The following is a 124,793-nucleotide window of genomic DNA, read 5'->3' as shown; positions in this document are numbered from 1 at the left end:
ACAGTCACTAATGTCTAAACTGCTGGCCACAAAACGTGTCATTTCTTCAGTGTTTTCACATGAAAAGATAGAATAAAATATTTACAAAAATGTGAGGGTTGTACTCACTTGTTGAAAATTGTTGTAAATTAATTGTATGTATCAAGTTTAGAATTACATTACAATAGTGAGGTAATAAAATGAACAGTACATATTAAGACTGAATTTGAAAATTGCAAAAATACAAAAAGTCAAAATATATGTCTGCTTGTGACCATACAAACACAGAGCAGAGCAGAACAGGAAAGAAAGGCCAAAATACAATGAGAAAAAGAAAGGGGAGAAAAAGTGTCATGGACAGTCATTGATTAATTAATGCTACCATACTTGCTATTGTTAGGACTCAGCCACGCCTTTGTCTGCTCCTCCCTTTTTCCCCATTGTCATTACCTTGTCTATTTAACTGTGCCTCGTTGCCTTGTGCAGCACGGAATCTACTGTTGTTTTGTCCTATTGTCCTGTCTCTAGTCCGTGTCATGTTTCATGTCTTTTGTTATTAAACTCTGTTTATTTGGCTATCCTGCATTTGGGTCCGTTTTATCCCGGGTTCATGACAGCTATATACACAGCACAAACTTGTACTCCCAAAAGTGACTGTGCCTTTTTGCATACCTTGTCTGCATTAATTCATCCTCATTGTTTGTGCTTCATACACTGGGGGCTGGACACCCCTAAGGGTAAAACTCTAGAATCACTCTTGCTGAAAATGACCTACCAGTCAATCCACAATTTCCAACTCTGCTCTCTATTGAATATGGACAGAGGTCTTGTTCTTTCGTGGCTTGTGGTTTTCACAAACACTGTACTGTACATGATTTTAACCCCTAGGAGGCTGTTAAGACCTTGGTTCTTACTACTAATTTTACTAGTTGTAGGAACAACTGGGTGAATTCATCCCCAAGCAGATCTGCTATCCAAAACAGATGGTGGGTTTTGAGCAAGGTCATTTTTGTCTGCCCCCTGAGAATCTAGCAGTCCAGGAAGCATGAAAGAGCCTCTCGTGTTGCCTTATTCCAAGTCTTTTGACATTTTACAGTAACTACTAAACAGCTTGCAACCTTTAATGCTAGCAACTCAGCAGATTATTTCTTGCTATGGCCAGTATAATCACTGTGTGTTATTCAGACCAGATGGCATCTGGTCCTTAGACCAAAGGTTTATTTGCTGTAAATAAAAATGTATATAGTTAAGACCTAACTTCTAAGTTCTATAGAGAGGTATTCTAAAATAACTGTACTGTATTATGACTTTATGTTTCACTTCAGGTGGACTTTGTAAAAATTTACATTTTGCCTCTGTAGTTATGATCCTCTGTTATATTCTCTTTTATAAATCTTGCATTAGGGTTCAGTTTAGAATTGAGTGCTGGAAAACAAAAATAAAGAACATTCTCAAATTCTCTGGAATTACATCCTGTAAATTAATGATGCTACACTATTCTACAGTGTTTCCATAAAGACTCTTTAAAATGCAAATGACCTTTATTAATGCTGGCAAGGGTTATATTAATTAACAGATATCAACAGACCTTACTAACTGTTATGCCTAATTATTACCTTTAGTTAAGGCAGAGTTAAAACTGTTCTTTTGTTTTCTCCACAGGAGACATTTAACTAATCACCTTTGGGTGGTAATTTATAGGGTAAAATCACACCAGCTCGTTGTTTCCCACAAAAGCACCTTCTGCCATGTTTTATTCCTTACTCATTCTATTCCATACTGCATTCTATTTTTATTTCACAGACAGTCTTAAAAAAAATCGCTGCACATTATGTTGTGTATACTGTAGGTGTGTATGTGACCAAAAAAAAATAAAAATTGACATTAGTTGAGTATTTAATTATTATTTGTGTAAGCATTGCTGGCCTCCTGGTTGTCCAGCTGCAGGATCCAAAACTCTCATTGTCATGGCTGGAGTTTAATTCGTGGGGAGGGAGCTAACATAGCCGCTGAAAAGTTAACTCCCAAGCCCGGATTAAATGAGAAGATCACCAGTGGTGAAAAATTAGTTCTTTAAAATATGGTAGTTCATGGGCTCGTGTGAAGATGTTATAATGAATTCTATTAAGCACTAACATATTTTATCCCAAAGCCTGGTATCTGCTGCCAGGACTTTCAGACTTGACCAAAGCATGGACTATATTTCCAAATAAACATAAAAATAGTTAAATAACAGTTAATTAAGTCATTTTTTGCAAACACCATATGAGACAATAGCTTTGAACTCGACCTCTTCAGGTGTTTCCAAACCTTTTATACATTACAATGAGATTTGGAGCTGTTTGCACCTTCCATAATTAGACCTCATTCTGAGTGAAAAACATTAGTTATGTAGTAAACTGACATACAAGCCTAAGCATGCAATTTATGCACTGTGCACACAACAGCATTTAAATGAATAATTAAGTGTGCTACATTGCCCATACAAATGCATTTGAGGCAGGATTACACAGCGAATGAGAATGGGGCTACAAAAGGGTGGAGAAATGGAAAATATGGCTGATATATTACATATATATTTCACTTGATATGCAAAGTTTTGGGTTAGCTAGTTAATGTTGTCCAGGTGCTGAATGCTGCTAGGTGTTCTTTTATTCATTCTCATAATTTTCATAAGGGTGGCTCAGTAGAGCCTTACAGCACCTGATTCGATCCTGAGCTTGAGTTATCATCTGTGTGGAGATATACATTTTCTCCCAATGTTCACATGGCATTCTTCTGTTTTCTGGTTTCCTTCCACTGTCCTAAAATATGTTGGTAGATTTAATGACTACACTGAGTTGCCCTAAAGTGTAAATGTGTGTGCATGGTGACCTGTAATGGACTTTGGCATCTCACCCAGGCTATATAGAGTATCTCACAGAAGTGAGTACACCCCTCACATTTTTGTTAATATTTTATTATACCTTTTCATGTGACAACACTGACAAAATAACACTTTTCTACAATGTAAGTAGTGAGTATACAACTTGTATAACTCATATACAATATAATAAATAACTCAACACAGTCATTAATGTCTAAACCGCTAACCACAAATGTGAATACACCCCAAAGGGAAAATTGGGACCAATTAGCCATTTTCTCTCCCCTATGCCATGACTCAGTGTTACAAGGTCTCAGGTGTGAATAAATAGCAGGTGTGTTAAATTTGGTGTTATCACTCTCACTCACTCATACTGGTCACTATAAGTTCAACAAGGCACCTCATGGCAAAGAACTTATTTTATAAAAAATAATTGTTGCTCTACATAAAGATGGCGTAGGCTATAAGAAGATTGCCAAGAACCTAAAACTGAGCTACAGCATGGTGGCCAAGACCATACATAGCGGTTTATGATGGGTTTGACTCAGAACAAGCCTCACCTTAGTCGACCAAATGCTAAGTGCACGTGGTCAGCATCATATCCAGAGGTGTGTTTGGGAAATATATGAATGCTGCCAGCATTGCTGGAGAGGTTGAAGAGGTGGGGGGTCAGCCTGTCAGTGCTCAGACCATATGCCACACACTACATCAAGTTGGTCTGCATGGCTATCATCCCAGAAAGCCTGCAAACAGCTTACTGAAGACAAGCAGACTAAGGACATGGGTTACTGGAACCATGTCCTGTGGTCTGATATGACCAAGATAAACTTAATTGGTTCAGATGGTGTCAAGTGTGCGTGGCAGCAACCAGGTGAGGACTACAAGTGTGTCTTGTCTACAGTCAAGCATTGTGGTGGGAGTGTCATGATCTGGGGCTACATGAGTGCTGCCGGCACTGGGGAGCTACAGTTCATTGAGCGAACCATGAAGGCCAACATGTACTGTGACATACTGAAGCAGAGCATGATCCCCTCCCTTCGGAGACTGGGGACAGGGCAGTATTGCAACATGATACCGACCCCAAACACACCTCCAAGATGACCACAGCCTTGCTAAAGAAGCTGAGGGTAAAGGTGATGGACTGGCCAATCAAGTCTCCAGACCTGAACCCTATTGAGCATCTGTGGGCCATACTCAAACGGAAGGTGGAGGAGCACAAGGTCTCTAACATCCACCAGCTCTGTGATGTCATCTTGGAGGAGTGGAAGAGGACTCCATTGGCAACCTGTGACACTCTGGTGAACTCCATGCCCAAGAGGGCTAAGGTAGTAATGGAAAATAATGGTGGCCATACAAAATATTGACACTTTGGGCCCGATTTAACATTTTTAATTAGCTGTGTACTCACATTTGTGTCAAACAGTTTAGACTTTAATGGTTGTGTGAAGGTGACAGCAAATTTACACTGTTATACAAGCTGCACACTCACTACTTTACATTGTAGCAAACTGTCATTTCTTCAGTGTTGTCACATGAAAAGCTATAATAAAAATATTTACAAAAATGTGAGGCATGTACTCACTTCTGTGTGATACTGTCTACCTCATGCCCAGTGTTCTGGGATAGTAAACCGATCCACTGCAACCCTAACCAGGATAAGGTAGTTACTAAGATGATTACATGAATGAATGATGAACTGATTGAATGAAGAATTGACAGCATTTAGTAGGCGGTACTAGGAGAAGTTTGATGATGGTCTCCAACCTAACTAAATTTATCCATTCGTTTCAGATGCACCATGACAAAGCTTTTTTTTTTTTACAGTGCATCATGATCTCTAGGACAGCCAAAACAAATATTAATTGAAAGAATTTCATTTTGTATCATTTTGAAACCAATACTGTATAGAAATTGCACTACATAAAAACGTATTGTATTTTTGTATCACTATTATTCAAAGTATTGAAAAAAGCCATAATTTTAGAGGGCATTATATTAACTATAGTTTTGTGAACCCTGGTAACCAACAATGTGGATGAGCTGGCTGTGTTAGAAGGTTCTGGGTAAACAGTGGTATTTATTACAAATAATGTGTCATATGTCACAATGTGATATTGGCATTTGTTTCACAACACTCCAGGTGGTAATCCGGGGTTGACAGAACTTCATTTAAAAAACTAACTTACCTGTGTTCTGAATCTCAAAGTTAATTCTTCTTTTCAGTTGCAAACAAAATCAAAAATACACCAGTAAACCAGCTTTATTTAAATATAAGGTAGCTACATAACTTGTTGAAACTGCTGACAAATAAATAAAGTTAACTAGATAGTTTAAAAAAGAAAGAATACAAAATATGTTCACTCTCCTACTGATTACTCTTAAGTTGGCATAACACATACCAGTGGCCAAATAAAAAAGACCACACAAATAAACAAACATATAAACAAAAAACATCCAACAAGAGCAAAGGTGTAAAACAAGAAAGCTTTCATCTGGTGGTTTGTGTGGTCCAAATCTAAAATAATCTGCACAATTTATACAATTATCCTGCTGTAATACACTCCACTGTTAGGTCCCAATTATGTGCACTAGAGGTAAATTATTTGTTTCTTGCGAGAGATGTATCCTTGAGTAAAATAACATTCCTGGAGACCCAAGTGATTGTCCAAAATTGCTAACCATGCTTGAAATGTGAATAAATATGGTATAACACCCTAACGCAATAAACCCAAACTCTACAACTGAGATTGATGCTCAAAAAATGTCACATGCCTTGTTTTAAAAAGAGACACATTTAATTGTCAGTAAACAGACACTCTGTTTATCACCAGAGAAATAAAATAGTAAAAAGAGAAACTTAAACATTGCACCATAAACCCTTATATTTCTTCTGATGTATTTTAATGCTTTGCTAGTGCATGTGATTATTCCTTAAATTAGCCTATAAACAAATGACCTAGCCACTGATAATCACTGCTACCATTACAAAACTCTTAAGGATGGCTCAACACATTGTTTAGACAGGTTACTAAATAACCATATTTGTTGAAAGAATCAAATTACATTCAGTGTTTAAGCCTGGGACTTACTTTGAATCATCTATAGCATGGGTAGTATTCAATCCCTACTTTTTCTGTTCATCACACATAGTACTGAAACTTTGGTTTTCATTTCATGGAAAAGTTAGCATGTTTCCATTAACCTTAATTATTACTCAATTATGTATTTTCATTGTAAGTTAAAAATGGTCCATAAAGTGAAATATTAGTTTACAAGTGTAGTATACAAGAAAGAAACAAAAAAAAATCTTAGCTTATGTTAATAATATAGTGTCTACATTCTAGTCACTCTGCTGGTGCATATGTTAACACAAAATATAAGGCAAAATTCCCAACTTTTTACATTTGATTCTCTATTTTTGTCATTAAGAAATGAGCAAAATCTATTAAATCAACGAGAATCTAACATGACATCTAGCTTTCCTCTTTATTTTTGACTGCTGCTCTCTTTTTTATTTCCTACACTCAATGATCTTGGCCTGGTTAATACTACATATGTGCCTGGCACATGTTCAGCAGCACAAGGATTTTCTGTTGTTCACTTGGCCAGAAAAGGGTAGCATCATTTTAGCTGGTTCTGGACAGGTGGCTCTATTTATTTCTGTAGGGAGCAGGAACATTTAGAATAGCCTAGCCTGTTTCTTCATCTCATTCCTCTTCCACAGTGCCAGTCGGTCAAATTCAGCCATGGTCATACCAAAGACCTGGTAAAACTCCTCAGGAGAGAGATGCCTCTAAAAGACACATGGGATTACAAATGTTTGTGTTAAAATATTATAAATAAATAGTCCCTGTAAAATACTGAATTCACATGGCATATATATTCACAGTATAGGCTTTGTATCCAATGCAACCTTACCCAGAATATTTTTTTCTGTATATGAATGAATACTATTATGTTATATTATAATATATTGCGCAAATAATTTAATGACTCACTTCCAGTCTTGCTCTATCGACGTCTTTTGGCAGCCTATTACGCCCCCTGGTGGTCACAATTAGTGCCTCATATGGGTAAACCTGTAGGAGGAGTTGCATAGGAAGGTAAGATGGTTCATTATATCCAATGCATGCCCTTTTGGCCTAGCAAGTTGTATTTTTAATGCAGCCTTGGTAAATTTGGGTTAAAATTTGTTTAAAAACACAGTGGTTATCATATGTATCTATAACCTAAGTACTATTGTTCATCATATAGCTATGGCTGTCAACATTTTACTGCAATTTACATATAAATATTTGAAATTAAATCACATTTTTTCACATACAATAGTTTGACACTTAACTTAATTTAACTTAACACTTATTACAGTGAATTAATACTGAGTAGATTTTCTAACTATTTGCATTTTTACACATTTTAATACATACAAATTATGCTGAGTATCTTAAAATATTGCATATAGTAGTAAAATAATGTAAATGAGCTTTAATAATATTAATTTGATTATCTTTGATGTTTTGGATTTATTGTTAAGTTATTAAGTTTATTATTAAAACCTGTTACCAGAGGTGACTGAAAGGAAACTGGACAGATCACAGCGATAACACAGGATATAGCTGTTTATAATAATGCCTATGCTGTAAATATAAATTTTTCTATGTATGTACATTAATTCCTGTACATTAATAATGTACATTAATACAGGTTAGATAAACATTTGCCTCCTATTTACAGGCACTGCATTTGGAAATTTTCCATCTTTTAACCTGCCATTCTTGTAGGTCTTGTTCTGTTTCCCATCCTTTGTCCGTGTTTTTTTTTCTCTGTCATTTTAGTTAAGCACATATTTACACAAAATGTTATTATAACTAAAAATATTTTTTTCTTCTTACAGATCTTAGGTAAGTAGGTAAGTATATGATTAATATACTTACATGATAATATGATTTGTATTTTGTAGCCGCATTGATGAGACCATGGAAGAAATTACTAGGCAGGAATCCCCATGACCTTATGACAGGAAAACCTGATTTCCACATTCTCTTTAATTTTTATTTCACTTTTAAATAGCTGGATGTTGCTTTAAGCTCATCCTGTTGAAATACTGCAATTTACCTCTTTTTTTGGTTTCTGATCAGAACTACTGCTTACAGATTGCATCTGTTTTATGATGGCTGTTTTTTAGGACTCACCTTGTACTCTGCAGAAAAATCAGAAAAATAACATGCAAGAGAAAATAAACACTCTGTTAGCTGCTGTTTGTCATGGAATGTTGTGTAGATTGGAATGACATTAAAATTAAATTAAAATAAAATTTAAATAAAATTAAAAATGATCTATCTCCATAGATAACACCACAGCAAAAGTGCTACAACTAACCTCTGATTCCCCAGTTGACCTCATTGCCACTGTCATACTGGAAGTAGTCTGTGTTTTGTTGCTGTAAAACAAACATTATTGTCAGACAATCAAGGTCAGCTTGACTTCATAAAGTTTTAAATATTTTCCAACCAGCAGTTGTTTTTATTCACTTGCTGTAATGTATTACCCTGTGTAGTCCATTTCTTCCATACCCTGGTAAAGAGGCTGATTTTGATATATACTCTAGAAAAGATAAAAAGAGAATAGCATAAAATAAACAAAATGACATGCAGATCAGCAGGAGTTTGTCTTAATGCAAGTGAGCAGATGCTCCAAAAGGTAATGCCAATTTCAGATCTCTTCCAGATACACACACAACTCTTAATTAAGCTTGCAACTCCCATATTCCCAAAAGGGTGCCCTATATGAACACTTATACTGAGATATTTACATATGACCTGCTTGCATTCTAATAATCTCCAATTAAATTCTTGCTACCTCAAGCCTAATTTTAATTAAACAGATATGGAGGGAAGATGCATGAAGTTGCTCACCAGTTTCAGATGGATAGAGTGCCTGTGAAGCTGAAAAAAAAAACACAGAAATGTGGCACTTCACCATGGTCTCTATACCAGTTTGAAATGCAATTCATCCAGATCATAATGTAATGACAAATACAAAACAATTCCATTCATATAAAAGTTTTGCAGTGGTTGCAATTTAAACTCAATTTTCATCTTAAGATACTCTGCATAGACCAGACTGATTTTGTATGGAGGGAACACCCACTATATACTGTACATGTCTTTTCCCACTACTAAAAAAGATAGCATTGCTCAGAAAATAATAGAACAAACACATTATTGTATACATATACAGTACCTAGTAGCTACTTATCATCTTGGTATTCACTTGAATGAAAGTCTAGGCAAAGAAAAGTAGTGGCTTAAGAAGAAGCACATTAGAAGCACACTGCGATCCTGGAGTGGCCTAGCCAGTCTCCAGACTTTAATCTCATAGAAAATGTGTAGAGGTTTGAGTTGCCGATCGTCAGCCTGGAAACCTTAATCACTTGGAGCGGATCTGCAAAGTGGAGTGGGGCAAAATCCTTCCTGAGATGTGTGGAAACCTAGTGGTCAACTATAAGAAACATCTGACCTCTGTGATTGCCAACAATGTTTTTCCAAGTTCACAAATTACTAATTCATGGTTTGCGAAGCGGTCAAATACTTTTTTCACTCATTAAAATGCAAGTTCATTTATATTTTAACATGTCTCTCACTGTTAAAATAAACCTACCCTTAAAATTCTAGACTGATCATTAAATTTGTCAGTGCACAAATATACAAACTCAGCATTGGATCAGATACTTATTTCCCCTTATGGTATGGAGAGGTGAGTTCGGGGCTGGATATTCCCCTTACCCTGAAAAAAGTGTAAATGCAAAACATTGCCTTTCCTTTCCTGGCAAAGCGATTGCCACATGGGAACTATATGGCCAACCAGACAGGTTGTGATAATGATCTCTTCCACATTACTGCACCCATAGAAACACCTTCTTGTTGGTCCTCCTGTTTTCATTAAGACATTGCAACCAACTGGTTGCCCATGAAGTCTGAAGGCTAAATGTAGACATCACTGCTCTCAGTGAAATCTGCCTCCCAGAGGAACAAGAACAAGGTACAAGTTATACCCACTAGCAAGCAAGACAAGCAAACCAGAGAATGATAGATGTCTTTCTAAAGTTGTCTTTATAGTTAGAAATTCCATTGCCACCAAACTTGAAAAGCTACCAACAGGTCACTAATACCATGCATCTCCCATATTTAAAAATGCAGCATTTCATACTCTTCATTGTGCACACCCTAAAGGATACATTTTATATTTATCTGTGCAACCTTGTGTGGCACACCACCACCGATGTCAAGGTTATTATCCTTGGTGACTTCAATGACAGAACAAGCCAAGTTTCAGAAGCCAAGAATGGACTGCCTTGCAAAAATGGTATTGGAAATTTGCAAAAATCGGTATTGGGTCCAGCACTACAAACAAAACTTGACATGAGTTCTTTGTGTGCTAATGGATAACAAGGCAAGCTTCCACAGGACCTCTGTGATCTGGTCATCATCACCCTATACAAGAACAATCGAAGTCAGACTGCTCCCATATTTGAGGGACAACTCAGTTTTGCAGGTACACAAAAATCCCTGCAAGAGTACTCCTCAAGAGCCTGGTACCACCACTGCAGACAAACTCCTCCCAGAGAGCCTGTGCAGTCTTAGAATTTATAAGAGCACCACAGACATGGTTATAGTTCTCAGACAGCTCCAAGAGAAACACAGGGAAAAAAACAATAGACTACTTATGTTTGGTGACCTTACCAAAATGTTTCCTCAACATGATAATTTCAATACATGGAGGCCTGTCAGAGTTGGCGGAGATAAAAGCAGACCCAAACACAGGGAAAACAAATAAAAACAGAGGTTTATTAACAAAACACAAAACAGGGAAAATAAATACATGATAGCTAGAAACAAGAACATAAAAGACGACAAACGACAAGGATCCCATGAAGCTCACTGCAACGAAGAGGAAAAAATGTATAATACATATAATATTTAATCCAATTACAATCGGGTGAGTGTGACAAGACACGTGACAGAAAATACAATGTTGGAACGCTCCTTAATGTTCGGCAGTGAATGTCCAAGCAAAAATCCTCACAAGGCCAAAGTGGCCAAGTCTGACACAGCAAAGACCTCTCAGAGCACCTTCCTATAAGCAATGGAGTAAATCCTCACATCAAATCTCTTCAAGATCTTCTTCAACATTATGCCCTAATGGCCACAGTAGACCTTGATGATGACGATGGTGTCTACATCTGATACTGCACCAAGTCTTGATTTTGCATTTGGCTTTTGGTATTGCCTGATTTTTGTAGACTAAATTTACAAACGGAAAGTGACACGGTTCAGGTGTCATGACATCATTTTGGGAGGGGGAAGAAGAGAGAGTGAGAACTGCAGAGGGTAAAGGGAAAAATTCAGCTGTTTTATGCACTTTCCCATGAGGCTCACAGAAATAGAAATGAGGAACGGGTCGCATATGCATGTGAGGAGAAAGCAACAGAGTGAGACACAAAGGAGGTGCAGACAGCATGTTGGGAAAGGGAGACATAGAAAACAATAGAGAGGCAGTGATAGAAAGGGAAACAGACTAAAAGAGTGTGCATCTGTGGAGATGGGTTTGGCTTCTGAATTTCTACTTGTAAGAGAGACACTTCAAACCTGCACTGCAGTAACACTGCTCTGCTCACAAACATAAAGTATCATGCATTTACTTTAATGTGTCACAGTTTCACAGATGTAATGAGATCCAGTACGAGTCTAGTACCATAACATTAACTATAACACCATGAGCTGTATTCTGCTGTGACTAGAATATTATTACAACTGATAATCTACAAACTGCCCTGCTTGTGTTTTATCTGCTGGTTCTCCCCTGAGTTTGCTTGTGGCTAGAGATGAGACCTTCAGGGAGAATTGGGCTTTTTCCACAACAATGGAAATCTACACTAGTGTAACTCAACACTGGTATAACTCAAAACATTTGTGAAATATGAGGTGCTGCATTTTATGCTAATGTCTTCTCAAAAGCACTCCTTGTAAAGCCAGAATGTCTATTTAAATGTCTATTAGTAGTCTGTGACATCTGCAGAAGTTTCATTAGACCTAATCAGAACTAAGTGGCAAATAACTTCTGAACTATACTACTTATACAGATACCTGGATTTTAAGACACCAGCAGTACTTACTGCCATTGATGCTGTTGTTGTAGCTGGCAGTGTGCAGAGTCTCCTTGCTCCCAGCCCGGGAGTTCCGTGTGCTGCCCCAGGGATCGTTGCCATAAGAACCAGAGCGGGCTTTCATCTCTTCCTTTAGGATCATCCTGCCAATCCCACCCTGTATCTAAAAGGGTGATAGAATTAATTTTCATGCTACAAGTGGAAAGAAAAACACTATAAATCTACCACAGAGTTCAATTCTAACAATGTTTAAAAACATGATTCATAGAATGTAGTATATGCTTCAAAAATTGTTGGAATAAGACAGCACAAGACAGACATAAAGCGTTTCATACTCTTTGAAGACCAAAATTCCACCCATCTTCCTCTCCCCCTGATGAGAATCTTCTTCGTGGAATACGTAAAGCTGTGTGAGAGGGAAGAGATGTTAAATGTCTGGATGTAAGATTCAAGTAGCTTATCCAGAAATGCTTTTGGTTAACTGAGTGAAACAGACTGTGTGTATACATGAGAAAAAACAAACTCCTGTTCACATCACATCACTATGTCTCACTATACCCATTTAGATTTAAGTTGATTTGAAACAGTGAACCATACTCTGCAAGTATAATAGTATAATCTCTTTATACTATAAAACTGCGGTCCTCTGAACTTTGTACACTACTGGCAAAGATAAACTGAGCCACATTTCAATAAAATGTTTGACATTCGATATTGCAACTGCTATTCATATTTGTCCAGCTTTTACACATTTAAAGTTAATTCACACTAGTAGCATTTCTAGAGAATTTGTAGATGCAGATGTGTCCAATACACGTGCACAACAGATGTGCTTTTATTTTAAGCAATGTCACTAAACTTTATTTAAAATTATAATCTACAATGACTTTAGGATTCTGCATGATGTTCTATCATGGAAACTAGACACAGAAAAATAAAAAAGACACATACATGGCATTTGCACAACATATCTTTCATGAATTCCGGGGTTACAAAAAAGTAACTAATAAAAAACATAACCCAAATTGAATTCAAATTCATGTAAACCATATGTTTGGTTTTCAGTTTAGTATAGCAGCAAATGCTAGCCAAGCACATATTTGGTTACCTACATTTAGGGGAGCCAGGATTTTGGAAGTAATCAGACTGGGAGTGCTGGTAGTGCTCGGGTGAGTAAGCTGTTGAGAATCTAGACGACTGGAGGATATCTTCGCTGGTCTTGCTCTTTGTAGCTGCGTCATGATTGTCTGCACAGAGGAAAAAACATAGATCATAGATCATCAGAATAAATCTATGTATGTTCCATCAAAAAAATATGCTATCCTGAACTTCACAGGTAACACTACACAAACCAGATGGACAAGAAAAAGCAGAGTATGTCAGAAAAAGGGCATTATTTGATCTTGAGTGAAGAATGGCCCTAATTCTAAAAGCTCAAATGACTACATTTAGCTAAATTGACCACTGTTCATGCTAAGCTGCTCTGAAAAATTATCCCAGCATATTATTAGACAATGCAAGAAAATAGCTGAATGGCTTTTTAATTTTTACTCAAGACTAATAACTCTTTGTTTATTCTTTTTAGTATAAAGCAACTGAATAAAAGACATTAGCAAATTATACTGATAATTTGACTTTACACATACACACAAAAACAATGGTAGAAGGATGGACAAGCATAATATAATGACAGAGAAAATTACACACAGGTGCAGTATGTGGGGTAAACTGAAGGGTAATTTATACTTACAGAGTACATGGTTGATTGAGGAAAGTGCATCAGTATGTAGTATGGAGGGAATATTAATATGACCAAAAAATTAAAAAGGAAAAACAGAAAAAGGGAATTATTTGCAACCTATCAGAAACATTTGGTAAGAGGTAAGTTTGGTACCCAAATGATGACGAAAGAAACAGAAGTAAAACAGAATAATCTCTGTTATGTATTTAGCATACAGTAAATATGATAATGGAAGGAACTTTTCTGTTTCACAAATCTGTTTCTGTCATCTGCCCTCCATATGGGTAACAAACACTTCTGTATGAGGAATTCATTACAGGCTTGTGATGAAATAGATCTTTTTCTATAGTATTGCATCTTCTCATTAGCATTCATGCTTTTCTGCATATGTATGTTGTGTGTATCCATCTGTGTGTGAGCAGCTAGCTTGGTCCACAATACAAGATTAATAAAACCCTAATCAATTTTAAAAATGTAAAAAAAAAAAACCCTAATATAATAAATTGTTCTTGAATTATTTTTGTTCTAGGTTATCCTTCAGTCATACTACAAGATATGTCAGCATAAAACACCATACAATTTAAAATAATGCGAAAGTCAGTCACGACCTAAAGTCGACACTCTTGAAATCCAGAATCTCACGGCGTTTCTCATGAACAAAAGTGACTTAAGACCAACACAAGCAAGGTGGATGAAAGGATAGCTTGGATCACACTGGTTATCGATTCACATGAGAAAATAGAATTATGCAGGTTAATATTAAGTTCAATAATACAAATAAAATATCAAAAAATATGTAAAAAATAGCAAAAATAAACTAAAAGGATTAACAATAATAAAAAAGCACATAACAGACTTCAAAATTAAAAACAATATGGAATCTGTAAATATTTTATATGTAATGCTGAACTTTAATAGTGACTGAAAATAGAAATAATGCAATGTACACTTTCCCATCATTACTGTTTGCCACTAAAAAAAATTAACAAGTATTGAATAGCCTTCTGATTGAAACCAAAAGGATGGCCTTTTACATCTACTATGTGTCATTGTACCATAGAACCTGGTTTCAGGCAAAGGTCAAGTACATTTTAATAAACTTCAGGAGCTTAGAATAATTTCTGGCATGCCATAATTTTGTTGCTTGTTAAAATATCCTCAATGTGCATGTGGAAAAAATACACTTCTATGCCCTTCCTGGTAGGTTAATTAGCTCTGTTTGAAAGTTCAAACTTAATTATTGCCATAAGATTAGAATTATTAGAATGATTAGAATTATAGTATTTTTTTTACTAAATTAAATAGCTACTGCCTAATTTATGATGGTCAACGCACATCTGTCTCAATTGTTTGTTCTCTAAGGTTCCCTACTGTATGTTGTTGAATTAGGCCTCCTTATACAGTAGTTGTACCTCAGTAAATATAAAGTCATGGGTGACTGTTAAGAGTTCCTAAACCCTAGAAAACTGTGACTTGAAAAATTATACACTGTCTACTTTATTAGGTACACCTGGACATCCCGTTATCTAATTAACCAATCTGGCAGCAGCACAGTGCAAATAAATCAAGGTCAATGTTCACATCAAACATGTTCACATCAAACATCAGAATGGGAAATGTGATCTCTCTCTCTCTCTCTCTCTCTCTCTCTCTCTTTCTCACTCTCACACACACACACACACACACACACACACACACACACACACACACACACACACACACACACACACACACACACACACACACACACACACACACACAACATTATGTGAAAAACAAAAAGCATCCTGTGTGAAGATCTGTAGCCTAAAGCACCTTAATAATGAGAGATAAAAACATTTTCCTTTATCATTAATTATGTCTACCTTCTGCTCTATGTTTATGTTCTGTAAAGCTGCTTTGAGACAATGTCTATTGTAAAAAGCGCTATACAAATAAACTTGAATTGAATTGAATAGATAAAAACATAATGACTAGACTAGTTTGAGCTGACTGGAAGTCTTTACTAGTTCAAATAAGTCTCAAAATACGAGGTGGATGAGCTACAACAGCAAAAGACCACATCAGATACCACTCCTATCAACAGGAATCTGAGGCTATCGTAACTTGAAGACTTCCAAAAACTAGACAGTTAAATTCTGGAAAAAGTCTAGGTGATTTATTTTTGATCTTCAACTGTCCAGTGTTGATAACCCTGTCCCTATGATAGTCTCAGATTCCTGTTTTTTGCTTATAGGAGTAGAACCCAATGTGGACTTCTGTTGTTGTAATCCACCCAACTCAATATAGATGTCTTCTGTTTACTGAAATGCTTTTCTGCCCACCATGGTTGTAAAAACTGATTTTAAGTAACTATATCATTCCTGGAAGCACAAACTAATATGGACATTTTCCGATCTGATCTGATATCTTGATATTAAGACATTATTTTGATGCATAGATGACTTCTATTCAGTGGTGTAGTCTAGGTTTTTGTAGTGAGTATACTGTGATTTCTTTTCCCCCTCCCAGCCTCATACGCACCATCCTAGAGCGACAGCCAATAGGCACCACCACACTCACTAATGCATAAAATATGCAACTACATGTAATTTAGAGCATTATTAAAGACTGCATATGTGTTATCAACATTCCAATTTTCAGACAACATTCCAGACAGTTGGCAGCACCCATTGACTTTCACAGTAGGAAAAAATATTGACTATGAAACTCAATGGGTGCTGCCAACTGATTACTGGTCTGATTGCCAACATTTTTCAAAATATCATCTTTTGTGTTAAACAGAAGAAAGAAACTCATGCAGTTTTGGAACAAATTGAGGGTGAGGAAATAACACAATTTTCATTTTTGGGTGAACTATACCTTTAAGAGCTACATTTAGCCTTAAATGTTATATGCATGGGGGGCATGGTGGCTTAGTGGTTAGCATGTTCGCCTCACACCTCCAGGGTTGGGGGTTCGATACCCGCCTCCACCTTGTGTGTAGAGTTTGCATGTTCTCCCCATGCCTCTGGGGTTTCCTCCGGGTACTCCGGTTTCCTCCCCCAGTCCTAAGACATTCATGGTAGGTTGATTGGCATCTCTGGAAAATTGTCCGTAGTGTGTGTGTGTGAGTGAATGAGAGTGTGTGTGTGCCCTGCGATGGGTTGGCACTCTGTCCAGGGTGTATCCTGCCTCGATGCCTGATGATGCCTGACATAGGCACAGGCTCCCCGTGACCCGAAAAGTTCGGATAAGCGGTAGAAAATGAATGAATGAATGAATGAATGAATGTTATATGCATATGGGACCTGGACCACAGGTTTTATCAGCTGTCAATTTTCAGTGTACATTTAAGAGTGAACAATAAACATTTGTTCAGTTCTATCATCAACACTCTTTCATTGCAGAATATTATGAACTGAATGAACTGGTAGTTTACAAAGCTTTCCAAATACATTTGTACTCGGCAGTGGGTGAAATGTCACCCGAAGCTGCTGTAGCTTTAGGCGCAGGCTTCCGAAAACACTCAGAGTGTAGTTTGAGTCTGCTTTTGTTTCATCTTTTACATTAGTTGGTTAATTTCAAATTTGCGCCAAAAAAGACCGCCGTCAGATCAGGTCACAGGCCACGGAAGCCCCAATGGTCCAAAAATGTTAGTGATTCGCAATCGCAACCACAGTCTGTGTTCGCAACACAGAGCAGGGTGAATTTATGAATGAAAGTTCTGTCACAAAACAATATCGTTACGTATCCTCACGCTTTTTAAGTGGGTTTTTTACTTGGCCTTTCCTAGTGGGTATACGGCGTATACCTGCGTATCACGTAGCACTGGTGTACAGTGCTTCTTTTCTTTTCTATTTCATTCTAGTCTATTCTAGTCTATTTTACATTTACAGTTTAAACTTAAATCCATCTGAATTATAAACACACAATATACAGATCAGCTAGTTGCATCTGACCAACAGATTTTAGTGATTTTATCTAAAAGATGGCTGCAACATCATAAATTATGATGTTGCATGATAGTACCAACTTAAGCATCATACTGAACCATCATAAAGGTAAGGATTGTGGCTGGTTAACGTCAATGTCTCTGAAAATTTTCTTATTCTATAAAAAAAGAGAAGTGATCAGCCTCTGAAAACAATATCTAGCTAGAATGTACCTCTGACCTCCTGAAGTGCTTTGATCTTTTTTATAGTTGATTAAAATCGGTTAAACTTTTGAATGCATAGCCACGCAATCAATGGATAACCATCTGACTTTCTGCATAAGCTCTTGATTATCAAGTATATTGGTCTTCAATCTTAATAAAATTTCACAAGCCTGTACTGACAATGCACATTTACATCATGCACAAGCTTTCGCTGGAAACATTTATTATGTAAGCTCTACACACACACAAGAATACATACAGTCAGGGGACTAATTAAAGGAAAATTAAAGTGTCTTACTAAGGAGTTGGGGCACCAAAACATTTGAAATTATCTTTAGAGGCACACATTCTATACGTCTCTGAAACTGTACTGGAGATGTGTACACCATACTTCCAAAATATATTGCCTGGATGGTGTTTTGATAGTGGTAGAGAGTGCATTGTAATACAGCAGCCCAAAATCTCTCATAAGTGTTTAATTGGGGTGAGATTAAATAAGCCATAGCAAATGATTTACATAATTTATATACTCATTAAACCATTTAGCAAACTCTCTTGACCAGTGAATGAGGCAGAATCATCCTGAAAAAGACCACTTGCATCAGGACAGGAATGTTTCAGCATAGGATAAGGCAATGAATCAGAATAACTTTGTGTTACATTTGCCCTTCCCACTAAGGGGCTAAGCGGATGAACACCTTTTTTTGGCAAAATGCCACCAACATAAGAGTTATCATTTGTCTTTTTCCCTTTAATTTGTCACCCATCTGTACACACTCTACAGAGTGTCATGCAAATAAGAGGGAACAATGCATTGTTACTGCTGTTCAAAGAAAATGGGTTCACAAATTTTTGGAAACTTAAAGAAGACCATAATAAATCAAACTGAGGCAGAAATATTTACTTTGCTTACATTATATTTATAGAAAAATCATTCTATAAATCAGTCGAAGGCTTACTCTCCTACAGAAAGCCCTTTTTATGTCGGTTTTGTGGTCAGTTGCAGTTGCCAGTATACTCAGTTCAAGTCAATCCAATATTCAATGTATGCTAAAGAAGGAAAGCTAACCTCAGTACTGTACTAGCTATCTCTGCTTCAAACACACTTTACTACTTTGTGAAACTGCATCCTAGTTTTCAATATTTAACACAAATCAAGTACACATTTCCCAATGGCTGACAGCCAAGACAGAGGAACAGGGTGGTCTGAGAACACTACCGTGTCTCTTATAGATGGGAGGCTTCCGGTAGATGTTAGGCTCTCCTGTTGCTGAGAATAAAAAGAGAAGTGAGAGTTGAAACATAGAGGAGAGACCGAGGAAGAAAAGGAAAAGAAACATGATTTAAGATTATGTGCATTCCCTCTGAATATTTTTTGTTTTCAGAAAGAACTTTGGACAGCTGAGAAAAGAGCCATATCAGTGGGTGCTTAATAGCATTCTGGTTCAGCATGATGAATAAAAAGGTAAAAGCTGTGAATGATGTTAAAGCCACTGTCAACTTATTTTCATAAATTGCTTCACTTCATGAAAAACTGCATGTACACAATATCCTATGATTCAAGACAAATGCATTGGGAAAATTCTGCTTTGTCATTGTATAGGCTTTTCTAACATTTTTGTAAATTATAATTAAATTGAAGTTATGGGTATATAATTCTTGAATCTACCACTGGACATGCTTATTGAATGATAGATCTTCAGAATCACAAAGATTTCATTACATTATCACTGTTATAACTATTATAACTGTTGGCAGGGGCTTTAAAAGCAGTGATGTAGCTTTGTAGCATACCTGGCACATGGAAATGCTTCGGTGCTTGATTTGTAGTGGGTGTACTTGACCTGCCCTCCAGCTGTGGATAATAGGGTGAGCTCCTGCCACTTTCAGTGCCTGTGTCAAACCCCCAGCCAATGAGAGTGACAGAAGCAGAGCATGAATGAAAAAAATCACCCCTCTCTTTTCACTTTACTCTTAAACACCCTATAGCAGCACAGAGCCAGCAATCCCTCTGCTCACAAAAATAACCTGGGATAGTATGGTATGCATTTCAGTAAAGGCAGGAAAGCTGTGTCTCATATAGCAAAATAAACAGAAAACGCAACATGCAATGGAATGTTTGTTATTTGTTTCAATGCCATCCATGTATCATCCATGTACTGCTGATTGACAATTCCAGGAGAAATAATTAACATGCTTATCCTGTTTTCTGCAACAATAATTCATGCAGATTTCCTTCAAGATGCAGGTTATATATTTGGTATATGTACTCTTCATCAATAGTACATATGCACACATACACAGGAGCTTTCAATAGAGACTTACCATATCTGTAGTAGTGCTGTGGGGACCGGGGCAGCACAGGAGACATGCTTTGTCTGCTATAGGTAGGAGAATCAATATAGCCGGGACTGGAGGATCTCCGCTGCCTTAGATCCACACTGTCATACATGTCCTGACCAAACAAAGAGAGAAAGCAGGGTATGCTGATTACTTCATATTAATATGAAGTGTACTTGAGATTATTCTGTATTAGTGAACAAAAGAAATTTTAAGGCAAGTTTATTACCTGAGAATAAGGGGATAGTGTCCCCAGTGACTGTGGAGGCGAGGAGAAAGAGGACGAAAAGTCATACAGACAATGAGATAAAATCACCTGCTAAATGTTAATATGACTGTGTCAGACTGCTTTTCTTTAGATATTCTTTTGGGGATAAATACCTAGCTAATACTTACACTTGCATCTCCTCATCATTAAATAACATGTTTGTTGCACTGCAGACTCAATTTCTCACTCACATTGGAAAATTTGGTGGTACAAAAATCTTCAGTAGATAGAAGGAGCATTCATCACCAGCATGAAAGTAGTAAAGACTACTGCAAGGCATTGTCTTTGATGTACTCAAATACTGAAATTCTTCTGCTGAAGATGCATAGTTGTCAAGAACAGATGCTCTCCACACACACAACATCTAAGTTATGAATTATTTTAAAATGAACCATTTTGGAAAGTGCTGACAAAAAAAATCTAAAGCAACAGATAGAATAAAATAGTTTTAGATATTCATAATACAGCAACTACATACTTAAAATAAGTGATTTCTAAAATCAATATTTTTATAATTTTTTTTAATTATTTTCCTCTCTAATATAGCCAATTCCTGCCCTCCACTTTGGTCTCTCCTATCAAATAAAAGCTATATGGAGCATGAAGGCTATCACCTGTTTCCTCTGAAACACATGAAGTCAGCCAAACATATCTTTTTGAAGTGCTGCTCATGCAACGTCGGGGCAGCTAACACACTTGGAAAGTGCTATCTACCATACACATGCACTCACAGACACCCATGATTGGCTAGTATCACTGTAATTGATGTGGGAGAGAGTATGTCTCCCTCCCTGACAGCATGGCAAATTTTGGCCTCTTGGTCCTATGGATGGCTGTGGCATTATCAAGATTTGCATAGTAATTGAACTTTTTAAATACAAATTTCTATTAAAATGATGGGGTATACTTCTCGTCTTGCAATCTTTAACCTTTCATATTGGGCATAATGGGATGTTGGATGAAACATTATCTGTTCTAAATTTAAGAAATGAGGAACCAAGATCTTTCATACCAGTGCATGCCGAGAGTCAAGTACTTAAAAAGAATTCTCTACACACAGATATGGTGAATCAGATTCCACAGATATGAGTGAAAAGAACACATGCATTTATCAACTTTGCCTTTGTGGTAATCAGCAAGCACTGAACAGGCACACAGACGAGACACAGGCATGTTGGGAACACAGGGCCAGACTCTGAAAGCTAAACTAGTTTGGGTTAGCTGGTCTACACATACGCGTGGCATGCTGGGGAGAGACACAGCACAGAGCTATAGTGCCACTAGGGCAGTACCTCGCCGAAGCTGAGGCGCTCTAGCCTGTCGTCCGAGTGGAACCTGTAATATGGCTCATAGGATAAGAATTCAGGCCTCTGCAGATCGTAAATGGCCTTAACCTTAGGCAATGCGGCCAGATCTTTGTACTCTAGGATCTCATTCTCCACTCTAGCCTGAGGAAAGGGACACAGGACAGACATACACACGCACATACACATACTCACACATATCAAAATGCAATGAGAACAACACAAATGCTAATGTCAAAAACAACATTGTGCTTCATTGTAGTAGTGAGTCTGAAAGTTCTATAAGCTCTCACTCCTCATGACGCCACCAATGTTTTTTCCCCACATAGCAAATAAAGAACACCAAACTCAAATCGTGGTTGTGATTATCATGACATAATCCAAAAAATTTTAAAATATGCCATAAATATATCTGGCGTAAGTATTGCTTTTCCATCACACAAATGTGGGGGCTGATTGTCCATGTTACTATGTTCAATCTTAGCCATCTTCTATAGCAAGCTGAGCTGCTAATTCTTCAAAATATTTTCATGTCATTTTATGCTAGATTTTACATCCAGTTCTGTTTACGGCTTCCTACACAAATACACCATTAAATGTATTTAGAATATCCAATCTTCCCTATCTTGAAGGCAGTTGTTGTCATTATAAAGTATATATATGTATATGTATATATATATTATATATATATATAAGGAGCTGCTGGAGATCCTTCCTGACTGTATTTGCATTTCTGTTATTTTTAGCATTACAAAATATTGTTTGCACATCATTTAAAGATGTACATCTTTGTATTGTACTGAAATTCTAAAATAAACATGAAAATTCCTACACTGGACAAACAGCAATTATACACTTACACAAATGACTCTGCTTGGTGAACTGATGCTGGAACCTGGGGGAGAGATGGATGTCTCTGACATGCGCCTCACTCTGAGCTTCCTCTCTACTCGTGCCGCCTGCTTACATGCAGGATGCCACACTTCAGAACCTGAGAAGGACAAATCATATCCTGACTTTGTGTCACTGCTGTCGCTTTGTGTGCTTTGTGTCACTGCTGTCACTCAATTAACATTATGCAGAACATCTCAACCAATTTAAGTTTGTTTTAGAATAGAGAAAGAGAATGTATTGTTGTTTATTGCAGCTGTAACATAAGTGAGAACAGAAAGAACATTAAATCTAACTACAGTATAGACCAGTAAAATGCACAGCATGTCATATACTAATAAATGTACCATTGTAATTGTTGGCAAATTGCTGTGGTATAAGTTGAATAACACCAGACTGTTCTATTATACAAAAATAATGCAATTTCTTTACTTGCATTTCATCCTGCATTACTCTCTTTTTGGGATGCATTATTTTTGAAGAAAAGCACAGTCTGTCATGTTATTCCTTACTTAGAACCTCCAAGGAAAAGTTAATGTAAACTATGTCAATGATAGTCTATAAGCAGTGGTGTAGTCTAGTTTTTTTGTAGTGAGTATACTGTGATCCCCCCCAGCCTCATACGCACCCATCCTAGAGTGACACCCCATAGGCACCACCACACTCACTAATGCATAAAATATGCATCTACATGTTATTTAAGTGAAAGTGACGTGACATACGGCTAAGTATGGTGAACCATACTCAGAATTTGTTCTCTGCATTTGACCCATCCAAAGTGCACACATACAGCAGTGAACACACACACACCGTGAACACACACCCAGAGCAGTGGGCAGCCATTTATGCTGCGGTGCCCGGGGAGCAGTTGGGGGGTTCGGTGCCTTGCTCAAGGGCACCTCAGTCGTGGCCGGTCCGAGACTCAAACCCACAACCTCAGGATTCCCCAATTCACGAAAGCCCCAATGGTCCAAAAACGTTAGTGATTCGCAATCGCAACCACAGTCTGTGTTCGCAACACAGACAGGGTGAATTTATGAATGACAGTTCTGTCACAAAACGATATTGTTACGTATCCTCACGCTTTTTAAGTAGGTATATCCTTGACCTTTCCTAGTGGGTATACGGTGTATACCTGCATATCACGTAGACTACACCACTGTCTATAAGGGAAAAAACTGAATAAGATATTATTTAGCAGATACTATGACCATAAACAGGAGAAGTCTAGCATCAGCTTCAGCTTTTCACCTTACTAATAATATATGTGATGTTATGATTTTATGATTATAGGTCAAGTTAAAAGTTTTGCTATAAGAAAATCTTTCTCACACAGGAAATTTCTCACTCAGGATAGGATGATAATTATGATAATTATTTAAGGACCAGGAAAAAATCCATAGACCCTTCTATTTTTTAAGAGACTGTAGTGTAAGAGAAGAAATCTCTAATGTATGCTAACAGATGACATTTTTGTGGCCTTTTAATTACAGTACAGACCAAAAGTTTGGACACACCTTCCAGAAGTTTGGACACACCACATTTTCAACAGGACAATGACCCCAAACACACCTCCAGGCTGTGTAAGGGCTATTTGACCATGAAGGAGAGTGATGGGGTGCTGTGCCAGATGACCTGGCCTCCACAGTCACCGGACCTGAACCCAATCGAGATGGTTTGGGGTGAGCTGGACCGCAAAGTGAAGGCAAAAGGGCCAACAAGTGCTAAGCATCTCTGGGAACTCCTTCAAGACTGTTGGAAGACCATTTCAGGTGACTACCTCTTGAAGCTCATCAAGAGAATGCCAAGAGTGTGCAAAGCAGTAATCAAAGCAAAAGGTGGCTACTTTGAAGAACCTAGAATGTGACATATTTTCAGTTGTTTCACACTTTTTTATGTATGTACTGTATATAATTCCACATGTGTTAATTCATAGTTTTGATGCCTTCAGTGTGAATCTACAATTTTCATAGTCATAGTCATGAAAACTCTTTGAATGAGAAGGTGTGTCCAAACTTTTGGTCTGTACTGTAGTTTAAACTCTTTCCTCACCTGTCAGGTACATCTCCTCTCCTTCCGTAAACATCATCTGACACCGTGCACAGCGAGCACACATAGGGTGATAGTGCTTCCCTCCAGCCTGGAGACAGTAAGAACAATGGAATAATAGCACCAATTCCTTCACTTACTTATTATTCAAATAATACTTGTAATAATTCTATTAAATGGTAATTAAAAAAGTTCTGTAAAGATTGCAATAAACCTAGTTATAATTCACTGACTATATTTCAGAATTTGTCTGTGAAAGGCCCTCCTTTTGATTATGGTTTCATTAGTGACACACATCATGTGCTTATAATTGATATAACACAAATGTGTTCAGGATACCTTAATGTATCCTTGATTAGCTTATCTATTTATACCTTGTTTTTACTTTGTGGCACTGCAAAGTCAATAAAGTGCAATTTATTGTTGCTAAGTACAAGCTTTGTTTACCAAGTTCAGTGTGTCAGCTTCCTGGTTTTCACCCTCGTGTAGTGCAAACCTTTGTTCAGAATATGGATTGCCCTTGCTTGATTTTGACTGTCTTTTGGCCCTTCATTAGAGACATCATTACAACTGTTAGACATGCTCTAATAAAGCGCATGGTAAGTTTAAACATTATTACTTACTTACCATTTCATTTAGTCATTTAGTGTAAAAAAAAAAAAACAGTTCCATTTTCTGTTCAATATTTTTCCATCTAAGACTTATAATCAATACAGTGGCATTGCAAGCGCATTTGTATACAGAATAATAATTATACTTTATTGGACAAGTATTCTTCAACATACAGTAAACATTTTTAGTTGTTGCACTATTGTTATATTATTGTAAATTAACAAGGAAAAAGGCATAGAGCATGTTGGTAAGATAACATGTTTGCTATGAATAGAGCCACAGTATTAGTACACTAATTTCAGCCAGAAATGTTTCTTCACAGGTAACTTAGGATATTGGATATTGCTAGAAATACAATGTATTTATAGGCTAAATAGAATTTCCTCTTTTTTTCCTTTCCATGATTGGTTTATGTAGTCTTTTATAATAACAGAAAAAAAAAACAATCTATAGGTGCTACAGCCAGTGAAGTTTCAGAAGAGCTGTGCTGAGTTTGACAAAGAAAATGCAGAAAATATAACTAAATAAAGCTACTTCACTAAAATATGGAATAGTGCCTTGTTCATTACAAGGCAATACAGTTTCAGAGTATTTTTAAAGCTTGATTTTTTTGTATTAGATTTCCATATAATAGCTTGGCTATTTCTTGATTACACTTCTATATTTATGGTTTTTAATATATCACACTTGGAAATTTCAAAATTATGTGTTTTTTCATGTGAAAATGTAGCACATGTAGCTAGGTTATTGAGCAAATGGATTATTTCACCCATTTCAGCATGTTTCTACTGCTTTCAAGTGTGCTCTTTATGGAATGCTACTATAAACATATTGCTATATAAAAAGATGTGCAGCTTGGAGGAGGAATTTCCCTCTTGAGGTTACTCAGACTTTCCTTTGAGTATCTCCTGTTCAAAACCTTTCCACTCTTCCAAGACTTTTAACCTAAGGGTTATTAATCTGATGAGTCCTTATTTCTTTACTAGAGCCCCAGTACCAGCTAAGAGAAGCAGCACCATGGCATAATGCTGCCACCACCATGCTTCATGATATGTTAGTTGGTATGTATGGGATGATTTAAATGGGCATGGATGTTTATTTCATGAGAAAGAGCTTCTGTCTGAATATCAGGTATATCAAAATTTCATTCAGAAATAATAGTAAAGCAACCATAAACTGCACTTAGCTCTAAACATGCATTAATATACTTGTAATAAACTTTTCAGTTTACAGTATGTAAATTTTATATTACATTTAGCAGTCTGCTAAGATAATACAATAGGGTATATTAGATTTAGATTTTAACTTGCAGAACAAAAGGACATCATAAGAATACCCAAGTGTTATATTTTTGTTCTGTACACAATTTTGATTATTCTCCTTTCTTATACCACAGAACGATTACTACAGGTATATGAGCATTGCTGCTTCATCAGGCAATCGCATTAAGGGTTAATCGGCTAAGAGTAGCAGGCACAATCCAGGCTACATTCTTCTGTGCATAACAAATTGCATTTTTTTTAATCAGAGAAATGTCCAAATTCTTACATATTGTAGCTTTAAAATAAATCCACTGGAGCACATTGTGACACAAATCAATCCTTTTTGTGCAGTGTTTTTCTCCCTCAATGCTTTCTCACCATGTTCACACATTCAATACAGTATACTCCTTTCTCCTCTTTATCTCTTTGTCAATCTCTGCCTCATTAACTCTCTGTTTTTTCCTTTCTGAACTCCTCTCCCCTGAGTCCTTTTGGTGTTCTCTGTTTATAGTAATGCCAATAAATGCTTGTTGAGAGCTGTGCTTTAAAAAGCAATTCTTATCCAACTGCCTCTCTATACTCCTACATTCATCTCTTTATATTTAGTTTTTGATCTTTTTATAGACATGTCCTGCCTCAGGTCAGGTCCAGATCAGTTTGAATATTTTATTTGTTCCTGAATAAACACAGGAACTATTATATGCATTGTTTAGAAAAATTGAACGAGAAAAAAAAGAGTGTGACATTTTATCTTTGTAATTAAATTATTTTATGGTAGACTAGCCTTTAATAACTCAAATAATAGCAGTGAGATGAGATGAGAGTCAACATCTGTGGATGTCACAATATTGTGGAACTCAATGTTACATACAGACTTGGGCATGAATACTCCCCAAAAAAGTTTAAATTGTTACGGAAACATCAAAAACCTCTCAAAAAGCATAAAAAACAGTGGGAAAATTATTTTATGACCTTGGATGCTCATTTTGGACTACTAATACATTGTTTGTCAAGGTTGATTTAGAAGATTTGCCCTTCACAGAGCACTGACCTCAGTGCCTGACCTCACTAATGCACAAATCCCCAAGCAAGTCCAATATCGAGTGGAAAGACTTCTTAGAATATTTGAATGGTTTTCTTACTAGCAAAAAAAAAAAATTATATGTGGATTCAGCGCATGACCAAGTTATCACCCAATGATTAAAAAAAAACAATAAACATACTTAGTTTAAGAAACTAAATGTGCTATATAAGGGGTGAATGCTACAAACATGTAAAGCATGCTGAGTGATAGCTAACATGGTGGAAGCTAGTGGACATTTGCCTGATTTCTCAGCATTTTCCCTAGATTTCTTTGGGCTATCACACCTACCTCTAGTACTTGTCCACTGATGTATCTGCTGCAGGTCTCACATTTTATTCCAAACTGGGTGTGGTAATCTGACTCACAGTATGGGATCCCATCTCTGAATGAAACATGAATTCACATTACGCACAAATTATTAAACAGACAAATATGGACAAATATACCACACTAAAACTACCTGTAGTCAGACATTTCCTTTAGCTCTTATGCAGTTATGATCAAATATCTATATAACTTCCAAAAAAATAGCATAACATCACAAAGCGTCTTTTGTACAACTCCCCATAACATCCCAAATCTTCTGACGTAAACCTTCCCATGACAGATCAAAGACCTTGTTGTAAAAAACAATTACTGTGCAATAAAGACAAGGTTTTATTTCCTGGAAATTATGCAGTGAAATGGTTACAACATGTCTAATTTTTATTTGCTCTCATATTTGAACACAAAACAGAGAATTCTGGAATGGCCAAGTCAAAGCCCAGATCTAAATCCTACTGATATCCTGTGATTTAAACGGACTGTGCATGCAAGAAACCCAAAGAATTCTGCATTGAAGACTGGTAAAAACTTTCTTCCAGTCGATACAAGAAAGGTCTCGTTTAGGTTTTTTCAGCCAAAGGCAGAAACACTAGCTATTAGGCCATAGGGTGTCCTAACTTTTACTTAGTTGAAATACTCATTTTGTTGATTTCTTTTAATAGGATATTTTTACAGGTACAAATTAAAACAAGGTAAGAAATTGACATGTTGACATTTCTTAATAAAGAATGTAATATGAAATGAGGTGTCCAAATTTTTTCACATGACTGTATAAACTTTGGTTTGCTTAAGTAAAGCATTAACACTCTGAGTGAAAAGTGCATGCTCACTTGCTTATGTACTCTCCAGTGAGCACAATTCCGCAGGTCTGGCACTTAAAGCAGCTGACGTGCCACTGTTTCTCCAGTGCCAGGAGAGATTGGCCCTGCTTGATTTCCTCTTTACAGCCTGCACAGTCTAGAGAGACAGACAGACAGAGAGAGAGAGAGAGAGAGAGAGAGAGAGAGAGAGAGAGAGAGAGAGAGAGAGAGAGAGAGAGAGAGAGAGAAAGAGAGAGAGAGAGAGAGAATTGGAATTTTAACTGTCTAGAAATTCATGCCATGAATCTGTGAAATATGGTGTCAATCATCAAAACTGACTTGATGTCTTGTGGTACTCACACATACACACAGACACACACTAGCAGAAGGAAGAAATAACTGTGAGGGTGTATGATGCAAAAGTGTAAGAAGGCACTTATACTGAAAAGTCAGCTGATCATTTGTTTTCATGTGGACATTTGCAGTTATTTTTGGATGTCGTAACCCACACCACTTACTTTTACACATTCCCAAATGTCAGTCCCTTTCATACCACAGCCTTATATCTCTTTAATACCCATCTCCTAATTCTACTGTTATTTTCAGTTCATGGGGCAATGAAATAAAACACAAGAACAACAAAGACTAGACATATGCAACCAACGAAGCCTGCTAATAGACCAGAGATTAAGTCTTACTTTACCTCCTATAATCTTGGTAAACAACTCTCTCTCTTTTTCTCTCACACACACACACACACACACACACACACACACACACACACACACACACACACACACACACACACACACACACACACACACACACACACACACACACACACACACCTTGAAAGACTCCAGAGACTTGTATGAGCTATTAAAGTATAACAATCCATAAATCCACACAAATATTAATGTCAGGCCCTGGAGTTGTAAATCTATAATACAACATTGCTGATGCCAATAAATTAAGATTTATCATTCAATTAATTGAGTGCAATCATCTTTATTTATAAAAACAGCAACACACATGTACATATTTACACATGCAGTGGAACTCTAACTCTCAACATTAAACAAATACAGTATGTGTGTGTGTGTGTGTGTGTGTGTGTGTGTGTGTGTGTGTGTGTGTGTGTGTGTGTGTGTGTGTGTGTGTGTGTGTGTGTGTGAAGTATACCACAAGAACAATTTATGAACTGCACTGAAGACACTTCATTCATAAAACACTTTATTGTTTAGAGTGGAACTTACGACTGGGTCCATGAATCCTAATAGGCTCACTTGAAGCAACAACCTTGAGGGAGCACTGTTGACACACACACTCCTTACCACTGAATGTCACTCTGTCTCCAATTGGAAAGGGTTTTCTACAATGGAATAAAAGAGTGAATAATTATATCAGAAAACCTAAGCATCAATATATTAACAGCACAAAATCTGCATATTTTAAATGTATAAGAATGCCAAAGAGCGCATTATACATAACAGGTAATTGATTATAACAGAACATTATATTTTTGGATTCAGCAGCAGATGTATTATGAAAGAGTTTGATTTAACACCTGTGCTTTAACACTTCTTATGAATTATAGTTACCAGAACCATACAAAACTTTGATAGCATCTTAGGGGCCCAAGAGGAGCTTCTAAAAGCAGGGCACTGGGGGTCAGATGACATTTCATTTCAAAAAGATGAAACCTTACACTCTTTGAGTCATATAAATAGTCATATCACTGACTTGCACAGTGACAGTGACAAGCTCTGCTTAAAAACGTTAGTGGTTGCAATTACAGTATTTATGGGATAAAAATAGTCATAAACACTGAAACCCGTTGGCTTGCCCAGAATGAACATTTGACAGAATCAAATGCAGAACATTTGGCAACCTGATCAAAGTTTACTGATGTTGGCCCCTGCCAAAAACAATAGCACATAAAACACGGGTGTATCAGATGCCTCTTTCAGAGCAGTGCCTGTTTGTAATTAATAAGGCTATAATAATTCACCACTTCCAGCTTCATCTACACTGTAATCAAGCTGACTGAAAGATACTTCACCAGAGACAAATCTTATTAGAGACACACCCCCACATTTCAATTATATTTACACTCAGTCATGACCCAAACATCTAGTTAATCACCGAGCAGAAAATATTGTCAATTGGTATAAATTAAATGCTCAGATTTGTTTTTCTGAAGTACTATTATTATACCTTCAAAGCATGAGCCCACATCGTATAATGTAATGACTCTATTGACAATATTACTGAATAATCATTTAAAAACAGTGGACCAGGAAACTGAACTGACTTACACATTAAGACACAAATTTGTGAAATAATCCCATTAGTCATTCTAGTAGTTCAATGGCACTATATCAAATCCCAGAGGTACAACAGTGTAGACAGCAAGCCTGATCCTCTTATGTGCTTTCAGCAGTTTTATTTTATTCTTAGCACATTATTTTACAGTAAATACCAAATTTTACATCTATTGCTGTACAAATAGTGGGATTTTCATGTATTATACAAATGTGTTCCTATGTAAATGTGCATACAGACAAGCATATAGGTGAATGTATGTTTTTCATGTGAACACTTTAGGTTGACCTTGTCATTAACTGCAGTGCCAGTCTCTCAGCTAAATGCTGAAATATCAGGGTTTTAATCATGTAAAATATTCATTATGTTTAAATATTTAATGAACATTGATTCTTTTTGTCCTGCCACACTATTTTCAGATTGTTACGAACTCAAACAAGTTATGGACATTATACATGCAACATCTGCCAATTTAAATGAATGTCTTGAATAGAATAAAACAGAGGTCTTTGAAATGTCTAAGTTTGGTCAGCTGTATTACAACATTGTTACATCCTTCCTTTTGAGCCCAGGACCTAGAATTACAGGATCACTGGAAAGCTACAGCTTAGAGTGGCAGCTTTTTCTCATGATGTAGTGAGCAGTCATGCTGCCTGATACTGCATGGCATGCCTGATAAGAGTTTTGTAGGCTACTCCCAGCAGAAACACCCCGCTGAGCTATTTTGCTACCACTGGCATTGGGATTTGTGAAGCAAGTCCAGTCTTTCTTGGCAAATAGATTTTTCTCTCCATGTTCATTCATCAAATGCTAATTTGTCCCTCATTGGTAAAGGGAATAAAAGGAGGAATTAAGTGATTTATTTTCCTTTACAACTGGGCTGTACACCAGGAAATAATTAAGCAGGAATAAATAGTCAGGTTTCCAGGATTTCTGAGAAAGCATACTGTAAAATAAATCCTCATAACCCTCCATCACTTGTTCCATTAAGGAAGCAGTTGCTTACTGTATATAGGAAGCAGTTCTGAATAGCACTATTGCACTTTTTTGTTTTTCATTTGATAAACAATATAAACAGTTATCTTTTTTGGGGTGGGGCAGTATTTGAATTCTGCATTATAGAGTGAAAAATTTAAACCACAAAGCTTTGCTTTGGTGGAGGCAATCAGGCTTCTTCTTCTTCTTCTTTTTTTTTTTTAATAGATAATCAATAATTAGCCTCAGTATCAGAATCAATGGATCAAAATAAACCTATTTGCGAATAATTATTTAAAGCATCCTTTATGTGTTTTTCAAAATTAAAGTTGATACCTCAATTGATTGATGCATCTAGTGACTTACATAGATGTTATAAATAAAAGTTTTCATAATTGAGTACAAACTGGTGAGAAAATAATGAACAAAATAAATAAAAAATGCCTTTTCTGTCTTCCTAAAAATATTTTTGTTATAATTTTTACTCAGACAATGGTGATTTTTGCGTGAAAGTGTTAAAGGTTTGTTAGTTAAATCTGTCAAGCATTTGGAGCAATACAGATAATCCAAAAAATATAAAAAATTAATTAATCTTAATTAAAAAACTTAACTAAAATTAATCATTAGTATAGTTCACTAAAATAGTAATAGTTATGGCCCAACAAGGAAAAGTATAACAAAAGCAGCATATTTAAATACCATAGCACAGGTGTAACATCAGTCATCACTCATTAACCAATGACTTATTAAGGGTTTAGTCTGGAATGAACATAAACATTTACCATTGTAACTACAATACCATGGTGACAATGAATGAATAATTGTAGAACTGAAAACATCAGCTAAACATTTTTTATAGAATAAAACCAAAAAGCAGTACTTTGGTATTAACTTTTTATTTATTTTCTTCTCTTGAAAAACCCACCTACAGACACTGCAAACAAAGCACTTTGGGTGATATGTGTGGCCCAGCGCTGATACCACTTCGCCTGTGATGAAGTCCCCACAGCTGTCACACTTTGTGCCATACAGACGTTGGTAATCTGCTGTGCATATGTACTCGCCCTTCTTCTGGAAAAATCCGGAACGAGCCAAATTACAGCCACACACTGCCAAGAAGAAAGTGCAAGATTTACAATAGAGCAGCAACACAGAACAGTAGAGACTATTTAACACCCCTACCTGCAATTTTAAGAATTATAGAAATGTTGTCTGGTTGATTTTAGTTTTTGTTCTAATTGTACTGTTTTAAAGTTAAACATAGTAAAAAATTTTTGCAATTTTTCTAAATGCTGTCAAATTGTAATTGTTAATGCTCAATCCATTGCACAGTTGAGATTCTAGGATATTGTTATTTATAATAATGCTGCAAACATGTGCTTGTCAAAGTTCCAATATAAAACCAGAAACCTCTAGTTATTTTCATGTGGAGCTTGTAGAATAGATACTTTTGTTCAGCTATTAAACAGACAGAAACAACTAGTTTTGTTATATATTTTTTTCCAAACTGAAAATAAAGAGAATAGCAGAAACACAAAAGCCCTGTTGTAAGTGTTAACTATATAAAAGCATAAGATGTATGTTTTATTGCATAAGAAGATGTTTTCTCTCAAACCATTGACTTCAACTCATTATCTGGGAAGCCCTTTCTGGAAGAAATATCTTATTGAAACCAACAAGCATGCCTCACTTTCATTAAATAAATTCAGAGACCTGAACATCCATCTAGACAAGCTACAAGCTGTCTAATGCTGCTGGCATTATTCAGCCAAAAACATGTTTGTATGTTTTATGCTATTGTAATTGTGTTAATTTAATGTTTGATGCTTAGTTTCCGAATTCACTGATTGGTCTCAAAATCGCTTATTCTCTTGTAAAAAGCAGTAACCCCCTACACCCAGGATTATCAAATTGTGTTTTTTCTCTGGCCCCAACTAATCCTCCAAAACATTTTCCAATTACATTAAAATTAAGTAGAATCTGTAAAAAATAGTCAAATGTATTAAATATATTAAATACTTTCTCACAATGGGGATTGCTGATTTTCCACATACAAGTGACCTCATTAGAGAAGGACCACAGAACAAAAAATATGCGAATAGCCAAATTTGCTATAGAAAACAAAGAAAAATTAAGTAGGGTATAAGAATGTACAGTCATGTGGGAAAAAAATTAGGACACCCCATGGAATAATGTGTTTTTTTTTAATAGTTAAAAATATTGCCATTTGATCTTCATTTTAACAATGTTGGAAGAGTCAAGAAATATAACTAATCAAATAAAAACAAAGAAAGGTCTTTAGGTTTTAAATGATCCGTAAAATGTAATTTTAAAAAAATGTTAGTTCAGTTGAGGAAAAGGTAAGGACACCTCTACATTTATTTGTACTTAAAATGGAAAAAATACCTACAGATATTTAGTTTGGTTTGCTCTTAATTGAAGTGAGGAGTAACACCATGGTGAGATCCAAAGAGCTCTCTGAGGCTGATTTCCCACTGAAATCTTGTGGGGCTTTTGGAGACGGCATGCAAGAAACCCCTCTATCACACAGCTGAAAGAATTCTTCATGGAGGAGTGGTGGAAACTTACTTCCAGTTGATGTTTGAAACTTTCAGCCAAGGGGGAAATATACTAGCTGTTATGTCATAGGGTGTCCTAAAATTTTTCTCAGTTGAAATAGTTTTGTTGATTTATTCTGTTTAATAAGTGAAAAGATATTTTGTTGTTGCTACAAGCAATACCATCAATTTCATCTACAGGTACGAATTAAGACAAGATCAGAAATTGACATGTTGACATTTCTTAATAAAGAACTTAGGATCTATTGATGTATCCTAATTTTTTCTCATAACTGCATGTGGTAGTAAAATTCACTTCTATAAAGACAGTTCTACTGGTACATGACAGTAGGGTTGCTAATAGTAGCTAAAATTCATATCTGCAATATTTCCACTTCTACCTATTTCAATTAAAACAAAAAAGCTTCCCTATAATCTGCCTTTAATCTGTCTGTCAACTCAGAGATGATAGATGGTGATGATAGATCCCAAATAGTCTAGCTTCACAAGCATCCAGTCCACTCAGGCTACCTTGTTGATTGTTGAGGGTACCAAAAAATAGTTGCCTATGTTTAAACCATTTAATCTGATTGTAGGCAGTTAAGCATTTCTAAGGCAATTCTACTGCTTTTTTTCTTTGGTGGTAACTACTCTTCTCTCTGTACACCATTTTACTGGTTTAAATCAGGCATGTGTTTGGCTCCTCTTAATAATTCTATCATGAAAATAATTTGCTCTGCCTGCCCTGTTCTTGCTTTACAGACATCTCAAGCTTTGATAAAGGATCGTAACATTCATGAACACTGATTATTTCCTCCACATTACAAGAATCCACTTTCACACCTCTACAATTGCTCAAAACTATGGAAAAGCTCACCAAGGTCTCTTCAGTCTTTGGAAGTGTATGTTCAAAAAAGTTCTTGCCTATTCTGTGTACAGTATGTACAACTGTGCCATTGTTTTGTGGTTAGTTATATGTGGCTGGCATGTAATCTGTCACACAAATAGTTTATTGACAGAAGATTTAAACACACTATTCACGAGGATGAACCTTGTTCTGAATGAACTATAATGCTTCAACCTCATCTCAAAAACAATTCCTTGCAGCAAACTCTCAGAAACTAAAACATTTTAAAAATCAAATAGCTTACATCAATTTCCAGCATTTTTATATTGACATAGTATAACTGATCTTATTGCACTGATAAAGTGTTTTGTCACATTTTTCATGACCAGCCTGGGTTTTATGTACAAAACAGATATAGATGTACAAGTGCTAAGTTGGCAAAACAATGGCAAAATTGCAAGTACAGTAGATATAGTAGTATAGCAGTAGTTTTGCATGTAATTTATTTTCAAACTCTCAAATTCAGATGAAATTTGTGCTATGCTTCTTGACCAGAGATGTATAGCCAATGCTTTTAAATTGTCAGTATTAGGTTTAAATTCATTCCCATCTATATGATTTATTGATTACAATAAATGTACTTATATGAGACCATTTTATAATAATACTACTTGTTAATTGGGCTGTATTTGTTACACAGATCTGGCAACACTGACCATAACACATGCTGTATGTCAGGAACACATAAATACTTTTTCTTCTCACCTATAACATGGATATTCATCACATTAAACAGTGCCTTAATTCACACAGTGAATCAACACACAAAATCAACCACAAACATTTATGTATTTAAACATTGCACATTCATGCATTTAATCGTTTGGAAGCAGCACAATGCAGAAAATCATGATACAGGGCAAAAGCTTCAGTTAATAATCATATCAAACATCAGAATAGTAAAAAGGTGAATGTTGGCACCAAAGAGGCTGCTTTCAGTTTTTCAAAAACTGCTGATCTCCTGGGATTTTCCAAGACCACAGAATGGTTCAAAAATATTTTCCAGTAAGTAAATTAATTAAATTGCAAATAAGCTATATTAATGCCTTATACAATTTAACTGTTCTTTTATGAGAGTCTTTAATTAATAAGAACTTGTATAATAAGAATTTTTAACACTGTTACTGAATTTCTTATGTTGTGCTTAACTTTTTTTTATAGCTATTCAGTATAGTGCAGTTAATATACAGCCTTAGTAACTGAATATTAGTTTCAGATGCACTGCAACCATATTTTCCAGCTGCATCATTTGTGTTTATATGCTTTGTTTGTTTATATCCTGATATGTAACTATGATAAGAATCATGAACCCAACTGTGAAGCCTTTTTGCTTTGTTTAAAGCATGCATATACAAATAAAATGAATTGAATTAAAAATAATTGATCTTTAATCACTCAAGATTTTTTCTGACTACATTTGTTCAACTAAGATAAAAAAAACAAATTTGCAGTTTTGGCTGTGAAGGATTCTTATGTCCGTGGAACGACAAAATCAAGGCAGCCGTCTTCAACATTTTGTGTATGTCCCAGGAGAAAAGCATTTGTGCACTAGATTCTCAAATGTCCTGCTATGATCACAAGAACCCAATATCCAAGAGTAGCAACAGTGCAGATTTTCAAAGAGACACATTATCTCACACACACACACACACACACACACACACACACACACACACACACACACACACACACACACACACACATACACACCACTTCCAGGTTTTATAAATCGTTGGACAATTCTTAACTCAAGATTAGTAGTGTCAGCAATCTCCTGAGATGTTTTCTTTGCTTGATGTAGACCAGTAATTTGACCCTTTTGAAAAAGAGTGATATCTTTTCTATGACCACAGGATATGTCTACTGCCATAGTTGTTTAAGATATGAAAAGCTACTCACTGTATCAGTTAGAGTTAAATAACTTGTTGCCAGCTGAAGCATATTCATTAGTGCAGAAATTATCCAATGGATGGCTCTTACCAATGGCTTAGTTTTATCCAGGTGGTAGAAAGGACAACAAATAATTCACATTTTACATGTATTAATTTTTATTATTGTTCCAATATTGATAACTGAATTTCTGTAAAGGAGTTCATTGGCTAAAGGCAGCTAAGGGAGGACAAACTCTTCCAGGGTGCCATGGGTAACCCAGACTTTATACAGGGACAGCAGGGTCCCATACAAAACTTAGTTAATTGTGTTGCTTTCTTGGTAAATAACATGTACATAGTAAGAATTACACCAAAAACTCCTGAATGTGAATGTAAAATGTATGTAATGACAAACACAATCTGTATAACCAGGTATACTGTTCAGTAAATCACATATACAGCTAAAGCTTTCAAAAAGAGTAAGAACATTCTCATTTTTGCAAATAACTGATGCTAACATGGTATAGGTCTTTTTTACTGTATTGATAATTAGGCCAGATATAACTAAAAACAACATAAGCAACAACACAGAAATCAGAAAACTAATTCCTATAACCATAGCAATTCATATTGCTGTTTTTAGCAAGCACTGACAGAATTAATAAAATAAAAAGTGGCTTACATTTCTATTTCTGCCATACCCACTAATTTATATGTCTGGGTAAATAAATCATATGTGTGGCCTTCCCTCTCTTTTTAAATGTTAAATATTTCACAGTCAACCACAAGTAAAGTGGAAAACATTTTGACTGCATACTTTTATATGCTGTAGCAACTATTCTGTAATTCTGTTATTTAGCAGTAGAAATAATCAAATTGAAAGCTGCCCTGTTCTCCACAACATTTACTAGCTTTGCCATGAGACTTCTCCACATAAGATTCTTTTTAATAAATACTGTCCTCTCTCTCTATCCTCCACTCTTTCTGGAGCCATCTTCAGCTCGACACTGGGGTCCCTAAAATAAAACTAATTAGATAAATGTAGAGTGTTTTGTTGAAAAAATATTTATCCACAGCCAACACATGCAATTAAAATATTTTTTTATTGGGTTTTCCCGTACAAATTATCCAATAATTTTGACTCTATTATACCCATTTCCCCTTAAGATACCCCTTTTTGCCTGCCTGCCTGCCTGCCTGCCTACCCACCTACCTACCTCCACCCATCCAGCCATCCATCCAGCCAGCCATCCATCCACCCATCCATCCTTGTTTTAGATTTGTGTCATAGATCTACAGTGCAAACAAACAGCATGTGTATAAGAAAAACAGCAACAGTATAGGAACAGTTGCTCTTTCAACCACAAAAAAGGCATTTTGACTATTTTTTCCATCCCTACCTCAGTTAATTCCATTGTTGTAATGTCTAGTGCTAGCTATGTCAAACATACAGTCAGCATCCACTTTATTAAGAACACTTGTACAACAACCTGTGTAGTTACCCAGTCAGTCAATAATGTGACAGCAGCACAATGCAACTCATGCAGATATAGGATCGTCAGTTAAAGTTTACGTCAAACAGAAAGGAAGCTGAGATACAGAAACAGAAATGCTGAGATGCTTTTCTTCTTATGTTTTTGTACACAGACACATACACAGACACACACAGACACACACGTCTGTGTGTGTACAAAAACATGAGTACAAATGCATCTCAGCATGCACAAACCATCAAACATTTTGGTGGTTGGGCTACAACATCAAAAGACCACATGAGGTTTTTCATTCCTGTCAGCCGAGAACAAGAGTCTGAAGTTATCATGGGCATAAACGTACCCTTATCTGGACAGCTGAAGGTCAGAAAAAAAATCATGTGGTCTTTTTCTAGTCTTCACCTGTTTAGTTTGGGTGACCCTGTGCTCATAATAGCTTCCGATTATTGTTTTTGGCTGACAGGAATTAGATTATCAGGTTTTGAACTACTTAAACCAGCCCACCTGGCCGCAACAACCATTACAGACTTAAAGGCAGGGTCTCCGATTTTTGGAAGCCAATGTTAACATTTGAAATCACCAAAACAAACATGCCCCTAACCCAAATAGGTCCCACGCCTGTACTGATAGCTCCGCCCATACATACATATGTAACCCAAGCGACTAATAGAAAGAAATGTGTCTTTATCATAGCTGAAGGGAAGAACAATACGATTGCAGATAAACAAACAAGCAAAAATGACACACAAGCATAATCATGCAAAGGACAGTTCTGTCCAGGATATATTAGTTCTGTGAAACAAAGCAAACCAACGTTACTCACCTATCGAGAAGGGAAAAAGCAACCTCTGCATTAAATGAAACTCTTGACCTGCATCCACATTTTTTTGCACTGTGCTGCTACCATGACTGGCCGATTGGATAAAGGCATAAATTAGCAACTGTCTGGGAGGAAACTAGAGTCACAGTTCCAACATGGTGGCTCTAGGAGCCTGTGGTAGGGACTAAGAAACATCACGGACTATAGAACACCAGCTTCTAGGATGGGGAATATGGACGCTTTTCTGGCAGACAAGCTAAACATCTTTTACGCTCGCTTCGAGGCTGCAGCTAACAATGCTAACAGCGCTAGCAGCACAAACAGCATGCACGCTGAGAGAGCTGGAGAGTTAAACATGTTCACCATCTCGGAGCATGACGTGAGGAGGGCATTCGACTATGACTGTACTGTAATCATTCTTAGTGTTATTCAATTTGCTCATGTGTAAACATTAAATATTTGCTTACCTGGTGGCATAATCATGCAGTGATCTATATAGACAACATATAATGTGTCTCTCTGCACAGAATGTGTGCACTTATTATTTGGTGCATTTGTTTTATTCCCTTCTTTTAAGTTTCCTAAACAATCAACATGAACATTCAGAACAGTACTGTAAGTGTGGTGTGGTGTATAAAGCTTTTCAGTCTTGAATATTACTGCAGGATATAATAACTGATATTACTAGACACATATTCACAGCTGGTACAATATTTTGATGTTAAAATTTAACATCAAATACAGAATAATAGAGATAATTTTTACCTTTTATATTTACTAATTGAGTTGATCTGTATCAGTAAGTGCTGATTGACTGCTTTGTTTAATTTCCTTCATGTCACAAAATTTATTTATCTTCTTCTGATTGTAATCTGTGGTACTTAAGACTTTACACCCATTTATTTTTAAAAGCAGACAAACCTGAAAACCTTCAGAGAATTTGTTTCTCTCAATTAGAAAGACCAGATATGAAAGACTGAATAGGATTTAATAAAAAGAGTAGTGTGTAAAACATAACTACTAAATACTGATTAAATGAAATTACCTACATCACAATACAAGCTATAAAATAGCTCACACATTTTCATTTTATAAACACTAGGAAAAGCTCACACAACAGCATATGCAAAGGGAAGACAGTGTCTACCACATCGATGTTATCATGCTGCCAAGTCCCTCAACTCTGGGAGAATTTCTCCCCAGCAACCACTGCATGGGCTTAATGATTGGACAAGCACATGTTTCCATAGCTACTGGAAGCTGTTCATCCTGTTCACTTTCCCCCTCCACCACAGTGCCAGACAAGTCAGAAAAAAAGCATTCTGTATATTTCACCTAAGGATGTTTCTGTCTTAATGCTAAATCAGCAATCACATTGCATTTTTTTGTTTAGTTATTTTTCAGATTAGATCAGACATGCAAAAAAGGACAACAAACTCATTGTTTACTTTTATTCCTTTTTATAAAAGATCACAATTACCTGTATTCTATCTATCTATCTATCTATCTATCTATCTATCTATCTATCTATCTATCTATCTATCTATCTATCTATCTATCTATCTATCTATCTATCTATCTATCTATCTATCTATCTATCTATCTATCTATCTATCTATCTATCTATCTATCTATCTATCTATCTATCTATTGTATTTCTCTATACTACTAATGTATGGTTAATTTCGAATCCACCCTAATGCCAGACACTGAGACACATATACACACGCGCTACATTCAGACTCTACTTGACTTCATCTGGAAAAATGGAAAACACATCTAAGGCTACAGAAATCTACATGACTAACAGCAGAATACAAGCCCCATGATTGAGACACACCACCCAGGGTGGCACGAGTGGAAGCTAAATAGGTTTAATCTTGCTGTATTGTTTTTGTTTTGGTTTATGCTGCTATAAGAGTCTAAATGGATCACACATTAAGTTTCACTTAAGTTTCAATTTAATAATTTAAAAATGGAAACCTAGGCTACACATTCAAGAAATGCTGATTTGTGCTGCAAAATGCACCATATGTATCAATCAGTCATTTCTGTATTACATTCTACTGTATATAATTTCTATTTATTTTATTGTTAAATTGTACATTTATCTGTACAATGGTTTTGTAAGAGAGAGAGAGAGAGAGAGAGAGAGAGAGAGAGAGAGAGAGAGAGAGAGAGAGAGAGAGCGAGCACATTTTCTGATACTGAAATTTAGTCTGGGTAAGAAAATTATTATTTTTAATACATTGGAATGAGAAAAGAAAAAATGCAAATATGTCATAAAACACCATGTCAGAATAGTTCAAAAAATCCAGTTCAAGCTTCAGCCTGACTACACTCTCATTTCTACCCTCTATACTATAGGCTCTCATTTCTAGCACAATAAAATACAGATTTTTGAACAGAGTGGAAATAAAATATTAATGATATGAAGCCAAAATACTTCTTTTTGATGTGGCAGAAGTATATCTGAAATTTTACAGTTTATAACTGCACTTAAACAACTGTTTATTAAATTGGAGATCATAGAACAGCTCAACCACTTTGCACAAAATCATACATCATGGAAATGTGCAGATGGAAAATCCTAAATATCAGCCAAACATCATCAAATCAGGCTGCTTGTGGTATAAAGAGAGGTTAGTAAGGGATGTTTAAATCCAGCATTTTCCACTTCATTTTGTCCTTTTTTTCCTTAAAGACGTTTTTAAAGCTTTCATGCCACCAGATTCATTTTGATTCCAATTACAATAGTGTGCTAATTCACTGCATGTAATGATCTTAAATTGTTTTAAATAAGAAGCAAATCACAGTCATTAATTCTTATCTCTTTCAATTAACTTAATTACTTTTAAGTCAGTGCTTTTAACATACAGAATGTACAAAAAGGAGGCAACATGGAGTGGAGAGACATGGAGAATAAGAGAAATACAAGAGAAGAGCAGAAGTTCAAAGCAGAAAACATCACTTTTAAGCTTCACTAAATCCTAGTCAGTTTCCCTCATATATTCGTGGGCTGATACTCTTTACCCTGAATCTAATACCTACTAATATAGCAGTTTGTCCAACAGGAAAATCCACCGCTTGAAAAATATATCATTTTAGCTCATTTGTCAAATTTAGTTACACACCAATGCTTTCTGTTGTGGTAAACACAAAACATACAGCAGAACAGTCATTTTGGGCTTAATGGATTCTACTACACAAATGAAACCAGGGAACCTTGAGAAAACCATTCTAACATTATGAGTCATGCAAAACAATGCACAAAAACAGAATTTAAAGAGCAGGATCAATCCAGCAACAATGGAGCTGACAGGTCTGAACAATGCTGCATCAGTGTGCTGCCCTTAATGTAAGTCCATATGGTGGCAATCTGCATATAGACTTACATATGGATTGTCTATACAGTAATAGGAGAGGGGGATTGGGGGGAAAAGTGGAGGGTTAATTAGTGAATGGCTTCACCTGGCCATGATGATTGTGATCCCTATCTCACCCATGCCCTTCCAAGCTTTGAGGATTTGGGTAAGGGTACCTTTGCTGTCAGTTTCAGTGGTTGTCCTTCTTTAGATGACTTTTGATAGGTACTATTCACTATATGCTGGGAACACCTGGCACAATCTGTTGACGCTCCGGCCCAGCTTTTTGGCCATCACAAATTAGCTTTTGTCAAAATTGCTCAGGTCCTAACACTTGCCTATTTTCCTGCTTCCAACACATCAAATTAAAGAGCTGAATGTTCACTTCACAATATATTCCATCCCTTGACAGGTGCAATTGTAGTGAGATAATCAATGCTGCTCACAAATGTCTAATCCATGAAGACCATAGACATAATGAATCTGCTGCAGAAGATCCTTACCAGATACCACAGCACACCTTCAGAGGTCATATGCATTGAAGCCATAGATGTGTATTTTATTTATGTTTTTTTAGATATGGATTAAATCAGCAGTCTGTTTTGTCAAAGTTATGAACTATTCAATGATGGAGACATGTTGCTCTTAATCCCCATGTCGACAACTAATTACCAATGACATTAACATGTTTACAATCACATCGTTCCAGTATTGTGTATGTTTCTAATAATCTGTCTGTTTAAATTTGTATGTTTCTCAAAACAGATGTATGTCCTAATCTTGTGTAGATTATGCTTGTTTGCTATACCCTATAATGTTTTACCCTTTGCCTGCCTCGTATGTCTAAATGTTGGGTAGTCTTCTGTTGGTTACCAGAAACTCCCACTGACACAAGACAGCTGAAGACTGTATGAAGAGCATTTTTCTAATCTGCAGCTGTAAATTTTAGGTGAGCCTGTGCCCACTGTAGCCTCAGATTCCTCGTCTGAGCTTACTGGACTGAATATCAGGGTGGTCTACTGCTGATGTGACCCATCCTTCCCAAGATTTGATGCGTTTAATGATACTTCTCTACTTACAGTACCATAGATGTAAGTGGTTATTTATGTTGCTGTAGGCATCTTGTCAGGTTTGCTCACACAGTCTTATGTTTCCCCACTGTTATTTGATGTGAATATTAACTGAAGTTCTTGGTCTACATCTGCATAATTGTATTGGATAATTGCATGAATAAGCAGGGGATCTGTTGTTCCTATTAAAGTGGAGCTTTATCTAATAGCAGTAAGGGAATAGAGCATACAGTATATGAAGTGTTGCATTCTGTTATAAGGGACTTAAGGATATAAAGATTACTTGATATCATAGGGGAAAAAACAGTCACTTTTCTCATCAAAAAATCTTGTCTTTGAAAACAGCATGACACAAAATCCATGTGTAACATATTTATCTACACCCTATGGCCTTAGCTTATCTGGCTAATAATCTGTCTACAGAAATTTACCTGGTGAATTTCCATGGTGTAGGGGCAAAGGCAACCCACTGAAGCCAGCGTCCCTGCTATAAAGAATTGAGAGTATCTGCACACTACGATTTGCTACATGCACCTACTCTTTACCTATTTACTTCTTTTCTAAGTTTTGATATAGAATGTTCCCATTGGTGATTATGCTCCAGCAGGTTTGATGTTGTTGCGAATAACCTCCAACCAGGGTGCCCCCTCACAGAGTTACCCAAGCAACCATTCAAATGCAGCATGGAAAAAGCAATTTGGAGCAGACATTGGAACATATGGCCAGCCATACAAAACAACAGCTAACAAAACCACAATAAAAGAAGTTGTAATCTCCCAACTAATTCCCAATTTGATTGTTTATATACTTAACCAAATTTTTATTGAACATTACACTGGACTAAATTCAACCTGATTTTATTTTAGGTGATTTGAAGGTTTTAAAAATGTCAGTGTGCATTATTCTCATGCATGAGATAGGTCTTATTCAGTTTCAAAATTTTTGAATTCTTGACCACTACAATACAAAATAAAATAATGTCATGGCTGAGACTATGGAGCATCACCATGCTGGTGTGTGGCAGAGGGAAGAGCATATGATCTCATTATTCATCAGGTCCCTGCTTCAGACAGCCTGGGAGACAAGACACAAACAAACACTATGGCAGTCCCAGGAGCACAGCCAAGGGTAAAATTGTTATTTAAACATCTATTCACTCAAAGTAAAGAGCTAATAAGTTGCAAGTATTGTACTATCTTATAAAGATTTACAAGCAGTAGCTAAATAAAAACTGTGAAAGTGCATTATAACCTGTAATACCTGTAGCTAATAAAAGCTGCCTTTGAGGTTAAAAAGGGGGGGGGGGGGGAACTTGTTTGTTTGGCTCAGTTTCTCTAATAAACGCTCTCTAATAGACATTTTGAACATCGCAAACTGAGAGTAACAAACTGAATTAAGAATTCAATTACTTTTTCGGTTGCTGTGTTATTTGCACTCACATGCTACGTAAACAGATAACAGTGGGGGATCCTCAACATGTGAATTAGTCTATTTGTGCAGACTCCCAAAAATATTTATGCTAGTTTGATCATTGTTTACTGATTCTTATGCATGACATGTTTTTTTAATATAAATTTTGCAAAGGTTTTCCTGTTAAACCTAAATATGATATATGGTAAAGGTTAATAGGACATCTATTGCAAATATGGGACCAAACATAAGGGTTAATAAAACACTTAACAGCATAACAACTCCTTACCTTGGCAGGTGAAACATTTAACATGGAAGTGGATGCTCTGCACTCGCACAACCTCTCCTTTACACACCTCTCTGCAGCGAAAGCAGCAGATAGGTCCAGTACTGCACTCACTGCCATAACAGCTCAGCTGATGAGGTACTGCTGGGAACAATATAGATGCCACACTAAGTAACTTCTTGAAACATTTAAGGTTAAAGAAGAAAAGGTACTAAAGGAAAAGACTCATGTGTGTCTTTGGGACCTTGGCTAATACAATAAGTGTGAGATTTTGAGCCTGAGGCAAAAATCTTTTTCTCCTTTGTTATATTAATGAAAAAAGATTCTGTGCTGATTTCTATTCTATTAAAATGCATCACAGGCACTCAAACCTTCTGCCAGCAAGTGAATCAATTATTGTGAAACCATTCTGGAAACATGTCTAATAGTGCTTTGATAAATACCCTGCTTTATCCTGTTGTAGAATTAACTCTGTGTATTTCGACATAAAATATATAACAAATTACTGTAATGAATTGGTGTTCTATCCAGTGCATTCCAGCCTTGTCCCCATGTTACAGTGAAAAGGCTCCCAATCTACTGTGACCCTGAAGCAGGATCGAAAACTGAGGACGGAAAGAAAACCAGCTCAGTGTCTTAGTGAGGTACTGTGCTACGAATAGATGACAAAACAGTGTGCTATGGAATAGATTCTATATCTCTACATCTCTGGAACAACTGGAGGGGTGCACACCATTCTGCCAAAAAGATATGTCCTCTCACTGGCATTCATCTGGGTTATGATCTTGTGTTTGAGTAGGCCATAGCATCACATTTACCCCATTTTCAGACAATCATTAAGACACTTCTAAAATCCCACTACTGAAACAAACCATGTGTTATGCTCAACAAAACATTTGGCAAATTTCAACCTTTTGAAAAACACTACATTCCAGTGACTCCACTGAACAATGACCCATTAATATGGTTATGCTCCCACAGAGACTCCTGCCCACATTAGCAATATACTTCTGGCAGAATCTTAGCCTGGACTCCTGCCCACATTGTTTTCTGATTTCTGTATGTGGCCCATCTGTGACAATGTTAGTCAATTACTCACAAATACCACACAAATATGGACTGCTTTAATGGTTGAGAGAAGTCACAATGCTCTATATTTGTCTCTAAATGCTACATTCATTATTGTAACATAAGTGATATAGGTATACATTTCCTTTTATTTCCAAGTTAATCTGATACATTAATTTATTAAATATTAATTATTAATTCAATAATTAATGAATAAATAATTAATAAAAATATTGCATAATAATTAATTCGTCCAGATGCAGTTTAGGTTTTCTATAGCCTGATGTTCTTTATATACACTTTTTTATATATTTGAATACTACACCATATGTTTTTATTGCTGTTGGTTTAAAAAAATTAAACTATATTTCAAGAATAATGTTGCAATGTTTGGAGAATAAAGTCATAATATTATGACAAAAATTGTTTGTGAGCTGAGATGAGGAAGAATTTGGTGAAGTTATTGAGTCTTTTCCTGAATCAGAAAGTCACAGGTTTCAGACTGATTGATGATTATGTTTGTCTTCATGTAGATTTGTATGAATGCTGAAAAGGTTGCATTCTGATTGTGGCAGAGCTAAGTGCCTAGTGTCCCATAGTGTGGACACATTAATGTACAGTATTGCTGTACCATACAGGCTCTAATAGATTTTAGAACTTATAGGGTTTTAGAACTTATTTGATTTGATTGGAATTTTTTTATTAAAATTTTCCACTGTAGTGAGATATATGTTAAGGAATATGTTAAGAATGAAATTAATATTAACAAGTTCATTAATAGACTACTTTATCAAGTACAGTAATTAAGCAGTGAAATTTAACAACAATTATGCATTGTAATACCTCTTTAAGCTGATTTTATTGAGTGACACAAGGCATGTGATCTCAAAATAAATGGCATAATGCATAAATAGGAAACGTCTTATTAAAAAAAAAGAGTTCTAAATCTTTTTTATTGAATACAATAATTTGCTTGAGAAATTTAGATTTGCAACAAATGTTCGACAAATTAAGATCTGCCTTAACACCTTTATACTTTATGCTATCAATAAGTATAAAAGATGAAGCCACTTCAGATAAGTAAGTAAGTTTAGGGCCACTGACTACCAGCCCAAGGTGTAAGGTGATAACCACTGAGCTTAAAGGACTGTAGCTATTTCTGCACTGAGCTGAGAAGACTCCAAAAAGATTACAGTCACAGAGGATTATATTAGATTGAAAGAGACACACAGCCAGAGATGAAAGGGTGCATTGTAAACAAAGCAGAGCAGAGTTAACTGTGTGTGCTTTATATAAAATCATGCAAAAAACATGTGGCTAACTGCGTGTTCATAAAACTGTCTTCAGATTTTTATGAATAGGATACAGGAAATGTTTGCCTCTTAGTTTTCACCAGGAGTTTGTACATATTGATGGAAACATATAGAAAAGTAGAGAAGAATTGGTTCAATAAAAATAGGATTTCTGTGGCAAAATTGAAACCCACTCACCCATTCTCTCAATGATCTCTAACAAGCTGACTCAAGGTCTGACAGAATGAGTTATGAGCTGTTAGATCAATGACAAGTCTTAAAGTTTATTCATGGTTTCCTATTGACTTTTAAGGCAGTTGTTCAATGGGACTGACTTACCATACTGTCATACAGTAAAATATGGTTGGGAATACTGTATGTAAACAAATTAAGCCTGTCAAATTCACTATGCAACCTATACCCAGTATTAGGGCTATTCTACAAGGCAGTGTAGTATGGCATGAAACAGTCTCTAATCCACAGTTAACCACATGCTATTCAAATCCCTCTGTCCATGATTTATAAAACCCTACTCAAAATGAGTAAAAACATTTTTTGATGTTACATCTAGTGCCCTCCAAAAGCTGGTCATTTTTTAATTGCTTTTGCTATACACTGAAAACATTCCTTTTGGTATCTTATTTAGGAGGTGAAATGCTGATCTGTTGGTTCTGCTTCCACTTTTTCACCTGATGAAATCCTTTGTTGTATGGTTTGCATGTTCTTTTTAAATATATTTCTCTGTAAAATGTCAGGCAGAATGTTTATGTCGACTTCTAAATGTATTCTGCTGCTACCAGCAGATAATTATTACTCCCCACCTTGGGCTTCTATATTTCTGCTCTCAAAGACTTCTTTGAATGGTGGGTTTTGGTACCTTCACCCATGCCTCTGGAGGTTGCTGGTGATGTCACTGCCTGTTGATTTTGGGTTTTTCTTTGGAGCTCTCATAATTTTTCTGTTCTCAACTACTCTTTTTCAAAATATTTTAACTTGTGGAGTGCCTATGCAAATGGGTTTTCACAGCTTCAAAATGGCGTGATTTTCACCCGTATTCAGCTTCAGTAAAGTTTATCCTTCTTAACAAAAAATGTTTTCACAGAAAGACAAAAGTCTATCAGTGTATGACAAAAACAATTAACCGTGCCATTCCAGTATATTTGGAGGGGAGTGTGTCAGCTTAAAAATGAAGGATTAAATGTTCTATTAAATTAAAATGTGAAACTGTAACATAAAGCACTATCAAGACAAGTCCGTGACATTCCAGGAAAAGGAAAGAAAGGGAAAGGAATTAATTAATCATAGTCCTTATAACATCAAACAGTACTCCAATGAACCACAAGTAACTATCATCACATACAGCATGCAGTTATTATTCAATAAGTATCTTCTTAGGAAGAGCTGTGTCAACTGTGCGTATGAACTGTGTCAGATGTGTTTTGTGCATGATACTATAATGATTCTCAGTTAATAGGGTTTGCAATTAAGTGAGTTTGATTGTTATACCCACAGCATTGAAAGAAAGAAAAATAATTCCTCGCTCAGCTGGTTTTGAGATAATGTAGAAACTGGTTATGGCAAAAGTAACTTCCAGGTAAGTGTGCTGCATTTCTCTGGCATTCAGGTCATCATGCTAAATATAGTGAAACAAAATGTTGTGTATGTGTGTTGTTTGTGATTGCTGAGTGGCAGGTATGAGAACTCATTTGAGATGTCATTTACATGCTTATGGAGGTACATATGAATGGTGGTTACACAACATTATCTTATTAGAACACATTTTATAATAATAATAATAATAATAATAATAATAATAATAATAATAATAATAATAATAATAATAAAAAAAAAAACAGAAAAGCTTAAAGTTAATGTTATATGTGAAATAAAGACCTTGATGTCTGCAAGTACTGCATTGGTTTGTCCATTATTTCCAGGTTTGGCTTAAAAACTTGGTTGTTAAGAAGCATAAATTGTTTGTATATTTGTCATTAATCTAACCATTTGTCTATGGCATAAATAATATAAAATCAAAGTAGTAGTTTGCACAGACCAAAATCACTGGACCAAGAAGAGCTTTTCATTTGTTAGAATATTCCCTCTTTTTTGTTGCCACAATCGAAAGGCCTGGCACATTTAATTTTCATTGTCACAGTCACTTCAACTTCTTATTAGAGGGAAAATGCATTAACTATAGTAAATTTGGCAGGTGTGCTCTGGATAAACAGAAACCATGTTCTCTAATGTGTATTATGTCAGGCTATACCCTAATCAGCTGAGAATGGAATTAAGCATCTCATTATAAAAAGATGACTTGTGTCATCAGAGCAAAAAAGCCAAACAGAATAGTATCATTAACACAAATACAAAAGTATATTTGGTTGCTCTACCCTTTGGAGGTAGAAAGGGTGTCTTTTGAAACATTGTAGAGAGACTATTCTGAAAAAAAATCAGATTTTTCTAGATAAAGAAAATGACAACTAAGTTAAAAATCCTCTGAAAAAAACGCCATTAATAATTAGTTCATTAATAATAATTTCTGCCTCCTTCTAGTGGGAGAGATAAATGGTAAATCAGTGCCTCATTGACATGTGACTTCAACTGTGGCATGGTTGTTAGTGCTAGTTAGGGATGGTTTGAGTAGTTCAGAAATGCAGAACTCCTGGAGTTAACATGATGATTCTTAAAATGATTTACTTTTACAGATAATTTACTTTTTCTTTTTTTAAGGTAGCCCCTAAACATGGTACATGTGACACTAAAGTAGAAAAAGTTCTAAGATTAAAATAATAATAATAATAATAATAATAATAATAATAATAATAATAATAATAAGTATAGCAGAATGAAACCGGAGTGAAAACTGAAATACAGTTAACGAAAGCTACTAATGATGTGTACTTTTCTTGCTCCCCACAATCTCTCAGTTTATAGATTACTTCTTGTTATTCCTTTAGAGAAAGTTCATCACTCTGCAGTCTTCACACTGCAGAATGAATGCAAAGTGTCTACTCACCGCTCATTGTGCTGAGAAAATCAACATCCAATAATCCTGGGCAGTGTTTCAGCAATATTCTAGTCCAAGTTCGACAAAAGCACACGATGTGATAAGATTAACCCCGATTAAGAGTTAAACAAACAAAACAAACAGACAAAAAACCTCAGCATTTTCTCTGTAAACTGACATCCAGTCCTGTAGAAATGGAAAGACCGGGCTGTCCCCGCGCTGACTAAAGCGATTTCAGCAAGCCATGTCTCCCTTTGACAGCTTTTCGTTTGTATTTAAGACAACAAACGGGCTACAGTCGCCTAGTCGCGTTCCAAGCAGCAGTGTTGTTATTCGCGCTGGTCACGCGCTGTAGTGGAGACAGACAGCGTATATTAGTGGGAGATGCTGCTGAGAGTGATCGCCCTCATCTCGGGCGGAGTGACGTCACACCGCACATTGGCGCTGTACGGTGGGAAAGAGGAGAGCTGTGTGTGTTTCCTCAGCAGCGCCTGCAAAATGAGCAGAATTACTGTGGTGCATGAAGAGCGCCGCAAACCAACGTGAAGGAGGGTTGGGTTTTTGCTCGCCACTCCCAAGCATCCTTTACATACACAGCGCCCCCTCCTGCGCTGCCCGAATATACTGTATATATACATTAATTCATTTTGAAGCATATTTTTCATTTATGGAAGATAAAAAGCAGCATTCTGAAGCAATAAAATGGTCAGATTTGCTCCACAAGAGTGACTGATACAGTGCAAATGAACAAGTCTAAGTTGTAAATATACTAACCCTATAAACGATGAAAGTATATAATACTATCTAATAATACACTTTTATAAATAGAAATAAATACATATATAAATGTAGAACTAAATGTATATTTATAATATTTATAACACTGTAATATATAAATGCATAAATAAATAAACGTCACAATATAAAAATTAATTAGTTTACACTAAATTTAACCTTTCAGTTATCTTCAAATATTTCTTCTTATTTATTTAGTAAGAGTGCTAATTTAATTTAGCAGAGTTATGTTTGGAGTAATAAAATAATCTGCCGCTGATACAAGTTTATTTTAACTTGTATTATAAGCAGTATTTATAGACCTTATGCAAGGGGCAAATAAAAAAAACATGTCTCAGTCTTGCTGCTTTCTTGATTTCTTTATAGATTTTTTGCATTGGTTGTATGCAGAAATTGTGCAGTAATATGTAAGTTATTTAGTTTATAACCTGGTAATGTGTGGAACTGTGTGTTAAATAACTTAAATGTATATATACATCAGCATACCTACTTGCAAGAATGTTCGAAGCATGTTTGAAGTACAGTGTGGTTACAGGTTGTCATGTCATTCATGTGGGAGCCACACCTGATTCCACCTGTTTAATCAGTTGATGAATGAAAATCTGCCACCACAGCAGACCTTCCTAGATATAATTGCTGACTTCTGGTTTAAACCAACCAAACTGTACAACATGATATGATTTTGCCATTTCTGCATCTATCACAGGCGTGTAAAATCTTTTTTTCAAAGGGGGCAGAAATAGACCTGATCAAATATGATGAGTGCTGGTTATTTATACCTGCACTGATCAGCCACAACATTAATATACTGACAAGGGAATTGAATAAATTTCATTATCTCAATACAGTTGTATTGTTTGATTCGTATAAGCATCATACCAAAAATATTGTGCAATAGAAAATGCTTCCCTACTCCTGATGTATAACAAGTATTGTACAATGAAGTCATTATGACTTTGCAGTCATGTTTTTTGGTCAATTTATCTATTTTTCTAATTATTATTTTATGCACATATGGTTATAAATATTTTTTTTTCATTATTGTGTTTATTCTTAATTTATTTCATTGTATTCTTCAGTAAAAGAATTTCACCATATGCAATGCTAATGCATCCTTATTTCCCCACTGGATATTTCACCTAGGGCATCAGTATGCCAGAACTGCAACCGCATTCCTCTATATACAGTAGCTTGTATACACTGGAACAAGGGCCATGGTGCAACATATAACAGACTACATAAAGTGCAGGACAGTAAATATACTGGATGCTAAAAATGCAGAACATGGGATGTAAACTATTTTGTAGTGTAGCTGCAATAGGTATATTTCTAGCAGCAATATGATTAGCATTCCATTAAGTGTTCGTAAATACAGTGTGCGTTGGTATTGAGTCTGGATTAGGTGTTTGACTCACTGGAAGGCAGCAGGGTGTTCTATAATATGACAGCCTCAGGTGATAAACTGTTGCAGAATGTACTGTACTGTATAGATGCTCATGTACTGTGGAGGTTGACAAGTTCATGGGTTGGGTGAGATAGATCATCCACAATGCTGGTGGCTATGTGGATGAAGAGGTTCTTGTATGGAGTGTTGTCAGTGGGTAGAAAGATGCTAGTGACCTTTTTAGATGTTTTTACAATCTGCTGTAGGGTTTTGAGGTCAGATACTGTGCATCTATCCATCTATCCATCCCTTTCCCTATCTTCTTGGCTAGGAAGGTGGTGTTGAGATTCCAGGTGATGTCTTCTGTCATGTGTCCAGTCCTCTGTCATGTGTACACCAAGAATCCTGAAACTTCTGACTCTTTCCATAGTTGTTTTGTTGATGTGCAATGGTGTGTGGTTTACTTGTGGTTTACTCCTAAATTTGACGATTATGTATATAGTCTTATCAATTTTAAAATATAGTTTGTTGTCTATACACCATTCTGTGTTCACCACCTCTCTGTATGCTAATTCATCACGGTTGATGATGAGGCCCACAACTGCAGTGTCATCAGTGTTTTAAACTGTATATTGCACAATCGAGTCAGCAGAGTAAACAGCAGTGGACTGAGCACATAACCCCGAGGACTGACTGAGTTCATTGTGCTAGTGAAGCCAATCCGTATGGACTGGTATCTCCCAGGCAAAAAATCTAGAATTCAGATGCAGAGGGGGTTAGTAAGACCAGCAGGTTAATATATCTTATCTGTTGTTATGAAATTACTGTGTTGAAACAACCTACAGGAACAGCATTGTGTAAAAGTATGCTGCCCACTCAACATTAAAAAAATTAAAAAAATTTTTTTCAAAATTTTACTAAAACATAAAATAAATAATGATAAGCATCAACAAAAATAAGTAGCAAATAAATTGTGATATAAATAACAAACAAATTTGAATAACAGTCACTAGAAGACTTACACAACAATTAAAAAAAGTGCAATAAACTCTATTATGTTTTCTGAATTACAGAACAGTTTTAAAACTAAATGCATAATTAATCATGATGCAAAAACATGGCACGTGGTAAAATCTTATGATTTTTGTTGATATAAATTTTATCAGTACTAAAATTCTATTAACTGGTAGAAATCATTGTGAAGGAGCGCATGATGGTCACAAGTGGGCGCACTTCCGACCAAACCTGTTTATGTTACCGCCTACACCAGTATGGGATTATATTCATCAACGGAATTAGTTTGTGTGCCACTTAAACGCACATAAACGACACCGCAAAGTCTTAATTAAGATTAGGCAACTGGGGATTTTGTTCGAGTTGTGTGTGTCAAAAGAAAACATGGATGCGTTGTCTGTAAGCTGAGGGTAAATTTGTTTGAGTCTCAGTGCTTCTGGTGCAATAGAATTTTGCAGGAAGGAAGCTCATATAGAGAAAACCTTTTTATTTCTCATCTTCATCGACTTGAAAAGGAACCGAACAGATAAAGAGTACAGGACCCATTGTATAGATCTATTAATTTTCAGTAGCTGATCAGGAGTACATACATAAGCGATATTCAGAGAGAACATGAACATCTCCACACAGACGTTAACTAAAAGGTCATAATTATACATCGAGCTGTCAGGCAACAACGCTTCTTGCATTGTTAGATATGCTCATCTTTGCTTATTAGTTTAACGTTTTGCGTTTTTTCCTGGTACAAATGGGGAAGTTCTCTAAATATATGACTCAAATATATTTAATGCACTGAATGCAAGGTAACCCCAAGTATACTCCAGTACGTCCAGTATACTCCAGAGGGCAGTGTTTCATCACTTTATCACGTTTATTGTTTGCGTGGTGTATTCTAACTCTAATATTCATGTATACTTCTCGTTTGTTTTATGCAAGGAGAAATAACTATCTTAAACAGTAACTATCTTAACCTGAAACGGTAATGTGAGGCTCAAATTTGATCAGACTAGCCTCTTTGTTATAAAATTTTTAGTCTTATAGTCTCTATTGCTCTTCTTTGGAGACAGACAGAAAGACTACTATATATATATATATATATATATATATATATATATATATATATATATATATATATATATATATATATATATATATAAATGAAACTGTCTCTGTGACTCTGTTCCAGCATGTCCATGGGCTCAAAGAAAACAAAGGATGTCAGAAAGAGAGGAAACAGGACAATGGAGGGATATGAGAGCCACTGCCTCCCTCACACACTGTCTTGTTCGCTGTCTGACTATGCTTATTCTATCTACACCCTCATATTAGAAGGTTCCAAAAGCCTAGTGTCTAAGTCATTTTAAGCAGATGTCTTACCGTATTTATCAGCTGAGTTGATCACTGTGTTGAATCCAGAAGCTATAGATCAGCTGTGCTCACTCTATGTCCAAGAATAAATTATTAATTCACTTCCTTTTAAGGTCAAACCAAATAGCTTTATCAGCCAAAACCTTAAAAGCACTGAATTTACTGAACTGAATAATGTTGATTGTTTCATCACAATGATTTATATGAGCACCATAGAAAAAATGCAGAGTAAATTACTTTCCTATTCCTAATGTATAGCAGAATACATTCGTTTGTCAAGGGGTGGGATGGATTAACTAGCAAATTAACAGTCAGTTCTCAAAGTTGATCTGTTGTAAGCAGAAAAAATGGGCAACTTATAGATATTTTGGCCAAATTATAATGGCTAGATGTCTACCTCAGACCACATCCAAAACAGCAGGTCTTGTGGGGTATAACTCATATACAGTGGTTAGTACACAACAAAGGCAGTCCAAGGAAGGACAACTGGCCACCCAAGACCCACCAATGTGTGTGGGGAGCAAAGGATAGCCCACCTGGTCCAAGCACACAAAAGAGCTGCTGTAGCACAGCTTGCTGAAAAAGCTCATGCTGGATAGGAGAGAAAGGTGCCAGAACACACAGTCCATCACAGCTTGCTGCATATGGGGCTGCACAGCCACCTACTGTATGCTGACCCCTGTCTACTGTTAAAAGAAATCACATCCCAGAATATCCCCAAATATGCCCAGATTTAAGAAATTAAGGATTTATACTAATTTATTAGCAAACCTATTAAACAATGCATATGACATTTTTTTTAGCTAAAAAACATATTTATATCACAGTAATAATCATAATTGGATGATTTATTTTTTTAATGCCTGCAACTGTAGTTGCTCTAGGCTCAGCTATAGCACGTACAATGTCTGTTTTTATTGGAAATACACCGTGGGCTAAGTGTTTTTGCAGGGCACATGGTTGTACATTGTGTTGAAATATGGCAGAAACCTAAACAACAGGAAACTAGTCTTCCGGGCATTAGAATACACAAGCAATGGAAAGATACCCCTGAACTCCCTTCTCATTTTGAACTTAATTTTGTAGTTTGTCATTACTATAGGAACATGTGATAACCAAACAGTCTAGAAAGACATAAAACAACAAGTAAGTTTTGTATACTGTTGTCACATTGCTTCTGATTTGTAAATGCTTGGAAATGACTCGCCAGTCAAATAACTTTTAACTTTAACTTATAACTATTATGTTTTTCCCCAATGAGGTCATTTGTTAGTAGTGTTGGCAATGTGTTTTGGTCCATTGTCTTGATGAAGTTCCTCTCAATTAGTCTTTTGTATTTATTCTTTGAATTCATTTATGGCACTTGTCCGATGACCTGGTATGTTTTGGATCATAAGTAGATTGTTTATTTCTCCACTTTGGCCTTTTCATCACTTTGGTAGTGGTTAATCTTGGTTCCAGAACTTTTGTAGATCTGTATTTTTGTAGATCTGTACTTTGTAAAATTTCTATCTAGCCTTCTGATCCTTATTGCTGGTAATTGTTTTGCATCTTGTGGTATCGCCTCTATATTCCTGCTCTCAAATTTCTTGAAATTACTTTACATAGTGAATTGTGATATCTTTACCCTTGCCTTGTGGAGGTTGTTGGTGAGGACACGCTATTGTTTTTGGGTTGTTCTTCACTGTACCCAAAACCTTTCCAAATTGTTGTAATGGTTATACCCAGTGCTTTTTCAATGACTCTGGTAAATTTGACATCTTTTCTCTGCTATAGAATTGCCTTTTTTTTTCAAATAGGCAGCTCTGTGGTCTTCATATTATTTTCATATTATCTTTTTTAACAACCAATGCAGTATTCACAGCTAAAACCAAGGCTCTAACCAAACCTATACATTCAGAGCTATTAATTATTTAAACAAACAGTTAGCAGGGCACACTTAGGCAACAAGAAGTTACTGTAAGTCACCTGTTACAATATTTTTAATCACATGAAAATTTTAACACATCTAGATATAAATATCTAGAAATGGAAGCTGAAATTCTGAACTATTGTTTCACATTATTGTGAGACTTACATTTGGCAAGTATTTATATAATGTAGTTATACATTGTTGGTTGCCATGAGATATGTGAATTGTAGTTCTATAAGCAATTACATAATCCCACACTCCACCATCTCTGTGTGTGTGTACAGTATGTGTGTGTATGTATATGTGTGTGTGTGTGTGTGTGTGTGTGTGTGTGTGTGTGTGTGTGTGTGTGTGTGTGTGTGTGTGTGTTTGTGTTTGTGTGTGTGTGAGAGAGAGAGAGAGAGAGAGAGAGAGAGAGAGAGAGAGAGAGAGAGAGAGAGAGAGAGAGAGAGAGAGAGAATTTTGGCCTCACAGTTGGGACAGTTCTCAACAGGGCAGGAGAATGCATGTGATCTCTCAAGCCAAGTGACATGCCAGTCACATGATTTTGTCCACTCTGCTAAAGAGGGCGTTTCTAATGGCTTACCAAAAAACAACAAGAATACATAACGTATTTTATGGTTTACTTTTAACCAGCAGGAAAATACAAAAATTACTACAGAAATGTCAGGGCACAGTCTATTATCTACTCTACAGAGATATGGAGTCATAAAGCTCAGGAATGTTGCAGCCAGAGGTCAGATTTAAAACCGGTGTAACTCTAGGAACACAAGCAGGAAGCCACAATTCTTATTGTTTGAAATGGGTCTAATATTTTTTAAATATCATTGAAAAAATTGACTACAGCAAAAATATTTAAAGCAGTTTTGGAATGTTAACATAGCAAGGTGTGGGTCTGGACAGATAAGGAGACTTCAAAATGCAAGTAATAAGAAATTGTATGAGTGTCATTCCAAAGGTGCTTTGGTTATTGTGCACAGAGAACAAGTCAAACCAGATGGATTACTTTGACACCAGATGGATTACTTTGCCATTTTTGTATAGGAATATAATTAAGGAATGAGAAAAAGATTTTATTCTAGACAAGTTTGTTGTTTGATTTAGTTTTTTCCCTTCAGCAGGACTATCATGAGCAAAACACACACACACAGTGCTCAGAGTTACTAAGTAAAATACTAATAGAGGCAGAAGGAGAACGAGTGAGAGAGAGAGAGAGAGAGAGAGAGAGAGAGAGAGAGAGAGAGAGAGAGAGAGAGAGAGAGAGAGAGAGAGAGAGGAGGTGGAGTTTACATACTTCCTCTGTATAGTCTGTATAATCTTCAAATACATGTAACAAGGACACAGACACACTCATCTACAGGGGCTTTTCAGAGAGCCATGAATGAGAGTTTCAGTTTTTGAACTGTGTGGGTGAGGGGAGAATCCTTGCTCCCTGTGCTGAAAACATATCGGCATTCCCATGAAGGACAAACACACCGACAGAAACCAGCAGGACAGAGGTACAGTGTAACAACTGTTGGCTTATCACAGAGCTGGTGTGAGTGAGTGTCTTTTTAAATCCACATTCACATGTTTTGGTTGAATTGAATCACAATGAGGTTGTGTTCAGATTGTGTTGTTTTTCATTTTTGTCTCAAATGGCAGTACAGGATACACTTTCATTTTCTCTTTTATCTCAGTTATTTTTATTTAGTCTAATATTATCTATGTTTACACACTCTAACCTGCCTTTTCCCTGTCTCTTGTTCATTTGTTTTTTTTATTTGTTAGTCTCTCTGAACATGTTTGCTGGTTTTTTTTGGCTAGCATGGGGGATATTCTAAACTTAGTGCCCCTGCCCCACTCTCAAATTACAGGCTTTCCCTCTCTATTCATGGACCGTGACAGACATCCACACTGTAACAAATGATTTCTGATTTTCTTTTTGATCTTTTAAGACAATTTGTTTAATAAAACATAATCATGATTTTCAAATGACAAATAAATACTTCTGATTGTTTATTTTTAGACTATGCCCATAAAACACGTTAGATGTGCCCATGTTAGATGTTGTTAAAGACATTTTAATGATTATTATTATATAGTCATATGATTACAACTTGCTTGTCTCATAAGACACAAATTTAATTTGAAGTCATCATTCTCTACTTTCACATAAATACAACAGAATTGAGAGGATTGTTCATCTGGGCAAAAGGCTGCAGAAAGCCCAAGTAAAGGCGACCATAGATAGGCAACTGAGTCAAAGCACTAAAGCAAAAATACTATATAGAAAAAATACAAATTAAAAAAGGACAGTATAAGAATAATATTTATAGAATTACTTTATGTAGTTTTACACAGATGCATTGTGCAATGGATCTTTCAACACTGGTAACACTATTGTGCACTAAAGCCACAAGGTGATGCTGGAGAGCTGGCTTGTTCCTCTCATTCCTTCCTGCTGGAAGTTTATAAAGGAAATTGGGTGAAAATGATGTGGGTCTGTTGGCATCAGGATTGCTGAGCCCATAGCTCAGTCAGACATCCTGACGTGGACAATGTGGAGCTGTCAGATAGTCATCCAGACCGGAAAAATTCTGACAATTAGAAGGGAGAAAAACAATTAGAAATTTTGTTAAACATGCAGAGATACTGTATATGCAATGTCTTATGAAGACATTGTCTGCTTGGCAGTGCTTTTGTTGTTTGTGTTTGCCAGGCATCCAGGGCCTGAATACTTACTTTAGAGAAGCCCCCCCCCCCCCTCCCCCCCCAGCATAAAAAGCTACTGACCAACCCACACCAGCATACCAACAGCAACACGCTCTTTGTACATTACATTTGCAGGCCATCCAGAGAGAGTGACAGAGAGAGAGAGAGAGAGAAAGAGAGAGAGAGAGAGAGAGAGAGAGAGAGAGAGAGAGAGAGAAAGAGAGAGAGAGAGAGAAATTAGATGCGCAGAACAAGTTGGAATGTATACTAAAGGCTCAAGATGGATGCCAAGAACCTAAGATTGAGGGCAACAAGAAAAGAGTGAATAGATCAGAAGTCTTTTTAATTAGATATTCACTGGCTAATACAGAGCACAGTTTAAGTGGATCTTTCCTTCTCTGGGAGCTATTTATCTACGGAGTAAGCGAGTTTGTTGTCCGCATCATGGCATGCTGCTGCTGTCCAGCTCCATGTCTGAGAAACTGCTTCTTGCTTTCAGGTTGGTCCCATAAATTTTTGGAATGAAATAGAACATACACAAGCAAACATCAGTTCAGGTCTATGAAATATGGGTAATAGCCCAATCCATGAAGGTAATGCATGTTACAGTGTGACCTTTGCCTAAGCTAAATGTACTCTCATGTTTATATTGTGCTCCCGCCTTGTGATTAAAATTTATATAGTGTTGTAAAGGTGCTAACATAAATGTTTGGTCTTTGTGTTATTATTGAAACTTGTTTTGTTTTTACCCATGCATTAACAAAATTCAGGATAATTATTGTGATTTCATAGATCATATCAGTATAGCTTTTCCATATAGTACAAGGGATTCCAAATCATTAATTAATTGTGTATCCCAGAATGGCACAAATTTGCCTTGCAGGTTAATATTGCATTGAATATAGTGAAAATTACTGGTGCCTAAACTGACTGGCCAGAGTGTGCATCCATCTTTACAGCATATAATGTCAAATAGGTGTATCTGCCTATAAATCTGCTTTATGAAATCACCCTTTCTTCTAAATTTCTGTGTTTTTTTTTAATGGTCCCTTCACTTCACATATTTAACATACATTAACCACTGACAAAAGCCTCCACTGCCCTTTCCATAGACATTTCAACGCCTGAGATCAATACGTTATGGGAAGAGCCCTATTATGCCAATGAGCTTTTCCCAGGAAATGATTTCATGGCCTCTGGTAAGATAACCAAGGTTAGGTTTTATCTCATTTTAAAATATTTGTTTTTATGTAATGGAATTTGTTGAACTAATTTATTAATTGCTGCACAATATAACATTGTCATCTGAGTTTACAGGATAAACTTTCCTTACATACTGATAAGTATAGTGCCACTATATTTCTACAATAAGTTAACTCTTCCTCAGTATATAACAGAGAACCTGCTCTGATAAGATTAGAAAAAAAGAAGTGTCCACGTGTGTGAAGACACATTGCTTTTGATTTTGACATACATTTGTTGATTATCAAGTCACTGAACAGTTGCTGAGATCTTATGCAGTTACAGTAAGTGCAATACATTTCTTTCTTGGCCTGAGGGAATTTTTCCTTCGTTTGGCACAGGAGACGAGGAAGTGGAAACAGAGGCTGAGGTGGAGGGTGAGGGTATCAGTGGTGAGAGTTACTGGAAGAGGAAGGAAGCTCTCAGCACGGTCTCCTTGGCTGTAGGAGATCACTTCTCTTCAGGTATTTGAATCAAGCTTTTTCCTGCCATATAGACCAGAGTGGAAAAGCTTCTATAATGGACAGTAATAGCAGGTCTGATTCAGCAAACTGTCAGAGCTAATGCTCTCTCAGATAACCCTAATGTCTTCACTCTGTCTAATCATATCCTGTCAAAGGTAGGCCTGTGTTTTCATCTACAATGAGGTAAGACATAACATTATAGGTAGGACATGTACTGTACAATCTTATAAGCAGATGATGTATTTACATTTATTTATTCTTTGTCATGGATTACTTGTTTAGACATCTATGCTAAGATAAGATATACCTTTATTCATCCCACAATGGGGAATTTAGTCATTTTCTTAGACATTTCTGCTAATAAACAATGGGAATTTGATGTCTGCTTTATTTACTTCAATGTGGTCCAGACGTGATACTGCTATTCAGTGGGAGAAGGCGTTCCAATTTGGAGCCAGACAGTAGGCTGCAAGAGGCACTGCGCACTAGGCTGAGGGTTGTAGAAAGCAACAGCCAAGATGTTATTCAGCTTTTTAAAGTAAGCTTTTGAAAGTATCTGCTTTAATCCAATCATATTGAGAATAGTTGTTTATACTTTTTCACAATACATCTTTCCCAATGATTCTCGGTCATCAGGATCTATCTGCACGCTTGGTTTCGGTGCATGCTGAAAAAGACCATTTTATTATTACCTTTAAGACAGTGGAGGAAATCTGGAAGTTCTCTACATACCTGGCTCTAGGTGAACAAGCATAAACACACAAGCAAGATGTACTGTAATATAATTATTTACTATGCAGAACCATTGATGAACTACAATATGCAATCTTGCTGTTGGTTTCCCAGGATATGTTGCAAGGAGTTTGGAGAACTTCCTGTGTGACCAGTCTGTCTGGCTGGACCCTGTTTTGCTCAGTGATGTGGAAATTTGTGTGACAATAAATGAGGAACACCTAGCAACTCTTTATCTGGGGCTACTACTTCAAGAAGGTAAGAGACCAATCAGTACTGTTGTACTCTAATTTAATATTTACAGTTCTAAAGGACAATACTTTGAAACACAAGAACCACTCAAGGTTTTCAGGGAGATAGGTAATTTGTTTGTGTCGTGATTGTAGTCACAATATATTGGTCTGCTGTGTGTACATGTGAGCAAACATAGCTCTGTTGTGTCTCCTGAAATCACTTTGCCATTTGGGATTGTTTATACATCTGATCCATTTGATGTCATGATAAAAGCAAGTTTGATTTTTTAATAGAATTAGGAACAAACCTACTGTAAAGGACTGTTATCCCAGCTTCACATCTAAACAGGCTGGGTGACAGAAAAAGGATTATAAAATGGTGAAAGCCAAAGGACAAATTAAGAAGAAATAAAGAAAGGCAATATGGGAAAAAGACAAGACAAAGAAAATTGTGAAGTTCTGTTGTGCGTTTTTGTAGGTTCATTCTTTGCAAAAGCTCGGGTTAACAGTGAGCAGTGTATAGAAGAAGAAGATGAATTGGGCTACAAGAAGAATGACCTTGTTATGATGAAGGATATTGGGCAACAGTCCATGTGGGAGGGAACACTGCTGTCTACTGGTCAGCATGGCCTAGTGCCTGTTCATGCAATGCAGCCTCTGCCATACCCTTTTTACCAGTGAGTGACAGACAATGCCCACCTAGACATGCTATGGTTTTTATTAAGTCAATACTGAGCTAACTTTTGAACAAAATAAATCCATTGTGTTTTAAAGATGGTTTCTTAGGAAGTACAATGGCAATGCAGGAGGCTTTTCATTCACAAAAGGACAAACACAAAGCCGACCTATAGGTGTGTGTGAGATCTAATTCTATGATTAAATCATGTAATGATTTATATTGTCAAAATTTGATTTTAGAATGCTTTCTTAATTCTCCCTCCAGTAACAGGAATTTGCATAGCAGTAGTGGACTATTACCCAATGGTTAAAGATGAACTGCACCTCAGTCAAGGAGATCTGTTAGAGGTTGAAGGCTTCCTTATTAGCTCACTGAATACGTTCATTGGGAGACACCTCTCTAGTGGACAGATAGGATTTGTTCACATGGCCCACGTGAGACCTGAAGATGTCAAGCCACTGTAAGAAATATATAAATATTAAAGCATACATTCATGATGAATCAATTTTTTACAGACTAAAAAAAAATCTGACATATATGATAAAATTAATCATATTTTTCAGTTAACCTTACCAGAATCTGTTTCTGTCTTGTTGGCTATTAGAAGGGGGAGGGCAGTTATGCAATGAGGTGATGAAGCTGTCAGTATGAGAGTCATGTGGTCTATAATGTTGCCTTTGTTGGGTTCTTGTAGCAGTGGACAATTGGTCTTTCTGAGTGAGGAGGAAAGAGTGGCTCTCTCGCAGTTTAACCCCTGGACTGAGCAGTGCCAGACTGGTCTATTGGACAAACTCTCTTTTACTGACATCAGCACTGTATACAGATTAGGTAGGAAACACAGAAGTGTCTGTCTGGGTCATGCTTGACATTGTTTAGTGGACATGGCTTTGATTTTAATGCAACTTTGCTAAAAAGAATTTGACTTATTGCAGACAGATTGGATGACTCAGATTTTACCTTTATCCGAAACCAACCGAAGCAAGGTAACTTGTTGTCCTTGATTTATGAAAACTTTCTAAAAGTGTACATCTGCTTATATTCTGTCATTTTAAAATACAAATTATGTTTGCATAATCCTCAGAAAAGAAAACCCCTGTAGATACCAGAAAGAGCATTATATTGGAACATAGTGACACCCCACCTTATCACTCCTCCCCGCGACCTTCCTTCTATGCTTCTCAGAGTTGTCTAGACAGGGACAACGAAGCCTTCTCCATCAGCCTGGAGGACACTTTCCGAGAAATGGATGACTATGAGGAAGATCCACCCTTTATGGATGAAGGCATCTGGGAAACTGAAGAAGCTGAGATTGTTGACCCCATCCTAATCCTTCTCAACCTGGACCACTTCCAGGACTCATTTCATGCATTTTATGACATATCCTACACCTTCTTGGACACAGTCTTTGGTGGAATTCAAGTGGATGAGGTGCTCCTGCATCTGGAGAGCTTACGGGAAGGAGCAAAGAAAGGCAGAATGATGTGGGCCCATCGGCGAGCCTGCTTCCTTCTAGGCAGATTGTGTGCTAAAAAGCTCAAGTACTCTCAGGCACGAGTCTACTTTGAGGAGGCATTGAATGTCCCTGTAGAGGGCTTTAATGACAAACCTCTGTTGATTGCTCTGTACACCAACCTTACAGCTGTGTATTTGAAGCAGAAGATGACAGATAAACTGCCTTATACATTGGAGAAAGCAAGTGCTCTTATACTGTGCCTCCCACTGCATAACTTTTGCTCTCTTGATGAGTTTGAACTGCTCAAGCCCATTCTACGTAAAGCTATTGTTAATAATGATAAGTACCTTGAAGCACGGACTTGCTATATAATCCTCTGTCTATTTTTGCAGAACAGAAAGATTGAGGAGGCCTTGCCTTTTGTGGAAAGACTTCAGTTTCTCAATCTCACTCTCTCAGCAGAAGAACAAAGGCCTATAGGGCCAGTTGACCTTAACTGGATACTATGCAGGCTCTACCACAAGAAGTATCTGCCATACCTTGCTTTAGCGTCACTCAGTCTAGATTCAAGTCAGGATCATTCTTTGGAAAATGCTTTTCAAAAGATTGAACTTTTCTTGAAGAACTCAGTCAGACTAAATCCTCGTTGGAAGGATGGCTCTGCTCTGCTCCCAGTCCAGATAGTAGTCTACCTTCAGCAGGCATTGTCTATAGCCAGTTTTGGAGAACACCTGCAGACCCAGAGAGATCTTTGTCTGAGTTTGGCCAGTGTCTACCAGCAGTATGGAAGTTTGGATAGGGCAGTTTTCTGTGCCCAAAAAGCAGTGCAGGCAGGGAGTGGCATTAATGAGGAGGAGGGCTTTGAGGCATCAGTGCTGCTGGCCTGGCTCTTAGTGCTCACAGAGGAACCAGATAGAGCCCAGTCTATTTTGGAACCTCTCCTTAACTCACTGTATAAAACTAATAGTCCAACAAAGTGTGGCGTGGTCCACAATCTACTTGCTTTATGTCTTCATAAACAGGGGAAGGTCACAGAAGCAGCAAGGGACTTTTTTTGTGCTCTCAATATTTCACAGGAAAATGGGAACAAGCATAACGAAGCTCTAGCTCTGGCGAACCTGGGGTGCCTTGCATTATCAGTGGGGGCTCCAGCCCTGGCTGAATGTTTCTTGCTCAGGTCTTTGCACCTTTTCCATTTTCTTTCTGAGAGCCCCTCAGATGAAGAGCATGTTCAGACATTGCTGTGGCTTGGTAGAAGCTACAAAGATAGAGGAGAAAGTCAAAAGGTTAGGCTATGCTATGAGATGGGTCTTCTGATTGCCATCAGTGCCAAGAACCTGCACAGTGAGTGAAGCAACTTTACTGTCTTTAGAATTTCCTAATTTTTTGTATTTTCCCAAACTAAATCAAATGCTAAATTATCTATTAACCAAGTAAAACTTATTTTTTTATCATATTTTATATTACAGGTCAGATGGTTGTAGCAAAGGTGCTCAGTCGCCTATATGCTGATTTAATGTTATATGGGCAATGCATAATTTACTATGAGCACTGTGTGGGGCTCTCCAGAGAACTGAAGGATAAACATCTGGAGGGAGAGTACCTGGAGGTTCTAAGTAATCTCTACCTATCACTGAACACTGAGAAGTAAGCCACACAAGGCTAAGGTTCATTTAATGCAATATATTGCTACTAGTATTATTTTACATCAATACATTTGGTACACCTTTGATTAACAGGGCAAATCTTTTGCTTTTATGTATACTGGATACCTATATATAATTAAATAATGCAGTAACATAATTGTTACTATATATGTTGGTATATTGTTATTAAATACAACATTGTTAGTATATAACGATTAGCTTGAAAACTTCTGTATAATAAATTAACAAATAAATAACAAATTATAAAATTAGTTTAATGCCAAACCTTACATAAAATGTAAATAAGTCAGACAATTTGATCCATATAAAGTATGCAATTAAATAAATTAATATCCACCAGTTTTCTTCTTTGCTATGTTCTGACTAAAAAAAAGTATATTACTGCTGGAAAAAACTTATTTAGTTTATTTTTGGTACATGTTTAAATATTTAGGTCTTCACGGAAGTCTCTGGACTACACCAAGCAAAGTCTAAGGATTTCCATTGACTTAGGAAAGAAACAGGAGGAGTCAGAGACATGGCTACAGGTGGGCCGAATCTACTACTTGATCTGTGAGGATGAACTGGCAGACATGTACCTTCAGGTGAGATAAAGGCAGTGGTGAGGTATAAATGATAAGTAGTGGTGCTGCTAATTCACTACTGGACATTCTCTACTATTTTTAATATCATTTTTGTATAAAATATGTAATTGTGTATTCCCATAAAACACAAATATATCATCTAAATCATAACATTGTATATTTATTCATCTGCAGGCAGCTGTAAAGACAGCCCTAAAGATAAATGACCCATGCTTTGCTATGAACATTTATGAAGAGTCTGGAGATGTATTTTTCAAAGGAAATAGAAACCGACTGGCTGCTATTTCATTTTTCAGAGTATGTGCTACCACAATCTTACAGTAATGTTTGGTTTTAAAATATATAAATTTGTTTGGATTGTTTTTACCCTACCTGGGTAGTGAAAAAAGTTAACTGTGTGTGCAGGACGGGGCTCTGCCATTTTCAAGATGTCTCAAGGATGTGCATTCAGAGTTCAGGCTTTTGTGTAAGCTCTCTGAATTACTGCTGATAGAAGGTCAGCACCAGGAGGCCCTGAAGTATGCTACACTTGCAGTGGCAATCAGCACTTCAACTGGTAGTAAAGCTAACCTTTTCCTTAAATTTTCTCTCTTAACATTCTACATAAATCTGATATATCAGAAAAGTATTTTGCTTTGGTATGCAAAAAAAAAAGAAAATAAGCACATAAATGAGTCCTTTCCTAAAAGATGTTGCTGCACGACTTTATTTTCTAAAACCAGAATTATGCTGCCCCCTACTGCCAGTAAACTGTCCAAAAATCCTTATGGAAAATAGTGTTCTAGGTTTTGTTTGTTATATTTAATTTTGTGAAAAAAAAAGATGTAATTGTTCCCTAACATTCAAATGAAAGTTGCAATGAAACAAGCATGGTACTCTTTACTACTGTTTTAGGTGTATGCCTTAATGAGAGGGTGTCCTACCATCGCCTGGCTTCAATCTACTTCACTCTGGAGCAGTATGAGATGGCAGAGAATTACTATTTGAAGGCTCTGTCCCTCTCTCCCACTGTACTGGAGCATGCGGAAGAGGCCAGATACTATGTTAAAGTTTACTGCAGACTAGCTGATCTGACCCTGCATAAGATAAAGGTTTATACCCAGCCATGTTGAGATATTTTATCAGTTTAAGGTTACATTATGCATACTGAAGTCACTTATCTGATAAACACACACACACACACACACACACACACACACACACACACATATATATATATATATATATATATATATAGTATATATATATATATATATATATATATATATATATATATATATATAGCCTATTTACTATTGCTTAAGGATGTCAATAATTCTGCAGTTTGGCTGTGTCTATGATATGATAAGCATGTGCAGCTAATGATGACACTGCTATTGATTTTGTGCACATAATTGATTAAATGGTATTACTGTACAATGCATTTACAATGATAAACACTTGCTTACTCCATAGGATGCTTTTGATGCCATGGGATATTACCACTTAGCCCTAGCAGCAGCTCTGGAAGATGGAGGGAGTCTTAAGGCTAGGTACATAATTTACATGAAGCTGGCAGAGATCCACGCTAACTACTTACCTGATGCAGAGCTGAGCCAGAGATATATGGACAGCGCACGGAGCCTAAAGAGGGAGTTGGCAGGGCACACAGACTCTAGTGACACAGATGACGAATATATTACCCATGCTGCTACAGAGAATGATGATACCAGGTTGATTACTCATTTCAGTGATGGTGTAAGCTCAGACATGATGGACACTATCTGTACAATAACTGCTCAGAAGGAAACCAGGACAGAGGCTGATTCCATCTGTGGAGAGGATATGGAGACCTGCAACCAAAGGGCTAACTGTGGGCTTAGACAGCATACAACCTCTGAAACAAGGCACACTAATGAAATGCTCCATACCAGCCACACAGATTCTAGCTTGATATGTACAGAATTTTGAAATGTCCCATCCCCACAGCACTTTGTTATAAAAATTTAATATATAAATACCTTAATTAATGTCATTTTTTATGTAGTTATTCTTCCTCCTAGTTCAGGGGAAATGTTTACTTTTAAAATACTCTGATTTTTTTCAGAGCAAGACCACTTGTTTATGTAAATATTCCTGTGAAGTTTTATGTATAATTATTACACTGAAATGTAGATCGTTTTATATACTTTTGAAAGAACTTATTTGAACATGACTTATTAAAGTCTAGTCAATCCCTAATTGTAGTTATAATCTTTTTTCTGATGTGATATGATGTAAATATAGTTCAATTCATATTATCATCCTTATACCTACACATATAAATACAGTATACTGCACATATATAGGTTGTTAGTTACAAAACTGGCCATGCACGTTTACAAGTTTCCAGCAATGTAAAAACAAACCAAATATAAACATGTTAATTTATGCATAATAAATGTAACATTATTTACATTTCTCACACTTGTGGTTGATAGCATATTGTGTATATTCTTACAAGACACACTATAACTAGAACATTTGTGTAAGTCTAAGACTAGACTTACACAAATGCTTCAATAATAGTTATTCAACAAAGCAGGCAAAAACAATAATAAATAAACAAACAAATAGGGTCATAAACAGAAACCACAACAGGCATAAACGACATACAAACACACTACACAACAAACTAACTACATTCCGAAAAGATGTAAAGCGTGGCTGGCTGCTGTATTTATTTCCGCCAGACCGGAAGTAAACCGGAAGTGCGAGGGTATCCTCTGGCGGGCAGGAGGGGGGTTTGCAGGTGTAGTTGTAACAGGTGGGTAGAGAGATTTAAAATGCTTTAACAGAGATGTTTTTGGATATATGCGTTAAAATGACACATTATTGAACACAGGACCCCTGGTTTAAAAGGGAATTGGTCCCCTTTTGTAAATGTAAACTTGTTTTGTTTACTTACACAATGTGCAGACTTTCTTATACAGTGGTGTGAAAAAGTTTTGGCCCCATCCTGATTTTTATTTTTATTTTGCTTACACTGTTTGTTACACTTTAATGTTTCAGATCATCAAACAAATTTAAATATTAGTCAAAGATAACACAAGTAAACACAACATGCAGTTTTTAAATGAAGGTTTTTTTTTTATTATTAAGGAAAAACAAAATCCAAACCCACATGACCCTGTGTGAAAAAGTGTTTATCCCTCTGATTATCACACCTGAGTTCAATTTCTCTAGCCACACCCAGGCCTGATTACTGCCACATCTGTTCACAATCAAGTAATCACTTAAATAAGACCTGACTGACAAAGTGAAGTAGACCAAAAGATCCTCCAAAGCTACATGGCATGCTGAGATCCAAAGAAATTCAGGAACAAATGAGAAAGAAAGTAATTGAAATTTATCAGTCTGAAAAATGTTATAAATCCATTTCTAAAACTTTGGGACTCCAGCAAACTACAATGAGAGCCATTATCCACAAATGGAGAAAACATGGAACAGTGACAAACCTTCCCAGGAGTGGCCGGATGACCAAAATTACCCCAAGGGCACAGTGATGACTCCTCCAAGATGTCACAAAAGACCCCACAACAACATCCAAAGAATTGCAGGCCTCACTTGTCTCAGTTAAGGTCCGTGTTCATGACTGGCAAAAATGGCCTGCATGGCAGAGTACCGAGATGAAAACCTCCGCTAAGCAAAAAGAACATAAAGACTCGTCTCAGATTTGCCAGGAAACATCCTGATGATCCCCAAGACTTTTGGGAAAATACTCTTTGGAAGGTGTGTGTGTCTCATTAAATCTTGTATAAAAGTAACACTGCATTTCAGAAAAAGATCATCATACCAACAGTAAAATATGGTGGTGGTAGTCTGATAGTCTGGAGCTGTTTTACTGCTTCAGGAACTGGAAGATTTGCTGTGATCAATGGAGCCATGAATTCTGCTGTCTACCAAAAAATCCTGAAGGACAGTGTGTGGCCATCTGTCTGTGACCTCAAGCTGAAGCGAACTTTGGTTCTGCAGCAGGACAATGATCTAAAACACACCAGCAAGTCCACCTCAGAATGGCTGGAGAAAAACAAAATGAAGACTTTGGAGTGGCCTAGTCAAAGTCCTGATCTGAATCTTATTGAGATGCTGTGGCATGCCCTTAAAAAGGTGGTTTGTTTTCAAAAACCCTCTAATGTGGCTGAATTACAACAATTCTGCAAAGATGAGTGGACCAAAATTCCTCTACAGTGCTGAAACTGCAGACTCATTGCAAGTTATCAAAAATGCTTGATTGTAGTTCTTGCTGCTAAGGGTGGCCCAACCATTTATTAGGTTTAGGGGCAAGCACTTTTTCACCCAGGGCCATTTAGGTTTGGATTTTGTTTTCCCCTAATAAAAACCTTTTTATTTAAAAACTGCATATTGTGTTTACTTGTGTTCTTTTTGTTATCTAAATTAAAAATCTTTAAATTAGTTTGATCTGAAACATTAAAGTGTGACAAACTAAAAAAAAAAATCAGGAAGGGGGCTAACACTTTTTCACACCACTGTATTAAAACTGAAACATTGAGATCTTTATTTATATTCTTCTATATATTGTGTGTGTGTTTTTTTTATATATTTTTTTTAACCTAATAGTGTGTATGTTTTGATGTGTGGTTCTTTCACTTAACATTCATAAAACCTCAGACTCTCCTTGCAAAACCAAACTTTCACCACATAACAGTTCAATCTGTGCTCAAAATTTAACTATGTTGTCAAATCGTGCCCTGAGTCAAAATTAAAATCACTACGGAACAGTCACTAAACACTACATAGAAAAATAGAAAACACAATGCTCAGGACATGAAGCTGGAGAAATAAATGTTTATTGTTCACTGTAGGCTAAATGCATGTTGCAAAACAAAAAAAAACCTGAGCATTTAGCATTTGTACAAAAAGACAAGACAGAAATCTTATGCGTTTGCCACTTGTGTACAGTAAGCCCATGTAAAAATAAAGTACAAAAATGCATTACTCAGCCACAGCATCATGTCTCCGTACTGGGTCAGGCCACAGGACTTCATCCACATCACAGACCACATTTTGTCTGGCCAGGCAACGGGGGAAAAAACCCCTGGCATGCTGTATCTGGCTTGGCATGCCTCCACACCTATGTCACCACAGGCAAGTCCCATGGCTTGCAGGAGATGTACCCTGGTGTAAGGTTGGCGTTCATATACCTTCCACCACCATGAGGAGAAGAATTCCTCAATGGGGTTTAGGAAAGGGGAGTACAGTGGAAGGCAAAGATTGATAAAACCTTGGTTCATATTGAACCACTCTAACCTGGAGGGCCTTGTGCCAAACAACAACATAGATGGGATGCTCATCCTGCTGCCCTAACAGAGCATCTCGCATGCGATTGAGGAAAATGAGGACCCGGTGAGTGTTGTAGGGCCCCAGGTTGGCATGATGGTGGACAACCCCATGATTGCTGATGGTAGCACATAATTTGACATTGCCACCACGCTGTCCAGGAACACGAACAATGGCCCGATGGCCAATCACATTACGGCCTCTCCTTCTCCTTTTGGTGAGATTTTGGTGTACACGTATTCATGGGGTCTTTCCATTGCATCCAGTTGAAGAACCCTCTGTAGAAATAGATATAGTTTTGTGAGTGATATGGAAAAAGTGATTTAGGCCACTACAGTAAATCACTACTTAATCAACATTGAATGTGTCTGGATAGATGCCAACCCTTTACATTCTGGAATCTCTGTATAGCTGTTTCATGCGCAGTCTGTTGCGCTTGAGGACACGATCAACAGTAGAGAGGCGGACACTGTTGATACCCTCAAAATTTACATGGTCCTCAATGATCTCCTGCTGAATTTCACTCAGTTTAATGGCATTGTTCTCACGGACCATATCAACAATTAGGGTCTCTTGGTGTGGGGAGAACATACCTTTCCTCCCACCCCCATGTGGCAGTCTTTCAATTCTACAAAAAGAGAACATGGAGTTACAAAAAATATACATGGAATACTAGGCCTACAAACAGTTAGACCAACCCTCCATTACAATACTACAGTACATTGGTACAGTGATGTATTGAAACGTCAAAAAAGGTACAGTACAACAGTAGTAATTACCTGTTCTCTTCTCTAAATCTTCGGATTATGTTAGACACAGTGAATCTACTGATGCTTGGTTGTACCCTTTGTCCAGCCTCCCTCATGCTCATACCATGAACAAGAACATGGTCAATCACAGTAGCTCTGATTTCATCAGATATTACTGTTCTTTGTCTTCGCTGACCACCTCGACCTCCTCTCACACGAACTCTTCAGACTTCTATCCATTGTAGGGTCTCTCTGAACTGGCTTGCTGTATATGTTCCCTCACATTATTAGCCACAAGTGTGATCAATTTTGAGTTGTGTTCAAGTGGTGACACCTGTGCTTTAATTGTGTTTGACTTTTGTCACCTGTGCTGACCATTATGCAGCACAGGAGCATCACAATGAAAATGTGTTGGCAAGTTGTGTCTAAACAGGTGAAAAGTGCTTATGGTTTTGCCAAAAGAGTGATTGATTCAATTAGTGGGTTCAGGCAACTGAGCATTTGGTTCAGACAATAGGGTTTAGTGTTTAGCAATTGAGAAAAACTGTAAAAACTGTGATTGTCTTTTTGTTATTACTCTGTCAAAAAACTACTGTTAATGTTAATTTACTGTTATTGCACTATGGCAGTAGGAGTATGGTCAAGTATCAGCTATGGCTGAAGAGGAGGTAGGTTAAACCTGCAGGTAATGTTTGAGGATTCTCACCTGTGTCTACAGTATACCATGTGAGAGATAGAGATGTCACTGACTTGGAATTTATGTTTAAATATTTTGCCAAATAATTCACATAACACTTACACAAACCCTATACTTTCCCCATTCTAAACATTCCCAAAGTAAAAAAAAAAAAGAAGCAGAGTTCTTGTGAAAATGAGCCAGCTGAACAGTGAGTTCAGTATTAATTTATTATTAGTTTATTTCACATGTATTGACTCATTTACTGTATATATGTATTGCTGCATATATTAATTTGGTATTTCAACTAAAATAAATATCCTATTGCACAGAAACAACATCTTATTGTGTAATTTTACTAACCATATTATGAAAGCAATAAGGTACTCTTGGACATGCATTGCAGCATTTTTGTCATGGGTCATGGAGATATTAGGCATGACAGGACACATAAGCTGAGAATAAAGATAAACACTTGTGGGATTCCTATGTTTTCCCTAGGGCCCTAAATTTAATAAATCTGCTCTGTCCATAAATGTGGGAGAGTGAGCAGAAAGACATTACATTTGATAAACAAGACAGTATTTGGCCTTATGTTAACTTATCTCATGTAAATCGGTAAATTATGTGGAATTTGTATATTTATTGTTGTTTAAAATATTGAAAAATTAGAGGGAAGGTCTCTTGCTTGTCAATAAGATTTTTAAAATGTCCTGATTACATAGCTGTAGCATTTTACAGTCATTTGTACTAATCTTTTATTAGACATCAGTAGTTATTTTGAAAGTCCACTACAGATTGTAGAGCTATAGAGCCCTAGGTAGTGCTAATCATGTCATGCACTCTGCCACATTTTTGTCAGACATCTTTCAACTTTGTCAATATAATTATGACAATTATTTATTTTTTTAATAATTGTCATAATTATTCAATATAATTACATAATTAGATAATTATTAGAAGAAGATGCCTTTATTATTGCCACACATGACATTAGAGCAGAATTCTTGTTATACCAGCTTTGATGACTTGATGATGCTAGGGCTTGAACCCTGATCTTCTAAGCAACAACCCAAAGCCTTAAACACTTCAGCCATCACTGTCACTGAAAAGGCTCCCTGACAGTGGTGGTATATGAACCCACACCTCAAAAGAGACTGGAGCCTAAATCCAGTGCCTTAGAACACTCATCCATGCTACCTAAGGGCATAAAGCCAAGTTAAACCCATACCCAGAGTCAAACCCAGGCCAGGATGAAAACTAGGGATCCTAACCACTAGATATAATATAGGCATATACTGTACATTGAGGATAATTAAATTACGAGGACACACAAAATCTGAAATGTGGGCACGGTTAAATTACTTTGAGAACTTTTTCAAAAATACATACATTCATGTTGTAGCGTCTGGTACCGGTCATTTTAGATTTCATGTCCCAGGCACCCTAAATTTCAACATCTACTCCTCAATTAACCGATGACCACTCAGTTTTACGATTTTATTGAGGGTTACACCCACAACTGGCTCCAGAATGTCTGGAGCCTACACAAAGACCAGATAACCCCATGCGGCAATGAGACATTCCTTTTACTAATAAAACCAGAAGATAAGGTACTCTAAGTTTCTCAGTCTTATAACCCTTTTTGTAATGTGTTCTTCTTTTAAGGCTTGCCTGACTTAAAATTATTCGCTCCTTAATTTCCTGACAAGGGTGTATTTTATTCATGCGTCAGAAAACAACATTGTATTTAACATCCGTTACACTCTAATTACTGATCATGGCATGTTAATGTATACCTGTTCTAATGCTGTATGCCCCTTTAAGGTCTGATGTCAGAATGTATACGAAGCTATCGTTTTCTTTTTACTTCCCTAATGAAAGTGCATCTTGTTTTATGTTTCATTTTTTTGTTTCTTTGCCTTTATAAGAACACAATATCGTATTAACATCAGTTACCCTTCGATTACTGATCTGTGTATATAATGTACCGCTGCATTTATACCGTCATTACCCTTCATGTTTAGTATCCAAATAACCACAAAATTATCAGTTACTCGTTTTTTAAACAATGGTGTATTTTATTTGAGCACAAAAGGCGCCATACCGTCTTAATACACCCTGGATCAAACTTTAAAGTCATCTAAAAGTTTGATAGCTAAACCACACCCACAGACACCTGAAACAAAGGGAGCTTTTCCCTCCAAAATCTAAGGCCATAGCATTGGCTATCTCCCCAAAGATGGGTGGAGTTCGCGACCATTAAATTGTCACAAACACCACTAATCAGTGGTCAGACTTTCGGAACAGCTTGGAGATGACTCCATCTTCCTTCAAAGAAGTTCCAGCAAGCTTCACTTCCAAGAACGACAACTGCTCTGAGCTTCAGGAGAACTTGGAAGAACGTCTGACCCCACCCTAACTGACTTTTCAGAGATTTCTCTGTTGCATCCGGACTCTTGTGCAGTAAGCCAATGCAAGTAACCGTTTCCTTTACCAATCAATTTAGATGCGTAATTTTAAGTAGGAATCTTTCATTGAATCTTAAGGTGAATTTAAGTTTCTGTGACGATTTCCCAGTTAGGGTGTGATTAATTTTGAAGTTTAAGCTTGCCATTCCTTTCCTTCCTTTCTCTAATTTCTTCTTTCCAGTCTCTTCCTCCCTTTCCCCAATTTTAATTTCTTTTGTTTTATTTCATTTTAATCTTTGTTTTCCCTATTTCTTTTGTTTGTTTGTGTAGTTAGTTTATGTTGTGTTTGTCTCATTCATTAAATGCCATATTTTTGTGCCAAATAAGTGAATGTCTCTGAGTATCGCTCACAAATGAAGGTACCGGCAATATCTGGTCTGCTCTATTGAGTTAATTTAATTTAAATTACAGTATACAGTAAAAGGAAAGCGAATCTTTCTTGACCGGGAAGATACCGCCTTCATAGAATTAATAAAGGTTACACGGCCTGTTCGCCGGACGAACAGACCAAATAAGCGTAACGTTAATTCCAGTACCGTTAATTTCAACTTAGGTTAAAATATTTAGAAGTCACTATAACACGTTATAGTTACTTATAAATATTTACCCTGCTTCGTGAGCCAAAATCGCTACAATGTTGTACAGTGTTGTGAAAAAGTATTTGCCCAATTCCCAAGTTTTTTTTTTGCAAATTTGTTACACTTGAATGATTGATATTATTAAACTAATTTTAACATTACTTAAAGATAATACCTGTTGAATCAAAAAATCAGTTCTATAGAACCTGTCTGACCAAGTAAAGCAAGAGTGAAATGAGAGCTCATCCAGGAGCTCAAAAAATAACCTAGAACAACATCTAAAGAACTGCAGGCCTACCTTGCCTAAATTAATGTTAGTGTTCATGATTCAACAATAAGAAAGAGACTGGGCAAACTGGGACTGTTAAATTTGATGTAAAACTAACATAGCAGCTCATAAAAATTACATCATACCAACAGTCAAACATGGTGGTGGTAGAGAGATTATCAGGAGCTGAATTTGTATATATTCATAATGACATTCCTTTTTTACAGCTATATCTGTCATACCACTTCATACCGTATCATACTTATATAAAAACCACACTATATATACCCTTATTCGGTTATATGTACATATTACTACACATTCTGTATAACCTCACACCCTTATTTATTACACTGCCACTTGTAAATAAGCCATCTATGCACTTATGTATAGATGTACCTTTCACTATGACAATAAAGTTTAATCTAATCTAATCTAATCTAATCTAATCTAATTTGGAAGACATGCCATAATTGATAGAATCATTGGCACAACCACTTATTAGAATTAGGGTATTTACTTTTACACATAGGGCCAGGCAGGTTTAGAAAGCTTTTTTGCTTAATGAATGAAATCATCCTTTAAAGGCTGCATTTTGTATTTACTCTGATAATCTTTGTGCATTATTAACATTTTCTGGATACAATCTGAAGTGTGATAAACATGCAAAAATAAATATTATGAAAAATAATTTTTCACATGCATATTCACAGATACAACAATGACTTGGAATTAATTAGAGATTGGGGATATATTATATGCGTACATAATATATTTAATGCTTCTTTTTGCCCCCTAGCGGAATAACAAAGAATATTTATTTGGACTGTTAACTTATTGTCTGGCTTTCTATTACTTTCTTGCATGTGACCTCTAGAGTGATGTATTTGAATTGAACTGAATGACTATTGGATTTTTTTGGATCAATCACTGCCTTGGATTTCACTAAATCATTCTTTGCATACCATTAAATCATTACAGCAGCCGAATATGCAAATAGAAAAATTACCACCAACAAACAACCAACAAAGCTCTTGTACTGTTTCATCTGCATGACTGATGAGATTATAAATATAATAAATGTAAGGTAAAAAGAATGTGATATAACACATTTTTTATGTACCTAACTGCTCATATTCACTATTCAATATCTGATATGTGGAGCTCAAAATCAATGGGTTTAGACATTTGACATAAAAAGAAACTCATGTTGAGCAACAATAGCACACAATTTGCAGGTGATTCATAGTTATCATGGGCAGTAATGGTTATGGCTCTTGGTTACTGATGAGAAGGTTGTCATTTCAAACCCCAGCACTGCCTAGCTGCCATTGTTACCCTTAAACCTCTCTGTATCATGGGCTAACCCTGCTCCAGCATCCCATCAGGTTTGTGGTATATCTCAGCGCTGGAATGTATATGTAAGAAAAAAAAAGATTCTGCTGGATGCAGGTACCTACTGTAAAACAGGGATGCTATTTCCGATTTTGAGCTGTTTTCTATTGACAGAGGTCCAGTTGCAGAGGGAGGTGTTCGGGCCCAGCAGGCTCAACTTCTCAGACAGATATTGAAGGGATGATTGTGTTGAATGCTGAACTGAAGTCTACTTAGAATTCTTCTCACATTAGCCGTGGTTAGACAGAGTACCTGGTTATGGGGGAGGGATGGTCTTCCTAGACATTACGCTGTTCTGTGCCTCAAACCAAGTGCAGAAGTTGTTCATTACATCTAATAGAGAGGTGTTACTGTCACAGGCAGGTGTAGTTTGTGATCCCCTGGATGCCTTGCCACATGTGCTTGGTATCTCCACTTTCCAAGAAGTGGCTGTGGATTCTCTGGGAGTGTGAGTGAGTGAGTGAGTGAGTGAGTGAGTGAGCTTTGCCTGTCTGATGGCTTGGGACTGTTTGGCCCCTTGCTGTCTTGGCTGTCTGGTCCCCTGCTCTGTAGGCAGGGTCTCTATTTTTCAGCAGTGCACACACCTTTGCAGTCATCCATGGCTTTTGGTTGGAGCATGTGCTGATGTTCTTGGAGACAGTCACGTCATCAATGCACTTGCCGATGTAGCTGGTCACTGTTGCCATTTACTTTTTCAAGTTGACGGAATCACCATTGGTTGCACCCTCCCTGAATATGTTCCAGTCAGTGCACTCAAAACAGTCCTGAAAGAGCAGAGGTGGCTCTTGCTGGCCAGGTTTTCACCTACTTCAGAACCGGTTTTAAGCAAATGACGAGTGGTCTGTATGATGGAATTACAGTAAAATAACAGAGATGTGGTCTGAGTAGCCTAGATGGGGGCGGGACTCCACACGATACGTGTCCCCTCTCCCAGTCACCAGCATCTGGTTGCGCCTAAGACTGGAGGTCTGGTCTCCGTAGAAAGCCGAAGTCATAAAGTCTCTCTAGAACATCATGATGAAGGTTTGAAGTTGCATGATTACTGTACTTTAACAGCATCTGGGGATCATATACATAAACACTGCTGTCTCTGGTGTCCATGTACTTTGAAAAGTTGCTGCACCCTCATCTTGGAACCATCCTCACATATGCTCACAATAAAATCTAATTAATTTTACTTTAGGAAAATTACTTCCAGTTTAGAACTGTCAGATCTCACATAGCACCAACTCAGAATATAGTAATTCTGCATGATTGTTCTGCCTGACAGGTCCAGTATTAACTGCATTGCATCATTTGAACCTTTTTTGTAGGTCTGCAATAACAGCAGGATTATTGTTAGTTGGTCTACAAATAAGCCACTGGACGCATATCGAAAAACCGTTAATGCATCCAGATATAGGGAAACCTAATGGCTTTAGATTATCATAACCATCCACATGCCACCGATAGTTTGGTCCCTTTGAGTTATAATGTCGAACAAATCTACGACGTGTCCTTTGATTTCTTGCAGCAACCACATAATGTCATCATGCTAACCACATTGTCCAGGAACCAACAACTCTCCTGGTTAACCACAGCTCTGCTCTTATAGCATTCCTTACATCGTTTATTATGGGATAATTTTGTCTTCGAAACATACCTTTATTCCTCAGGTGTGTTTTTGAATCTCAAACTAATCTTGCATTATATGCTATCAGCATATTAAAAATCATGGCATGTAAATGTTCTTACTTTTCTTGTATGACAATGGAAATTGCTATTTGTTTAGATTTAAAATAAACACAAAACTCCACACATGCACAAGAAATAAATTTAGATACACAATATCCTGTTTAATACTGATGTATCGTTTAATCAGCTGTAAGGCTTCCATTTGCAAATACCTACCTTTTCCAGTTTGTCTGAATATTGTGTTTTCTGATTTGTTATTTTGTTTTTGGATTTGTTATTTTTTGCAAAAAATACCTGGCCACCTTTTGCATTACAACATATTCAAGCCTATCTCCTTTGAAAGATTTGGTTACATTTATGGCAGCACTTGAATAGGACAGAACTGTAAAAATCCTTAATACAGTGCTATTTCACATCCATATAGGCATAGGCATATACAGGGCTTCCTGCAGCTCTGACCACATTCAGAAGGTGTTATACAGATTCAGAATTCTCAAAAATAACGTGTGGGGTGTGCCCCCCAAGTGGGGGAAAAAGACATGACAGCTGGGGCACAATGTATGGCAGGATTTTATTATTTTTTTTGTGCCATTCTTCATTTATTAAATATACATAAAAATAATTAAACATAAATGAAATGTTCTTTATTGAATATAAAGCTCATAGACTCAAAGCAACCACAAACAAACAAATGGCTCATTAATCATGTAAAGTAAAACAACATCAGTTAGGGTACCAGGAGGAAAAAGTGGAATCGTAGGTCAAAACTAATGGTTTAATGTTGGCAAGATTATTGCAGTGGAACAAGATAAACAAATATTCACATAGAGGCAGTGGTGTATGTAGTGGGCATACTGTAACATCAATTGATAAATTTGTGACATTGTAGCATAGATGTGTAAGTGACTGTTCACTGACTGTCTCTTTGCTCTCTGCATTTGTCCCAATGCCATCCCATCCTCCTTATTTTTTCAGATTTGCAGGGACTCATGTCAATAAACATGGTAGTGTACCCTACCTTGACATATATCATTCACTTTGGAAATAAGATCCAAGAGGATAACCATCCACATAGTTCAGATGCTAGACATTTCTCCCAGACATACTGTTTGATTTCAGTGCAGTACATTTAACTAAGAAAATCTGATGACCTCATGACTACAATAATACAAAATTCTCCAAAAACTCATTAAAATTTACAAGGGGTTTCCAATCTGTTGCCGCCAAATTATAGATTAAATTTGTCCAATATAAAATAATGGAGTGAACCTGCAAAGATCAAACAAACCAAAAACCATCCTTTCAGAAATATGAGTCATTTATTATTATAATTACAAAATAAATATAGATGTGATTGAATAGGCCAACTTAATCTATGACAGATACATTTGTATGGAATTAATTGGATATAACATATTGTCTCCTTTTCATTCAGATGTATTTCAAGGTATTGATTTCTGGTTGAAGTTTTCAGCATTTGTGAAGCAGTATTTGATGCTTTTCCATCAGTTAAAGAAATTAGCTAATATACAGCTAATGTGATCAAAGTAACAGTCCCTCTGTAACTAATTTGATATTCTCAAACAAAAGATGGACAAAGGTAATGCAAGTCATTCATTGTTAAACATGCAGATTGGGACTTTTATTGACTTTTTTTTAAAGGATTTCTCTAGAATCTGTCATGGCTCCTGAAATGAATGTGGGTGATGAATGCAGTGTTTCAGCTGCTTTAGAATGGTTTGAAAACCACCTGCCACACAGCCTACTCTTTCTTCTAAAGGCAAAAAATAAGACACAAAATGACATTAATTCCAAAATCTCTCCTAGGGGAGAGTTGGTTCTGGTTGTTTTTCTTTGTGTATTCATCAAACACTTACTTACACACGTGGACAAAATTGTTGGTACCTTTCGGTCAATGAAAGTAAAACTCACAATCGTCACAGAAAAAAACTTTAATCTGACAAAAGTAATAAATAAAAATTCTATGAATGTTAACCAATGAAAGTCAGACATTGCTTTTCAACCATGCTTCACTGGAATTATTAAAAAAAAATAAACTCATGGAACAGGCCTAGACAAAAATGATGGTACCCCTAACTTAATATTTTGTTGCACAACCTTTTGAGGCAATCACTGCAATCAGACGATTCCTGTAACTGTCAATGAGACTTCTGCACCTCTCAGCAGGTATTTTGGCCCACTCCTCATGTGCAAACTGCTCCAGTTGTTTCCGGTTTCAGCTCCTTCCAAAGATGCTCAATAGGATTGAGATCAGGGCTCATAGAAGGCCACTTTAGAATAGTCCAATGTTTTCCTCTTAGCCATTCTTGGGTGTTTTTAGCTGTGTGTTTTGGGTCTGTCCTGTTGCAAGACCCATGACCTGCAACTGAGACCAAGCTTTCTGACACTGGCCAGCACATTTTTCTCTAGAATCCCTTGATGGTCTTCAGATTTTATTGTACCCTGCACAGATTCAAGACACCCTGTGCCAGATGCAGCAAAGCAGCCCCAGAACATAACAGAGCCTCCTCCTCCAGGACATTCTCCCAGAAGCTTTGTGGCTTGTCAACATGTAGTTTGGCATATTCCAGTCTAGCATTTTTTACAATTTGTGTCCTCCTTGGTCATCTCCCATGTAGTCCATTTTGCCTCAAACAACGACAGATGGTGCGATCTGACACTGATGTTCCTTGAGCATGAAGTTCACCTTGGATCTCTTTAGAAGTCTTTCTGGGCTCTTTTGTTACCATTCGGATTATCTGTCTCTTTGATTTGTCATCAATTTTCCTCCTGCGGCCAAGTCCAGGGAGGTTGGCTACAGTCCCATAGATCTTAAATTTCTGAATAATATGTGCAACTGTAGTCACAGGAACATCTAGCTGCTTGGAGATGGTCTTATAGCCTTTACCTTTATCATGCTTGTCTATAATTTTCTTTCTAATCTCCTGAGATAACTCTTTCCTTCGCTTCATCTTTTCCATGTTGAGTGTGGTACACACCATGTCACCAGACAACACCGTTTGATTACTGACTGATTACAAGATTGTAGACACCTGCGATGCTAATTAGTGGACACACCTTGAATTAGCATGTCCCTTTGGTCACATTATTTTCAGTCTTTTCTAGGGGTACCATTATTTTTGTCTAGGCCTGTTCCATGAGTTTATTTTTTTAAATAATTCTATTGAAGCATGGTTGAAAAGCAATGTCTGACTTTCATTGGTTAACATTCATAGAATTTTTATTTATTATTACTTTTGTCAGATTAAAGTTTTTTCTGTGACCATTGTGAGTTTTTCTTTCATTGACCGAAGGGTACCAACAATTTTGTCCAAGTGTGTAACATTTAAGATTAATTTGTTTACTGTATGTTCCACCACATAATTTCCAAATCCTATTCCTGTGCATCTTTAAATACTGCTTTTAAGTACAATGTTGATAGGCCACTGCAAACCAGGAAGAAATGGTTTCTGAAGATAAATGAACAAATGAAACTGTTCAGAAAACTATAAACTATTTGTTACACATAAAACAGTATATCTAATATGGGAAGAAAAGTCAGCTGATTCTGAATATAATTTTCTTTTGGATATTCAGGGTGGGTACAAGGCACCGCTGATGCCTTGCTGATTTAACCCTAGGGCAGGGGAATAGTTTTTACTATTTTGGCCTGAGATAGTCCCTCAGGGCCTAGCTCTGCTAACAGACATCATGGTGCCTTGGTGAGGTTAGTCTCTCTTTTTCCCTGAAGGATTGGTGGCTGATCTACTTCCAATTTTGAAAAAAACTGTATTGACATGAGCAGTACAGTACAGTATTTCTATAGAAAAATAAATAAATTAATAAATTTAATTAAATTAAATATTTATATTCCAGGATATATTTTTTAATTATTTTAATTAAGAGTTTAGAAAACATTTACATTTCTTATTAAAAATTCTAAGTGGTCTTTCTCAGCTATATTTATGCAGCAGTAAGAGAAAAGAAGGAGCTCCTAATTGAAAGTATTAGGGTGGAAGCCATGAGAGCATTAGAATGGGAGCTATGGCTAAGCTGTGTTTACTTAATGACTTGGAACTGAGGACAGGTTAATGGATCAATTACACACATGCACACTAGCACACAAACATGCACACTTGCCAGTTACTCATTATGTGGGTGTTACCAGTTATTATCACAATGACCAACTAAGTCTAAATATATACTTTTAAGACCTTTTCTCAGGCTTTAAGGTATTTTGTGTTCCCTGTTTTCAGATTGTTTGCTTTAAGGATGTCAGGGCTTCTGTCAGCCTGAATGCTGGCTGTCAGGGATTACGTACCTAAAACAACACGAGTAACTGTGTTAGGATCTACAAAATATTTAGAAGAACTGTACAAACAACTGCACACTGAACCTAAGACTACTATGCATTTTAGGTGAAGTGCAAAAAGATGCATTCTAACTGAAATGAATTAGTGATGTGCAATAAAATCATACTTTATAGTTTTCTGTATTATGAAAAATATTAGTACTAATATTTTTTTTAGTAATTAGTAATACAGTAGTTGTGTCTATTGTAATCGCTTCACCGTATACAATAGACACAAATGCGGCTCTCAGAGGGTCTTTTGCATTATTAAATGAATACTCAAGACTAAAACTGAATACTCAAGACCAAAAATCTACAAAATCCTGTAGAAATTCTGTTCAGGGCCTTATTGTCTTATGATGCCTACTTTTAGATGCTTTGGTGGGCCATAGTTTTGATACAGAAATAGATATGATTCGGGTAGGGCACCTATTCTTGTCTAGAAGCAACGGGCTACATGTTGACAAAGAATGTACTTTTAATAAAGAAAACGAGCAACATGTCCCTAGTATTCATAATGCCACTTAAAAAATGTATAATTATTATTAGAAATTATAGTAATAGGACACTGATTTTCTAGTAAATTAGTAGTAATTTCTAGTCTTTCCTTCAGACATATGGCAAATTCTTATTTTAGTTATTTTTTCAGAAAATCACCCAGTGAGGGTGTTTTCTTGGCACACCCCCAACATCTGTGGCAAGAATCGAAGGCAACTCATTAAGTGATTTCCAGAAGGATATGCTGAGAACTGAAAAGGTTTAAAAAGCATAATTTTGTTTTCTGTGCTGTAAAAAACATGAGCACGTCTCCATTATCACAATTAGTTTCAGTAAGTTTTAATTCAATTAATTAATTTAATTTATTTGATTTAATTACATTTATTATTTATGATTATGATTCATGATTATTTATGTCTCCATCTACACAAAAAGGTACTCCATTGCACATTACCCTACACATACATTATCATTTATTGTTTATTAAAAATACCATAACATGCTACGGCATTATTCTTGTATATAAAAAATAAATCATTGGACACTATTTTAGAACATCATAAGCTTGATAAAATTACTCACTCTCTCACTCATTTTCTACTGCTTATCCGAACTTCTCGGGTCACGGGGAGCCTGTGCCTATCAAGGCAGGATACACCCTGGACGGAGTTTCAACCCATCGCAGGGCACACACATTCACACACTACGGACAATTTTCCATAGATGCCAATCACCCTACCATGCATGTCTTTGGACCGGGGGAGGAAACCGGAGTACCCGGAGGGAACCCCCGAGGCACGGGGAGAACATGCAAACTCCACACACACAAGGCGGAGGCGGGAATCGAACCCTGGCCCTGGAGGTGTGAGGCGAACGTGCTACCCACTAAGCCACCGTGCCCCCTTGATAAAATTACAATAGTAAAAAAGTAGCTAAAACACTAGTAGTAAACATTAACCTGGCAAGGACTTACACATGCCATAAAATGTTAAAAGATCTAAAAGTCAAACAAGGGCACATATGTAACCATATCTGTGTTAGGAATCTAAACTAGAAAATAGAAAGTCTTTTTATTTTCTTAAAAAGGGGCTGAAACATAGTGCTTTTACAAACTGCCAATAGAAAAGAATATAAAAGATCCACTGGAATTACATATATATATTAAATTGTGTAGTATTAGTAATCAAAACAAAAGTAGAAAATTGTATAACATTCAGGAGATGGCACAACACATACAAAGGGTGTCATGAACAATCTGCAAAGAGCAAGGATGGCAGTACATTTCAAAAACAGCCAAATAATAAAGACCCTACAGTAAACATCAAGTCTTCCTAGGGCACTCTGCTCTATTGGGGTGATGAAGAAAAGTAATGGGCATTAAAGGAACTGGCAATGAATGTGCTGGCTTTGCAAATTCTACAAAAACAAGTAATATCTTCAAAAAGCAAGAGAAAATTTTATTTGGCGTATGCATGTGCTATTAAAACCAATGCTAGACCCAAACAGTCTCAGATAAGGTATGGCAGTGGAATGATTGTTTTTGCTTCAGAATGTTGTTTGAGTGGACCACCAGCTTAAATCTACCATAAGGGTGGAGTAAAAGTTGTCTGATTTATTTTCTGCAGTTATCACGCTATGTGCATTAACTAATAGTACAGCGTGGGCTGTTTATTAAGCCTGCCTCTTGTTTTCAACACATCCAATCTATTTGTCTATTGTCTATCTACTGTGATTGCACATAATTTTAACACATTTTTTTTCTTTCTGAATTACATATCAGTGAAGATAAGGTAAAAAATTTAAATATAAATTATTATCACACAAACAAACAAGAAAAGAGCACAAACATAATTATACAGTATACAAGATATTTGGAAAGAGCAACATTCACAGTTTCAAACAAGGATTAAGGATTTAAGTTACTGTATAGACTGTGTTTTTGTGGTCACATTATACACAGATAAGCAGTATCTATCTATCTATCTATCTATCTATCTATCTATCTATCTATCTATCTATCTATCTATCTATCTATCTATCTATCTATCTATCTATCTATCTAGAATACAGTTGATACAGAATTTTCTAATTTGAAGGTACCTAAGCTAATTAGACAATTGGTCAATTAGTTTCAGTTCCATAATCAACTTTAGCTTAATTGCTAGACAGATAAGAAAATCCAAGTACATATATTAGACAGAGTTGCATATGGAGTCTGTTACTGCTAGAGGGCTCAGGTTTTATTTCCAATAAACTATACAGCTGTAAATTTACTGTACATTTTATCCTATATAGACATAACATTTAGCTATGTGTGTCATATTTAATTGCTGAACACAACTCAGGATATATAATACTCTTAAATGTGGCCTTATCTGAATAAGTAAGTAATATTTAATTAAATCATGCTCTTTCCATTTTATGTGCATGGATAGTCAGAGAATTTATTACTGACCAATGACAAAATGAGTTGTGTATTTCATAACCAAGATGGTATGATAGTATAGTATGAGCAAAAACATTTTCACAGCTTTCAGTATGATAAGAGAATTAAGTGTAATGGTCAAAACCAAGATAAATAAATCGAGATGATAACCGGTTCCAGTACTTTTTTTAAAATCCTTAAATAAACCTCTCAACTTATTTTCTTACTTTTTTACTTTTTTTACTGCTCACATTGGGTATTGGACAAGATATTTTTCCATATTCTCTTATAAAAGTACAGTTACAGTTATTTTATAGCTTTTTGTAAAGAGTGACTTAATATAGAGTTAGAAATAAAAGGGAGGAGGGCAATATACAGTGAGGTAGAAAAGACAAAAATTGTCTTAGGATATATATAAACATATGAAAAATATGTATACTGTACCCTGAAAGCTGTCTCCATCCCTGGCCACGTGAGATACCATGTGGTACAACAGTTTGTGCTCCATTTCTTTGCCATTACAATGACACTTGAATGTATTTGGACATTATGGAAATGAATAATGTGAGATTTCTTATTACAAATCAATTAGAGTGGTTCTTATCTGCATTCTTCCTTCTCAGAGCCACCTTCAACTGGGTCACTGTCCTCTGAGCTACACTTGCTCCTTCCATGATGTTCACTCTGCCAGCTCTGTCCACTATATTTGTATCCATTGCATGGTTGCAGATTGGGATAATGAGACCTCCTCATGCACAGGATCTGCCTAAATGCATATCGGAACTCTGGACTCCTGCAGTAGATCAGGGGGTTGAAGGCTGAGTTTGCATAACCAATCCAGTTTAATATTCTAAATAGTATCTTGATGTTGTCCAATTCATGGACACTCACGACCACATTAAGAACAAAGAAAGGAAGCCAACACAATGTAAATATTCCCATAATAATACCTAGGGTTTTTAGAGCCTTGTGTTCCTTCAGGCATAACCTAGGCTTTTTGATGGCCCTAATTTCTCTTCCAAATTCTGTGTCACTGAATTCCTGCTGACATCCACTTTGGTGGAAACGGCCTTCACTTTTGACTATTTTTTTTCTCTGTTTCCTAGCCTCTTGAAAGACACGACTGTAGACAAACACCATGATCACAAGAGGGATATAGAAGGAGATAACAGAAGAGATAATAGCATAGCTTCGGTTGGTATGAAACTCGCAGCAAAAGGTGTTGTTCATGCACCGTGTTGCCTCTTCAGTACTGGAAATCCACCACTTCAAATGGATGGGCAGATAGGAGATAAGGCCTCCAATAATCCACACAATCAGTACCACAATGCAAGCCTTGCACTTGGTCAGCATAGAATGGTAGTGAAAAGGGGAGGTGATGGCAAGGTAGCGATCCAGGGCAATGACACAGAGCGTCTCAATGCTAGCTGTTACACAAAGCACATCAGTGGCTGTCCAGAACTCACACCAGAATCTTCCAAAATGCCACGTGTTGAGGATGATGTAAATGGCACCAAAGGGTACCACCACAAGTCCCATGACCAAGTCAGCACAGGCTAGTGACATGATAAAGCAATTAGTAACATTCTGGAGCCTCTGGAAACGGGCAATGGCTGTGATCACTAACATGTTGCCAAGAACAATAGCCAAGACCAGCAGGGACATGGCTAAGCCAAGCAACACCATTTGCAGCTCTGTATTAATAGTGGACACAGTGTTATTGTTCAGTGTGGCAGAATAATTCAGTGATGTAGGAGGCTGTTGGCTTCCCATGATCTAAGAGAAAGAAAGAAAGAAAGAAAGAAAGAAAGAAAGAAAGAAAGAAAGAAAGAAAGAAAGAAAGAAAGAAAGAAGGGCAGCATATTACAAAAATCAAATAAAAATAAGTATCATCAAGATAAAATATAAAAGTTAAAATTTCACAGACCTTTTTTAAATAGATGTTCAAGTCTGTCTCCTTCCATAAAAATAGTCCTAAGTCCAAAGTCCTAAGATTCATGCATCTATGATATTTCTTCTTTGTGCACTTGCTTTCACTCCTACAAAAGCAAGTTGCTTAATCTTTTCCCACCCTCTCACAAACACTCTGGCGGGCTGTACTCTGCTGAATATGGCTTCTAGGCTATTTGCACAGCACCCTTATAATGCTCTGTGATGACATCATAGCTGTATGAAGCCAATGAGATGCCATTTAGCACATTTTGCTTATTATTGCAAAACTTCCTTTTTAAATTCATCTTTGACTTTCTGCTGGGCAGTTTTATATAATTGACTTTTCAGATTATTTTATTTTTGTATCATTTGCCATTTTAAATTAATGGCTTCCAATAGTTTGATTAATCATCTGAAATAAGTGCCACGGTCCATAAAAAGAGTAAATCATCTAGGCAATGAATAAATCAATCAGTTATTCTTTTATACAAGTTCTGATTAATAGAAAATATTTTCTCCACTATACCCCAATTTTATATAAGAAGTATGACGTATGAAGATTAATGGTAATTAAGATGAATACTACAGCATTCCTTTACATTCATTTTCAGTACATTTATTTAAAAACAGTTGGATTATTTGAAATGTATGTAAAATACAATATATAGTGTACAATGGTACACTACTAGAAAATTTCAGTATTTTGGAGGAAAAAATAAATTAGAATAGACAATTAACTCTGTTTTAACTTTCATAAACTCTAAGTTTATTGACATCGTCAGTCAAAGCCATCAAACTTCCTTGCTGGCCATGTGCCTAAACTTAGCACAATTGCTCATATAGGTACACTGATTTTTTTTTTTATTTGATGGACAGTCATTAGTAAGGTTTTGCATTAGATTTGTCATTACTTTGACAAATAATGAGTATATCATTAGCTTTTTTGATTTAGGAGTTAACAGATACATTTGTCTATTATCATTTACATTTCTGAATATCAGATTCAATCCCTGTAATCTGTGAATTTCAGGGCAGACTTTTCCATTAAGATTTGCATATTAAACTTTAAACTATGCTAAGATAAACACTAGACTAAACACAAGCATCCCCTGGGAAGCATTCAAGGTGTCACGGTGTGACACGGTGAAACAAAAGGCAAGAGAGGATCCAAATGTAGATAGGACTTTACTGGACAAAAACAAGAAACAAACATACAGGCAGGCAAAACGGAACAGGAACAGAGAACAACATGAACCAAACACCTACAATGACCAACACCAGGGAAGTGAACAGACAGAGTAGATATAGTGGACAGGAGCCAATAACAAAGCAGAGACGATTAGAGACAAAGACAAGACACCTGGGGAAGAGATGGAATGTGATTAGTGTCCATGGTGAGCAATGAGTGGGCGGAGCAAAACAATTAACATCAGGGAGAGACGGCAGACAGAAACAAGGGGAAAAACACAGACACATTACAGAGCCCCCCCCCTACGAGCGGCTTCCAGACGCTCCCAAGTCCACAAAACCCAGTTCAGACGGGTGGAGCGAAGGCGCAACCAGGGTGGGAGGGCGTTTCGGGTTCGTGTAGTGGTGGCGCCCGCTGAGCAGGAGGCCAGGGCGGCGCCGGCAGAGCAGGAGGCCAGGGCGGCGCCGGCAGAGCAGGAGGCCAGGGCGGAGCCGGCAGAGCAGGAGGCCAGGGCGGAGCCGGCAGAGCAGGAGGCCAGGGCGGAGCCGGCAGAGCAGGAGGCCAGGGCGCAGCCGGCAGAGCAGGAGGCCAGGGCGCAGCCGGCAGAGCAGGAGGCCAGGGCGGCGCTGGGAGAACAGGAGGCCAGGGCGCAGCCGGCAGAGCAGGAGGCCAGGGCGGCGCCGGGAGAACAGGAGGCCAGGGCGGAGCCGGTAGAACAGGAGGCCAGGGTGGTGCCGGAGGCAGAGCCAGAGACCAGAGCAGGACCGGAGACCAGGGCGGTGCCGGAGGAGGAGCCAGAGACCAGAGCAGGACCAGAGACCAGGGTGGTGCTGGAGGCGGAGCCAGAGACCAGAACGAAGTTGGCAGCCAGGGTGGTGCTCTGGGCCTGTGAACAGGGACAGTAGGTAGAAGGGCTGGCAAGTCCAGCGAAGCAAAACACAGGAAAACAGAAACATGCATAGGTTCAGGCCAGGCAGAGAGTTCAGGTAGTTTGGGTGTCATGACCGCATTCTCTGACTCAGTCATTTCGGTCGACCCGGCCGATTCGGCTGGTTCCGTCGACCCGGTCGGTTCCGTCGACCCGGTCGGTTCGGCAGGTTCCGTCGACCCGGTCGGTTCCGTCGACCCGGTCGGTTCGGCAGGTTCCATCGACCCGGTCGGTTCCGTCGACCCGGTCGGTTCGGCAGGTTCCATCGCCCCGGTCGGTTCCGTCGACCCGGTCGGTTCGGCAGGTTCCATCGCCCCGGTCGGTTCCGTCGACCCGGTCGGTTCGGCAGGTTCCGTCGACCCGGTCGGTTCGGCAGGTTCCATTGCCCCGGTCGGTTCCGTCGACCCGGTCGGTTCGGCAGGTTCCGTCGACCCGGTCGGTTCGGCAGGTTCCATCGACCCGGTCGGTTCGGCAGGTTCCATCGACCCGGTCGGTTCCGTCGACCCGGTCGGTTCGGCAGGTTCCGTCGACCCGGTCGGTTCGGCAGGTTCCGTCGACCCGGTCGGTTCGGCAGGTTCCGTCGACCCGGTCGGTTCCGTCGACTCGGTCGGTTCGGCAGGTTCCGTCGACCCGGTCGGTTCCGTCGACCCGGTCGGTTCGGCAGGTTCCATCGACCCGGTCGGTTCCGTCGACCCGGTCGGTTCGGCAGGTTCCATCGCCCCGGTCGGTTCCGTCGACCCGGTCGGTTCGGCAGGTTCCATCGACCCGGTCGGTTCCGTCGACCCGGTCGGTTCGGCAGGTTCCGTCGACCCGGTCGGTTCCATCGCCCCGGTCGGTTCCGTCGACCCGGTCGGTTTGGCAGGTTCCATCGACCCGGTCGGTTCCGTCGACCCGGTAGGTTCGGCAGGTTCCATCGACCCGGTCGGTTCCGTCGACCCGGTCGGTTCGGCAGGTTCCGTCGACCCGGTCGGTTCCGTCGACCCGGTCGGTTCGGCAGGTTCCGTCGACCCGGTCGGTTCCGTCGACCCGGTCGGTTCGGCAGGTTCCGTCGACCCGGTCGGTTCCGTCGACCCGGTCGGTTCGGCAGGTTCTATCGACCCGGTAGGTTCGGCAAGTTCCGTCGACCCGGTCGGTTCCATTGCCCCGGTCGGTTCCGTCGACCCGGTCGGTTTGGCAGGTTCCATCGACCCGGTCGGTTCCGTCGACCCGGTAGGTTCGGCAGGTTCCATCGACCCGGTCGGTTCCGTCGACCCGGTCGGTTCGGCAGGTTCCGTCGACCCGGTCGGTTCCGTCGACCCGGTCGGTTCGGCAGGTTCCGTCGACCCGGTCGGTTCCATCGCCCCGGTCGGTTCCGTCGACCCGGTCGGTTTGGCAGGTTCCATCGACCCGGTCGGTTCCGTCGACCCGGTAGGTTCGGCAGGTTCCATCGACCCGGTCGGTTCCGGCGACCCGGCTGGTCCAGCTGGCGGCTTAGGGATGCCGGCCGCCCGAGCTGACCTCATCGGGGTATCCGCCAGTTTGGAGACCAGCCGGTTAGCACGGACCTCAGCCGAGCTCGCCAGTACGGTAGCCATGGGAACTGGCTCAATCACGGGTGTGCACGGGACTGGTCTGGGCGGAGGCACTGTGGAGCATTCGGGCGTCCGTGGCTGATTCCACTCTGTGGCAAACGGACCCCGATGCTTGCTGCCCCCCCCAAAAAATACTTACGGCCGGCTTCCGTCTCTACACAGCTCACGCTCAGCGTGGACCCGTCCAGGAGCAACGCCAAGTTGACGAACTCTGAGAATGTTTTTATCTCTCGAGTAGACGGCATCAGATACCGCAGGATGTCCCTTAGTCCGTACTTAAAAATGTCCTTGAGAGCCTTCTCCCCAAAGTTGGCCTCGTTGCACAGGTCCAAGAATACCTCCGTGTATTCCTCAACTGGGGCGTCCTCCTGACGTAGACAAAACAGGATTTCTGCTGGATCCATGTGGTTGGTCGTTCTGTCACGGTGTGACACGGTGAAACAAAAGGCAAGAGAGGATCCAAATGCAGATAGGACTTTACTGGACAAAAACAAGAAACAAACATACAGGCAGGCAAAACGAAACAGGAACAGAGAACAACATGAACCAAACACCTACAACGACCAACACCAGGGAAGTGAACAGACAGAGTAGATATAGTGGACAGGAGCCAATAACAAAGCAGAGACGATTAAAGACAAAGACAAGACACCTGGGGAAGAGATGGAATGTGATTAGTGTCCATGGTGAGCATTGAGTGGGCGGAGCAAAACAATTAACATCAGGGAGAGACGGCAGACAGAAACAAGGGGAAAAACACAGACAGACACATTACACAAGGAAAATCCTTTAAAAAAAAAAGTATATTTCATGGCGCTCATGGAGTATAAGGGGCATCTTCTCAACAAGCTCCAACAAATATCATTCAAAGTAGTATAGAGGTGGTAAGTGATGAGGCCTCCGCTCTTTTGGTTTCAAAGACTGATTAAACTTAAGCAAAGATTTTCTTGCAGCTGCATGCATGTTGTCTGTGCATGCAGCTGTGCATGCTGGCTGTGCACCATACCAGTGCCATGCTTGCTTTAACCACTGAAGCATATTTGTTAGAGTTATTGCACGCCTCATTACTGCCTTTTGTATGTGGATGGGACCATTAGAAAAATGTGTTTATTAGCTCCTTACCTCTGTTCCAGCCTAAAATACATTTTCACACTTGGTCAGGTTGGACAGCAGACGCAACATGAAAAAATAGAAGACAGGAGACAAATAGACAGGGTCAATAGTCAGTGACAGAGAAACACTATAAACTATTTGGTTTAGTAGCAGAATTTGCATTGGCTTATTATTATAGCTTGCTTTGCTGTAAAATCTCTAGGTAATTTGATAAAAAGTGAGCAAGAGCACCTCTATTCTTGGACTCTCTCTTACCTTGTCTTTCTCACTCTGACATGTACATTTATCCTAGATAAATGCATAACATATCAGCAGACAGACTGGATGACTTCCAGAGCACAGGCTGTGTTCTACTGTTTATTATTTATCACTATTTGCCTTACTTTTATATGCTGTTCATGTAATAAATCATTAATTCATCAAGGTTAAAAGGTCCTTTCTAGCATTTTACTGCTAGCTTAATTATTATTAAACTAAAGAAGCACCTGATGATAACCTGACTTGATTCCCCTTACAAGGATGGAGAGCTGCATTGATAAGGTAGGATCTGCCAGATTTGTAACCAAGCTTGCCTTGTTTGAGGGTGTAACATCTCAGTCCACACATCCCTCCACCAGAGGGAGCCATCAAATGAGTTCTGAGTTCATTTCCTGTGTCATTTTTCATTTCCGGTTTGAAAGACATTTAAGCCATGTTCACATTAACCACATTGTGAAGTATTGTCAGTTCTTCTGAATATCGAGTCTTTGTCAGTTCATTATTCTGTTTCATATGCCTGATGTTTCTTTGTCTTTTGGATTATGGGTTTGTCTCTCTGTTTGTATTTGTTTGCTGTCAGACTTTTTGGATGCTAGATTTATGCCTGGACATGGTTTATGACCTCCTGATTTACGTTTAGATTGTTTGGTTTTGTTTAATAAACTGCTGAAAATGGATTCTAGTTATAGACCCTTTAGAGAGGGATACTAGCACATTCTCCTAACATCACACAGCCCCAAAACATAATAGATTTACTACCATGCTTTACAGTGGGTATGGTGAACTTTTTATTGAAGGCCTTTTTCACACTTCTCCAAACAGCGTACAACATTGTGAATATAAATTTAAGTTTTGGTCTCTAATCTCTTTGCTCTAAATGACGCTGTGAGGCTTGTCTAGGTGCTGTCTAGCGTACTGAAGATGGGCCTTTTTGCGGCACAGGCATGTCATTTGTGTTCAAGTACCTCCTTATTGTGCTCCTTGAAAAATCAACACCACTTTTTTCCAGAACAGCCTGTATTCATCTCTAAGCTGTTTGTGGGTTTTTTCTTTGTGTCCCAAACAATTCTTCTGGCAGTAGTGGTTGGACTTGGACTACCTGACTTAGTATCAACAGAACCTCTTATTTTCCACCTCTTTATCAGAGTTTGAACAGTACTGACTGGCATTTTGGTGTTGATATATCTTTTTACATCCTTTTACTGCTTTATAAAGTTCAACTATCTTGTTATGCAAGACCATTGGCAGTTCTTTTGTCTTCCCCATGGTGCAGTATCCTTATGCAGTATTCTTTCAGGGTATACAAATTTTCTTCCCAATATTACATGAATAGAGACATGGTAGAGAGTCTAGAGTTTCCCTCAAGGATTCACATTTTATGCACGAAATTGGATGGCTGAATAGTAGTAAGTAGTAACACCAAAGCTGTACTACAATGCTATTTACTAGCATATGGATCTGATTTTGAAGGCATAATTATCTGCAGTTAATCTGCTTGTACTTGAATGCATTTTCTTCTATTAGTATAATATTATTAATATAATTATAATATATTATTCACCATCTTTTCTGTTTAATTTGCTTTCACTCTGATGCATATCACCCTCTCTTTTCTGATTGGATGCTGACTTGATTAACAGAAATATTGTGTTGACTGTTAAGGACTTTTTTTTTTTACAATAGTCCCTACATATTCACAGGCTCAAAAGCAATTGGACATTAGATTGACAAGAAACTGAATTTGCATTTGGTAGCTGTTCATGAATGTTCAATATGCAACCCAAAGATATGTCAGTGCTAATGAAAAAGCCCATTATTATGCTGCACCAAAAGGCTTTTCAGAAAAATAGAAAAAAACTATTTAGCCAATTAACAATGTTAAATCTTAAAAAGAAGAAATGTACTGGGCTGGAACAATTTTCATAGTAAATGTGTATACCAAGACTACAGATCTATTTAGAACAAGCCTATATGATATTAATAAATGGTTGATTAATCCTTAATTAATGTTTGAGATCAGGAGGGGTGTATTTTTCATGTTTTATACCGCTGGGTTTTGAAGCCAAGTCTAGCCAGTCCGTCTCCTGTTACGTGTTTTGGGATATACTCTAGGAGGAAATGGTATATTGTGTGTATGTGTATATACACATATGCATACACTGATTTATGGTATTTACTTATATAACTCAGTTATTACATAGTTCATAATTGATGTTCAGTCATTAAATTTTAATTCTTTTTTTAGTGAGGTGGAATTATATAACTGATTTTCTTTTTTCAGCACCTTTACTGTGTGAGGTGTTTACACCCGCATGCAGTGATTAAAAACACAGACTATTTGTGCAGCATTTTGAACATATCATGTTTGAGCCATCTGCTCTTTTGGGTTCCTGGCAGATCGGAGAAAAAGAAAAAAGACCTGAAAGAGAAAATTTGTGTTATTTATTTTTACACAACAATAATTGTCAAATCCTTTATCAAATGTACAGTATTTGCACTCCACATATTTAGTGTTTACTAGGATGCTTCCAAGGTAATGCAACAATCCTCATTCAAGCACAAACACAGCAGTGACTCATGCTGTGGCTGGACCCACTACGAATCATTGTAAATAACTCTGCCACGCCTTGGTTACCTCACATGTCCATATCCTTTTGAGAGTCCATTTCCCACCATCAGGTGTTTGATGAGATATGGAAAGCAAACAATCTGCATTTCAAACATGCTAAATTATATATAACAGAACAGCTATGTTGTGTTAATATCAGGAACTGGGATTGAACCCCTATTAGTCCATTTGTATGTTTTCTGTGTTACAGATCATGTAAGACTGCAGCTTAACAAAATACAGTGTATTACATAAACACCCTACTACACACTTGTCTACTAACAGAGAGAGTAAGGGGAAGTAAACACAGTGTACTGGGAAAGGAAGACACTAGAGGGATTAGAAGTTGACCTTATCGCTGATGATGTTCCTGAATGGGAGGAACTAATTGTACAGGTGCTGCTTGTTGATTATGAAGTCTAAGTCCCTAATGTTAGTCAACATCTAGTGTGTTAATTAAGCCAATGGCTTCATAATAATTATATTTCCTCTGTGACATTAAAGACACACCTATTGTCCATATATGGACACAAAGGCACATCCTCACAGATCTGTAATCTGCAGACAGACTTTAGTTCTGTACCTTGTTGTTTTTGCTTTAGTGAGTCGTGTCCATCGGCAGGTTCCTGGACCTTCCATTCAACTGCATTGTCTCTTCTTTAAACCTGCCAGTTCTGCTTGCTAACATCCTCATCCTTTTCCCTCTGTTTCCAGACTCAACCTTTTCCCTCTTTTGGGGCATTGCTGTTTTTAGAAAAACACGTTGAATCTCCATAATGACTGTTTGTTGGATCATTGGACCTGTAGAATGCTGTGGTGGTAAGCGGTAATGAGGTTGTTGGGCAGAGCTCACTGTGCTGTTGTGACCTACATTCATGACGACTAGCTGGTGTAAATATTGTACTTATTTCTTAAATTTTTCTTATTTCTTAAATCCAAGCTTCGTCTTGGATTCTAGCATTACTGTGTAAGCAGACAGAGTGGGTCTTTCTTACCTTATCAAACACACAAACACTTTCAGACAATTTCAAAGCTACATATGTGTAAACATCACCCTTTAATCCAAATTCACAGTTTAAAAACAAGCAACAAGATTGCGGCTTGGGTGTCTAGGGGCCTTGAAACGCTAACTGGTCTCTTCACTCAGCTGAGCAAATTGTGAAAATGTACAAAACGTACCTGAATACCAGAAGTTCCAGAATACCACAATCCTTTGGAGCACTGCAGAGTATCCATCCACGAAATGCCATCCGTATGGCCAAAGGAGCACTAAACCTCATGGTGACTAAGCAAGCTAACTGGTGGCCGATCTGCTCTCACCAAAGCTTCCAGAAACTCAGGTGTCAGAGCTTGCCTCTTCTCATGTTTCTCAAATAGCTGTGAATGTATATATGCAATCACATAGCCTCAGAGCCTCTCATTCCGTTGAAAGTATATTCAAACTGACATCTAAACACTCAATGATGACTCCACTATAACAAACAAAATGCACATGTATGTGGTTATTAAACTATTGTAACTCACGGTTAGCAGTTATTAAACTTCTCCTGTGCTCTTTTCTGCTCTGCTCAAGCAAAGTCTGTTTTCACTCTTTTTTTACTCAATCATAATACCCTCACCGATATGACAGGTGGGTCACATTAATTAAACTAGCACATTTTGCCCAATTCAACATGTACCAACTTTAATGTTTGTAGCATTACTTAAAGGGCCATACAACACATATATTTTAGTTACATATATTCTAATTACAAACTGTTCTAGTAAAGAAAATAAATAAAATACAGAGAATTATCCTTAGATCATTCCCTTTACTTAATGTTCCCATGCCATAAAAAAGGAAATGGGAAACAAGAAAAAGCTGGGAAAATATTATAAATTCAATCCATAATAAATTTACTTTCCAATTGTAACACCCAGGGCACTGAGTGAGAGTTCAGAAAATATTTCTCTTTTTATTTATTTATTTATTTATTTATTTATTTTTTACTGCTTCGTGAATTCATGTCACTTGCATGTGGAGGTGTGTGCACCAGCATTAGTTCTGAGCCCCTGCCAAGCAGCTGTCATGCTCAGAGTTTGTAGCCATGAGTAAGAATCACAAGAAAGCACTTCTCTTTTCTAGGTGGCTTAGTTCTTCTCGGTGGGGGTCAGCTTTCGGGTAATGCTTTCGGCACCAAGTCTGATTTGCTCTTCTTTATTAAATCTGACAGGGCCAGCCTATAGAGGAGAAGTTGGTCAGAAAACATCAGTAGTAACCCACCGGACACAAAAAGGCATTGAATAGCTTCTTCGTCGTTGGGTGGGGGTACTCCTTGATGGCCTCAATATTCTTCTCCTCGGGTTTTAACAATCCCCCCAACTATTGAAGTATACCTCCTCCAGAATGGAACAGTTGGTCTGACCATGTGGAGTAGTGGATTACTACATCTTCTAAGTAGACTGTAGAAAACTGGCGATGGGGCCACAGAACAATGTCAATTTTAAGATGAGCAAAATGTTTAGGAACTGTCAAATAGAAATCCATGATTTTTTCCTAATCTTTTATCTCCCTGTGTTTTATCTTCACACTCCCTGTGTACTGGATTATTGGACTGTTTTTCACTCGGTGTTTTTGCCTGCCCTGTATTACCTTGCCCGCCTGTGTACCGGATCATGGACTGTTGTTTACTCTGTGCTGTTGCCTGCCCTGCTTAACCCTGCCTTCTTTTGTGTCAGATAAGATAGAGTCTGTTTTGGCCTGGCCTTAATTGATCTGCCTTAGGATCATTGTGCTGTTCCTGTCCCGTTTTTCTGCCCGTCTAACTGCCCAGTTCATTAAAGACTTTTATTGTTACATTGGCATCTTGCATTTGAGTCCTCCTTCCAACCTACCCTGACACCAACCCTCTCCAAGTACCATGTCCTGCCTTCAATGTTTTTGAATTGTTGATGTCCAAAGGTAAGCAGAAGAATTCAGGATCAGGAAGAGATAAAAGGGTGCTATAAGCTTCAGAGGAAGGAGAGATGGAGCAGAAGTTATGACGGGTAAGGGAGAGATATTGTAAATTGGTTATAGGTAGGATTTTGAGAGTGATTGTGAAGGATACCAGTTGTTGAACATTAATGTAAAGTGGGGAAGCAGTCAAGTCAGTAGCTGGGGTAAGATGTGTAAAAACCTGATCCAGGACATTTCCTCCCTTGTGTGTGGAGAATGAATCCAGACGAGTCAGGAGACAAGAATGACTTTTTCAGAGGAGAGATTGAAATTGACGAGCAGTGTGTCCATTTCTTTCAGGAGGTTTCCTAGGTGACCAGGAGGATGGTAAATGACAACTAGAATGTACATTTCCTGAAAAAAATGTGAATGGTGCTTGCACGTGGCAAATCTCGGCACTCGTTGCTAGGGTAAAATTTTTAGGAATTTCCCATTCAAGTCTATGGGACTTCTAACCACTCCTCAATGAGCCGGTCGATTTGACACCTCATTCATGGGTCAAGGACAAAAGCTGCAGGACAAGTTATGCGCCGAAGTTTTGTCCAGAAGAAGAATATCTCAGTATGCAAGATAACAAGAATGTTGCTTTGCAAGCACAATTAATGATGACATGGTTGACTGGAGAGGTAACTGAAACTGCATAAAAATTTAAAAGAAGAGAAGGTTAAATGAGACAAGGGGAGAGGTGTGAAAAAATGTCTCTTTAACAACATCACCGCTGTCCATTTCTCATGGTGAGTGAGAGAAAGCATAAGCAGAGGATAGAACAGCCATTTTTGAGTAGGTTTGTGGAACAACTTTGTAAGATTTTGAAGTTAAAATATAAATTAATGTTTGGGCTGTATTAATGGGCTTTGTTCAGCAGGTTTTACTGCACACAGAGGCACCAGGCAGGCCTATCCCTTATCACCCCTCTTTGCGATAGCCATGGAATCTCTGTCTGAAGCTAGTAGCTCAACCAAGTCTGTAAAATAAGCTTGTATGCAGATTATATTTATATTATATTTTCTTGTTTCTATATTACAAAATCCATAACTCCTCATTAATATCATTACTTTATATACTTCTTTTTCTGGATATAGTAATTAATCTAAAGAAATAGGCAAGTAGAGGTCATGCCTCTGGGTCATCTCAGATGATAAAAGGATCTTCACTGCTTAATTTCTGCCAGAGATGATGGATGCCACTTCAATATCCCTGTGAACATACATCAGCTTCCTCATGCCTTTCACAATTACTTGCCTTGAAACATAATTTGGTGAATTGAAGTGTAGTTCCATCCTTAATCCATCAAATTCATGATATGTACCCCCTTGAACATCCATATTCAACATTTCCTTGATTAGCGTCATCATTCCAACATGTTTCAAGACCACTATGTTCATCCTCATGCAAATAAGTCTTCAGTGTTCTGCCTTAATGATTATTGTCTCATCACATTCATGTCTATGTCATGAGGTGCTTCAATACCCTGCTGAAACCCTTACTGGACCCCATGTAGTTTGTGTTTTGTTTACAGAGGATGCCATTGAAACCATCCTCCATGTGGGCCATACCTAACTGGACAAAGAGACACATATCTACAAATTGCTGCTTATAGAATTCAATTCAGCATTCAGCACATTAATTCCTTAGCTGGGCCTTAACACCTCCCTCTGCAACTGTATGACTAACATGGATTATATCCTTGTATTTATAAACACCTTTAATAAGCATGTGAACATATTGAGGAACCTGCTTTAACAAGAGGAGCAAAGTTTAAAACTCATAGCAGAAATGTTTTAGACAGTTTTAGACAGACAGAATTGTATCAGCAGAGGAAAGTTGGATGTATCTACTGTAGTTGACAGCAATGACAGTCCTAAAAGATAAGAAATCAGCTACACTTGGTGAAATAATAAAAATATTGAGCCTTCTGAGTTATCAGCAGTTCATTAAAGATTTCTTTTTTAACCCCACCCATTGTAAGACCTTTTGAAATTTAGAACAACCACACAAACCAGAATCAGGGACACAAAGAATGGAACAGGATCATCAATAATAAGGGTATGTTTGCTAACAAGTTGATTAATAGAGCTGCTGAGTAAGAAGTGCTAGAGAAATTAATTGGTTGCCTAATTCAGCAGATGTCCACAAAGATGTTTTTAATCAAGGTTTAGGTGCTGTATTGTATCAAAAACATTACAAATTGTCCACTAGAGACAAATTAAAAGAAATCAGGTGTGGCTCACAGACTTCTACTGCTTCTCAGGAGAATTATCATAAGCACAGTGGGAAGGTAATTAGAGAACGTATTAGTTATTATGGCCCCTTTTAGGACCCACAACTAGACATTACAGTGCACACATATGTATATTATGTTTATTTATTTACATTGTTGTTAATCCTATTTGTCTTTTTGATAATGTCATGTAAAAAGGAATGTGCACCCTCCTGTAATTCTATGGTTTTATTTATCATTGCCTATATAGCAATGTGTGGTCACTAATAAATCAGTAACATGTATATACACGTTTAGCAAAAGTACTTTTAGATTCATTGATGTCCAAAGTTCATGCACAGATCCAACCATAGCATCACAATCTTCTTTAGAAATTAAAAGGTTGATTTTATGGTGTGCTTAAGATCATGGTCCTGTTGCATGACTCAATTTCATCCTAGCTTAAGCTGCTTCTCAGATGGCCTTGCATTTGTCCCATATTCTGGTATATAGTGGAGTTCATCATTGTCTTAATGAAAACTTCCCAGAGTCTTGTGGCTGCAAAAGTAGTCAGCCATCCATCACCATGCTTTACAGTTTGTATAACATGTTTGTCTTGATTTGCTATTATTTTCACCAAACATGATGCTGTGCCTTGGTCTCATCAGTCTAAAGATTACACACAAGAAAGCTCATGAATTTACTTAGTTCAAATGCATACACCAGGTCCAAATGAACAGAGTAACATTCACACAATTAGATTTGAGCATGTGTTTTCAAAGCAATGAATAAAATCCAACATGCACCTTAAGTGAGACTCAAGTTCACAAATGTGCTTGTTTTGTAACATATATTACTGCTGTCCATTGGAACCACAATGTATCTGGGTCATGTCAATACTATGTGTATTGATCATGCTCACAGTTCATATTTCATTAAATTAATTAGAAACTGGTTTAGGTTTAGTATAAGAAATTAAATCCTGTTTTGTTGAAAAATGTTTTTTAACTTATTTTTAAGTAATATATTAATTGTAATTGTCTACAAGGAGGTAAATGCAGGTAAGGAGCTTAAAAGTTACAAAACCATCAGGATTTGCTCATCACTCTGAGTAAACAAACATAAAGTGATTAGCAAACAGTGTAAGAAGGGTTAGAAAAAACACAAAGATTAAGGGACAAGGTACAGTAAAGTCAGAAAAACATTGTTGCCATTCTCAAAATGGAGCTGAGCATATAATTTCCATAACTGAGGTAAAAAAGGAGTCGTGACTGTATGTGCATGGCGATTGAAAACAAGTGTGTGATTAGAATGAAGGTAATCTGTAAATGTGGTAAAAGTGAAGGTAAAACTGTAAATGTGGTAGAGCATAAATTCTGATTGTGGACGTGGGAGGTGTGTATTTATTTACTTGCATCTGGTTTCTGAATTCTGAACAAATACTCCATATCTTTTTCAGGATCATCCATTACCCACAAAATAAAGAGGAATCCTGTTGGTTAGTTGTTCTGAGATATTCCAGTACAGAGTGTACAGACACTTTTTAATAAAGAGGAACATTCTTGAACTCATAAGTCAAATTTACATTGAGAACATTCACCCTAGGAAAGAAATGAAATTGAAAAGAGCATTTTACATGTGTACACAATGTTCTAGGGAACACTTAGTAATGACATGGAATGTCTTAGTCTTGATTGCATCCAGCCTGCTACATTGCAGGATGCACTTATATCAGCACTTACAAGGCATATAGGGGTAAAATCTTGCAGTCTCCCTGGACAACTTTCTGATCTCTCCTTGGTCACTGAAAACAACCTTGGGGTAACCACAAACAACAAATCAACTGTCCTTTTTCTTTCGCATTCCATCTAGCTATTTAAGCTATATTAACTTCAAAGATTGAATTATTGTTCATTATAATGTAAAATATACCTTAGATTTTCTTAATATTTTGCTGGCAAATGAATAAATCTACCACTGGAACTGTCCGGCCATTCCATTTGAATGATGATAGGGCACAATGGGGGCACAGGACACAATCACGATTCACTACTAGAAAAAGAATAAAGATGAAGGATAAAGGTTTTTAAATAAGTCTCTAGCAGAGAGATGCACATCAAGACAATCAAAACCACTTTTCTTGCAGAGGTCAACTCCAGATGCAGATCTATGATATTCAGTCTGTGTCAGTAGACTGGCAGGAGATCAGAGTGCAGCTATCAGGCTGTTTATAATTAAACTCCCACTTGACCGGAACAACACTTAAGCCTTCAGTACATTCTGAAGCCTAATCTCATGGTCTCTGCAGGCAGTAGTCCCCAAACAGTCTCCTATGGCATACTTCCTATATCTATAATAACACAGAATGCTAAAACAATTTGTTCATAATATTCAGAGATTTGAAGACTTTCTTTTTTAGATTAATCTGAAATATCAATCTGGTTCACAGCAAAATACAAACTGGGTGATAACTACACTGTAGTATCTGGTAAAATTACAGTAAAAACTGGCAGCTGTGGTTGCCAGAACTAAAAAGAATATGGCAACATTTATTAGACAATTTGTAAAACCGGTAAGTGTAAAAATACTATAAATTGTCACACACCTGTATATTTTGCAGTAAACGGAATGTTGTTTATTTTCAGATGATTTTTTACCATTGTTTCATTACCATCAGTGTACTTATTTGTATATCTCTGTCTTCATTGTTCATTCAAGTTTTTATGGAAAGTTTTTATTTATGATGACACGTTGGTTGGAGCAAGAGGGAGGTGTACCTTCTCTTAATTAAGAAAGAATAAATACAGCACTCTACATTGTAATAAACAAATGCATTCTACCTCATGAATGAAGAACAGAAATGTGCAGAAATGTGGTGTGGAAAGGAGCGACAACAATGACAATAATAACACAACTAAAATTTGATCACCTTGGTTCAAACTGGCATTATTTGGCCTCATCTTTACTTCTGCAATCCAGACTTTGGATACAAGTTCATTTTGCATACATGAACTTTTACTACTGAAGCCACTAGACCAGTTGATTAAAAATACACAATGACATCAGAATATTTATGCCCTATGTTATTATACTGTATATGTTATTTTCCAGTGAAATTTGTTCTGGCATAAATGACAAAATCTGGATTAAAAAGATTGACCGTATCTGTCTAAATCGGTGACATATCTGTATGATTTTTTTTTTTTTTTTGCTGAGACAAATATAGATTTGGCACACATTAATCTGTAAACAGTATTGTTAAAGTGTCTAATTCTACAGTACAAAAACAGTAAGGGCCATCTTGTCATGCTGTACCTGCATGCACCATCAGAGGGTGATCATTCACCAGCAGTGTCATCAGTAGAGACCGTAACATATCTCACCAAGGGATACTACATTAGTTATAAGAAAATAATAGGAAAATGGACAATTCTGGGTCTCCTCACTCTGAACAACTTACAAAAACAATTCATGATGCATCACAATTTGCACAATGTACTAAAAGGTGACTGGTTCTTCATTGTCCTACATGGATTACATGTCATCACACATACCCTGAGGATGATCTCAGGAAGATTATACCTAATATAAGCAGTTTATGCCCACATTTCTATCATCCTTCAATTGATTATTACAGATTTGAGGCAAAAAAAACCCTGAAAGCAAAAAAAACCTTGTTGCTTGAACCCTTAGTATTCATGACTTTATAATCATATAATTATAGAAGCGCTACGACTCATAATCAAAGTATTCTGTGTCACACAGAATAAAAGATGATGGGTTTCCTTTTGAGACTGGTTTCTTTCCCGTGTTTTCTCAGGGAGTTTTTACTTGCCAACCCATGTTTCTGATTTACCCATTATGAATCTGAATCTACAGAACATCAGTATTTCATTTTGATAATTTGAGGTATGACATCAAATATCTGATTCTACCTCACAGGGCATCTGAAGTGACAAGACTTCTCTGTGAATACATGCAAAAGTTGTAGGAATCTCTAAATTCAGTATCCTTTATATTTGGACATGAAGGCAGGATGTAAAGTTTTTGTGCAGGACTCTTTATTTGCTCTGTTTTGGTCACTTGTTCATGAGGCTGATTCAATAGTGTGTGCCCTACCTCTGAGTTGATCATGTCATGGCCATCAACCCATGCATGCTAGAGACAGTTAGCCTTTTTAATGCAGAGGATTCTGATGATTGCCATTTCCAGGAGGGCAGACAAATCAAATGCATCGTTCTATTGTTAGCGCAGCCATTCACAAGTGCAGGGCAGTAGTATCAAACCTCTTGTCAACCCATATAAATTATTTGGACATCTTAGTCATCTTGGCCCAATTCTCAATATGTAGTTAGTTGGGATTCGTTGTTTGTTTTCTACACTATGCCAGGCCCCCCATTTGAAACCCTCTTGAGTGAAGTGGCTGCATAGAGTAGATCTAATTTTGTTTCACCTGAGACCAAACTGGTAAATGCTCACATCTCTCAATAATATTACATTAACCAACGCTGCCTAATTGTATGGCACTGTAGCATTTGTTTTTTACTTTTTTCATTTACTTTTGCTTTTAACAGTAAGTGAAATAGCTGCAAATATGATGTTTTCATGAAGACAAACTCCAAAGTGCTGCACAGCGATTCATTTATGGCATAATGAGCAACTGAGTCATTTATAGCTGCAAAATGTTAGCACACATGTACATGCTATTCTAGAGTTTTCATCTATACAGAAAAAGAATTACTAAATTATTGTATAGAGGTTAAACTTTCAAGGCATTCAAATTATATTTGTCATAGATCTGCACCATTTCACGTGCAATTAGAATCAATAAAGGTATGTATTTCCATAAGAGGGGGGCACCGTGGCTTAGTGGTTAGCATGTTTGCCTCACACCTCCAGTTTTGGGGGTTCGATTCCTGCCTCCGCCTTGTGGAGTTTGCATGTTCTCCCCGTGCCTCATGGGTTTCCTCTGGGTACTCCGGTTTCCTCCCCGGTCCAAAGACATGCATGGTAGGTTGATTGGCATCTCTGGAAAATTGTCCGGAGTGTGTGAGTGAATGAGAGTGTGTGTGTGTGCCCTGCGATGGGTTGGCACTCCGTCCAGGGTGTATCCTGCCTTGATGCCCGATGACGCACAGGCTCCCCGTGACCCTAGAAGTTCGGATAAGCGGTAGAAAATGAATGAATGAATGAATGAATGAATTTACATAAGAGGAAATTTTACAATAAGAGACATTTACTTTGAACTTTTATTCATTGATATATAGTGGGACAAAATTTACTATACACTTCAAATGCTTGGGATAACATTCAACAATCTTTTCAAAATACTACTGTAGTTCTTGCTCAGGACATGCTTTCTCAGTTCAATATATTTCCTAGGATTCAGGTCAGGCTCTGTGACAGGCACTCAAATATATTCATTTTGTTGTCTTTAAGCCATTTTACCATGTTACCATATTTTAGCCATATTACAGCTTTGGAGGTAAACGTTGGATCATCGTCCTCCTGGAAGACCCAGTTGTGGCCGAGTTGTAACGTTCCATCTCACGTCTTTAGGTGATCCTTCAGTATTAATCTTGCCAAAAACCCTCCTTTAAAAGTTTAGGTTTATGTCCTGGTTTGTCACCTGCAAACAGTCTAGCTTTTGTTATGCTTGGCTTTGGGTCGTGGCTTCTTCATTGTGTGTAAACCTTTCAGGCTAGGGGAACATAGGATGCATGTACCTTAGTACCTGAAGCAAGCTGTTTGGAAAATGCCCCAAAAGAGGAACCAGGCTTGAGTAGGTCAACAGTTTTTTGTTGTTGTTAACTGGATTTTCCCATCGTATGCTCCTAAATATGCCAATCAGAAGCCTCTATCAGTAATTACATTTTTACATTTCAAATCTTTCAGACTCTTTATAGACACTGGCAGGATACACGAAGAAAAACAAGAAACAAAAGATATTTAAAATCACACAACTGAATATCTTTAGCCCAGGTATGTAAACTTTTGATGTCAATTGTTCACCGGAATTTTTACTATTTTAAAAGTCCTAGGATATAGTTGAGGTCAGGGTACATCTGAGTTCCAGTGAAGGGAAATCTTACTGCTACACCATACAAAGAGAGTTGTTCACAAACTTTATACTGTATATGTTTGGCCACATAATGTATCTATCAAAAATGCGTAACTGCCAACACAATACTGCATCAGCTTTTCTTCCCCTTGACCTTTGAAATGTATTCCAAATAAAAATCCCACAACAAATCCCCTGAAACTGACATACAGTTTTCAGAAATGAAATTAGTGAGTGGACAGCTGTAAAATAACAGACATCCCCTTAGGAAGCCATAGAGTTCCACTCTCAGCAAAAGGCTAAATTATTAAACACTTTCTGTGGCATATTTTATAAGTATACCACATGTGGCCCTTTAATATCAGTATGTACCTTTACACATTTAATTCTTATGGCAATACTGTCAAACTTTAAGAGATTTGCTCGGTAAGATTGTGACTAAGACAGCCCTCTGGTCAGAAGTGATTGAGACTGTGAGAAAACCTTCTTTATCTTAGGTAGGGGTAATTACATAGTGAGTATATCTCCAATCATTGCATTGCCCTTTCACTTTGTCATGTTGTCAACCATGTCATATTACAGTTTCATTCATGAAAACCACAAATAAAAACAACTGTGATTTATATCTGCCCATCCTCTCATAATTCCATGGCATTCATGTAAAAACAAGAAACTGTTTAAAAGCATGGAAGACTTATTCCACCCCACATACCATGGTAACAAGATAAAAAATATAATGAATTTTACTTCATTGGTTTTAAATTTATTGCTGATCGTTGTATATTTGGAGAGGCACTTGTTTGTTATATTGTAGATCATTTAGAAGTTCAGTTATACCCATCAGTTATGTTTTTTCTCTGTAACCTCACCTCAATGTCATTAGGGTAAGACATAGGGTTAACCCTGTATAATGGCTTTTTTGTTTAATCAAAAATCAAAAGTCCTTTGTATGATTATTGACTCCAGTCCTTAATTTAAATCTCATGTAAATAATATTATTAAGATTCCTTTCTTTCATCTAAGAAATATTGCTAAGATAAGAAATATGTCACTTCACAATGCAGAAAACAAATAGTTCATGTTTTTGTACTGACTAGATGTTCCAGTAGGTTCATAAGCAAGCTCCAGTTTGCAAACTCAAGTCCAGAATGCAGTAGCTAGAGTCCTAACTTTAACCAGAAAATATGATATGATGCCTGTCCTATCCACACTACACTGGGTCCCAGTAAAATTTGTCAATGATTATAAAATACCACTTCTCACCTAAAAAGCAATGAATTGTGGTGTGCTGTAGTCTCTGGGAAAACTTTAGTTTTTCCTGATCTACCATGCCTGTTTGGAAAAATAAAAGGTTCTTTCTTGGTACCTCAAACTGTGAAGGAAGCGGAACACATAGTACAACACATAGTGAACTGCCTAATCAACTGTTAACAATAAACATAAATTAGATTTAAAAAATAAAAAATATACTAAGAATAGACTTTCCATAATAAAATTCCAGTCCAGAAAAATCCAGGTTCTAAGTATTATCTTGGTTTAAGACTGAAAGATCTGCAAGAAGAAACTCCTTCTCATACTTCCTTTGTTTACCACAGCAGGGAGAAGAGACTATTGTTCATATGGCCCTTTCACTATCTTCCTGGACTTGGCCCAACACTGCTTGCTGTATATAGATTGAGGCCAGGGCACTCAGTGTAAATGGTTTATGCTTCCTATCAGGATTAGCTCAATGATCCAGATGTTGTGATACAAATACCAGGGAATGAAACTGTCCACTCTTTCCACTGAAAACCTTCTTAATCAGATTTTAGCAGTCCTGCTTTGTGCTGAAGTCCTGTATATACTCCCTTTTCTTTTTAACATTCATGAGGAGGTTGTTCTCCTGGCCCTAGTTCTCCAGGCTTTTATCCTTTTCCAAGTCACCATTCTGGTCTTTGTTAGAGTGAGTCCCCACCATAACAGTGTCATCAGCAAGCTTGACAATGGTGGTACAGTGGGAGTGGCCACATAGTCATACACGTACACAAAATTGTTGGTATCCTATTAAAAAAGAAAAACCCTTTATGAAAAATGCTGGTACCCTTAACTTAATTTTGTTGTAAAAACTTTTGAGGCAATCATTGCAATCAAGCGAGTTCTGTACCTGTCTCAGGTTTGAAGGGTTCCTTTACCAGACTGCAGGTTTCAGCTCTATCCATAGATGTTAAATAGGATTTAGATCAGGGCTCACAGAAGTCCACTTCAGAATAGTCTAATGTTTTGTTCTTTTTAGTTTTTAGCTGTGTAGCATTGACTATGGGTTTTTCAATATTTTTTTCCACGTGTGTAGGTGTCTGCTGAATAAAGCAAAGGGCTCAGGGCACAACCTTGGGAGGACTAAAAATGTTGAAGGTGAAGGTTAGGAATGTCTGCCACATATTCTTATGCATTTACTACCTTACATAGCTTTATTTATTGATTCTACATATATTTACATATTTATCTGCACTTGTTCCTTTGCACAGTTTCTATTTGCACTGGTAAATGCTTTGGTGTTCGGGACTCGGACACAGTCTCAGTATTTAAGTCCAGGATGAAAACACATTTGTTTAGTCTAGCGTTTTATGAATAGCTTTTCTTAGGTAAAGGAGTAGATCTGGAGGGTTCATAGACATAGTGTTTGGTGAACTGGGATGTCTGGATGCTGTCGGCTTATCACCCTCGCAAGTCGCTCAGGTTTGCAGACTTTGGAGTGGTAGGACGCTTAACATCCGAGGAAGCCCTCAAGTCTGTCACTCCTTCTGGCTCTAGCCTTTTAGTTATGCTATCATAGCTAGTCTTGCTGGAGTCCCTGTCTGCACTTTGCACATAATTTACATTGTCCATAACCTGAACACAGTCATACCTAACAATCTTTCTCTCTCAGTCAAGCTATATATGCCACTTCCAGTGATCCGCGTTCCGAGCCCGATCGTCTCTCCTTATGGAGCGATTTCATCAATCCTGATGTTCTACCGCTGGCTAGAGTCTCGTCACCCGGTTGTCACCTTCTTTTGAACCAATGTTGTGTCAGTCAGATATATGGTCTGGTATTTATCGGCAATCAGGTCTGCGCTGAAGTCAGAGTTTATGATGACCCATTAGTTCCTCGGGAGTTCTTGGTTGCATGATTATAAACTATTGTAGAAAGGACATTATTTACATTTTAGCTATTTACTGTAGAGTGTCACCCAAATGAGGATGGGTTCCCTTCTGAGCCTGGTTCCTCTCATAGATATAGATATATATAGCTATCTATCTATCTATCTATCTATCTATCTATCTATCTATCTATCTATCTATCTATCTATCTATCTATCTATCTATCTAACTAACTAACTAACTAACTAACTAACTAACTAACTAACTAACTAACTAACTATCAAAAAACTTACCCCGGTAGGTAAAACCAAAGTTTTTTTATCTTGCATGGGTGGAATGCATTATCAAATTAGCTCTGGATTTATTTGATTTTGGCAGATACAGAGAAATCATGATCTGTCATTGTGTTATTTGTTTCATGAAAATGCACTTTAAACACATGAGAGTGTGAGAGAAGGGGGTGGCCCCAGAAGCAAGGGAAGGCTTGCTCTGTACTGTTGAAGTGGAAGTGAGACCAAATGGTCTTGACAGAAGCAGTCCTTCTGTTTGAATAACCTTGGAGTCTCATTAGTTCCCCTAACCTACATGCCCTGGACTTTTCTTGGTAGGGAAATTCTGTATTTGTGACATTTGTTTAACTATAAAAGTTTTGGCCTGCACTTAACAATAAAGAAAAGTAGTATATGCCTGGCTCTGGTCTATTGTAGCTTTGAGAGGAGGTGAGTAGAGACATGCTTACTGTATCTAAGACCAGTCTCTAGAATTAATGTAATATTCTGTGGTCAAAATATACTACCAAGGAGGTTTTTTCATTACATTATATTTGATATAACGAAAGATTTTAGAATTCTTCACAAATAAAATAAAAATAAATAAATAAATAAAAGCCTAAATGCAGTAGCACCTATAGTACATTAAGCAGAGATGTTACTAAGCTGTCTCATACATACATATTGCTATATTATAGCTATGTCTTTAGCAATTATTTAAGCTATAACTATGTATCTATTATGTTTGTCTTCATTCTATCATGTCTACCATGATGTTATGAGCCATGTATTTGTGTTGCTTATAATTTTCCACCGAGTGATGTTTAGGGTGTGATAGTGAAAATTGGAGTGAAGATTGACAGTGGACAATCTTGTATATGTACTTTTGAATTTCATGTGAATACAACTTAATCAAGAAAAACATTTTATTTAACTAGATTTTTAAAATACATTTACATAAAAACACAATGTTTTTTTTTATTATTGTTTGAATAGAGTCAAGGGTGTTGTTGATTATAAATGTGTTCCACAAAACCTGACTGGAGTTAAGACTACAAAACATCAAGAAAATCATTTCATGGTTTGTGTCTTAATGCACAATGGCTCATGTTTTGTTCACAAAGATGAATTTTCTTGTGATTGGAGTCCTGGTTATTCTTCCCCATGCTGCTGTAAGATCCATCAGAGTGGCAGAAAGTTATTGGACGCTTAATGCAAATGGTTTGTATGCAGTTAAATATACTTCTGTATAAATAATAATATCTAATTGTGTTCTATAATTGTTTCATTTTAAATTGTTTAGTGTTTCATTGTGTTAATACATTAACCAAGTGTTGAAATATGAATGACCTTTCTATTTCACTTTCTATTTCTTATCATGTTCCTCCTGCCACCACATTCTATACTAGAATTGGTGGTGGATGAAGATATGGATAAATATGGAACTACGGTGCTGGTTCCAATAGTGTGTGGTGAGGCTTTTGAGGGACAGAGGATCATATGGAAGCGAGAGAACAGAGAGGAGCTCCCACTCCAGGGAAACAGAGTTTTTGTGGTGGTGGAGGAACGACAGGGTGGGACATACACCTGTTACAGCACAGAAGGCAAATACCTGAACCACACACTTGTATTAGTGCAGTGGAGGTACAGGAAGATAATTAAAGGCACACCTGAGCGAGGTACAATAGACAAACAATAGAATCATTAGAATTACTGCACAGGAGCTGTGTAATTACTATAAAGTTTTGATTGATTAAGATGCTAAGAGATTCCAAGAAGCTTTTCCAAGAAACACTTAGATTAAAATAAGATCACCTTTAACTATATTGTTTCTTTTTCCTTTGATGGCAAGGTTATATCCACTGTTCAACAAACAACTACAGTGGCTTTTTTCAGTGCTTCTGGACCTGGGATGAATCAAGAGCTGGAAAAGTTGCATTTATTAAAATAATACGGCAAGTTTTTTTGGCACAAATGTTATATACTGTTATAGTCAGTGCAATATTAATGTTCTTACATCCTGATCTCAATTTAGCATTGACCTCAATCAACTCATTTGATTTTATAGCAAACAGTTGTTCGTTGCTTCAGAGCAGAGAAACATCTTCCCAGTTGGGATTATGCCTTTGTGACAAATATGGGTATATACTGTTACCAAAGATCAACACTGTGTCCCATTCATTTATTTCTATTACAGCTCTCACACTGCAGGAAACATTAGCTGCAGTCTGGACTCTAATGTAGGCAGCATCACATGCCAAGATCATGCATACTGTCCCTATGCCGAGGAGATAGATCACATCAACTTGACTGTTTATTTCCGAAGCAACTACGTCATTGAGACCTATTATCTGCAGTTTCGTATCTCAGATATAGGTAATGATTTAAAATTTGTGAGTCAAGTGGTATGTCAATTGTCCTGTAGCAACTTCACTTGTCACTTCACTAGCAACTAAATTTTGTCATCATTATACAAATGCATACAGTACATATACAATACAGTTATACTGATTTTGCCAGTGCATGGTCATGCATTTTTCTGGTAAAAGAGTAAAAGTATTTTGGTCATATTTACGTGTGTCTTTGTCTGTAGTGAGGCCAGACATGGTTCGTTTCAATATGAAGAGAAATATTCTGGAGCTTCAGTACCCAGAGAGCTGGAGCACACCCTTCTCCTACTTTCCCCTTACATTTCAGGTGAAAGAGATTCGCTGCAACAGGAAAAGGATTTGTGACTGTTCTTACCAAAGATCATCAAATGTATGGCCACCTTCTTCCATACTACATCAGGAAAATTGAGTATCTATTTCAAGTGTATTTTCAGGCAGCAGTTGTTAATTAGTCCGTTGTAAGCAGGGGCACAACTTTCTAGTTTATATATGTATATATACATATATAATTATTTAAATTTCTTTTTAAATAAGTGATAAATTATGTTTGTGCTCAGGTTGATCTGACACAAGAGCAGCTATGGCCATTAAAAAAGGGAGTGACTGTGTGTGTAAGAGCACAGGATAGCCTGACTAACTCCTCTTGGGGAAAATGGAACCAGTTCAAGTGAGTAATGTTCTCAAGTAAATTATTGTTGTTTTTTTTATACAAAGCTTCATTTAATACATTGTAATAGTTTGTTGTGCTATTATTGTGTGGATTTTGTAATGGAACTCTTATCTTTTTTATATACAGAAAACAGAAACACAAGAGAAAAGAGAAAAGATGGCATGAAAAAACCATGAAAAGTAAAGTGAATGGTATGTTAGGAATATACATGAAATAACAATTAATTAAACATTCAATGTGTCCTATTAAATCCACCCATATACACTATTTATTGTACTAACTGTACAGTACTTTTATAATAATAAATAGATGGGTCTTAATAATCTCTTAGATAGCCATAAGGAAAATTACAATCACAAAACTAAAAAATAAGTAATATACTTATTTAATTCAGTGTATAATCAATGTATTATGCTTTTATTCATTCATTCAGCTTCTGTAACCATTTAACCTGAACTAGACTGTGGTAGATCTGCAATCTAGGGACACCATGTAGGACATCAGTCCATCACATAAGTCACTACACATGTACACATCTGCACACTCATTCACACCTTTGTAATTGGCTGTTTACCTAGTGGTATATTTTTGTGAATTAAGAGGAACTCTACATGAAAAAAAAACATGACAATTGCACATATATAATCCAAGCTTATGGTTAAATGTTAATATATTAAAATAATGTTAAATGTTTATATATGATAGATAGATGGATGGTTGAATAGATAGATAGATAGATAGATAGATAGATAGATAGATAGATAGATAGATAGATAGATAGATAGATAGATAGATAGATAGATAGATAGATAGATAGATACATACATACATACATACATACATACATAAAAATGCTTTTTCTTTAATTATCTTATTAGGTTATTCTTTGTTTTAAAGGCCTAAATATGTAGGCAGTGACTTTGCAGTGAGACTCCAAAATGAGACTCAAGTAAGTCTTTTATTGTACTGCAGATGGCACAAGACAGCTCAAGACACACAGGGTTACTACCACAGATCTTGGTGTAGCATGGAGAAATGGATGGGGCCATGAAACAGAACTCTAAATTCTGACATAAAAAACATATCTGTTTATATATCACTTGTTTAGGGTTATGGAGAAAAATAAATATCAGCAGCTCCAATGTATGAAGCAATTACTAGGGCAATATTCATTATTCGAGGTTCAATATTCATATATTTCATTCAACATCCCCTATCTCACAGCTGTGAACTGTAACTAATATGGAACTAAGGAAGTCTATACATTGGTGCATAGTGGTTGTAGAGATGGAAGATTATTGTTGGTAATTGATTCAATTTAATGAGTTGTGCAGCTAAATTCTAAAAGCCACAATTTCGGAAACCTCTATTAGAAAACCTGTTGTGTTCTTAGAACAATATTGTTACAGGTTTTTCACCTATTAAATATTATTGTAATAACCTGTGTAAATAGAATGAATTCTTCACAATAGAATAGCATATCCCTCCAGCATAATAGAAGTTAGCAAAAATAAACCAACAGTAATATATTATGGTAATGGCACATTATGTTATGCTTATAGTACTTTGTATCAGTATTCTTGGCCATGGTTTTTATCTAGTCTGTATTTCTAGTTTTTTCATTTGCCTGTCATATTCTGTTTATGTATCACCTCACCTACTTCCTTTCCTGGACCATGTTAAGCCAAATGTTCTGTTGGATTTGTTTTTTGTATTACAAGTTTAATAAAAGCCCTATCCATAATGGCAGCTGCCTTTGCACATGCGAGACAGAATACTTTGCCTTTAGCATGGAGGCACTGAGAATGTTAGATTGGCAACAAGTGCTATTTAAGCTGCGGCTTCACAATGTCTTGACACCTGTTTCCACTGAGATCCATGACTACTCCAGCCATGCTGTTCCCTATGAATAAAGAATTCCTTGAAGTTTACCAAAAGCCAAAGGCTGTACTTCCATAATTATCATCCCTATGATTGTGCTAAGACACAATTGTGCTGTTATATCTACCTTTATTACACTAAAATTTGGTATCACATATTGATAACATCTTGATTTATTCAACATCCTGGAAACTCCATGTAAACCATATAAAACAAGTATTAATCTCAACCCCTCTTGATCACTGTAGATCAAGAATATACTAGTGCTTTTGAGAAAAGGGTACACAAGGTCCATCCTTAAAAACCGTAACCAAGTTAAACACTTTGTTGTGGTAGGTGCCTAAAAAACAGGAGCGGGTATCATGCTTTCACAGATGTCCATAGAAACCCAAGCTGCACCCAGTGACATTGTTAGAAAAAAAACTCACAGTATTTGATAAGGGCATCTGTCAAATATCATAAATGTCTAACAGGTGTCATATAGGCAGTGTCATAAGGCATCACTAGATTGGTATGTATTTGTCTGCATTCATTTCTTGGGCAGAGTGCATCTGAACTACATCTTTGTCTAGTGAAACCACCAGTAACTCTTTGTAATGTGGAGTCTTGTGGAGTCTGCAGGAGGTGTCTACTAAGCAAGCAGTGTGGTCCCAAAAATGTGATTGTCTTTGTAACCCTGAAGCAATTTGTCGTTTGAATGCCAGAGGAGATGCTGGAGTGAGTTCAGTGCCACCGTCCCACATCATTGGACAAGGCACTTTAGTTGGTGCTAAATGCCACTTGATAGCAGCAGTCAATTCCCTCATGAGTGGTTTCCCAAACCCGGGTCCCCCTTTCCTACCTCTGTGTCTGTTTTTTATCTCCTCCACTTGTAGACTTGAAAATTAGACACACCATAGGTCACCCCACATTGAGCTGTGACATACTGCTTACTGGTGAATGACCAAGAGGGTACATACTGTACTGTGCTTTGGTGAGGTGTGTGCAGAGAGATTTTATAAAAACCCCTTAGTGGCCATCACTAAAACACTAATCCATCCCATCACCCCTAAATTTCAGGGGTTAAAAACATAGTATCATGGTTGCAGTCAGTCCCACCCCACTCCACCCAGCCACTGATTTTGAGACAAACTGTCCAGCATTTTTATTGTTTTTAATAGGAATGTGTGTGATAGGGATGTGTGGATGCAAAAAAAAAAAAGCTACACGATGTGGGATGTGCACTGTGTTGGCTGGTAAGTTGTTGGCATCATTAGGACATCAGCAGGGAAGAACTCTTTTTCCCAGAGCATTCATGAGAGAAAACTCTCTGGGACACGTTCAGCCAAGTAAAAGTAATTGATAGTCAGCAAATACAGACAAATGGTGAAATCTCCTTACTTTATTTTTTGATTATTAAAAACAACTTATATCGAGTGACATGATGGGAATGCCATTTTTCTTGTTATCTCCTGCTTTGAATCTCAAAAGTCAGCAATGGGGACATGTGGAAGTGTGGGCATGGTTGAGAGACGGTTTGTGAATGGAGAGAGGAACTGAGGGACAAACATGAGTGGTAAGGATCACATTCCTGTGCTTGATTATAGTATTGATTTGTTCTCTGTTACAGTGAGTGATGCAGAGATAGTTAAAATAAAGCATATTCGAGTTCACATACCTGTATGCAATGTCCTCAGTCCTAAAACTCTTAGAAAAAAATATTTTATGGTTGATTGAACATATTGTAATCACATCAGAACAATAAACTGGATATTGTTCTGATGTGACAGTTGTAATGAAGACATCCGAGAACATTATCTCAGTATTCTCTATGTATTCCTAGGATAGTTGTCCAAATGCTGTTTGCATTCTTGGCTTCTTATCAGTCATCACTGTTCTTGGAAGTTATTTATTACTAGGATTCACATCATAAGATGAATATGAAAAATATGAGCAACTCCTACATTATATATTCAGGATTCCATTTCTTATTTACTTGTACATTTAACAACAGAAGAGATCCCTCAACACTATCACTATCTAGTGATAGTGTTGAGGGATCTCTTCTGTTGTTGATTCCATAACTCTGCAATCAAGAGAGTAAGGATTGTTCCCTTCCCAAAGAAAAACAAACTCTTTCCCTCAGACATCAACACTATCAGTATCACTTCTTTCTCTCTTTTTTCTTTTGTAAAATCCTCAAAGCACTGTCTACAATCAACTGTCTCACTTTTACAGAACAATCTGAAATGTCCTAAGTACTCTGTCTTCAAAGCAGCAAATTTCAGAGAAACTGCCCTTGAGGCCATCACTAAGAAGTTCTATGCCACTAAATTAGTCCTAAACCTTCATTATTTCAGCTGCATTTGACACAGTGAACCACAAGACTTGTTCATCTTAATAAGTAGCAAAACATGCCAATGCCAATAGCTTACTTCCTACCTGAAGGGTTGGTCATAAAATGTGCCATAAGGGGAACCACATCTACTCCATGCTGATTATCCACTGGTGTCCCATAAGGCTCAGTACTGGGACCACTACTGTTATCCCTTTATATCACTCCCTCAACCTCTTAGAGACGTCATGTCCTCACACAGGCTTTCATACCATTGCTATGTGTATGACACTCGAATTAACCTCTCATTTATCCCTCAGGCCTTCTAGTTTCTGCTGAGATTTTAGTATATCTTGACAGTATCTGCCACTACATACAGGTATGCTATGTTCAAAGTTTTGTACACATAGATATTTCAAGAAATTAAAGCTAAATGTCTTTTGTCACATATTTGTCTTTTGATAAATCTCTTTTTGATAAATGTCTTCAGTGTATAGCACAAAAAATGGCCTTGCTATTCCAGTACTTTCAGTGGGGACTGTAGGTGTATAGATATGCATAGTGTTTCAACATACTAGCAGTTCTTATCCACAGGCCTGGTAGTTGGCTAGGTGGTGAGGAATTGGAAAAATTGCGCAGGAATGTGAAAAATTATAAATGCATTATTTGGACTGAAAAAATATTTTCCTAAAGTAATGCAAACACAGATATGAACAATAAGTGTAGTTTTTTTTCTTTGAATACTTGCCAGTGATTTAGATTGAGCAGGAAGAAACAAACATTTTTTAACTTTATTGTGGAATTTAAAAACAAATAGTGTAAATTTCACATTGTCCTTAAATGATCATTGGTATAAAAAAAAGCAATCACATTTGATAGAATATTCAAAGGGTTTTGTTTAACTGTTGATAACCAGGCTTCTCTTTCAAAGGAACCTGACCCTGCATCATGGCTTAATGCTATGTAAACATCCTAAACACGCTCCAGATCCCTTTACTTAAGCTATTCATAGAAATCTAGACCAAACAAATGTGTTTTCAGCCTGGATTCGTGTGTCTGAGTCCAGAAAACTAATTGGAAGGCTGTTCTATAAATGTATATCTGTGGGGCTCTGTAACAAAAAGATTTGCCCCCTGCTGTACTCTTTACTACTTGAAGTACTACCAAATAGCCCGCACCTTTTGAGCGAAGTAGTTGTGACAGATCATAAAAAAACCAAGGATCTCTCAGGTACTGTGGCACATGACCATTAAGTGCCTTATAGGTTAGTAATAGTATCTTATAATCAATGTGAATTTTGACTGGGAACCAATGCAATGTGAATAAGATAGGGGTGATGTGTTCTGGACTAACAGTGCAGCATAACAGTGGAAGCTAATACCATGTTTACAAATAATTGCACCAAGAGGTAGCATACTGTATATAGCTAACACTGAACCTTGTGGAACACTGAACATTACCGTAATATGTTTTGAGTAATCACCATTTGGATCCACAAAATTATAGTAACCAGTCAAATAAGACTTGAGCAAGGAGAAGTCTGTCCCTTTAACAACAACAAAGTGTTCTAGCCTATTAAGTAAAATGGCATGTTCAATGGTATCAAAAGCTGCACCGAGATCAAACAACACCAGCAAAGAGACACAACCCTGAACAGAGGCCATTAACTTTAACCAGTGCTGTCTCTGTGCTATGATGAGGTCTAAATTGTGACTAATACATTTCATAAATATTTTTCCTATTTAGGTATGAGCATAACTTCTGTGCTACAACTGCTGAGCTGTGCTAACTCGAAGTTAAAGAGGATGTTTGATATTGGCCTATAGTTAGACAGCTGGCCTGGATCAAGGTCAGGTTATTTAATCAGAGGTTTGATAACAGCTATCTTAAAAGATTTCTGCACATAGCCAGTGCAAAGGGAAGAATTTATTAATTTTTAAATTGGGTTCGGTAGCTACTGGTAATATCTATTTAAAGAAACACATGGATAATGGATCCAGTGTGCAGGTTGATAGTTTTGAAGAAGAAATCAGTGAAATTATGTCAGTGTCTTGAAGGGGAGTAAAACATTTCAAGTGCTTATCAGGAACAGAAATATTATGTACCACAATATCGATCAAATTGTTTGGTATCAAATTAACGGTCTGAATTTTCTGCCTGGTGTTATAAATTTTTTCATTGAAATAATTAATGAGTTCATTACTATAAATCTTTTTGCAGTAGCAGATGTAAATGTACATTTAACACGGTGAGGAGGCAAATTGCAGATATCATGTCTGAGGCGCATTTTAAACAAAATGAGATAATGGTCTGAGATAGCTTCTGATTGAGGCAGTGTGATTATATTTTCTATATTTAATCCAAGATTTAGAATGAGATCGAGTGTGACCTCCATTATAAGTGGGTCCTATTACATACTGGTCTAGACTTAAGAAGCGTTTATGTCAGGGGCTGGGGGCGGGGTTACTGTTAGCGCCTTTGATAATGTACCTTAAGTACACCAATGTTTAATACACTTTTACTTTACCGCAATATGATCAATTATCAGCACACATGACAGTAGGTAGCTACATGCTAAGGCTAACTTTTTTCTGTGTTAATGATAAAATAATGTTTTGTACTTTCTCGATTGCAACCTCCGTTTATACAAATTACATGGAGCTGCACGTGCACATTGGCTTTGCCGCATTTGGGTGCCAATGTAGGTTCGCAAAGCCATGAGCATTAACAGTAAAGCAACATCCTCCATTGTTGCCGCTGCTGCGCTAACATTGCTGGGAAAGATGAGACATATACAGTGACGTAACACTTGGCTCTGTGATGGCTCTCTAGCCCATGGAAAGGCAAACCGGTTCTTAGAAGGCTCGCCAGTGGAAAAAACTTTGAACCAGCACCAGCACTAGCTCTGAACCAGCACCCGGTTCTTTCTGAAGGAAAAGGGTATAAATGAGCTCTATGAGGCTATTATTGATCTGCAGATTGCACAACCCGAATGACTGTTTATTATTTCCTGAGATTTCAATCATGCAAATCTCAAAACAGTGCTCTCTAAATTCCATTAGTATGTTGACTTTGCAGAGGGGCAAAAATGCTGGATTTTGTTTACACAAACATATGGTGTACCGTGGGGAGCCCTGTAGGTTTGCCCTGTTGGTTTGAGGTGCAGAACAATGCATTGGCAAGGAAGAAAATCCCTTCCCCCCAACAACCAGGTACTTTATCTATGGATAGAGTTATCTATAACTCTATGCGGAGTTAACCCACGGAAGGCTGGTGGACAGGTGGTGCTCAGGAAATGTGCAGAACAGCTAGCAAAAGTGTTAACTGACATCCCCGAGCAGTGCTGTTGTTCCTACATGCCTCAAGACAACCACCATTTTCCACATGCCAAAGAAGTCTACAGATTCTTATCTCAATGACTACCATACTGTCACACTCACACCCATTTATATGAAATGTTTCGAGAGGCTCTTCATGAGGCACATCAAGACCCAGCTACCACCTTCACTAGACCCCCTGTAGTTTGCGTATTGTCCAAAATGCTCCATGGACAATGACATTGCCATGACCCTTCATCTGGCCTTCACCCACATGGACAAGGATACATACTGTACATACAAGGTTAACAAAGATACATACGCACAAATACTTTTCATAGACCAGCATTCAGCGTTCAACACAATGATCCCTCAGCATCTGATCAAGAAGCAGAGCCTGCTGAGTCTGAGCCAGCAGCATCTTTCCTTCCTACAAAGCCTGAGGAAAGCACATCTCCCTACTTCCATCCTGATTATGGAATGTTCATTGAGAGCATCTTTGGCAGCTGCCTCACTGTCTGGTTTGGCAATTGCACCATCTCAGATTCCAAGATCCTGCAGCAGATAGTGAATACAGCTGAGTAGATCATTGGGGTCTTTCTTCCCTCTATCACAGACATTTACTGTACACCACACACTGCATCCGAAAAGCCAACAGAATTGTGGATGACCCCACACACCCCTCATGCACACTCTTTGCCCTCCTGCCATCTGGAAAAATGTACCAAGGGCATTTGGGCCCTCACAACCAGACTGTGTAACAGTGTCTTTCCAAAAGCCATCACACTCCTCAACAACTGAACCGAACTATATTGGGCACACATGTATGTAGACTATGTAGACTACACTGAACTGCACCAAATAAGCACACTCACCCAATTTACATCCATGTATACAGCACCACCTATATCAAACTGTTTCATGCTGCTTTGCACACTGTTTTTGCTATCATTACACATGCTGCCTTGCACATACCGTTGATACTCGTTACAATATCTCATATAACTGCTGCTATTCTATTAAGTGTTCATCCCTGTATTTTTCACATGTACTGTAGAATATAGAGTGCATATACTAGTTTCTTGTAGTGTTTTGTATTGTTTGCACTGTATTTTGTCTTGCATTGTTTGTACTAGGTTGCACAGATCCGCTTTATTTGCCTAAGACTAACTTACTTAAGTCTTTAGATTTGTGTTGTTCAATTTAGCTCTATTTTTGTTCTCTATAACTCTATATAAAATAAAAACTATATCCAGTAATTCAAATAAACTGAAGAACATTAAAGAAGACTCTTCTTTTTGTCAGTAATTACAGAAGTTGAAATCACCAACCCAGCCAATCTCCACAAGTTCCAGAACAAGGCATTACTACCTGCTGCAGGCTCCTCCCCACATCACTGTCTGTGTCTGTCACCACAACACCACCACACCCTTTATGATTAATAACCTGATATCAGCAGATTATTTTCAATATTATATATATAGATTATTTAATTAAAGCATAGATACATACTAAAGACAATACTGTCCACAAACAAAAAACAGCTTCTTTTCCAAAGTTTTTTTTTTTGGTCAAAATATAATTACAAATTCTAAAGGGAAACTAGGGGGATTAGATGACTCTAGGGGAATTCATGAGGTACAGACTGAAAAACAGTTTGAGGACTGCATACAGATAGTGTGAATGCCAACACCTGACTTCCCACAATCAGTCGGGATATCCATTGTTTCAGAATGATAGTTTTAACACGTTATTTGTTCTACACTAAGTCACAGGGACTTGTATATCAGTCAAGTCAAGTCAAAGCAAGAAGCTTTTATTGTCATTTCACCCATACATAGCTGACACAGTACACAGTGAAATGAGACAATACTGTATTTCTCCAGGACCATATGCTACATTGAACAAAGACAGAGCTAACGACTTAAAAGTAGGGTCTCTGATTTTTGAAAGCCAATGTTGACATATAAAATCACCAAAACAAACATGCCCCTAACCCAAATGGGTCCCACCCCTGTAATGATAGCTCTGCCCACACATACATACGCAACCCAGGCAACTACTGGAAAGAAATGTCTTTATCATAGCTGAAGGGAAGA

At 37.3% G+C, this 124,793-nt stretch overlaps 4 protein-coding genes across 26 annotated transcripts; 2 read left to right on the top strand and 2 right to left on the bottom strand.

The window, feature by feature from the left end:
* Positions 1 to 5,618: 5,618 nt before the first annotated feature.
* On the bottom strand, positions 5,619 to 51,829 carry ablim3 (actin binding LIM protein family, member 3). Of its 12 annotated transcripts, none has more exons than XM_027136062.2 (22): positions 51,281 to 51,829; positions 45,908 to 46,048; positions 33,050 to 33,233; positions 30,081 to 30,196; positions 28,855 to 28,981; positions 27,989 to 28,082; positions 24,746 to 24,833; positions 22,663 to 22,793; positions 21,791 to 21,946; positions 20,460 to 20,489; positions 20,216 to 20,345; positions 19,685 to 19,783; positions 19,110 to 19,160; positions 13,124 to 13,258; positions 12,347 to 12,417; positions 12,021 to 12,174; positions 8,761 to 8,790; positions 8,394 to 8,449; positions 8,225 to 8,285; positions 8,038 to 8,045; positions 6,844 to 6,924; positions 5,619 to 6,638 (listed from the first exon to the last, which is right to left on the bottom strand). In XM_027136062.2, exons 1-22 carry the CDS (start codon positions 51,285 to 51,287, stop codon positions 6,525 to 6,527), a joined length of 2,064 nt encoding a protein of 687 aa, XP_026991863.1. In that variant the 5' UTR covers positions 51,288 to 51,829; the 3' UTR covers positions 5,619 to 6,524. The 12 variants fall into 12 exon arrangements, with proteins under 12 accessions (XP_026991863.1, XP_026991865.1, XP_026991864.1 ...); XM_027136064.2 differs by having other exon boundaries at positions 13,124 to 13,243; XM_027136063.2 differs by having other exon boundaries at positions 45,908 to 46,045.
* A 7,220-nt stretch (positions 51,830 to 59,049) lies between these two features.
* Positions 59,050 to 69,712, top strand: sh3tc2 (SH3 domain and tetratricopeptide repeats 2). 9 transcript variants are annotated; one of them, XM_047802450.1, is made up of 18 exons: positions 59,050 to 59,243; positions 61,551 to 61,637; positions 62,025 to 62,144; positions 62,555 to 62,682; positions 62,781 to 62,886; positions 62,991 to 63,134; positions 63,588 to 63,786; positions 63,884 to 63,960; positions 64,053 to 64,248; positions 64,483 to 64,616; positions 64,721 to 64,771; positions 64,870 to 66,585; positions 66,711 to 66,888; positions 67,342 to 67,492; positions 67,667 to 67,789; positions 67,898 to 68,048; positions 68,387 to 68,583; positions 68,948 to 69,712. In XM_047802450.1, exons 1-18 carry the CDS (start codon positions 59,204 to 59,206, stop codon positions 69,440 to 69,442), a joined length of 4,293 nt encoding a protein of 1,430 aa, XP_047658406.1. In that variant the 5' UTR covers positions 59,050 to 59,203; the 3' UTR covers positions 69,443 to 69,712. The 9 variants fall into 9 exon arrangements, with proteins under 9 accessions (XP_047658406.1, XP_026991528.2, XP_047658408.1 ...); XM_027135727.2 differs by having other exon boundaries at positions 62,022 to 62,144; XM_047802455.1 differs by having other exon boundaries at positions 59,057 to 59,285.
* Positions 69,713 to 88,496: 18,784 nt separating this feature from the next.
* On the bottom strand, positions 88,497 to 89,597 carry adrb2a (adrenoceptor beta 2, surface a). The gene has a single exon (XM_027136005.2). The coding sequence runs from the start codon at positions 89,580 to 89,582 to the stop codon at positions 88,497 to 88,499; it is 1,086 nt and encodes a 361-aa protein (XP_026991806.1). The 5' UTR covers positions 89,583 to 89,597.
* A 22,844-nt stretch (positions 89,598 to 112,441) lies between these two features.
* Positions 112,442 to 117,079, top strand: il12ba (interleukin 12Ba). 4 transcript variants are annotated; one of them, XM_027135863.2, is made up of 9 exons: positions 112,442 to 112,572; positions 113,247 to 113,343; positions 113,532 to 113,801; positions 113,975 to 114,077; positions 114,320 to 114,498; positions 114,716 to 114,819; positions 115,070 to 115,179; positions 115,309 to 115,373; positions 116,155 to 117,079. In XM_027135863.2, the coding sequence occupies exons 2-9, from the start codon at positions 113,247 to 113,249 to the stop codon at positions 116,244 to 116,246; spliced, it is 1,020 nt and encodes a 339-aa protein (XP_026991664.1). In that variant the 5' UTR covers positions 112,442 to 112,572; the 3' UTR covers positions 116,247 to 117,079. The 4 variants fall into 4 exon arrangements, with proteins under 4 accessions (XP_026991664.1, XP_026991663.1, XP_047658477.1 ...); XM_027135862.2 differs by having other exon boundaries at positions 114,716 to 114,882; XM_047802521.1 differs by having other exon boundaries at positions 114,716 to 114,882; positions 116,080 to 117,079.
* Positions 117,080 to 124,793: the final 7,714 nt, after the last annotated feature.

The sequence above is a fragment of the Tachysurus fulvidraco genome, chromosome 17, assembly GCF_022655615.1.
Source record: "Tachysurus fulvidraco isolate hzauxx_2018 chromosome 17, HZAU_PFXX_2.0, whole genome shotgun sequence".
NCBI classification, from domain to species: domain Eukaryota; kingdom Metazoa; phylum Chordata; class Actinopteri; order Siluriformes; family Bagridae; genus Tachysurus; species Tachysurus fulvidraco.
Note: the sequence above shows the minus strand (reverse complement) of the source record. Positions and strands in the feature narration are given on the sequence as shown.

Excerpts from the sequence above, each read along its gene's own strand:
- il12ba (XM_027135862.2), top strand. The coding sequence starts at position 113,247 with ATGAATTTTCTTGTGATTGGAGTCCTGGTTATTCTTCCCCATGCTGCT. Across the intron at positions 114,883-115,069 it reads CTTACCAAAGATCATCAAAT|GTTGATCTGACACAAGAGCA; the intron begins GTATGGCCACCT and ends GTTTGTGCTCAG. Across the intron at positions 115,180-115,308 it reads GGAAAATGGAACCAGTTCAA|AAAACAGAAACACAAGAGAA; the intron begins GTGAGTAATGTT and ends TTTTATATACAG.
- adrb2a (XM_027136005.2), bottom strand. The coding sequence starts at position 89,582 with ATGGTGTTGCTTGGCTTAGCCATGTCCCTGCTGGTCTTGGCTATTGTT.
- sh3tc2 (XM_047802448.1), top strand. The coding sequence starts at position 60,883 with ATGGCATGCTGCTGCTGTCCAGCTCCATGTCTGAGAAACTGCTTCTTG. Across the intron at positions 62,145-62,554 it reads AGGAGATCACTTCTCTTCAG|ACGTGATACTGCTATTCAGT; the intron begins GTATTTGAATCA and ends AATGTGGTCCAG. Across the intron at positions 66,586-66,710 it reads CAGTGCCAAGAACCTGCACA|GTCAGATGGTTGTAGCAAAG; the intron begins GTGAGTGAAGCA and ends TTTATATTACAG.
- ablim3 (XM_027136062.2), bottom strand. Across the intron at positions 33,234-45,907 it reads TAAATGTTTCACCTGCCAAG|TGTGTGGCTGTAATTTGGCT; the intron begins GTAAGGAGTTGT and ends TCTTCTTGGCAG. Across the intron at positions 19,161-19,684 it reads GAAGCATTTCCATGTGCCAG|CAACAGGAGAGCCTAACATC; the intron begins GTATGCTACAAA and ends TTTTATTCTCAG.